This window comes from Ambystoma mexicanum, chromosome 3p, assembly GCF_040938575.1.
Source record: "Ambystoma mexicanum isolate Mex_15411 chromosome 3p, UKY_AmexF1_1, whole genome shotgun sequence".
Taxonomy (NCBI): Eukaryota; Metazoa; Chordata; class Amphibia; order Caudata; family Ambystomatidae; genus Ambystoma; species Ambystoma mexicanum.
Window position 1 is genome coordinate 1150651116 of NC_090925.1, and position 144179 is coordinate 1150795294.

Below are 144179 nucleotides of genomic sequence, written 5' to 3' on the forward strand. Positions count from 1 at the left end.
CTACTATACCACTGATTGTTAGTCTGGCTATTTGTCTCTTCCAACACAGACACATAATGCAAGAGAGTGGTTGAGGGGCATGATTTAATCAAGGCTGAATGTTTTTTGACAACAACTAGAAGTAAATAGTTTACCTTCTTATTCTGTTCCCTGTTTGTAGGCGATACATCAGCGCTACATAGGGTCAGACTTGGGTAGGAGGAAGGGATATTTAGAAATTCAACTCTATCCCTTTCTGTCTTCCCCCACAGCCTTGTTTCTGCTAGTGGCTAAATCCACAGCAGTTCTTTGTTTCCTCTCTAAAAATATATCTGCCCTCAACCACAGTAGTTTTATCCAAAAAACAGGTGGGTTGCCTGTTTTTGGAAACCAGACGTTGTTTGGTTTTAACTAAATTACATCACAGTTGGCAATTGCCCTATTTTTCGTGACAATGGGAGACAACCATCAATCAGAGATGAGTGTAACATGGCCAGCATAAGAGTAAAAACCTCTTCTGGGAAGATTTTATACAGTTCAGCTGGCAACCCATCCGGGCCCAGACATTTCCTTGAGTTTAAGGCACCAGCAGCAGTTCTGAGTTCCTCCACACTCAGGTCTTTTCCCGAGGGAGTCTTTGTATTTCGAGTTTATACTTTCCAAATGACAACCATCGAAAAAAATGACTCACTTCCTGTTGAGACATATGAACCTCTGAATAGTACAGATCGGTGTAATATTCCTTGAACGTATGATTAATTTCAGCAGGTTCAAAAGTCATAATCCCAACTTGCTTTTGTATAGCGTACATTTTTTTCATTATCCATAACCCTTAAATGATGAGCAAGAAGCCAATCGCATTTTTCACCCTTTTCATAGTACTTGCATCTCGTTCTGAACAGGAGTCTTTCAGCCCTTGAAGTAAGCAGGTCTTCTAGGTTTTCCTTTTTCTTTTGCATGGAACCAAAAGAGCACATAGAGAATGTTTGCATATTTTCTTTTTCAAGAATCTCCATTTCCTCATTCAGCTTCTTAATCTCAGTATATTTCTCTTTTTTCTTTTTTGCTCGATAGACCCATCAACATTCCTCTCATGTAGGACTTGAAGGCTTCCCACACAAATTCTACTTTCACTTCTCCAGTGAACTTTTGGGCCACAAAAAACCTTGCTTCTTTTACTGTTTTATCCACATTATCATTGTCATCAAGAAGTGTAACATTCATCCGCCATGTATTGGACTTTGGCAAAGGAAAGGGTAATTTCTATTCTATTGTGATCGGTGCATGATCTGAAACCAGAATACCTTTAATGTCTCCGCCTTTGAAACACTGTGTGCACAAACCAGAAGTCAAAACGAGGTCAATCCGTGAATATACTTCATGTCTGGCAGAAAAGAAGATATATTGTTTGACTAAAGGATTCTGCAGTCTCCACACATCAGAAAGATTTCACTCAGCCGTAAACTTCTTCAAGGCTTCTCTTTTCAAACTATTTGCAATGTCCACAGTTTCCCCACTTGTATCCGTCCCTGGATCTAAAGTAACAATAACATCTCCCCCACAATAACATTCCTTATATTCAAATTCTGCAAGAATTGCTCTAGGGAAATGAAAAATCTCCCATCTCCCCCATTGGGGGGCATAGATATTGCAAAAACAGTAGGTAACATCTTGAATTTTCGCATTTACAAAAACAATTCTGCCCTCCTTATCCTTATCACATCTCATTTCTGTAATTGGAAAGTTCTTTCTAACCAGAATGCATACACCTCTAAAACTAGAAGTGAAGGATGAACAATAAACATTACCAACCCATTCTCGTTTCCACTTATCCACATCCACCTCCAATGAATCAGTCTCCTGAAGCAATGCGACATCCGCCCCCAACTCTTACAATCTTTGCAACATCATCTTCCTCTTATTCGCACAATTAGCCCCATTAACATTCCAGGAAACCACCCATAAACTGCTCTTATAAAAGGAAGCCACGAGTGATATATGTCGTACCTCTCCTGTGACAAATTCAATCAATTCAAAATAACCAACACCTAAAACAATAAACTAATATAAAAAGAAAATAATTAAAAATAGAAAAACCTTCTTGGATTTGAACAACCCAAACCTCTGGAACCTCCCTTCCACAATCACGTAGAAAAGGACTGCCCCAACCCCTCCCATGTTTTCCATTGTATGCTTACAGCCATCAAGTGCATCCCCCTTAAGACTTTTAACTTCCGTTATAATTGCACCCTTTCAATTCCAACCCATTCCTCCCCAGAGTCTCTCCATCCTCTAAAGAATCCACATTCGGAAGTTTAAATAAATCTAACATTGACACAACTGTAGTTCTATTCCAACATGCAACAAAATCTCAATTACCCCTCCAACCCACAATCATTTGCAACCAAAAAACAGTAGCCTCGCCAGTAAAACACCAATCACCAATCATATACTGGACAAATGACTCTCAGCAATCTATTGTTAAAACATTAACTCTATTGGAAACAGATTACATTCCTACCAACCACTTCACCCCATTGAAGCAACACATCCACCATCTTCTTGTTATCCACCCTAATGTCAAATTGAAAATCCCCATTGTTCATAGCATTACCATTCCAAAAATTAGGCTGATCCAAATTGTCCTCAACATGAACTAGTAAATAAACAAAAAATGTAATCCTCCATTACCAAGGCGTAATATATTCAAACACATGCATAATGTATATACCACCTCAAATTATCCAGTATCTTTTGAAGGTTAAAGTAGTCACCAGATATATACATTAATCTCATAGATTCTTCGACCTAACACACATAAAGAGAACAATACTCTGTAAAAACATGCAGGGAACACTAGAATCATAAAAATAGTATAGTCCGTATTGAAATGCAGGTCTCCCATACCTAAACCGCATGCACAGATGCGTGAAGCCAATCACACCCAGCCCCCTGCCCCCAGACAAAATGAACAAAACGGAACGCCACAAAAACAGACACTGCGTTGAATCGCGAAGGAAATCCATTCGTAATACGTTTGTATCTGCTTCCCATGAACCATGAACCCGCACACGCAATCACAATCGTACCACCAGTACCCATAACGCCCAACTTGAGCATACCGCACTCCAGCACCAATCAACAGTCAGCCATTATTTCGACTCCAATTCACAGCAAAGACACCAAGAGAAACCGACTTACTCCTGACAAACTGCATGAAAGTCAGGGGCAATTCCGCAACCCATAATAACCTCCCTGCGAATCAAGCAGTCCTCTACAGGTTTAAGTGAAGATTAAGTCAAAGTGACTTCTTTGGGAATCGACCCATGGGTTTAGAGTAGGTGAGTGAAAAGGACAGACAAATCTATAAGTAGTTGTTGCTGGGGTTGTAATGTGAAGGGGCTGGGAGGGTATGATGTCTCCTAGGTGTCCCATTGGTGCACTGTATATGCATCTCTTTATCAAAACATTAATAAATAAGTGCCCTTCATTTAAAGCTGGAGACGTGTTGGTCCTTTTAATATAAAGTCTAAAAGGTGAAACACACTTGTACTTAAATAGTCACAGACTGAGGTTATTGCCAGAGACATTAGACATTGTTCATGACACATAGAATCTATGTTGTAGACAAAAAACTCAAATCTATCACTGGCAATGAATATATATATTGAACGAATAAAGAACAACCTTGGTCTGATAGTAAAAAGCCAGCTTTTCAGAAATGTTATATATGCCTCAAATCGTGTCATATTGTAAAAACATTTTTCTGATCACAAAAAAGTGCACTAGACCTTAATGACTAGTATCACCCAATTTTGTTCAATTTATGATACATTCAGCAGTCGGAATGTCACTAGTCATCTCTATTGTGGCACCAACTATAACACATAACAACTGACAACTTGTATCACTTTTTAAGGCCAGCTCGCCATCAGCTGTATTATAGACTGCAAAACAAGAATCTGTGGTCCGCATAGTGCCAAAGGATGGAGAGCGTGGAGGGGTGCAATGACTTTCTCTCTAGAACTATTGGTGACAGTAAAATAAGAAATAAAGTCTCCAGAGGGTGCTCACCAAAACAACAGGTCTTGTACCGCAGCAAAGGGTGCTTCATGTTTTGACGATATCACAAATGTCGGAGACAAATACTGAAAGCTTCAGAAATGCGAACAGTTTGGAAGTAGATCTGTGAAAAAGTTAAATCACCCAATTTCAGGGGTAAATTGTGAACATTTGTATTGAAAATGTGTACCCATGCCCATTTCGGACTCAAACTAGACACAGAAATCAAACTTTGGTGCATGTCACAGAATGTTTTTATTTTTTTTAAAGTAACATGCCTCACTGCCATTCGGGTCCTCAAATACACCCTGACAGAGAAGTGGTCAGGTTTTCTTTTATCTAATCCTCAGAAAGTCACAGCGGAAATAGAGAATTTCTAGTGTTGGTCCATCCAAAAACCGCTGGGTTCCAAATCCCCAGTGTGTGGTGGCTTTCCGGAGTTCAAAGCGGCTTATAACTATTTCAGGTTGTCTGAAAGTTCGAGGGTGGGAGCACCCGCTCATATTTGTTTAGCACTCTTCCCGATGTTTGCTGACTACTTTATGATATTGTGCTACAGAAGTAAAGTTCATTAGTGACAGCCTTCATATATAATCTGTAATATTTTAACAAAAGCACACCAATTAAAAGACCACCAAAGCCTGTGTTCTACATTAGGCCAGTAAATATATGTGACTTCAGTGTGCTCTAATTTATATTGGTGTGTTTTATAAACAATTATACAAGTAGGCTGCCACTTAACAAATGAATGATGCAAAAAAGAGTTTTGTATAAAGGACTGGCCGGTGTACACGTGCTTTGCATGGTAATTCCTAGGGCTGAAGTGCGTAAGCTTGAAGTGCCGTACCCGTAAATGTATGGCTGAAGCAGGTAAGCTTCATATTGTTGAGATAGCATACATTCATAAACTTCCATGGGAAATGAAGATCCTGTAATTATTATGAAAGATGTGCCACGATCTGACGGACACGTCATTGCGGTCACTATTGAAGAGCCATGCACCGTTTTCTGTCACCCGCATTACTACAAAAGCACTGTTTTGTGACACCCGCACGACTTCAAAAGTGAGTGCTGCTTTGGCAGCTAGAAGGCTGATAGTGTGGAAAGTTTAGAAACAATGAACTGCTGAAGTTTAAGTAGAACTATGGCAGAACAACACCGCAAAGACTCATATGTCAGGGGTAAGCACTGCAGACCATTTAAAAGAAAGAACATTTGAAAAATGTATATTTAATATTTCTTTTAATGGTTTACACCATGGAACCTATCCACATGCCAAATAGCAGGTTTGTGGCATGTTGGGTGGTATGCCGTACATTTCGAACAGACACACACACATATCCACACATGGCAGGAGTAAGCATTGCAGGCTGCTTATCTTTATACTTTTTACATTGTCTACACCATGGAACCTACCCACATGCCAAATAGAGGTTTGTAGCATGTTGGGAAGTATGCTGAACATTTCAAACAGACACACACATATCCACATATGGCAGGGATAAGCATTGCAGACTGTTAGGGGAGTTTTCCTAAAGTCCTACTTGAGGATAAGACTTGAGTAAACTATCTTGGTGGTTTGTAGATTCCCAACTCTTACTATCAGTCTGTACTATGCAGGAACCTTGGTAAAGTGGCAGAGCAGTTAGGCTTCCCATAAAAGGAAGATGTGAGCGGTCGGAAAGTACACTGAACTGAGTTAGCAATGCATATCAAAGAAACACACAAATGTATATTAAAATATAGATGTATTATATTTACTCAAGTGTCACTGTTAAATACTTAGCACAATAAATCGACACACATATGTATACTTTTAGGTACTTTCAAAAGCCACTTCTTAGTTGGTAGTTGCTGAACTCTAACAATTGTTACAGGTCTACAGTATTGTCAGTAATAACGCAATACCACAAAGTAATACGGTCATTGAATTAAGTTAGCAAAGAGATATAAGAAAGTGATTTTTGGAAAGGAAAATAGTTGGTAAGTGTTATACCAGCATAGCCTAAGGTTCTAGAGGCAGTTTCTTCGCACAGCAAGTCTTTAAAAGCCCAAAATGCAACCCTAGCTAAAAGGCTGCTCATAGAGGGTAAAAGTCTTAAAAAGCAGCAGCAGTCAAAGGTTCCTGTGGATACTTTCTAGTCTCGAGGATAAAAATGCAAGAAGCCTTAACCAACATTGCATACCCTGTTAAAAGACTTGCTAAAGGGACACAGGCAGCAGTTTGGGTTGGAGGTAAGAGGGAGTTGCCCTGGACACCTCTAGGTGCACTCCAATGCTCTGGAGCGACATGATGGAATAAGGTAAGCAATACCTTTTTTCCCACAGTACCTTTGGTTAGAAGAAAACATTTGTGGCTGGATGCTTTCATTGTTGCAGCTCCGAACCTGACCTCCAGATTCCTTGATCTTATGATCTCTGGCACAGCTTTCATCAACTTCTCTGGTTACTTTGTGGTTTTGGTGCCTTTTCTGCAGCACCAACAAAGGATGCAATTCACCTGGTCAATATTCTTCAGTTCCCGAAGACCTGCACTCTACCAAGGTTCCTGAGTAGTACAGACTGATTTAGTTAGTTTACTAAAGTCTTACCTTCAAGTGGGACTTTAGGAAAACTCCTGTAACACAGACTGCTTAAAAAGAACATTTGAAAAATGTATATTTTCTTTTCTTTACATTGTATACACAATGGAGCCTACCCACATGCCAAATTTCAAGTCTGTAGCATGCTGGGAAGTATGCTGAATATTTCGAACGGACACACACACACACACACACACATATCCAAATATGACAGGGGTAAGCATTGTAGACGGCTTAAAACAACAAATTAAAAAAACATATATTTTATACTTTATACATTTATGTATGTATTGTGCTTTTGTAAGGCGCATATACATCAAATAAATTGTGCTTCAAAATTCCCACAGGGCAACATGGAGGAAGCGTGGGAGTGAAAAGCAAATATAACAATCAAAGTTAGAAGCGGACCTACTAGGCCTTGTGAGCATTCAGAACGTGCAAGTGCAGAGAGAGAAGGGAAGAGGGAGTGGGGGTAAGTGCTAGGTGTACCAAAGAGGGAAGTGCTAGGGAGAGAGCAGCTAATAATTGACTATGTGGGAGTGGTCAGCTGTCAATAAATAAGTGCAGGCCTGAGGTGGAATAGGCCAGTGGGTGCCAAGACAAGTGCTGGGGGCGGGCAAAGGCTAAAGGCGATGTGGTGTGGGAGGCCAGGACTCAGGAGGACACATAGGGGACCTGGTCACCAATCTCAGTAACTCTGGGGTTTGCAGAGGAGGGAGGAAGGGAAGGAGGAGGTGAAAAGGAAGGTCTCGAGGAGCTTCCAGAATTTGAGGCTACCTGACTCAAGATGAAGAGGAAGGGCTGGGCTCTTCTATAGGAGCCTTCCAATGAAAGAGATCGGCCAACAGCTTGCTGTTTAGCAAAGAGCTTAACACACAGATAGTTGTTGCCAGAGGAACATAAAGATCTAGAAGGAGAGTATTCAGTGAGAATTAGTTGTATATAGTGTGGTCCCTTGCCCCAGTCAGCCTTATGGATGATACAGAGGGATTTGAATGTGATCCTTGCTGCAACCGGGAGACAGTGGAGAGATTTGTCTACACTATATATTTTACCCACATGCCACATTTCAGGGTTTTAGCTTGTTGGGAAGTATGCTGAACCTCTTGAACAGACACACACAGAAACATTTCCGCATATGGCAGGGATAAGCATTGCAGATTGCTTAAAAAAGAAACATTAGAAACATGTATATTTTATACCTTTTGACATTGTCTACATCAAGGAACCTACCCACATACCAAATTTCAGGTGTGTAGCATGTTGGGAAGTATGCTGAACATTTTAAACAGACACAAACGCATTTTCCATTTCACATATATGGAGATAGAGAGATCTATATTTTAAAGACTTTGGAAAGAGTGGAAAATAAACATCAGCAGCAGCTCCTCCAGGTCCTTTAGGCTCCCTGAATTTACTGCTGCATTAGGAGATGGATGTTTGTCCGATTGGAGATCTGGCTGTTTTAAACCTTGTGTTGTGTTGGTTAAGGCCCTGGAGCACTGAAGGCCTTGAGAAATATCAGGCTGCCATGATACATGTCCTGGCTTTAGAAGGGGGTAATAGTATTCCGTGGGTTGCCCATATGAAAAAACTGCTGAACAATTTAAATGAATCAACGCTATGGGAACATCTGCATACTATTGTGAGGGGTGACAGTCCAGGTCAAAGGAAAAACTATTACCCTAACTAGGAATAAACTGGTGGAAGCAGCAGGCATGTTAAAACTGGGCCCTAATCATCTAGCCTGAAAAATAGAATTTAGACAAGAAGATTGTCTGGATTATTTGAGTCCATCATATGTGCTTGCTTTATTTGTCAACTTTAGAATGGGGACACTAAAATTGCTGCTTTCACCAAATCATGGAAAGGTGGAGGGGATGGCTTTTGTCCATTATGTAAATTGGAAGAGGAAATCACTGGCTATATCCTATTTGTGTGTGAACCATTGAAATCCATAAGAGTACGGCTATTGTAGGCATTGCTAAAGAGGGAGGGTATTTGCACAGTTGCAGGCGCATTACCTTTCTGTAGAAGTACAATTAGTGTTAATTCTGCAACATGTATTTCATGCTATATTTATCTGGCATGGTTACAATGTCAGCAGATATTAACAATGTTTTCGAAAAAGTGGAGGTTTTTGTTTTTCTGATGCAGGACAAAGGGTGTTAGGTAAGAATTGATGCAGTCACACTGTGTGAGAGACTACACAAGACTTATCTGCTTTGTATTAGGTAACCCACCTTTTGGTATATGTCTGTGCTACACAAGTTGTTCGTGTGACTGAGCAGCCAGGCCTATCTCAAGAAGAATGAATGTGAGCTGTAGAGCTGTACAGAAGAAATCAGTCAATACAAGTAACCAAGTAACACTTACACTTGTCTAACGCACCCCACTTCTCTGACAAATCCTCCTCCTGGATAACCTCATTCCTAGAAGGAAGGGATATGAAAGTCTACTCTGACCAGGCCCACGCCGCCCCCACAACTATGAACTGTGGAGTCCCCCAAGTCTCATGTACAGCTCCCACACTCTATAACTTGTTCACCAAACCTCTCTTTGACCTGCTGGATGAGCTTGGCATAGCGTACACGTTACATACCTTCAACACCCAAGTGTTCCTCCCTCTCACCGGAGAATACAACCATGACACAGCAGCACTCCTCCAGATATACGCCACCATCCAAACCTGGATGGCATCAACTGTCTCTGTTTAAGCGGGGTTAAAACGGAGATCATCATCCTGGGCCCCAGGGAAACACTCTCTAAACTCAACACTAAATACTCTCACTTCACCGTCGACCACACTAACATACCAGTTTCAACATCTGTAAAGACCCTCGGTGTCTACTTAGACTCCACACTATCAATGATAAGACAGGTCAGCGCCATCTCCTCAGCCTCCGCTCATACCACCAAACTTATAACCGCCATAAAGCCCTTTCTATCCGCTCAAAACTGCCTATCCATTGCCAGAGCTAAAATAGGAGCCAGACCTGACTACTGCAAAGGCCTCCTGGCAGGCACCTCCACCAAAAACATCAACAGGATCCAAACAATACAAAATAACATGCTTAGCGTAGCCCTACACATTCCAAAAAGGGACCACATCTCCCAGATCAGACGCAATGCCCACTGGCTCCCTGTTAAGGAAAGGATCAACTTCAAAATACTCACCCTCACACACAAATGCATTAACCTCTCCGCCCCATCCTACCTATCAGAAACCATTTCCAAAAATACCTCTGCCAGCCCCACTTGAAGCCACCTTGCTAACCAACTCCGTGTACTTTACATAAAAAGAGCCAATGCCCGCGGCATTGGATTCCCTCACATAGCACCCAAACTTAGGAATGCACTCAGTAATGGACACTGGAGAGGCACAACAAGTCGGGGTTGTGCCAAAGTCGAGGTCATCTCAGGGCTAGGGGGTCCAACCAGCTCAAGGGGAGAAGTTGTTCCGTCCAGAGCTTCTCTATTGATTTGAAAAAGGAGGTCAGCACAGCAGCAGGGCTTCATCAGGCACTTCGAGGTCCAGGGGGTTTCAGCGGGCTTCTCTTCACGGTTTCTTCTTTAGGTGTTTCTTCCAGTCATTGACTCTGCCTGTAGACCCAAGAACCTCGCCTTTTAAGCTTGCCCTCATTCATTCACAGCCCTAGGCTGTCAATCACCCAGCGGGGTGGCTGTCCTTCTTGGACAGCCAGCCAGCCAATCAGCACTGATTTCTTTCGGTGACATCTAGGGACAAAGGACAGGGGAGTTTCATGACCCTCCCTCACTTCCTGTCCTTCCAGACACTCTGGAGCCAGGGGCAGGGCTGAAGCATGCCATAGGCAAAACACACAAAGGGCTCAAACCTGTCTCAGCTTACAGAGTAAAAGCCAAGAAAGACCTCACAAACAGAAAATGGTGAAAAAAGAAGACAGGGGCCATTTTTACTAAATTGTCACCCATGGGTGCTGTACTGCAGCTGAGGGTTCAGCCTTCGATAAAAATGGACACTGATAGTAAAAAGTAAACTACTGCCACAAGCCATTTAAGGTAGTAAGTATAACAAAAAATGTTACATGAGAAAGTAGGATAGGGGGCTACTAGCTAACCCCCCAGCACTCCACATAAGATGGTGTGTGCTGGACCTACAAAGTAAAAAGGTAAGTAAGATCGATTTCACCTTACCATTCTAGGGAACAGTAGTTTACCCAAGAAAATATATTTAACACTTCATAGAAATCCAAGGGACTGAACTGAGGGTGCTATGTGTCACTATACAAACATCAGATGCCTATCGAGTTTGTCAGACTCCAAACATAGTGAAAACATAAAATCCTAGTCAGGGAAAAACACAGGAGGAAGTGAGAAAAAGGTCCCACTCACTCACGAGTTAAAATTAAAAAGTCCTAATTCCAGCAAACGAGCCTGGGGTCTCTATGGTGGAAGGGGATTAGCACAGAAATTAAAATTCTCCCTAACACTCGTCTCCCCAGACTAAGGGACAGGAGGACTTAATACTCTCGTGGATGAATCTCTTATTCCAGTCGGCCCGACTTTCTGAAGAGACAATCAGCATTTCGGTGATTGCACCCGACCTATGTTCTATAGTGAAATCAAACCCTTGGAGGCTGATTGACGATCTCAAAAATTTAGGATTTTCCCCCTTCATTTGCATTAACCATCTCAAGGGTTGGTGGTCAGTCTGAATAATGAAAGTAGAACCATACAAGTATGGCCTAAACTTCTTCAGTGACCACACAATGACAAAACATTCACATTCTATGGTTGCCCACCTTGTCTCTTGGTTCTTGAGCTTTCTGCTGATTAAGCAAATAGGGTGTTCTCTGCTTTTCTCATCGGGTTGACTCAAGACTGCACCTATCCCTGTATTGGAAGCATCTGTTTGCACAATGAACGATTGGCTAAAATCAGGAGCTCTCAAGACTGGAGCTTTGCAAAAGGCTTATTTCAGCCCTTCAAAGGCCTTATTGCACTTCTCATTCTATCTGATTTTCTTTGGGAATTTCGGTGAGGAGATAACATTTAAGGGAGAAGCTATGGTCCCATAGTTCTCAATAAAATTCCTGTAGTACCCAGTGAGACATGTGGTCCAGTCTTGTACAGCTTGTACTTTACTAGGCAAGGGCCTAGTTTCACCTCTCCTATCTCATGCCCAAGGTAGACCACTGATCTGACCAATTTGACATTTACTAGACTTTATGGTCAGATAGGCCTGTTCCAGAGCCTGCAAAACATAACCTACGTGGTGAAGATGTTCTTCCCAAGTGGGACTGAACACTGCAATGTCATCCAAGTATGCCATGCAGAAGTCCTCTAGCCCATTCAGAACTTGATTCACCATCCTTTGGAATGTAGCAGGGGCATTCTTTAGTCCAACAGGTATAACCCTAAATTTGTATAAGCCTCCTGGGGTGGAGTATGCAGTTTTACCCATGGCATGGTCTGTCAGTGCTATTTGACAATAGCCTGAGGTCAAATCAAATGTACTGAGGAACTTGGCAGATCCAAGTTTGTCCACCAGTTCATCTGTCCTTGGTAAAGGATGGGCAGCAGTCATGGTGACTACATTCAGAGCCCTATAGTCCACACAGAATCAAATTTATTTGGTTCCTGCCTTTGGAACTAATACTAAAGGACTAGCACATGGACTGGTAGATGGCTCAATAACCCAGAGGTCAAGCATTGTCTTGACCGCCCCTGCTCTTAACAGGGAGACTGTCACCAGTGAGAATGTCATGCTGGTCGCAAGGGGTCTAGCTTGGTGTCAGAGAAAACAGGGAGGCAAACTGATTTACCAGAGCTTTGCACTCCTCATGTTACTGCAGAGTCAAATCTGAAGAGAGATTAACTCCTTCAATTGCCTCATCTGAGGAATGTATCCTGAAGAGATCAGGGAGAGGTTCACTCTCCTCCTCCTCCTCTTGGTGAGAAGCTAAAAGCAAAGTTCCTAGTTCTGGCCTTGAGACATACACCTTCAGACGGTTAGTATGAAAGATCCTAGGGGCCTCCTTTGGGTTTCCCAAGTCCACTAAATAATTGATCTCTCCAAGCTTGCCCACAGCCTTGAAGGGCCCCATCCATTTGTCCAGCGAGGCCATCTGCCTTGTATGAACCAATAACCAATACTAACTGGTCGGGAGTAAACTTCACCATGTTGGCCTTCTGTTCATGCCAATGCTTGACCAGAGCCTGACCAGCTTTCCGGCTTTCTGATGCTTCTGTCATCATAAGTGCCATCTTCCTCCTGAGGCCTAGCACATAGTCAGTGACTCTCACTGGCTGTAGGGAAGGAGCAATCTCCGAACCCTTCCTTAATCAGGGCTAAAGAACCTCTGACTGGATGATCAAAGTTAAAGCTCAAAAGGGCTAAAAATCACTCCAGAGTGAGGGACTTCTCTATAAGCAAAGAGCAGGCATGGCAGGAAAACGTCCAAATTTATTCTAAGGGGTTCAACGTGGGTTGGAGCTGACGCCGCAGGGTGCTTTTCATTATTTTTTTCTTTTTACATTTTTTAACGTGTCCCCCCTTTCCAAAATGGCAAGCGGGGGACACCCCCACAAGCCCCGACCCCCATTACTGCACCATTACGACCCCCATTACTGCACCCAGGAAGAGCAGGGGACACCCCCACAACCCTCGCTCTGCTTGGGCACAGCAAATGTCACCCTCATTTTGTGTGCCTCCAAAGTCGCAGTGACTGTGGGGGCGCACAAATGAGGGCAATATTTTTGTATGATACCGGTATTGGATGTCTCCTTATCCTCAAACTGAAAGTCTCTTAAGGTTTCCCCTCTGGCCTATCTTGTTTGTTCCTGTTTCTTTTTGCTGGGATGTTGTGAGTACTAGACACTGCTCCAAGAGCTTTCAAGTCATTCCCCAACAGGACTCTCCCAGGCACTTCATTCTGTACACTAACATGGATACTAACAATCATCTTATGCATTGGATGAGAGCAGGCAAAATAAGAACCATTTGGATAGGGCCTCCAGCAGGTTTACACAACATTGGCAATTATGTCGGAAAAGCTGACAGAAGTGCCAGCCAGCCACAGCGACGCTGAGGCTGGCTGGCACTTCTGTCAGTCACTGTAACTTCCTCTGATGACCCCTCATCAGGGTCATCAGAGGAAGTTACTGTCCCTTTGTTTGCCCTCCCCAGGTCACTGACCCTCGCGAACCCACTGGCTCTGTGATCTAATATGCAGATTAAATCACAGAGCCCGCGGGTTCGCCGAGGGTGAAAGGCGCCTCAGACTCAGTGATCTCTGCTCTGAGCAGAGATCACTGAGCCCGAGGCGCCTTTCTCCGTTGGCAAAGCTTTATAAAAGATGCCTTGACTTGTGTATGTTTCAAGCCATCTTTTATGAACGTAGAAATATTTCTATGTTTATAAAAGACGGCTTGAAACGTACACAATTCAAGGCATCTTTTATAAAGCTTTGTCGATGGACAAAGCCACCTTGGGTTTTGTCTGTCCTCAACGCTTTATAAAAGATGCCTTGAATTGTTTACTTTTCAAGCCATCTTTTAGAAATATAGAAACATGTTACAAATGTCTATGTTTATAAAAGATGGCTTGAAAAGTACACAAACCATAGTAAGGTAAGCACACAAGTGTGCGTAACTTACTATGGTTTGTGCACTTTTCAAGCCACCTTTTATAAACACAGAAATATGTAACATTCCTACGTTTGTAAAAGATGGCTTGAAAAGTACACAAACCATAGTAGTACGCATACAAACATATAAATGCTCATATACATCTTTGCGCACCTTACTATGAGTTGTGCACTTTTAGGCCACGCCCACAATGAAAGCCACGCCCCCAAAAGAGGCCCCCCCCTCAATGTCTTACCCCAATTAAAGCACTGGCCGAAGGTTTCACATTTCCATCTGCTCCCCTTGTTTTATATTGAAGGCTACGCCCAGCAAGATTAGTGGCAACAATAGCCAGGTATGAGGAATCCGATTTCTGTAATACATATATTCCTTTCAATAGTTGTGTATACCAAGAGAAGGTTTGAGAAATGATATCACCTTGATATAGAAAACTAATGGAGAGAGGATGTGGGCTCACCTTGTCTCTGAACTAATAAATCCCACTTGTATCCTTTTATAATCAGTGAGTTTATTTGAATCCTTGGCATTAATTATATAAAATCACCATTGTATCCATAGATATCATAATTGTAAAGCAGAAAACTAGAATAGGTGGGATCGTTTCTTTATAAAAACTCATTCCAACACTTATTGTAGTCATTATAACTATGGCCTGAAAAATGTGGATATTTACAGCAACGATGTTGCAAGACACTCTATTCAGGATAATGAGGCAGGCAAACATCTTTACAATAAGTAAACTGTAAACGCTACAAACACAGACTACAAACGCCATGACGTCATCGCGCTTGCTCCAAGTAAAAAAAAAGCATTAATGATCACCTTTTATGACACATATGCAAGTAGATCCTTCGTTTCCGTTGTTCTGCAACACAAAAGCATTGATGAAGCCAATCAAGTTGGCTTTGCCAAAGAGTGGTGCTTCGCCCACGCAGGTCTCCTCACATGCCCGGGCAGAGAGAGTGGGGTGAAGACCCGCATGACTGAACAAGTACCACCTATGAGTCAAACCTCTGTAGCCTCTCTAACTGATGCTAAAGTGGCATCTATGTGTCAAATCTAATGTTATCGCAAAGGCTCCGCCTTGCAACCAAAATGATGTAGCCTCACTACGCTCTACTAATGCCACACCAATGAGAAAATACTAACTATAAAATTAACGTAGCGTATGGTAAAAAGGATTTATGTGATCACTGCGAAATTAAAATCCCAAAAACAAAAATCTCCTGTCCCTTATTCCCCCCATCACCTATGAGCCAAAACTGAAAATGAAAAACCGATCAGCTGTTAGGTATGTTGAAAAGAAAGAGTCCTGATTGTGATCCACTCGATGTGCTAACCAGACAGCCTCACTACTGCTTTTTCTATAGCAATTTCAAAGTAAATTCACTACAAAATTAAGGCTCCAGTAACACCCGGACACTAATTTGGGTGTAAAAAATACACCAAGGTCTCCTGAAGTACCATGGATAGGAGGGATACAGACATAAAACAACGCACAATCGCCATGTGTTAGAGCTGTACTGATTTTTTGTTGTTGTTGGATTTTACACCATTGACGAATAATTTTAAATACACCAATGGGGTTGCTATTGCTGGAGGAATGAGGAAGTAAATATTGCGAATGAAAAAGGTATCCACAAACAAGAAAACAAACAAAGTAACTTGTCTGATAAAAGCACAGCATCTAAATATAGCACATATGTAGTTTAAGGATATTTAAAAAAACATACTCATATACATCACATCTCATCAATACAAAAGTGCACGGTGTAAGTGCACGGTGTAAAGTGCTGAGGCCTTTCTCATTACATACAGACAATATCAAGGCACCAAGAACCAACAATTTATAAATTCATCTGTATGAACATAGTTTTGGCAACTGGTATTAGCTACTGTCACTGGTAGTTTTGGCAACTGGTATTAACTACTGTCACTGGTTCACAAAGACTTTAAACCAAATAATGTACATAGAACACAAACGTATACTTCATAAAATCAGACGAACATCAATCGTAATGTGGCACAACATCGCATATTATTATAATAACTTGCTTATGAGTGGGGAGCCTTTTTTATTGGGTATCTACCCCCGTGGACCTCAGCGCCCTCTCCTTGTTGAATGTTGAATTCAAGGTCACGGTCGCATAATGAAGTAGCAACGGAGTTTCATGGCTCCCTAACTCCGTTTGAATCCAAATTGCAAAACAATCTTTGCTACTTAAGCTATTGTCATGCGCCCTTATCAAGGACGAGAGAAAGAAAGACAAAGACTGCCTCTTTTTCTCCAATCGGTAAGCTTGGAGCTTTTAATTGTGCATTTGTTCAAAAAAAGAAAATATATAGACATTTTTGCCCTTTAATGACACGTGTTTCGACATAAGCGTCTTTTTCAAATCCGGGCTAGTTGCATTTTATTAGCAGAAATAGCATATTCATTACAAAAGTCAAAGAGAACAAAAGGAGAAAATGATCATTGTGTACATGTTATAATTCAAACACAAACAATTTTATGCATATCGGTTGGAGGGTGGCCATTGGGGGAGGGGGTAGGGTGGGATTGTTAGGGATGGTTGAAAAAATGCAAAGAAAAATGCAAAGAAAAATACAAATAGACAAAACATAAACAAGAAAATAATTAGTTGTCCATATCTAATTTCACTTAACGTCTTAAGAATAGCAATTTGAGAAATCTTTCTTACCTAGTGAGCTCGAATGACAATTCATAAGTTCAATGCTTAATTTAAATAGCCATGGGTTAAATCCCTACAACAAAAACACATCAATTAGACATGATGTTGCTATAGAAACTATGGATCACATATTTTCATAGGAATCAGTGTCTAATTACCAATCTGACACAAGGAGTGGCAATGGGGATTAAATATGCCCCAGCGCTTGCCAATTTGACGATGGCGATGTAAGAAGACAAACACATTTTCACAGACAATGAATATGACGCGAAGGTAATATTATGGACACGGTACATAGATGATGTACTGATAATTTGGAAAGGGGAAGAGGGACCCTTGGAAGATTTTAGGAACAGAGCAAATAAGAACACGATGGGGATAGAATTTACTGGAACTGCCAGCGCTCACAAAATAAATTTCTTAGATTTGACCATTTACGTAGAAGATAATCATCTTTTATGTCAAAACACGTGTCATTAAAGGGCACATATTATTATAATAATATTGTTTATTTATAAAGCGCTTAATACTTACAAGGTTTCCAAGCACAAACCCGGGATTGGAACCGGTGTTGCTATGCATCGTCGCCACTGAGTTATACGACCCGTGCAATATCCGTCTGTATGAAGGTAGTCTTGGCACAAAACTATGGCTTGTGGAATTGACTAACGAAAGTCTGGGGGCGATAAACGAAAAGAATCAGAGTCCTAATTTAGGCTGTGACATGTTGACAATGAAACAGTATTGCAGAGCATCCTACTTACCTGTGAAAAGAAGAGACTACGGGCTCCCTGTTCTGTCCAAGAGCCTTGGTCGCCTGCTGGTGGCTGTGTGCCTTGCACAACTCCCCCACATGAACATTGCCAAATGGAGCGTTGAAGTTCGAGCACCATACGCACATTCACAATTGACTTATCTCTAAAGTGCCCACCTTATTTGATTGTTGTAGTAATGGGCTTGCATTGGCATAGCAATGCAAGCCACAGAATGTTCCCTGGGCTGGAACCTTATGTTCACTCAAGGTTCCAGCTGTGGCGGTTAGAGACACACAGGATGGGAGAAGAACATGAAAGGGTGTATCCATACTAGCTCCTTACCTCCCTTTCCTACTATAACCCTGTAACCATAAAGAGACGTCCTTTTTATGTACATAGATATATGACACCAGCGTGCTTCCTGACTCACATGTTGAACCCAGATACAATTGTACAATTAATCCCTGTCTTCTGCTTACTTTTTTTCTGACTCTCCTCATGCACCTCTTCATTTTCACTTTAATTTTCCCATTACATGCAGCTCACCCTCAAATGTCGTTCTTATTTCCTAAGCCCTCCTTCTCAAAAGCACTCTCTTCTTTGCCACTTCCAACGTGTCGCCCTCAGCCTCTTCCCCCACCCCCAGCTCATTCAGGCCACAGAGTCTACCCCCATCACACTGAATCCTGCCACTGTTGATAGAAGTAAAAGCAGAGGAAGGCAAAGCTAGTGTGGGCATTTGATAAGTGTCAGACACTTAGTGCCTAATTCATGGAAAAGAATGCAGTGATTCCTCAGATCCAACGTGCCAAGAACAACTCTGTGCGAGCCTGCACACAGAGGTTTTTGTGCGTACCCTGCGTATTCATGGAATTGTTCACGCAAAGTAACCAAGTAACCGTATACGCAAGTCATGGAAGGAACGCCCACAACACACCCTGTTGAGTGATGCTGATTGTAACTTGCGTGCACCCCTGTGATGTACAGAGCAATTGTTATTTTTAAAATACGTGTTCACAACATAATGCTGCAAGCTGTTAACACTCTAGTGCAGGATTAGAAATGTGCATTTTAAAACTCATGTTTCCATTGCACATGGTAATTACCTTGATCCATTACTGGCAATGTTCTGTAACAAGTGGTAGTAGGGGTAGGGTCAGCGGTTGCAAGGGGCTGGCCAGGCTTGCAGTAGGTAACCGTGGTGACCCCTTACTGACGTCCTTAGACAATGCTAGTCATTAACAGAGACTGCGTTGGTCTGCCTTTCTTGGTCAGACCACTAGTTCTTTCCTAAAGGTTATGTGACAGGAGGGGCCACCACACGCAATGCAATGTGATCCCTTTTTCAAATCCTACTTCGCATACCCTGAAAATGTCTTTCTTATTACTATTCTAAATGGTTAATGACCAGGGCCCTAGTTGTGAGGGGTCTTGGAGGGGTTGTCTTTAAATTCAAATGCCTTTTGACCTTGTAATGAATAAGGGTGACATAGAAATAGACTGGCACTGCTGTCATTTACACATATCATACCCTTTTGGTATATGCCAAATCAGCTTGCATAATACAAGAGGATACTGGGAGAAACGATTAGAGCCAAATTAGGTATAACCGGAACATCATACATAATCGACTAGAACAAACTTAGCATGTATATGTCTCTGCAGAATTCTATTCTCACACATACTCTATCGAAAAACTTTTATTTAGTAAGTGTGAAAATGAATATTCATTTTCAATACATATGTTCATGTCATTCGCTCATTAAAAAGTCAGATTTTCTTCCTACATTATTTAACACCTTTGTTAATTGGTACTATGTCAACAACACATCTGTAACGCCTGTTAAGACTGTTGATTTATGTCGTGCACTGAGTGACATTTTAATGAGAAACAGTACACGACATAAATCAACAGTCTTAACAGGAGGTTACTGATGTGTCATTTAATGAGACACAGTACACGACATAAATCAACAGTCTTAACAGGAGGTTACTGATGTGTCATTTAATGACACACAGTACACGACATAAATCAACAGTCTTAACAGAAGGTTACTGATGATTTGTCCAATTAATAACATTAGTCCCAGGATGCATTATTTTTTTTAAATCTTTATTTATCAATTTCAAACAAGTACATGTAAGATTATAATACAAGCAGTTAATTACATCAATAACTACACATCTTATCATATACACCTATTAAACATCAATCATACCCCATAACAAAAATATTCATAAATCAATTAAACTTATAATCGTAGGGGTCATAAAACGTATTCTAATAAAATCAAACCTCAACAAAAAGATTCATCCTAACCAGGATGCATTCTTACTATATATCATCACACAAAATGCTCAACATGTTTCAGTTCATAGCGTCTTATTGTAGAACCTTCATTAGGAGTATAAATCTTTTCCATCCATTTACATGAGTTAATTAAAAGAAGTACTCTAATGGGTAGGCAAAAAAATGGTCTTTAATTTTTCTCATCTTAATTTCACATGCACTGGAATCTCAATTGAATCATTTTTGTAGAAGTCTGCAGTAAATATAAAGAAAGTATGACTACCTTGGTTTGTGAGTCTTAGTATGAAGACAAAAAAATCTATCATGGTTATCCATGGTAAGGTATTTATAGTTGAATATGACAAATCAGAACAGTAAAAACACATATTTATATGCTGTCATTATCTTGAATAACTTGAGCCATGAGCAGATGCAAGAATAATGTTGGGAACAGTGTAGGACAGTCATAGCATGCACATTGCTCAAAGGTTATTGTATTTGGGATCAACTTTGTACATATTAATCTTTTTTGTCAGCTAAAACGGCCATCTCTCCAACACATTTTGCCACTATTCGTGTCCCAATTTATTTGCGATAGACGCCGGACCCAGACTTCGAAAATTCTGCCCATCATTTCACTGCTAGGTGCCTCCATGTTCAATGTGACTGCACCAGCATTAATACACGTACTATGAGGAGAAAGTTGTGATGTAAACATCATTTCAAGCACGCACCAATTCAGGCGCCTGTCAGTTCCTATAACATCAGTGTAGACAAAAAATGAGCACTGGCCTGCTGTGCGTCCATCAATTGTAAACAAGGATTTAATATTGGTAAACCTCTCAAACCACTGGGTACGCCACGCAATCAACAGCTACCAAATTTCAATCTAAAGCATCCATTTTATTATGCAACAGTATGCAGTAGTTGGAACCGCCCATTTTCGTAGCAATCATTTTCCTGACAGGCTGCCTTTGCCAAACTATTGAGCATATTATATAAAGGCATGTCAAAGAGCATGCACGTGTGTTTCACCGTTTTTAATGATATGATCTAAATATATATTTAAGACCTAACTGTTTTTTCACACGTACACATTTTCTGGTGCACTCAACTCCTGCACACTAAGAGATAACCGGATAAATGGTCCACATTGCAGTGACCGGGTCCAGACTACAGTGCATTTAACAGATAGTCTTGTGCAGGGGTGGACTCGAAACCAAAAGAGGCCTTGGAGATAATCTTCAAAGGGGCCCCATATTACACATTTTCAGCGGACCCAACCCCTTTTCTATGGGAATATTTGGAAATCCCACACAACAGAGGCCCAGGGTTCAGAGTCCTGCCACCCCAGACGTGCACCTCACTCTTGTCACGCGGGTAGGTAAATGCATAGAACTCTTCAACTGGAGCCAGGCACTCACAATTCCATTTCCCCTCCCATAGTTCAGGCTATTACCATTTCATTTTTTGGCTGGTTTTGTGTCCCATGTGTTTATTTTAAAAGCTGTGTTCGCGTAGATACAAACATAAGGCTCCGCTACTGCAAATTGGAAGTATAAAAACCTGAGCCAATAACCTTGTATCACTAGTCGAGGTAAACAGGGGATATGAGACACAGTATAATTCATTGCAGCATCTGTTCTGAGGACTGTGCTAAGAGATGCACTATAAAGCCATTCACTGCCAGTGTCACTATGAAACAGAATGTTTGAGCATGGATCCTGACAATCAGGTATGAATGGTGACCTTACCCCTTGTAGGCTCGCCTTTTCAGTTAACCTTCTGACACACACATAAGACGTTCTATGCTCGTTAAACAGTCATTCACACCAGACTGGCTGCCCAGAGGAGCAGTGCTTAGGCCATCCATTAAGTATATTTGGCGATGCCACTGCTCCCTCACCTCAGACACCCACCAACCCCTCTGCCTCATGCTCCAGGGTGATTTTCAATGGGCTGTGCAGCGTGTGCAGGGGGGCATTAAACAGCCTTTAAGAAACAACTGGTCCTGAGGAAAGGATCAGGTTCGTCTTTGCCTGGGTTTCTTTATCCCAGGTGTTCCATGCAGAGTGGCACTGCTATTTATCTGTACCCTCTACTTCCTCCTGGAGATCTAGGCTGGATCTTCTAACCAGAATGACCCTCATTTCCCAATCCTTCCTGCCCTGCCCTTTACAGCTGTGTGGTTTTTAAGTTGTTTATGTTCCCACCACCCCACTTCTGAGCTACTGAAACTGGCTCTGACCGCATCCACTCTCCACACTAATGCTGGGACAAATCTGAGTTCTCTGTTTGGGCTGCTTGTCCCTGACCTCTGCCCTGAACTTTTCAGAAACACATCGAATGCACCCAGTTTCTTTTCATTTTTCACAGGGACACCCCTATGAGCCCCAATTTTTTTCTAAGACCGCTGCAATCTGTTACCTTAACCCGGCCCACACCTCAAACTTGTCTAGATGTGTTAAGGTAGGGCACAGTAAAACATCCCTGGTAACTTGACCTGCTCACTTTTAAAGACACGCATAATGTCACTGTTATTTTGTATACCTCCCCTGCTCCACATGTTCACACCAGCTGACTGTCAAGAGGTACAGTATTCAGGTCATCAATGAAGGGCAATTTGCATTGAATGCCGAAAAAGTTAGCCGTTTCCATGATACAACATCTGCTGAAGTGAAATTGCTTAGTACTGCTTAAAACAGACAGGTAAGTTGCCACATCCCACCATTCTGGCTGGTTCAAGAATCAACACAACATTTGGCCAGGCCCGATCAGTGACCTCGGGAGGATAGCTCAGGGACCACGGGTCCGCGCTTAGAAACCTCTGGGTATTAAGCACGTTATAAATAACCAATTACAAATTACAAGGGCATGATCTTTGAAAGGAGATCAAATTGCTCAACAACGATAACATCCACCAAGAGGACAAGGCCATGAGAAAGAACAAGGACGGCTTCATCATGAATGACAAGTTACTCTGATGTACTGTTTGTCACTTTCCCTCCTTTTCCACTCGTACATTTAACTAATTACATTTGCTCTAGCTAATAGAAGATGCCTTTCTATCACGTTACCACTAACGCAGTGCTGTAATGGTCTGCTATGGACCTACACTACTGTGTGTTGTGTCTTTCCCATGTGCGAGGGAGCCATTCCTTTCCTATTGGGATTGGAAGACTTTGCTATGTGATTATTATACCGCTTGATATGTTTGCTACCTGTGGCTTCCTTTTACGAGGGTCCATGGCATTAACATGCTTCATGTTTTCTTTTCTTTAGTGCTAAGATGTCAACTGCAAGGACTTATCGGTGCCTGAAAAGGGTCCCAGCACCGGCAATACTGTCCCCTCACCATATGGACCAGAATACTTTTCAATGGACTTTTCAGCAAAGGCAGAATAGCACCTTCTAAGAAATGCTGTAAGTATATTTTTGCTGAGACTTTCCAAAAATAGTATGGGATGTTGTCGGCACTTCTTAAGTGGATGGTTGAGGGAGAACCGGAATAGGTGTACCAGTGCCCCTTGCTCTTTCTCACCTGCATAACTTTAGCAGTCTTCCCAGTGCCATCACCTCTCTGTTGAGAGGCAGATGAATACGTCATCCATAGCTTCTGCCCCTCCCCCAAAAACGCACAGGTGAGAAACGTTACTCACTGGGGCAACCGTATCGCCCTTATTCCAGGCAGGTACAGCAAGACAGAGAACATTTAGGCTGAAGATGGAAAAAGCAGTCAAACTACTGTTGCAACAATACATGTGCATGCATTAGACATGAAGGAAATGTGCACTCAACATGAAGAAACACAGACACTAATGATACTGATTTGTTATGTATATAGCGCTTATGCATAAGCACTGCACATAGAACATATTTACATACATGATTCATCCCAACCCAAGTTGGTACTCATTTATCGACCTCAGAAGGATGAAAGGTTGAGTTGGCCACATCAGCATTTGAACCTGGGATCTGCAGATCACACATAGATTGCAGCAGTGAACGCTCAACCTGCTCAGCTACCTTACCAGCTGGACACTATGTAAAATATGCATTTATACATGAAGAATGTTAGTATAGCATCCACAAGACATGAAAAATACTAACATGCCTAAATTGCAAGGCAAATGCAACGTAAACAACAAGCAAATATAATTCACTAACATAGAAACAAGAGTGTAATTGGGCAGCCATCTTTTTTAAAATAGAAGCCGTAGCTTGCTTTTAATTAAATTAAAGGCCACAAGACTTTGCAAGAGCCCAAAACGCTGAATCCACAAAACCACATATCAATGTAGAGCTCAGACAGTAGCTAGCAACCCAAGCCAAGGTTACCATAAATAAGGGAGGATAGGAACGGCCGGGAGAAAGCACAAGATAATGATTCCAAAGACGCAAGCTATATATTCTCAGATTAATTAAGAGCACAACTAGATGGAGGGGAGGATCAGAAGGAGTGAGAGAGGTCTGAGGGGATGGGAGGAGTGAGTGGAGGTGGATGGAGTTGAAAAAGGAGAGAATATAGGACTAGTAGATGGAGAGGAGAGAGTGAACATGAAAGGAGAGGCTTGACTCAAGCAGGGTATCTGCAAGGCACTGTTCTCTATCCCTATAGATGACTAACCACTGGTTAGAGTATGAAAAGTTAGGAAGTCCCTTAGGGAGGTTAGTGAGATAATGCCAAGGGCCTTTAGGTTAAAATCTCAGCTCATTTAGTAATTATCATACTGGGGCTAAGGACGGGGCACTTGGAGACGAAGGAGAGAGAGGGTTGGCCGTGGGTCAATTCATTTAAACAAAAATTAACCTGTGAACTGCATCTGAGAATTGGAGTGATTCTTGTGCCATCTATGGCATGTTCAAAGGGATAGAAGAAGGAGGAACAGAGGTTAACATGGCTTGGAAGAGACTAGCGTTGCAATGTTTTACATGGTAACGTGTTGACTATAGCAATCAATGTGTTTTTCCTTAATCAGGCATCAATACTGGCCTTTGTTGAGTGGGTAGACAGAAATTGTCCATCTAAAAATATGCTAATATTTTATAAAGGAGCTCTTAGTCAGTAAATGGCATCCAGCAGGAGGTAAACACATTTATTTATTTAATGTATATTTGTAAGGCGCGTATACAACAAATGGTGTTTCAAGGTGCCACAAGACAAAAGGGGTCGGGGGGACAAGGCAGAAAGATAACAATAATGGTCCTACTAGGCTCTATGACATTCGGATCATGCACGTGCAGTAACCAGAAGTGCGCATGAAACTATATCAGGGCCGCACCCCATAACAGCATTTCAACATGAGGGCAAAAGAGGGGAAGGGGTGAAAACAAATACACCTCCAAAAGCCTGAGCATTCAAACCTGAGCAGAACCTATGAACATGGATCCCATACGGGTGTACTGTACAAACAATTTCTGAGTCTAACTAGTTCCGGAAACAAATCTCTGCCAGGTGGATTATGTGACATGGAGTCAAGTATAATTCAAAGGAAAGAAATACAAAACAAATCATCCCATTGAGAAGTGCATACATCAATAAATCATTCTTGTTGTTTCAATTCTTGTAGTAAGAAAATGTCTAAAACTGTTGAGAGGGGTAAAAAAAAGTGTGCTGGTTGTCAAGATGTATCCAAGGACAGACCATCCAAAGGACCAACGCGAACAGACAGGACACCATACTTACTAAGTCACAAGGATAATTGTGTCCATAAATTAAAACTTAAAACATACACTACAGGTTGTTATTAGTGTTTTTATCTCAATCAACATCTGTTAGTCAAAAATGGATATAAATGTGAGCCATTCAAAAAATGAAAGGGAGGTGAAGGTGCATGCAATTCAAACATGGCTACTTGACTTGGAGACGAATGTTTAAATCCTAAGCTACTGTACAAATGATGTGTCTGACAAGACTGCAAGCATGCCAAAATATATCCTCATACTTCAACATGCGCTCTGAGACAAACTTGCTCATGCGCAGTACTGTGGTCCGCATGGTTACTGTGACACCCTCCTGAAGAAGAAATATCATTGGGGAAACACGTGTCCAGGGAACCATTCAATAAACCAATATTTCTTAAATTCGAATTGAGTCTTGTGAAAAACATTTTTATTTAATTTTTTATTTACATGTTTATTAATTTTATATACAGTACAACAGAAATTCAAAAACATTACTAGCAATACAATTATCAACTAAATTCATCACATTCAGGACCCCAAAACCGTACAAAGAGGAAATATTACAATTTCACCACTGGAATCAATCAAGAAACCTCAAAATGACATCAATATTACAACTCTAAAAATATGCCCCATAATTGATCAAATGAATTCATCCTCTTATCTCTGTAAAGGATTATCCTCTCAAATCTTGACACTTGTTTCAGATCATCCATCCATTCTGAAAACGTTGGTCTTTCTTCACTTTTCCATTGCCTCAAGATTATTTTTTTTGGCGGAATTCGCTGCTCTGAAAAACTAACTCCTCTGTGAGAAAGCAAGCTCTTCCACCATATTGTCTGCTCCCAGAAATACAGTAGTGTAATCATAATCTTCATGCAACCGAAGAATCTCATTAATCTTCATAGTGACCCTTCTCCAGAAATATCTTAACTAATAGCAGTCCCAAATCATATGTTCAAAGATCCATTAGCATGCTTACACCTCCAACATGCATCTGAATCAACCAAACCTCTTGCATGTAGTTTTTGTGGCATCCAAAAAACTCTGTTCAGAATTTTAATTTGACGACTTCTTTCCGCCAGATTCAACTAGGTTAGAGCCACATTCTTGCATGAATGTTTCCATCTGCCCTCAGACATTGCTGATCCTATTATTGCTGACCATTTTGACAGTAAGTCTTTGTTTGGTTCTTTGTATTGGTCTAGATTTTTGTACACCTGTGACGCCATACCACCTTCAGATTTATATTCTCTCAGCCAGACCTGCCAACCTTTGTCTTCATCTGCAATCTTCTTCACTAGAGCTTTCTTCAACTTCCTATACTCTCCCAACTTGAGTCAGCTGTTTAAAACTGATCCATTTTCCTTCTTCAACAAGATCCTCCAGCCACTGCACCCCTCCCAACAGCCAAATCGGCCAAAAAAGAGGTTTTCCACCCAACTTTATGTCTGGATTCAACCAAACTGAAGTAAAACCATTGTCAGAAACCTCTTTCCTGCTTTTCTTCCAAATATCTTTCCAACATGACCTTAGAAATGATGTTGGTGGAAACGATTTCCACCCAGTCCCATCCACCATAGACAGAATTGCTCTGGGGGAAAGTGGAGAAGATCTACTTGCCTCCACCAATGTCCAAATATCAGTTGAATTTTCTATGAAAGGAACTAAATGTCTAGCCCCAAATGCCAGATGATAGTTTTCAAAGTCTGGAACCCCCAGACCACCACATTCCTGTGAAAGCTGCAGTTTCCAAAGTTTTAGACGTGGCTCTTTACCCTCCCATAGGAAGGACTGGATTAAGTTCTCATTTCCTTCAGAAAGCACTTCTTAATCTGCAAAGGGATCATGCATAGTTAAGGTGTGGCGCTGCTGTCATTTTAATTACATGCACTGTCCCCCATAGACTTAATCGTCGCTCATTCCATCTTCTCAAATCCGACTCCAAATTTTGGACTGTATGTCATAGGTTGACCTCCATCATGTTAGAGACATCATTAGTCAACCAAATACCAAGATATCGCATCTTGTCAGGACACCAATTGAAAGCAAAATTCTTCATTGTCAAAATTGAACACGATTTTGATGCCGGTAGTGCTACGGATTTCGATCAATTGATCTTGTACCCCGAAACTCTGTAAAAAATGTCAATTTGATCAATTAGCACTGGAATGGAAGACTCAGCATTTTGGATAACCAGCAGCATATCATCAGCATATAGCCAGAATTTTTGGCAAGCTTCTCCATAATGAATACCTTCAATTATCTTGTCATCACTTATCTTCACAGCAAGGAATTCCATAGCGATGACAAATAAAACAGGGCAACAGAGGGCAACCTTGTCTTGTCCCCCTTTTGAGTTCAAATTTGCCTGAAATCAGACCATTTGTGTTCATACTAGCTGTAGGTAATGAATATAGTAGCCTTATCCAGTCTATCATATTCTTCCCAAATCTGAATCCTTCCAATGCAGTCAGGAGGTACGTCCACTCTATCTGGTCGAATGCCTTTTCCGCATCCAACGACAACACCACCACATCATTCAGATGCTCCTTGCTTTCAAACAGAGTCACCAAAAGTCTTCTCATATTATCCAAGGCATGCCTGCCTTTTACAAAACCTAACTGACTCTGACCTATAATGTCCAACAGAGAGGCCTCTAGTCTCAAAGCCAAGGCTTTCGCAAAAATGGTATTGTCAATGTTTAAGAAGCTAATTGGCCGATAACTACTTGTTTTGACTGGAGATTTCCCTTCTTTCAAGAAAACAGAGATAGATGTATGCCTTGTAGACACTGGGAGACATAATTCACAAAGGATATGGGGGGCCAGAAGGGTGAGTTTACAGGGAAATGCCCTTACTCTATGAACTTATTACCACGGAAAATAGGGCAATTGCCAACTTTGGGGTAATTTAGTTAAAACCAATCAACGTCTGGTTTCCAAAAACAGGCACCCACCTGTTTTTTGGATAAAACTACTGTGGTTGAGGGTAGAGATATTTTTAGAGCGGAAACAATGAACTGCTGTGGATTTAGCCACTAGCAGAAACAAGGCTGTGGGGGAGACAGAAAGGGATAGAGTTGAATTTCTAAATATCCCTTCCTCCTACCCAAGTCTGACCCTATGTAGCGCTGATGTATTGCCTACAAACAGGGAACAGAATAAGAAGGTAAACTATTTACTTCTAGTTGTTGTCAAAAAACATTCAGCCTTGATTAAATCATGCCCCTCAACCACTCTCTTCCACTATGTGTCTGTGTTGGAAGAGACAAATAGCCAGACTAACAATCGGTGGTATAGTGGTTGGGTGTACACACATCCACCGGGTTATACAGAACTTTAATGATCCAGGGATTGTGTGTCAACCGCATACACCAAAGTTTAAAAAGAGACACAAACACAAATTGTAAAAACTCGAAAATTGTGTTACAATCCAACATAAATACAATACACACTCCACTATGCGTTTCCTTAGGTCTTATTATTACTGCATCTAGTGGGGTGAGGTAAAGAATTGCTCATATATAGAAAATTACATTAATATCTATAAATTGTAGCAATTACTGTCTACCGGTTTCAGCGGCAGCATATTTGTTGTGGCTGCTTTCTTCAGGACAGTCTTTTGGTGTTCAACAAGAAGGTAGGTCTATGTACATACCAAAAGTTGAATTTCAAAAAAGAAGGCGGGAGTATTACTTTACCACCTCCTTAAGTGTGTCTTTGAGGCTGGGACAGACGGGTGACCCTGTGTAATGAAACAAAATATACACGCGTCCCGTTTGGTTATTAACTGCCAATAATGGCTTTTGAATAAACAGTTTTGTTAGTGTTATTCATACTTTAGATACACAACAAGAGGTATAGATGGTTCTTGCCTCTTATCATAGTCCTCAATCTGATGTTCTATATCATTTGCCTCTGATCCGTTTAGTCAGGGGCTGTCTTCAAAAAAGACCCATTTTGCATGTTTTAGACTGCAGGTGTTAGTTTGTATATACATTCTATTTGCAATGTGATGTTCAACAGTAATCCAAGTTCATATCATTTCAAAATGGAGACCGTGGAAATCACTGACCTGAATGTTAAAACTGAATTAACATAGTTTTCTCGTCTGGGATCATGCAATATTTTGTCCCCGAAGGTCAGATGGAGAATCCTGAACCTAGTAGGGGAGAGAAAGCAAAAAAATGACAAGACTGCCATTTACTTTCTCTCTGTGTCATAATATTTGCACTCTCAGGGTTTAAGTGTTGTAAACAACACAGTGCGAAGTGATCGCTCTAGCCAGACCCAAGGAGCATGTGAAGCAAGTAACATGCTGCTCGGCTAAAAAAACACCCCGCATTTGTGTCCTAAGAGGGTATCCCACCCACAACTTACGACTGACCATTGCAAACATTGTGGAAGAAGCAGCCTGTGAGGAACACATAAGCACCAAAGAGGCTGCATTTCTCACTTCAAGATTTTCCAAATTACCTGTGTTTTATGCGCTACCAAAAGTGCACAAGGGCATATCACCCCGCCGGGAAGACCTATCGTAGCAGGGATTGAATCCATCCTGGATCCTTTATCACAATTTGTTGATTTCTTTTTAAGACCTGAGATCCCAAAAATGTGCTCCTACCTGAAAGATACAATGAGTGTCTTGAACATGCTTCATGAGGTCACTTTTGATCCAGCAACACAATTCCTGGTGACATTAGATATCGAAGCACTATATACCAACATTCCATAAACAGCTACATTGCAAATTGTGGAAAAAGTGCTACGAGAATTGGAGACCCCTCCGGCAGTGCCAATAGAAACAATTATGCAAATGGCAGAACTGGCACTAACTCAGAATGTTTTCCTACACAAAGAGACCTTCTACCAACAATGTTCAGGGGCCGCCATGGGTGCCACTTTTGCCCCCCCCCCCGACAAATCTTTATGTGGCCGAATTCGAAGAACTACACATCTATACACCAACCAACCCTTTCAGATCACAGGTATCCCTGTGGACGAGATACATTGATGATATCTTGGCAATTTACACAGGGACAAAAACCTCTCTCATGGAATTCCTGGACTGGTTGAACTCTCGAAACCCTTTCTTGAAATTCACTCACTGCATCTCGAAAGAGGTGATACACTTCCTAAATGTGGAAATCAGAACAAATTAGGGACAACTGTGTTATGACCAGCCTTTGGTCATAGGGTTCACTCTCAAGGACACTCAGGATACTCAGGCCAGGTACTCTTAGTGGTTACTTTATTAGCTTCTTAGTTACAGGATCAGATGTCATCAAATCATTAAGAGATCAAGAGGAATAAGGGACAAGAGCACACTAGCTCCCACCACCCAGGCTCACATATTGTAACTGCCTTGGTTAGAACCAATTCAACTCCAAACATTCTAACCTCACACTCCACACTCACAGCCTACATTCTGATGATGCCATCATTCCTGGCTCAGCACACATGCAAGCATAAGAGCCAACCCTAACAAACTGTCCACGACGGTCTTCAGGAAACCCACAGACCGCAATGCCTTTTTGGACTATACAAGCTTTCATCCAAGGAGCTTACGCGAGAATTTGCCTTTTGGACAATTTTTGTGCTACAGGCGTAACTGCTTGAGTTTACAGGAATATGACATCCAAGCAAAGACTCTGGCAAACAAATTATCAGAACGAGGATACCCCAAAAGAATGATCAAAACGGCCAGAAAAAGAGCCAGGAATATCCCAAGAGCCATTACTTTACAGCAAAAAGCATACACTCTTATATGCCATCTCAGGAAGCTCCTAAACAGACCACCCTTTGGGAAACAATACCGGCATTTGGACACACACTATGTGGCCAATGCAATGTATGTTTCCTAACAAAAATATCTCAAACATTGGACCTTGGTCTAATGACACCATGGCGACAACAGTCACTGACCAACTACAATACTTCAAATGTTATTTACATGATTAATTGCCCATGCAATAAAAAATATGTAGGCATGACCACCAGACCTGTAAAAATCGCATACAAGAGCATCAGTCATGTATAAGAACTGAACGGGAAAATGCTCCATGGGTTGAACATTTCAAACTATATAAACACAAGGCCAATGAAATCACATGGACAATAATAGAGAAAGTGACCTGTCCGAAAAGAGGTGGGGAAATGGCAAACTTACTCCTGAAAAGAGAGCAAAAATGGGTTTTCCGCCTCAAATCAGACCAACTAGGGCTGAATGAGACCATCCCCTGGCAAACTCTAGCTATGACCAGCTGAGGTCCATAGATGCAATACAGCCTACACTTGGGATACCTCCAAGATGTGCCCTAAAACGACATGAATTTTGTTAATTTCATATATACACAATATGCACAACCCTGCCCGCCACATTATATCTACATCTATATGGAAATTGTGGAAGTTCACTGATAGAAGATCTTGCATGCACACCACCTTGTAGTGGAAGCTTTTGCACTTCCAGGCCACAAGACCGCTAACCCTCATGGAAGCTACTTCACTTCCGGTTCATGAGACGGTATACACAACAACATATGGGCAAGGAATGTAATTTGCCTTGAAAAAGTGAGTGTATTCGCTCTTATTTACCAAAACGCCCCCGTTATAACAGCAAGTGCAGGGCGAGTCGAGACTCATCATCCCGGCACCAGTGTACTAACAACAGAGGTGCCTAACTTCTGGGCGACACGTACGCGTTAACCAATAAAACGTGACGTGTCCGGCAGCCGTCATATGACTCGTGACCGATTGCACAACGGCCATGCAGAATGGCGCTGTGGACGCATTCCGCGAGTGGATGAGAGCTAGGACGTAGCCGGCGTCTCAAGCAACCAGGTAACCCCGAGCATTCACGAGCGGAAAATAAACACAAATGTGGGGCGTTTTTCGGCCCCGCAGCATGTAACTTGCTTTACATGCTCCTTGGGTCTGGCTAGAGCGATCACTTAGCACTGTGTTGTTTACAACACTTAAACCTTCAGAGTGCAAATATTATGGCACAGAGAGAAAGTAAATGGCAGTCTTGTCATTTTTTTGCTTTCTCTCCCCTACTAGGTTCAGGATTCTCCATCTGACCTTCGGGGACAAAATATTGCATGATCCCAGACGAGAAAACTATGTTCATTCAGTTTTAACATTCAGATCAGTGATTTCCACGGTCTCCATTTTGACATGATATGAACTTGGATTACTGTTGAACATCACATTGCAAATAGAATGTATAAACTACAAGCTAACACCTGCAGGCTAAAACATGCAAAATGGGTCTTATTTGAAGACAGCCCCTGACTAAACGGTTCAGAGGCAAATAATATAGAACATCAGATTGAGGTCTATGATAAGAGGCAAGAACCATCTATACCTCTTGTTGTGTATCTAGAGTATGAATAACACTAACAAAACTGTTTATTCCAAAGCCATTATTGGCAGTTAATAACCAAACGGTGACGTGTGTATATTTTGTTTCATTACACAGGGTCACCCGTCTGTCCCAGCCTCAAAGACACACTTAAGGAGGTGGTAAAGTAATACTCCCGCCTTCTTTTTTGAAATTCAACTTTTGGTATGTACAGATTAGACCTACCTTCTTGTTGAACACCAAAAGACTGTCCTGAAGAAAGCGGCCACAACACATATGCTGCCGCTGAATCCGGTAGACAGTAATTGCTACAATTTATAGATATTAATGTAATTTTCTATATATGAGCAATTTTTTACCTCACCCCACTGAATGCAGTAATATTAAGACCTAGGGAAAAGCATAGTGGAGTGTGTATTGTCTTTATGTTGGTTTGTAACACAATTTTCAAGTTTTTACAATTTGTGTTTGTGTCTCTTTTTAAACTTCGGTGTATGCGGTTGACACACAATCCCTGGGTCATTAATGTTTTGTATAACCCGGTGGATGTGTGTACACCCAACTACTATACCACTGATTGTTAGTCTGGCTATTTGTCTCTTCCAACACAGACACATAATGCAAGAGAGTGGTTGAGGGGCATGATTTAATCAAGGCTGAATGTTTTTTGACAACAACTAGAAGTAAATAGTTTACCTTCTTATCCTGTTTGTAGGCGATACATCAGCGCTGCATAGGGTCAGACTTGGGTAGGAGGAAGGGATATTTAGAAATTCAACTCTATCCCTTTCTGTCTTCCCCCACAGCCTTGTTTCTGCTAGTGTCTAAATCCACAGCAGTTCTTTGTTTCCTCTCTAAAAATATCTCTGCCCTCAACCACAGTAGTTTTATCCAAAAAACAGGTGGGTTGCCTGTTTTTGGAAACCAGACGTTGTTTGGTTTTAACTAAATTACATCACAGTTGGCAATTGCCCTATTTTTCGTGACAATGGGAGACAACCATCAATCAGAGATGAGTGTAACATGGCCAGCATAAGAGTAAAAACCTCTTCTGGGAAGATTTTATACAGTTCAGCTGGCAACCCATCCGGGCCCAGACATTTCCTTGAGTTTAAGGCACCAGCAGCAGTTCTGAGTTCCTCCACACTCAGGTATTTTCCCGAGGGAGTCTTTGTATTTCGAGTTTATACTTTGCAAATGACAACCATCGAAAAAAATGACTCACTTCCTGTTGAGACATATGAACCACTGAATAGTACAGATCGGTGTAATATTCCTTGAACGTATGATTAATTTCAGCAGGTTCAAAAGTCATAATCCCAACTTGCTTTTGTATAGTGTACATTTTTTTCATTATCCATAACCCTTAAATGATGAGCAAGAAGCCAATCGCATTTTTCACCCTTTTCATAGTACTTGCATCTCGTTCTGAACAGGAGTCTTTCAGCCCTTGAAGTAAGCAGGTCTTCTAGGTTTTCCTTTTTCTTTTGCATGGAACCAAAAGAGCACATAGAGAATGTTTGCATATTTTCTTTTTCAAGAATCTCCATTTCCTCATTCAGCTTCTTAATCTCAGTATCTTTCTCTTTTTTCTTTTTGCTCGATAGACCCATCAACATTCCTCTCATGTAGGACTTGAAGGCTTCCCACACAAATTCTACTTTCACTTCTCCAGTGAAATTTTGGGCCACAAAAAACCTTGCTTCTTTTACTGTTTTATCCACATTATCATTGTCATCAAGAAGTGTAACATTCATCCGCCATGTATTGGACTTTGGCAAAGGAAAAGGTAATTTCTATTCTATTGTGATCGGTGCATGATCTGAAACCAGAATAGCTTTAATGTCTCTGCCTTTGAAACACTGTGTGCACAAACCAGAAGTCAAAACGAGGTCAATCCGTGAATATACTTCATGTCTGGCAGAAAAGAAGATATATTGTTTGACTAAAGGATTCTGCAGTCTCCACACATCAGAAAGATTTCACTCAGCCATAAACTTCTTCAAGGCTTCTCTTTTCAAACTATTTGCAATGTCCACAGTTTCCCCACTTGTATCCGTCCCTGGATCTAAAGTAACAATAACATCTCCCCCCACAATAACATTCCTTATATTCAAATTCTGCAAGAATTGCTCTAGGGAAATGAAAAATCTCCCATCTCCCCCATTGGGGGGCATAGATATTGCAAAAACAGTAGGTAACATCTTGAATTTTCGCATTTACAAAAACAATTCTGCCCTCCTTATCCTTATCACATCGCATTTCTGTAATTGGAAAGTTCTTTCTAACCAGAATGCATACACCTCTAAAACTAGAAGTGAAGGATGAACAATAAACATTACCAACCCATTCTCGTTTCCATTTATCCACATCCACCTCCAATGAATCAGTCTCCTGAAGCAATGCGACATCCGCCCCCAACTCTTACAATCTTTGCAACATCATCTTCCTCTTATTCGCACAATTAGCCCCATTAACATTCCAGGAAACACCCATAAATTGCTCTTATAAAAGGAAGCCACGAGTGATATATGTCGTACCTCTCCTGTGACAAATTCAATCAATTCAAAATAACCAACACCTAAAACAATAAACTAATATAAAAAGAAAATAACTAAAAATAGAAAAACCTTCTTGGATTTGAACAACCCAAACCTCTGGAACCTCCCTTCCACAATCACGTATAAAAGGACTGCTCCAATCCCTCCCATGTTTTCCATTGTATGCTTACAGCCATCAAGTCCATCCCCCTTAAGACTCTTAACTTCCATTATAATTGCACCCTTTCAATTCCAACCCATTCCTCCCCAGAGTCTCTCCATCCTCTAAAGAATCCACATTCGGAAGTTTAAATAAATCTAACATTGACACAACTGTAGTTCTATTCCAACATGCAACAAAATCTCAATTACCCCTCCAACCCACAATCATTTGCAACCAAAAAACAGTAGCCTCGCCAGTAAAACACCAATCACCAATCATATACTGGACAAATGACTCTCAGCAATCTATTGTTAAAACATTAACTCTATTGGAAACAGATTACATTCCTACCAACCACTTCACCCCATTGAAGCAACACATCCACCATCTTCTTGTTATCCACCCTAATGTCAAATTGAAAATCCCCATTTTTCATAGCATTACCATTCCAAAAATTAGGCTGATCCAAATTGTCCTTAACATGAACTAGTAAATAAACAAAAAATGTAATCCTCCATTACCAAGGCGTAATATATGCAAACACATGCATAATGTATATACCGCCTCAAATTATCCAGTATCTTTTGAAGGTTAAAGTAGTCACCAGATATATTCATTAATCTCATAGATTCTTCAACCTAACACACATAAAGAGAACAATACTCTGTAAAAACATGCAGGGAACACTAGAATCATAAAAATAGTATAGTCCGTATTGAAATGCAGGTCTCCCGACCTTAACTGCATGCACAGATGCGTGAAGCCAATCGCACCCAGCCCCCTACCCCCAGACAAAATGAACAAAACGGAACGCCACAAAAACAGACACTGCGTTGAAGCGCGGAGGAAATCCATTCGTAATACGTTTGTATCTGCTTCCCATGAACCATGAACCCGCACACGCAATCACAATCGTACCACCAGTACCAATAAACCCCAACTTGAGCACACCGCACAAGCACCAATCCACAGTCAGCCATTATTTCGATTCCAATTCACAGCAAAGACACCAAGAGAAACCGACGTACTCCTGACAAACTGCATGAAAGCCTGGGGCAAGTCCGCAACTCATAATAACCTCCCTGCGAATCAAGCAGTCCTCTACAGGTTTAAGTGAAGATTAAGTCAAAGTGACTTCTTTGGGAATCGGCCCATGGCTTTAGAGTATGTGAGTGAAAAGGACAGACAAATCTATCAGTAGTTGATGCTGGGGTTGTAATGTGAAGGAGCTGAGAGGGTATGATGTCTCCTAGGTGTGACCCATTGGTGCACTGTATATGCATCTGTTTATCAAAACATTAATAAATAAGAGCCCTTCATTTAAAGCTGGAGACGTGTTGGTCCTTTTAATATAAAGTCTAAAAGGTGAAACACACTTGTACTTAAAGGCATGGTCTGGTAAAAAAATGTATTTAAAAAATAGATAGGCAACAGAAAAAAAAAGAATACTAGCATTCTCTTTTTTAAAACTTCCTATGTAAAATTTTGAGCTATTCAACCTCAAAATTCGCAAAAGCAAGCACATGGGCGCATCCATTTTGTGAAATGGATGCCCTCCTGTGCTGGCTTTTACTTTTGCGGCAATAATGAAGGAAAAGCCAGCCAGCTGTAGTAAACAAAAGCTACCGCTGAGTGGCTTTCCCTTCATTAGTGCTGTACGCGAAGGACGGGGAAAAAGAGACTGCAAACATAAATACAACGTTTTTAAAGCTGCGGTTTTATTTCTAAGTTTTCCGGGCTCCTCCAGCCCGGAAAACTTAGAAAAAAAAACGCAGCTAGTGCTTATTTTTTTAAAAAAATAAATAGCACTTACCGAGATTCAGCTGCAGCTTTCCTGCTCTGGTCTCCGGTCCCCGTCCTCCGCGTACAGCACTAATGAAGGGAAAGCCACCCAGCGGTAGCTTTTGTTTACTACAGCTGGCTGGCTTTTCCTTCATTAGTGCCGCAAAAGCAAAAGCCAGCACAGGAGGGCATCCATTTCACAAAAGGTATGCGCCCATGTGCTTGCTTTTGCAAATTTTGAGCTTGAATAGCTCAAAATTTTACATAGGAAGTTTTAAAATAGAGAATGCTAGTATTTATTTTTTATGTTGCCTATCTATTTTTTAAATAAAAATGTTTACCGGACCATGCCTTTAAATAGTCACAGACTGAGGTTATTGCCAGAGACATTAGACATTGTTCATGACACATAGAATCTATGTTGTAGACAAAAACCTCAAATCTATCACTGGCATTGAATATATATATTGAACGAATAAAGGACAACCTTGGTATGATAGGAAAAAGCCAGCTTTTCAGAAATGTTATATATGCCTCAAATCGAGTCATATCGTAAAAACATTTTTCTGATCACAAAAAAAGTGCACTAGACCTTAATGACTAGTATCACCTAATTTTGTTCAATTTTTGATACATTCAGCAGTCAGAATGTCACTAGTCATCTCTATTGCGACACCAACTATAACACATAACAACTGACAACTTTTATCACTTTTTAAGGCCAGCTCGCCAGACTGCAAAACAAGAATCTGTGGTCCGCTTAGTGCCAAAGGATGGAGAGCGTGGAGGGGTGCAATGACTTTCTCTCTAGAACTATTGGTGACAGTAAAATAAGAAATAAAGTCTCCAGAGGGTGCTCACCAAAACAACAGGTCTTGTACCGCAGCAAAGGGTGCTTCATGTTTCGACGATATCACAAATGTCGGAGACAAATACTGAAAGCTTCAGAAATACGAACAGTTTGGAAGTAGATCTGTGAAAAAGTTAAATCACCCAATTTCAGGGAGAAATTGTGAACATTTTTATTCAAAATGTGTACCCATGCCCATTTCGGACTCAAACTCGACACAGAAATCAAACTATGGTGCATGTCACAGAATGTTTTTATTTTTTTTAAAGTAACATGCCTCACTGCCATTCGGGTCCTCAAATACACCCTGACAGAGAAGTGGTCAGGTTTTCTTTTATCTAACCCTCAGAAAGTCACAGCGGAAATAGAGAATTTCTAGTGTTGGTCCATCCAAAAACCGCTAGGTTCCAAATCCCCAGTTTGTGGTGGCTTTCAGGAGTTCAAAGCAGCTTATAACTATTTCAGGTTGTCTGAAAGTTCGAGGGTGGGAGCACCCGCTCATATTTGTTTAGCACTTTTCCCGATGTTTGCTGACTACTTTATTATATTGTGCTACAGAAGTAAAGTTCATTAGTGACAGCCTTCATATATAATCTGTAATATTTTAACAAAAGCACACTCATTAAAAGACCACCAAAGCCTGTGTTCTACATTAGGCCAGTAAATATATGTGACTTCAGTGTGCTCTAATTTATATTGGTGTGTTTTATAAACAATTATACAAGTAGGCTGCCACTTAACAAATGAATGATGCAAAGAAGAGTTTTGTATAAAGGACTGGCCGGTGTACACGCGCTTTGCATGGTAATTCCTAGGGCTGAAGTGCGTAAGCTTGAAGTGCCGTACCCGTACATGTATGGCTGAAGCAGGTAAGCTTCATATTGTTGATATAGCATCCATTCATCAACTTCCATGGGAAATGAAGATCCTGTAATTATTATGAAAGATGTGCCACGATGTGACGGACACGTCATTGCGGACACTATTGAAGAGCCATGCACCGTTTTCTGTCACCCGCATTACTACAAAAGCACTGTTTTGTGACACCCGCATGACTTCAAAAGTGAGTGCTGCTTTGTCAGCTAGAAGGCTGATAGTGTGGAAAGTTTAGAAACAATGAACTGCTGAAGTTTACGTAGAACTATGGCAGAACAACACCGCAAAGAGTCATATGTCAGGGGTAAGCACTGCAGACCATTTAAAAGAAAGAACATTTGAAAAATGTATGTTTTATATTTCTTTTAATGGTTTACACCATGGAACCTACCCACATGCCAAATAGCAGGTTTGTGGCATGTTGGGAGGTATGCCGAACATTTTGAACAGACACACACACATATCCACATATGGCAGGAGTAAGCATTGCAGACCGCTTATCTTTTATACTTTTTACATTGTCTACACCATGGAACCTACCCACATGCCAAATTACAGGTTTGTAGCATGTTGGGAAGTATGCTGAACATTTCAAACAGACACACACATATCCACATATGGCAGGGATAAACATTGCAGACTGTTAGGGGAGTTTTCCTAAAATCCTACTTGAAGATAAGACTTGAGTAAACTATCTCGGTGGTTTGTAGATCCCCAACTCTTACTATCAGTCTGTACTATGCAGGAACCTTGGTAAAGTGGCAGAGCAGTTAGGCTTCTCATAAGAGGAAGATGTGAGCGGTAGGAAAGTACACTGAACTGAGTTAGCAATGCATATCAAAGAAACACACAAATGTATATTAAAATATAGATGTATTATATTTACTCAAGTGTCACTGTTAAATACTTAGCACAATAAATCGACACACATAGGTATACTTTTAGGTACTTTCAAAAGCCACTTCTTAGTTGGTAGTTGCTGAACTCTAACAATTGTTACAGGTCTACAGTATTGTCAGTAATAACGCAATCCCACAAAGTAATACGGTCATTGAATTAAGTTAACAAAGACATATAAGAAAGTGATTTTTGGAAAAGAAAATAGTTTGGTTAATGTTATACTAGCATAGCCTAAGGTTCTAGAGGCAGTTTCTTCGCACAGCAAGTCTTTTAAAGCCCAAAACGCAAACCATAGCTAAAAGGCTGTTCATAGAGGCTTAAAGTTTTAAAAAGCAGCAGAAGTCAAAGGTTCCTGTGGATACTTTCTAGTCTCGAGGATAAAAATGCAAGAAGCCTTAACCAACATTGGATACCCTGTTAAAGGACTTGCTAAAGGGACACAGGCAGCAGTTTGGGTTGGAGGTAAGAGGGAATTGCCCCGGACACCTCTAGGTGCACTCCAATGCTCTGGAGCGACTTGATGGAATAAGGTAAGCAATACCTTTTTTTCCCACAGTAGCTTTGGTTAGAAGAAAACATTTGTGGCTGGATGCTTTCATTGTTGCAGCTCTGAACCTGACCTCCAGATTCCTTGATCTTATGATCTCTGGCACGGCTTTCATCAACTTCTCTGGTTACTTTGTGGTTTTGGCACCTTTTCTGCAGCACTAACAAAGGACGCAATTCACCTGGTCAATATTCTTCAGTTCCCGAAGACCTGCATCTACCAAGGGTCCTGAGTAGTACAGACTGATACTAAGAGTTAGCTTACTAAAGTCTTACCTTCAAGTGGGACTTTAGGAAAACTCCCGTAACACAGACTGCTTAAAAACAAAATTTGAAAAATGTATATTTTCTTTTCTTTACATTGTATACACAATGGAGCCTACCCACATGCCAAATTTCAAGTCTGTAGCATGCTGGGAAGTATGCTGAATATTTCGAACAGACACACACACACACACACACACACACATATCCAAATATGACAGGGGTAAGCATTGTAGACGGCTTAAAACAACAAATTAAAAAAACGTATATTTTATACTTTTTACATTTATGTATGTATTGTGCTTTTGTAAGGCGCATATACATCAAATAAATTGTGCTTCAAAATTCGCACAGCGCAACAGGGAGGAAGCGTGGGAGTGAAAAGCAAATACAACAATCAAAGTTAGAAGCGGACCTACTAGACCTTGTGAGCATTCAGAACAGGGAGTGGGGGTAAGTGCTAGGTGTATCAAAGAGGGAAGTGCTCGGGAGAGATCAGCTGATAATTGACTATGTGGGAGTGGTCAGCTGCCAATAGATAAGTGCAGGCCTGAGATGGAATAGGCCAGTGGGTGCCAAGACAAGTGCTGGGAGCGGGCAAAGGCTAAAGGCGATGGGGTGTGGGAGGCCAGGACACAGGAGGACACATAGGGGACCTGGTCACAAATCTCAGTAACTGTGGGGTTTGCAGAGGAGGGAGGAAGGGAAGGAGGAGGTGAAAAGGAAGGTCTTGAGGAGCTTCCAGAATTTGAGGCTACCTGACTCAAGATGAAGAGGCAGGGCGGGGCTCTTCCATCGGAGGGAGCCTGCCAATGAAAGAGATCGGCCACCAGCTTGCTGTTTAGCAAAGAGCTTAACACACAGATAGTTGTTGCCAGAGGAACATAAAGATCTAGAAGGAGAGTATTCAGTGAGAATTAGTTGTATATAGTGTGGTCCCTTGCCCCAGTCAGCCTTATGGATGATACAGAGGGATTTGAATGTGATCCTTGCTGCAACCGGGAGACAGTGGAGAGATTTGTCTACACTATATATTTTACCCACATGCCACATTTCAGGGTTTTAGCTTGTTGGGAAGTACGCTGAACCTCTTGAACAGACACACACAGAGACATATCCGCATATGGCAGGGGTAAGCATTGCAGATTGCTTAAAAAAGAAACATTAGACACATGTATATTTTATACTTTTTGACATTGTCTACATCAAGGAACCTACCCACATGTCAAATTTCGGGTGTGTAGCATGTTGGGAAGTATGCTGAACATTTTAAACAGACACAAACGCATTTTCCATTTCACATATATGGAGATAGAGAGATCTATATTTTAAAGACTTTGGAAAGAGTGGAAAATAAACATCAGCAGCAGCTCCTCCGGATCCTTTAGGCTCCCTGAATGTGCTGCTGCATTAGGAGATGGATGTTTGTCCGATTGGAGATCTGGCTGTTTTAAACCTTGTATTGTGTTGGTTAAGGCCCTGGAGCACTGAAGGCCTTGAGAAATATCAGGATGCCATGATACATGTCCTGGCTTTAGAAGGGGGTAATAGTATTCCGTGGGTTGCCCATATGAAAAAACTGCTGTACAATTTAAATGAATCAGCGCTATGGGAACATCTGCATACTATTGTGAGGGGTGACAATCCAGGCCAAAGGAAAAACTATTACCCTAACTAGAAATAAACTGGTGGAAGCAGCAGGCATGTTAAAACTGGGCCCTAATTATCTAGCCTGCAAAATAGAATTTAGACAAGAAGATTGTCTGGATTATTTGAGTCCATCATATGTACGTGCTTTATTTGTCAACTTTAGAATGGGGACACTAAAATTGCTGCTTTCACCAAATCATGGAAAAGTGGAGGGGATGGCTTTTGTCCATTATGTAAATTGGAAGAGGAAATCACTGGGTATATCCTATTTGTGTGTGAACCATTGAAATCCATTAAAGTACGGCTTTTGTAGGCATTGCTAAAGAGGGAGGGTATTTGCACAGTTGCGGGTGCATTACCTTTCTGTAGAAGTACAATTAGTTTTAATTCTGCAACATGTATTTCACGCTATATTTATCTGGCATGGTTACAATGTCAGCAGATATTAACAATGTTTTAAAAAAAGTGGAGCTTTTTGTTTTTCTGATGCAGGACAAAGGGTGTTAGGTAAGAATTGGTGCAGTCACACTGTGTGAGACTACACAAGACTTATCTGCTTTGTATTAGGTAACCCACCTTTTGGTATAAGTCTGTAGTACACAAGTTGTTCGTGTGACTGAGCAGCCAGGCCTATCTCAAGATGAATAAATGTGAGCTGTTGAGCTGTACAGAAGAAATCAGTCAATACAAGTAACCAAGTAACACTTACACTTGTCTAACGCAGCCCACTTCTCTGACAAATCCTCCTCCTGGACAAACTCATTCCTAGAAGGAAGGGGTATGAAAGTCTACTCTGACCAGGCCCACGCCGCCCCCACAACTATGAACTGTGGAGTCCCCCAAGTCTCATGTACAGCTCCCACACTCTATAACTTGTTCACCAAACCTCTCTTTGAGCTGCTGGATGAGCTTGGCATAGCGTACACATACTATGCCGACGACACCGAAGTGTTCCTCCCTCTCACCGGAGAATACAACCATGACACAGCAGCACTCCTCCAGATATACGCCACCATCCAAACCTGGATGGCAATCAATGGTCTCTGTGTAAGCGGGGATAAAACGGAGATCATCATCCTGGGCCCCAAGGAAACACTCTCTAAACTCAATACTAAATACTCTCACTTCACCATCGACCACACTAACATACCAGTTTCAACATCTGTAAAGACCCTCAGTGTCTACTTAGACTCCACCCTATCAATGACAAGACAGGTCAGCGCCATCTCGTCAGCCTCCGCTCATACCACCAAACGTATAACCGCCATAAAGCCCTTTCTATCCACTCAAAACTGCCTATGCATTGCCAGAGCTAAAATAGGAGCCAGACTTGACTACTGCAAAGGCCTCCTGGCAGGCACCTCCGCCAAAAACATCAACAGGATCCAAACAATACAAAATAACGTGCTTAGCACAGCCCTACACATTCCAAAAAGGGACCACATCTCCCAGATCAGACGCACTGCCCACTGGCTCCCTGTTAAGGAAAGGATCAACTTCAAAATACTCACCCTCACACACAAATGCATTAACCTCTCCGCCCCATCCTACCTATCAGAAACCATTTCCAAAAATACCTATGCCAGCCCCACTTGTAGCCACCTTGCTAACCAACTCCGTGTACTTTACATAAAAAGAGCCAATGCCAGCGGCATTGGATTCCCTCACATAGCACCCAAACTTAGGAATGCACTCAGTAATGGACACTCGGCCCCTGGCATTGGGCTTCTGTAGCACTGGAGAGGCACAGCAAGTCGGGGGTTGTGCCAAAGTCGAGGTCATCTCAGGGCTAAGGGGTCCAACCAGCTCAAGGGGAGAAGTCGTTCCGTCCAGAGCTTCTCTATTGATTTGAAAAAGGAGGTCAGCACAGCAGCAGGGCTTCATCAGGCACTTCGAGGTCCAGGGGGTTGCAGCGGGCTTCTCTTCACGGTTTCTTCTTTAGATGTTTCTTCCAGTCATTGACTCTGCCTGTAGACCCAAGGACCTCGCCTTTTAAGCTTGCCCTCATTCATTCACAGCCCTAGGCTGTCAATCACCCAGCAGGGTGGCTGTCCTTCTTGGACAGCCAGTGACCCAATCAGGACTGATTTCTTTCAGGGACATCTAGAGACAAAGGACAGGGGAGTTTCATGACCCAGACAAAGGACAGGGGAGTTTCATGACCCTCCCTCACTTCCTGTCCTTCCAGACACTCTGGAGCCAGGGGCAGGGCTGAAGCATGCCATAGGCAAAACACACAAAGGGCTCACACCTGTCTCAGCTTACAGAGTAAAAGCCAAGAAAGACCTCACAAACAGAAAATGGTGAAAAAAGAAGACAGGGCCATTTTGACTAAATTGTTACCCATGGGTGCTGTACTGCAGCTGAGGGTTCAGCCTTCGGTAAAAAATGGACACTGATAGTAAAAAGTAAACCACTGCCACCAGCCATTTAAGGTAGTAAGTGTAACAAAAAATGTTACATGAGAAAGTAGGATAGGGGGCTACTAGATAACCCCCCAGCACTCCACATAAAATGGTGTGTGCTGGACCTACAAAGTAAAAAGGTAAGTAAGATCGATTTCACCTTACCATTCTAGGGAACAGTAGTTTACCCAAGAAAATGTATTTAACCCTTCAGAGAAATCCAAGGTACTGAACTGAGGGTGCTATGTGTCACTATACAAAAATCAGATGCCTATCGAGTTTGTCAGACTCCAAAAATAGTGAAAACATAAAATCCTAGTCAGGGAAAAACACAGGAGGAAGTGAGAAAAAGGTCCCACTCGCTCACAAGTTAAAATTGAAAAGTCCTAAGTCCAGCAAACGAGCCTGGGGTCTCTATGGTGGAAGGGAATTAGCACAGAAATGAAAATTCTCCCTAACACTTGTCTCCCCAGACTAAGGGACAGGAGGACTTAATACACTTGTGGACGAATCTCTTATTCCAGTCGTTCCGACTTTCTGAAGAGACAATCAACATTTTGGTGATTGCACCCGACCTATGTTCTATAGTGAAATCAAACCCTTGGGGGCTGATTGACGATCTCAAAAATTTAGGATTGTCCTCCTTCATTTACATTAACCATCTCAAGGGTTGGTGGTCAGTCTGAATAATGAAAGTAGAACCATACAGGTATGGCCTAAACTTCTTCAGTGACCACACAATGACAAAACATTCACATTCTATGGCTGCCCACCTTGTCTCTTGGTTCTTCAGCTTTCTGCTGATTAAGCAAATAGGGTGTTCTCTGCTTTTCTCATCGGGTTGACTCAAGACTGCACCTATCCCTGTATTGGAAGCATCTGTTTGCACAATGAACGATTGGCTAGAATCAGGAGCTCTCAAGACTGGAGCTTTGCAAAGGGCTTCTTTCAGCCCTTCAAAGGCCTTATTGCACTTCTCATTCTATCTGACCTTCTTTGGGAATTTCGGTGAGGAGATAACATTTAAGGGAGAAGCTATGGTCCCATAGTTCTCAATAAAATTCCTGTAGTACCCAGTGAGACATGTGGTCCAGTCTTGTACAGCTTGTACTTTACTAGGCAAGGGCCTAGTTTCACCTCTCCTACCTCATGCCCAAGGTAGACCACTGATCTGACCAATTTGACATTTGCTAGCCTTTATGGTCAGATAGGCCTGTTCCAGAGCTTGCAAAACATAACCTACGTGGTGAAGATGTTCTTCCCAAGTGGGACTGAACACTGCAATGTCATCCAAGTATGCCATGCAGAAGTCTTCTAGCCCATTCAGAACTTGATTCACCATCCTTTGGAATGTAGCAGGGGCATTCTTTAGTCCAACAGGTATAACCCTAAATTTGTATAAGCCTCCTGGGGTGGAGAATGAAGTTTTCCCCATGGCATGGTCTGTCAGTGCTATTTGCCAATAGCCTGAGGTCAAGTCAAATGTACTGAGGAACTTGGAAGATCCAAGTTTGTCCACCAGTTCATCTGTCCTTGGTAAAGGATGGGCAGCAGTCATGGCGACTACATTCAGAGCCCTATAGTCCACACAGAATCTAATTTGTTTGGTTCCTGCCTTTGGCACTAATACTAAAGGACTAGCACATGGACTGGTAGATGGCTCAATAACCCAGAGGTCAAGCATTATCTTGACCGCCTCCTTTATATTAGATGTGACATGATCTGACATCCTGTAGCCCCTGCTCTTAACAGGGAGACAGTCACCAGTGAGAATTTCATGCTGGTCCCAAGGGAGCTTGGTGTCAGAGAAAACAGGGAGGCAAACTGATTTAACAGAGCTTTGCACTCCTCATGTTACTGCAGAGTCAAATCTGAAGAGAGTTTAACTCCTTCAATTGTCTCATCTGAGGAATGCCCCTGAAGAGATCAGGGAGAGGTTCACTCTCCTCCTCCTCCTCTTGGTCAGAAGCTAAAAGCAAAGCTCCTAGTTCTGGCCTTGAGACATACGCCTTCAGACGGTTAGTATGAAAGACCCTAGGGGCCTCCGTTGGGTTTCCCAAGTCCACTAAATAATTGATCTCTTCAAGCTTGCTCGCAGTCTTGAAGGACCCCATCCATTTCACAGCAAGGCCATCTGCCTTGAATGAACCATAACCAATACTAACTGGTTGGGAGTAAACTTCACCATGTTGGCCTTCTGGTCATGCCAATGCTTGACCAGAGCCTGACCAGCTTTCCGGCTTTCTGATGCTTCTGTCATCATAAGTGCCATCTTCCTCCTGAAGCCTAGCACATAGTCAGTGACTCTCACAGGCTGTAGGGAAGGAGCAATCTCCAACCCTTCCTTAATCAGGGCTAAAGAGCCTCTGACTGGATGACCAAAGTTAAAGCTCAAAAGGGCTAAAATTCACTCCAGAGTGAGGGACTTCTCTATAAGCAAAGAGCAGGCATGGCAGGACAACGTCCCAATTTATTCTAAGTGGTTCTTCTAAGGCACTTATCATGATTTTCATTGTTTGGTTAAACCTCTCCACCAGTCCATTTGTTTGGGGGTGGTAGGCTGTTGAGAACATGTAAGTCACTCTGCAGTTCTTCTACATGGTCTGCATGTAGTGGGACAGAAAGTTTGATCCCCTGTCAGAGATGACTTCTTTAGGAAGACCTACCCTTGTAAAAATACCAAGGAGGGCCTTAGCCACTTCCTGAGCAGTAACCGTTCTCATAGGTATTGCCTCAGGATATCTGGTAGCATGATCTAAAACAACCAATATAAAGTGGGTGCCTTAGGAATTTGGAGGGTCTAGGGGATCAACAATGTCAATCCCCGCCCTCTCAAAAGGGACTCCCACCACAGGGAGGGGCACTAAAGGTGCCAAATTACTGGACCCACTCTTGCGAGAAGTTTGGCAAGTGTGGCAGCTCCTACAAAACATATCTACATCTGCACCCATCTTGGGCCAGTAGAAATACAGAGATAGCCTCTATTTTATCCTCTTGAAACTCAAGTGGCCAGCCAGAGGGATCGCATGTGCCAAATGTAGGAACTTTGGCCTCGCCTCCTGAGGTGCTACCAGTCAACGTTAGTCCCCTGGGGTATACTCAGTAGGTTCAGTGTAGAGGAGTCCATCCTCCCAGTAGAGCCTATGCTTCCCTGGTTCTTGCCCTTCCAGTTGGGAAACTGTATGTTGTCGCAGACCTTCTATAGAGGAACACCCTCTCTGTCCTCTGCTGAAGTCTGCCCTAGAGGGTCCACCTTCTGCAAGTAAATTCTGCAGCTCAGGATGGTCTCTAGGATCCAGATCTCCAATGCAGGGAAGGATTCTTCCAGCTCTGTGTCACCAGTTGCTGTTTCCTCTGAATTTGGTTGGTCCTTTCACTCAGCATCAGCTGGGGAAGGGGTCACAGGTGTGACCTGGGACTGTCCTCTTGGGGATGTCCTTGTTTTGTGAACAGATTTTGGTTTCAGACCTTTCTTCTTACCAGAGACCCTGTATTTCTCCTTAGTCTCTCTCCTCCTATTAGACGTTGAAGTGTAGCCTTCCTGTTGATTGGAGGTATTGGAGGATCTATGTGATCATTGCGCTGCCCCCAACTGCTACGCCAAAAATGCCGACGGCAGTTATGGTGCAGCGCAGTGATCATATGGATCACTGTGCCCCCTCCTAACCCCCCAACCCAAACACAAACACACTTACCTTTAGGGCGGCACACGCAGTAGTGTGCCGCCCACACCCTGCGATCCCTGCGGTGTCAGCTCCTCCCACTAACGTGGGTTGGAGCTGACGCCACAGGGTTCTTTTCATTATTTTTTTCTTTTTACATTTTTTAACGTGTCCCCCCTTTCCAAAATGGTAAGCGGGGGACACCCCTGCAAGCCCCGACCCCCATTACTGCGCCCAGGAAGAGCAGGGGACACCCCCGCAACCCTCGCTCTGCTTGGGTGCAGTAAATGTCACCCTCATTTTGTGCGCCTCCAAAGTCGCAGTGACTGTGGGGGCGCACAAGTGAGGGCAATATTTTTGTATGATACCGGTATTGGATGTCTCCTTATCCTCAAACTGAAAGTCTCTTAAGGTTTCCCCTCTGGCCTATCTTGTTTGTTCCTGTTTCTTTTTGCTGGGATGTTGTGAGTACTCGACACTGCTCCAAGAGCTTTCAAGTCATTCCCCAACAGGACTCTCCCAGGCACTTCATTCTGTACACTAACAGGGATCCTAACAATCATCTTATGCATTGGATGAGAGCTGGCAAAATAAGAACCATTTGGATAGGGCCTCCAGCAGGTTTAGTGGGACCTTTGGGTGCCTCAGCTACATCCTTCGGTTTGAAGAAACTTTCACCAACCACTGTTATGCTTGCCCCAGTTTCACTAGTGGCAAGAGTCTCCTGACCATCTACAAGTACACTGTCTTTATAATATTCTTTTACGTTATCTGGTATGGTGCTATAAACATCCACATGCTGTTGTTCCCTCAGTCCCAAGGACACAAAAGATACACTGGCTTGAACTTCAATGGGTTCTTCAGCCAGTAGGTGAAAGTGTGCACTAGCCATTTGTGCTTCTCCCTCAGAGATGCGGGCTAAGGAGGCAGTTTGCACCCCTGAAGGTTTACCCTTATATCTGTGATCCCCTGTCACATGTTTTGCAGACCCACATACAAAACATTTATCAAATGCTCTTGAGAATGTGGGTTTCTGTTGACCTCCCTCTGGTTTGGCACCAGAGGGTTCACTAAACGTGACAGATTTCCCATGGGATCTACCCTTATGATGTTTGTGGCTCTCTTTTGGGTGGTTGGAATTAGACATTTCTTTACCCTTTCTTGTGCTGTCTTCCCTCTTTCTTCTTGTGAGTAGCCACAGAATCCTTAGGAGCGGCCCTGTTGGCTACCCATAAGTCAGCAGCATGTGCTAGTTTCTTAGGATCAGTTTCCTTAGAGTCAGCCAAGTGCTGTCTCAGCTCAGTAGAGCAAGCAACAAAAATAGTCTCAAGGAAAAAAAGGTTTCTCATTCCTTCAAAGGAGTTCACTCTGTAACCCTTAGCACAACTATCAAAGTTTTTCAAACATTCACATACACAGGAGCCCAAGGGGTACATCAGTCTTTTTGAGGGTCCCAAACCTCTTAAGGAGTCTTCCCAATTCTGGCTATTAATGCCAGCTTAACTAACTCATGGTCTTTTCTGTCACTGGTACTTAACTCCATAACAGCACCACAGCCATTCTGGGGGAGCCTATACATGAGCCATGCAATCAAATCATTCCCTCTTATCTCATGTTAACTATAGGTGTATTCAAACATACTCAACCAATACAACACATCAAGTTTAGGATCATGTATACTTATAGCTTCCTTGGGTAGGTGAGGTCGCGTGGGACCAGTAGACCTAGACGACCCTGAAAGGGAAGCAGAATCGAGGGACATTTTTTTCATTTCCATTTCATGCTGCATTTGTCTTTCTCTGAGTTCCACCTCCTGATGTTTGCTTTCAGAATGTACTTCAATTTTTTTTTTAACACAAGCTCTAATCTCAGTCTTTTCAAGTGATATGTATTCTGGGCTTAGATTTGGGCCCTGTGGGGTCAGGATAGGAACTGCTTGAGGCATAGAGGTAGGTTGTGGAAGAGGGTTGCTCACTTCTTGAGGTTCCTCCCCCGCTTCTGACTCTTCTTGCAGATTGGAATTTAACTATCAGCCTCATTATTATCTTCCATATCATTTTGGTTAGTAGGTGTTACAGGCATACTTACCATACTTCAATGATTTACCAACCTTGTATAACATCACTTTTTCTTCCTTTCATAGGCGTACCCCTTGTTTTACATAAATCGTTCAACTGATCTAAAGTCAGTTTAGTAAGGCCTGGCTCATTTAAGTTATCCATACTACGCATTGTTGCAAGTTCCTTATCTTTTTTAGTGGAGCTTAGCCTTGTGGCTGATTTAGTTGGGCACAAGTACAACCAATAGTCACTGTAACCACTATACACCAATCCCAAAGCCTGCCACGAGTGTTAGGTAAGAATTGGTGCAGTCACACTGTGACTACACAAGACCTATCTGCTTGGTATAAGGTAACCCACCTTTTGGTATAGGTCTGTACTACACAAGTTGGTAGTGTGACTGAGCAGCCAGGCCTATCTCAATAGGTGTAAATAGCTGTACAGATGAAATCAGTCAATACAAATAACCAAGTAACACTTACACTCTCATGGTTTCAGTTATAAACATTTGTTCATTTACACATCAGTATTAGTTAAGCATTCTTAAAAAAAAGGCAAATGTTTGTAACAGTCAACTAAACTTTGGAATCACTTTACAAAGTCAATAAAGTTGGTGTATACCCTTTGTGCATGCTAATACATTTCTCCTACACCCTGAAGTGACTTCAATAACAAGGATAGTATTGCGTTCATCTTAAACTCCAATACACTTTTTCGACTCTTGGTTTCGGGAACTAAGGGTTCGGGAAATAGAAAGGTTAGAACATACTTTCTTATAATGTGAAGACAGTTTGAAACCTTTAATGAAATCTAGGTAAGCCTTTCCTAGCAGTAAAAGTGTTCAACAAATTACATCCTATAAGGGGACAAGCAATGCAAAAGCCAATAGATTCAGAAGGGTGCCTTTAAGGAGCCAGCACAGCCAAAGTCAATTGGATGAAGTCAGTCATTCTGATGCACTTCTTCTTGGATAAAGTCTTTCGCAATGTCAGATAGTTCCAAAAAGTCACTGAAGGAACACAAGCTATTCATCCTGTGCAAAGGGAGTTGAGATCAACTCCAAAAGTTAAGGCAGTGCACTTCCCAAGTGAGAAGGTTTGACTTATGGCAATAAGGTAAGTATCCAAGACCCCACAGTAGCTCTGGTTTGAAGAAAGTGTTCCAGCTGGATTCCGCCTTGCTACAGCCAAGCAGGCCCTTGTTCCTGGGCCTCAGTCTTGGGGACAAGAGGGAGGTCGTCTGGTGGGCTCCTGAGGCAGTACTCGGGAGAGGATTTTGTCAGCTATTGATTTCTCAGATTCAACAGCTCTTCATGGTTTCAGAGCCTTTCAAACAGCACTGATGGAAAATGAATATCCCCGGTTGGACTTTCCTTGCTCCCTTGGTCCTGGACTCTGGTGAGGGGAATCTGGATCAGGGTTTCCTGCTTCTGGGGGGCCCTTAGCAGGCTCCTGGAGCTTTTAGGCAGATTTTTTTTCTGCAGAAGACATTGCACTTGGTAATGGATACTTCACCCTGACATTGGGCTTCTGCAGCACTGGAGAGGCACAGCAAACTGGAGTTTGTTTCAGGGTTAGTGGGTCCCACCAGCCCAAGGGGAGAAGTAGTTCTGTCTGGAGCTTCTGTCGATTTGAAAAAGGAGGTCAGCACAGCAGTTGGGCTTCACCGGGCACATCGAGCTCCAGGAGGTTGCAGCGGGATTCTCTTCATGGTTTCTTCTTCAGATGTTTCTTCCAGTGGTCGACTCTGCCTCTAGTCTCAAGAACCTTGCCTTTTAAACTCGTTCTCATCAATTCACAGACCTAGGCTGTCAATCACCCAGCAGGCTGACTGTGCTTCCCGGCCAGCCAGCCTGCCCATTAGGACTGGTTTCATTCAGGCACACCTAGAAACAAAGGACAGGGGAGTTTCAGGATCCTCCCTCACTTCCTGTCCTTCCAGACACTCTGGAGCCAGGGGCGGGTTCAGGGCTGAAGCCCGCCAATGGCAAAACACACAAAGGGCTCAAACCTGTCTCAGCTTACAAAGTAAAAAGTCAAGTAAGATCAATTTCACCTTACCATTCTTGGGAACAGTAGTTTACCTAGGAAAAGGTTTTTAAACCTTCAGAGAAATCCAAGGGACTTCTCAGTGACACTGCACTGAGGGTGCTGTGTCTCCCTATACAAAAAGCAGATGCCTATGGAGTTTGCCAGTCTCCAAAAACAGTGAAAACAGAAAATCCTAGTCAGGGAAAAAAACACGAGGGAGTGGGAAAAATGTCCCACTCACTCAGGAGTTAAAATTAAAAAGTCCTAAGTCCAGCACAAGAGCTTGAGGTCTCTAAGGTGGAAGGAATTAGCACAGAAATGAAAATTCTCCCTAACAAAGGGAAATCTCCCCTTTCCACCCGTTTTTGGTGCTATTAGCACGGCTCTAATAGCGCCAAGAAACCCCCTTTGGACCCAATGGGAATGGGGCTTTACCTCCCCACCGCAACTCAGGATCCGGCGCAAATTGCACCAGACCGAGTTTGCGGTAACGCTAATAGCTTTGGGTGGTATGCCGGCGCAATTAGCAACGGGATACCGCCCAAACCCTGATGAGGCCCGAAGTCCCCAAAGTTAAACCCATAAACAAAAACATGACATATTTTGGGATTTATAAAAGTATACCTTGCATTACACTTTGTTTTGAACATCAAGCTCAAGATGTTCCTTTACAGCAGTTATCGTGCACACTAAGGGGGGGATGTCGTGCCCCTCTTCACCTGGAAGAAGGCAAAGTCTGCCTCCCTCGCAGACTACTTGGCGGGCTTAAGTCCTGGTAGCCGAGAGAGGTGTCCTTGCCCGTCTCTTACTCCTGCAAAGTTTGCTCAGGCAAGGCAGCAGGAAACTGCCTGTGATTTACTGCCGGGTTCTGGGGGAGACTTTACATCCACCGAGCTGTTCAGCTCGATCCCTTCAGACACTACATGTCACGAGTTATTAAATCCTGGAAGCAAAAGAGGCGATGTAAAATGGAGGCGCAGATTTCCAGTTACAGTTTTTATTATTGGCTAAACGGCTCCGGGTACTGGGGTGATAAAGAGCCCTGCACGGCAATTCTGCATCCGTCTGCAGACTACAGTAAAGTGTAGTGGGCTGCACACTGAGGACCGATGCACGGATGCACATTAGTGCACACGTAGTTAACATGCACACGCATTCTTGAAACGGGTGGCATGATGGACCTAGGGATTGCACATTTAACAGGCGATCGCATCAAACGTTTAGTGAAGTTCCGCATAAGTCAATGCGCTGTGATTTTCGACACACGCATCCACCCATTAGTATATAATTGAATTTAAAAAGGCACTAAAACGCGAAACCTGCGCCTGTGCAAATATTAATTGCTTGCTCCCCACCTCTCTGCGTCCTGCGTGTTGAAGGCCCCGTGTCTTCAGCTCTGCAACAATGCATTGTGGGAATAACAAGCACATCTTCAAACTGAGAATGAGAAAGGGAGGGTTGTGCAATTAAATTACCACTGTACTCTGTTTGGTTTCACTTATTTATTGCTTGCGTTGCACAACCGTCACATCCAGGAGCTCACTCCCAGGACCTCACTGCCAGGGTCTCACCCTGGCCCCTCACCTTATACTGCGGGCCCGATTCTGACTTCGCAGTAGACATGGGTTAAGACTCATAAGTGTGCATGAAACTCTGCGCCACTTCAGGACTTCTGAATAGGGGCACACATTGTAATGGAGGCACGGGCCTGAGTGCATGATGTTGGGCTATAGCCGGTGCTTACGTGTTTCGAATGGCCTTTGCAGGTATAATTTCAACACGCACTTATTTAAAGGGAGAATCAATAGAGAATGAAAAAAAGATGGTACGGATACTTGAATCTGACAAAAATATAACCCCTTCAATGGTGGCAAAAAAAAGCATTTCTTAAATGACAACATATACCATAGGAATTGTTTGCAAAACATTTTACAACTGCAGTTTTTGTCAGTCACCTCCACCTGGCTGGTGATGTAACTTTGCATGCATTTAACACATGTGTGGAAGGCAGCATTTGAGGAGAATAATAACAGAACAAGTACCAAACACATACATCTCAGTAACCAGTAACGTTTCCAAGCTATAAAGCACGGTTCACGCAATTTGCACAAAAATGGGGAAAAAATGCTGTCCCTTTTTCACTAATGATTAGAATTAATTATAGAAGCAGAACTATCATTGCACAATAACACTTTAATCTTTTTAAACCAACATCTGAATCGGGCCGTCAGATTCTCACCTCATACTAAGATTCCCATCTCTTAACCAGAATAAAACCTCAGCTCGTGCTCAGACCCTCACACTCAGTCCACATAATCCTGCTTCACTGGCTCCCATGCCCTAGCACAACATGTGACAGACATTGAAAGGGCCTGCTTCACAGAGCATTTTCCAATGGGATCAGGCCATTGAACAGGGCTGGAGCAGAATCAGTCTCATGTCTGACACAGGACAGACCCTTTGAAATGTCCGTAGGACTATAGCAGAGTCAGAAAAAACTTGACAGCGGGGGGCGCTGTTGCGTGGCTGCTTGAGATGGCTGCCGTCTGAGAGGCTCTGGCCAAAGCCTTTCTATCCTGTTTGATATCCTTCACTTCTGGGGCCCGTTCTCGCACGACGGATCACCGGATGATTGCTGAAATAGTGTGGCACCCGCTGCTTTGGGTTTTGCGGCTGCGGGCGTGTTGAGTGCCGCGGACGGGGAGGGGTGACAGCTGCGGCCTCGCTGGCGGTGTTGGAGTTGCAGGCGGAGGAAAGGTGGCTCCCTCGCGTGTCGCCCTGGGCCACTACTCGCCGCACCTTCCTCTTCCTCGCCACCCACGGCTGTGGAGACTGGGGCTGCATTCGATTGCTGGAATTGTCGCCGGACCTGTCTGGAACGTCCTCCTGGAATCCTGCGCCGGTCTTGTCGGCGCACGCTAAGGCTGTCTGGGACTTCGCTTGTTCGGGCTCGGCCCCGGCCCTCTGGACTCGTGGTTGGCCGATCTACTTGCGCTGCCCGGCCCCTAATGCCTGCGGATGCTCGTTACCTGCTTGGCACTGCACCCGGAGCCTAGGAAGGAGTTACCTGTAGGGCGTGGTGGAGAGCGATACCCGGGGCCCTCGGCGGGTCCTCGGCTCCTCCCGGGATAAGGTGCGGTGTGTGTAGCTGCCTGCCACCCGCCATCGACTCCTTGGATCTGCTCGGTAGTGGCCGCTGGCAATGGGTGTGTTGCTCACTCTGCAGCGGGCCACTGCACGGCCCACTTTGTGGGCTGGCTGAGACCATCTGGACCTGCACACCGGCTGGAGCTACTTGGACACCTGAGGTTGAGGTGAGGCGCTCCGCATCGCCTCCTCCTGGCTAGCGGGGGGGCCCATTCCCTGCTGATTCCCTCCTTTTTTTATCAGCGTGGGACCAGCACACTGCCCCTCGGACTGAGAGATGTGGCTTCTCCTCTATTAGCACCTGACCCCATTGTGGAGGATTCCTGATAGAACTCCTGCACAGGCACCGTAGCGGCGCACGTTTCTTTCCTGCGACACTGTTGGCCTCTGACCTCGCAGGGATGATATCTTTGACCACTGACCAATCCTGAAGGGGGCATGGAGGAGTGAGCACCCCCCGATCCTGAAGGGGGCGTGGAGGCGTGAGCGCCCCCCCGGCTGTCCACTGTCCATGACAACGACAACAAGCTACTCTAACTGGAACTGGGCTCGTGAGCCCCTGGAACCACCTCTGTCTGGCAGATCAGCACTCAACTCGCTACTGGCGCACCTGGTTCTGCTCGCGGGGGAAACAGTATATAGGACCCTGACTGCCTGGGCTGCGCGGACGGTACCGCGAGCTCCTGTCTTGTGGGACGCTGCAGGGCCTATTCTGCATTAGACAACTGCACAGAACGCGGGGGATTAAACCTCATCTGTACTCCCGATCTGCTGCTGGCTCTGTGTCTCCCAGTCCCCGCCCACCCCGCTATGGGAAATCACAAGAAACAGGCCAAAATGGAGCAATTTGCCTGCACTGACCAACCTTCAAGGCCGCCATCTCCCTCCTCGAGCCAACCCCCATCCCAAATTGATGTTGCCACCCTGGACCAGACTTTGCTTGCTTTGAAGAGCAGTACTCACAGCCTGGGTGCAAAAATAGACTCCTTAACCCATAAGGTGGACACCTCGACCATACGGATCGACAAGCTGTGTGGGCACTTGACTGAAGCGGAGCAGCGCATAGGGGAGGGCAAGGACAAAGTTTCCACACTGCAGTGTGAGGTGGCAGACCTGCAACAGGCTATTAAAAAAATCACGGCCAAGAACGAGGACTTAGAGGGGCATTCCAGACGGAACAACATACGCATACTCTGTGTGCCGGAATCCACAGCAATTGACAATATGGATAAGTTCACAGAAACACTCCTTACTGAAATCCTGGACCACCCCCCACTTACATCGATGTTCATGGTGGAGCTGTTACGGACTTTATGGTCGTGCAGAGTATGAATACCTCCGTCCCCAAGTACCACACAGGCAACACCAGAAATACTGCCTGTGCGGTCTTTGAGGCCACAGGTGGTAGTCCGTCGGGCCTGATTCAGGAACAACCAGAAGAACCCCTTGAACGCTGTAAAGCAAAAGATTATGAGGTTATGCACAGAACAGGAATAACACAAGAACACAGGTAACTTGGCACTGCTTACCTATGTGTGCAAAAGGGTTGCCCAGAGAGGCGAGGAAGGACTGGACCCCAGGGCAGGAGCTGTATGAGGTCAGGACAGGTAAACACCTAGCGTGGGGGCCTGAGGCCAGGTTCCAAGACAGAAAGACGTGATCCGTAGAGTAACCAGGGACGATACCGTGGTCAGGCAGCAAGAGGACCAAAGTTCGAACAGTAGAAGGGTGAGGCAGAGCAATCCGTGGGACAAAGCGTAGTTCGGCAACAGGAAGTCCAAAGTTCGAACAGTAGCAGGGTGAGGCAGAGCAGTCCGTGGAGCAAAGCGTAGTTCGGCAACAGGAGGTCTAAAGTTCGATTTGTAAAGAGGGTAAGGCAAAGCAATCCGTAGAACAAAGCGTGGTCGAGGAAACAATCCGTAGGTCAAAAACTAAGCATCACGTGATCCAGGAGGAAAAACAGCTGTGAAGCAACGCTCCTTGTTTCCGGAAGCCTTTTATACAATGTCAGGAGTCACGTGATACGTGACACGGAAGCGTTGCTGCGTGGTGGAAAACCACGTGATCCGTGACGCGCGGGTCTCCGTGGGCAACGCTTGCGTTATGGCGAGATGAAATCCTCCAGTTCAGCTGCCAAGAACGGGAGGGGCGATAAACTCCGGGTCTGCCATGCTGCAATCCAACAGGATGGGCGAAGGGCAAGGGATTAAGTGAGCCAGGGTACATGTGTGGGGTAGTGGGAGGGACGGAGGCCGAGGGTGGAGAAAGAGCACCTGTAGGAGATGCAATCGGTGCGGGAGACGTGACAGGAGCGAGCACACCTCTCTCTTGCAGCAAGGCCTCCCCCTGGCGCCCCGGAACGTCCGATCATAGCCAGAATTTCAACTATTGAGATTGTGATATCATTTTGCGCTCTGCCAGGGAGAAGGGGGAATTGCGATGGGGCCCATCCGTAATCCGTCTGTTTCCGGACTTCAGCCCTGCGGTCCAAGATCAGCGCAAAACGTTTCAAGCTGTTAAAACTGTCCTCAGACGAAAGGGGATCAAATATGCAATGCTCTACCCAGCTTAGCTTTATATTCAACATAATGGGTCTGCAGTTTTCTTCACCTCCCCTGAGGTCGCTGAGCGCTTTGCCTCAAGCCTCCGGGACCCTGTGAGTCATCCGGGACGCTCTCCTTCTCATTCCAACTGCGCCGATTAGACAGGTCGCAATGACGATCGCCGGTCCGCGAGGTCGGGTCCTAAAGATATCTCCTAATGACTGGGGCCTTTGGAGCGCGCCAGCCGCCTACAGCGCTCCACCATCACCAGCAGGCACTGCGGTTTGATTGTTAATTATGGGGTTTACTTGGGATTGGGGTGGGATAGGGTTGCAGGTAGGTTATAGTTTCTGGCGCGCGAGGGTGTGGAGAGCAGGAGAGCCCGGGTTCTGGCTGGGTTGTTCTTTGTTCTGGGTTACCTCAGCGCTCAATGGGCCTTTGACCACCCTTGCAGACAAAATGGGTCAGTAATTGTTGCATGTATAATACCCCGCATCACAACGGCTGATATGTGCACACATATGATGGGTCGGGGCAGGCAAAAGGCACTTTCAGTTCTATCTTGGAATATAAGGGGATTTACCAATTTTAAGGAGTCCCGCTTTATTGGGAATTTCTGCAGGAACCATCAGGTTAACATACTTTGCATTCAAGAAACCCACCTTCCTAAGGGGGCCCCCCTTCCTAGGCTTGCTGGTTGGGTTATCCATAGGTGCGAATCATCCTACACGTCCCATTCCAGAGGGGTGGCCATTTACATTCACGGCTCCTTACAATTTAGGTTGCACGAGCAACTTAGGTACGATGAGGGTACATTTGTGATTCTGCCGGGAGAGCTACATGGTATTAAGATACTCCTCATTAATGTGTAAATGCCAAACACTGACTCCCCAGAGTTTTTCCATCGGTGTGCGGCGCGCTCCATAAATTCCCAGGTTACGAGATTGTGTGGTCTGGTGATTTTAACTTGGCCCTCACGTTGGAAATGGATAGATCTGCTACTAGCCAAACTTCCCTCCCTCTGGCGGCTAAAGCTTGGCCCGCCATCTCCCAGTATCATGGCCTGTGTGATACATGGAGATCCCTACATCCTGACACTAGAGAGTATACATTCTTCTCGGGGCTACATGGTAGCTGCTCTAGAATTGACTATGTTGTGGTTACTCCCCAGCTCCTTAGGAATACTGTTGTGGCTTCTATCCTTCCTCGTACCCTTTCTGATCACTCTCCTGTTCTGGCATGCATTACTGTCCTCACGAATCCCCCAGGTCACCTCAGGTGGAGATTCAGGGCTTGCGCCCTGGAGGACGTCGCCTTCCAGTCAGAGATAGGGCAAGATATCCAAACGTTCTTTCAATTTAATGCAGACTCTGTCCCAGATCAGGGTACAGTTTGGGAAGCATTTAAAGTTTACCTGCGAGGTTGTTGTATCTCTAGGGAGGGTGGGGTGCTTAAGGCCGTCAGAAGATCTATGTGAGTCCTCGAAGGCAAGATTAGGGAAAAGGAGAACCTGCAGGGTGAAGCTGACACCCCTCAGCTCCGTCGTGAACTGCTGGCTCTCAGGGAGGAATTACTTCGAATGGTCACTAGCGAGGAGAGAAGCGTGGGGGATCCTATCCTAGCAAAAAGACATGGTGAAGGGGATCGTCCGAGCAAAACCCTGGCATGGGCCATTCAAAGGAGCGTCAATCTACCATTGTGCCCGAGGTTGTGGGGCGTGAACCTTGATTAAAGACCTGCAGGGGATTAACACGGAATTCCATGAATATTACAGTCAATTATACATGTCACGCCCACACTTGGGGCATGACGTGCTGACCCAGTATCTGGACGAGGTGGCACTGGGCTGGTTGGATCTGGAGCAGGGCGCTCTGCTCACTGATCCTATCACAGAAGAGGAAATCCGCAAGGCTATAAACTCTCTTCCTAACGGTAAGGCTGCTGGGCCGGACGGAATAACAGCAGAAATTTATAAAGCTTACGCGGACCTAGTGCTTCCCCATTTACTCAGTATGTATGACGGAGCATTCTCAAGTGGTTCTCTCCCGGAATCCACAAGATCAGCCCTGGTGACAGTGCTCTCCATACCGGGCGTGACCCCCGACAGCTGTCCTCATATCGACCATTGTCACTTATTAACACTGACAATAAAATCCTTGCAAAAATACTCACTGACTGCATCCTTCCCCATATGCCAGCTTTGGTCCTTCCAGACCAAGCTGGTTTTATCCCTAGCCATCCCACTCAGTTTAATCTAAGGCGCTTATTCACCTTAATGCACAATGTCAACCCAGAGGTCCCAATTGCCATAGCGGCACTCGACGCAGAGAAGGCCTTCGATTCTATCGAGTGGTCCTTCCTTTTCGAAGTGCTCCGCCGATCCGGTTTCGTATTGACGTTCATAGAGTGGGTTAAAATACTATACACCACCCCCAAGGCAGCAATATGCACTAACGGTAAAGTCTCGGAACACATCTACCCTGCGCGGGGTACCCTCCAGGGGTGCCCCTTTTCACCTGTCCTATTTGCTCTCACAATGAAGCCATTGGCATGTCACATCCGGGAACAACACGCGCACAGGGGTGTGGTGGTGCGCACGCACCGAGCTGTGATATCCTTGTACGCCAGCGACATCCTCTTGTTTGTTAAACACCCTCTGCAAAATTTAAATCCCCTGACTCAAGAGGTGGTCAGGTTTGGTGAGCTGTCTGGTCTTAGAATCAATTGGACCAAATCAGAGGTCCTCCCCCTGACTCCCTCTGTGCGACAAGATGATGTGGGGAAAGGTTTTCGTTGGTGCCCACAGGGGATACGTTACTTAGGGGTGAGGGTCTCCACCATGCCCAACACGTTATATAGGGAAAACTACATACAAACCCCAGAGGAACTGGAGCAGAGGGTTGAGTCTTGGATACTACTTCCTGTGTATCAAGTGGCCCGTATTGCATTGTCTAAGAAGGTCATCCTTCCTAAACTATTATATATTTTTAACAACATTCCACTTTGGCCTCTGATACACTTTTGGGCTTGTGTCAGGAAAATGATGACGAGATTAGTCTGGGCTGGTAAACAGCCTAGGGTGGTGTACGAAACTCTCACCCGGCCGTACAACCAGGGTGGCTTGGACTGTCCCGATATGTTTTTATATTACCTCGCGGCACAGGCAAAATACATTGCCGGCTGGAGTTCTCCGGGTCCTGAGATCCCACATAACCACCTTGCGTCGGCAATCACCTCTCCTAACCCACTCATGGGGTTGTTATGGGACCCCTTGTCCCATTCTGAAGGGGGAGATCCAACCGTTAGCTGTGACATGTGAAGCCTGAGATAGGATCTGTCTGCTGTTTGAATCCACTTCCCGATACCAGCCTTCTTTCCCGATCTACAATATAGTTGGGGTCCCACTCACACAAGAAAAATCCTTTAAGGAACTTTTTCTAAGGCTGGGGGTGCAGACTCTGTGTGACCTAGTCCGTAATGACCAGATGGTGACCTGGGAGGAACTTAAATTCAGAGCAGTGCATAATTCAGTGTCTCTGCTCTACTACTACAGGCTTCGGGGAACACTTAAGGGTATATGGGCGGAATTCCCCCGAGCTCCCTCCCCTCATCCGGCCCTGAGCCTTATCATACAACCACAGTCATCTGGCAAGCTTGTGTCAACTATTTACAAGTCGATCAGGGATGGGACTGCATGTGGTAATCGTAGGCACGAGCGCATATTGCAATCAGCCCTTGGAGAGCCTTTGAGTGAGAATCAATGGAAGGCAGTTTGCATGCAAACCCGATACATATCCTTGAATTGCCGGTATAGGTTGATTCAGTTCAGATTTATCCATCAGGCCTATTACTCTCCCGCCACCCTTGGCAGGTTCTTCCCTGGGAGATCTTCTGCATGTAAGAGATGTGAGAACACGGAGGCAGACTTTTTCCATGTCGCTTGGTCTTGCGCCTAGCATTAGGCTCTTTTGGTCCAGCATAGAGGCGGCAATGAATGCGATGCTTCCTTCACCATGAACTTATTCTCCAGAATTTTGGTTGCTGGCACTGATAGAGGGTGGCACTCGCTCAGAGAAGAAACTCTTCAGCATGGCCTCTGTGCTGGCTAGGTATCTTGTAGCTAGATATTGGGGGAGATCTAATCCGCCCACTGTTACTAAATGGCTGGAAATTATGAACACATTGGAGCGAAGAGAGACTAGGTACGCTTCCACATTACCACCCTCCAGCCGCGCTTTTGATTACTGGCATCCTCTGAGACAGTATATGGCGGATATGTCCTCAACGGCACAATCCCCTACCCCTCCCTGGACCATGTTTAATAGTGCAAGCCTGTGGCCGGCTGGCCTTCCATCCCGGAGCCTGGGGGGGTGTCCAGAGTGAACATTTCTTTTTCCTGTTGTATAGTGCTGACTACTTGGAACTGTAAGTCTATATTGGGTGCTAATGTTTTTGTATCGGGGATGGAGAGGGTGGGTGGGAGAGTCCGTGGGTGAGAGATAATCTGTTGTTGTTCGTTTGATATTTGTAAACTCAATAAAGAAAGTTTAAAAAAAAAAACTTGATGGCATTGGGGCCTAGTCAGTCAGGGACATCATCTTGCGGACGCCAGGGGTTATTCACTAACAAAAACATTGTTAAAGGGACATCATGGTTAAGTGGCACTAGCAAAAACCTATGAAATTATATGGAAAAACGTTGTTACAAGGATGATATGGTTACAGGTAAAACCGAAACCCCCCGAAATTCGACAGTTATGGTAATCTAAGCAACCATAACTCGTGCCTCCACCGTGCACTGCTAAGACTATCACCCATAACATCAAAGATGACATCATGAATGTCATTGATGACATCACATCTGAAATTATTTTTGATGTAAAGTCCCTACAAGGGGTTGTGTTTATAATGTTGGTAACATGATGTCAGGGGGGATTGTATAATGTTAAAGAAGTAATAGCTAGCTAACAATTCAAGACTTACTACACACTTGTGCTAGTACAAAGTATACATATGAAGACCCACAATGTATACAAATCAGAGGCACATACAGGGAAACTAAAGTAAGGAAGAAAGAAACTATTTGAGATGCTGCCTGATGTCAGCTATAAACAAATTAAGCAAGGATGACGCTAGAATACAGCCCTGCTTGAGGCCTCTGTGGATCGGGATGGATTCTGCTAAATTTCCATCTATGAAAAGGCGAATTTTCATGGAAGTTGAGAGACTAGGGCTCGTATATAAGATAGACAATTTGTGTTTTTCATTTTAGCAAACAGTAGGTCCCTCGACATGGAATCAAAGGCTGCTTCAACATCCATGCAAGCAATGTATAAAGGTTGATTGGTTTGCAGCCCATGACTCTTAATGGCCCATATTGCAAATAAATTCACTGCTATTCCGAAGCCCGGGACAAAACCTGTCTGATAAGTATCAAAGGCCTTCGCCTCTTGGTCCCATACAGTGTCTGGCGAAAACGTTCCCTGGAATGTCCCATAGAGTGATAGGACGGTCATTTTCTGGTTGTTCATGATCACCCTTTTTAAATATAGGTAAAATAATCAAATTCATCCAGGAGGAGTGATTCATCTTTGGCTTATTATCTTGGAAATGATGGCATAAAACACTGACACCCATTCTTCTGGCTGGTTTTTAATCATACAATTTGTAAAACCATCAGGTCTGGAGGCACGTGAAGTACTTAGTTTTGTTTTTTGATATAGAATGTCATCTTTATCCAAGGCCATGTTATCATTAGTGTTCCATTGACATGTCTCTCCTTATTGACTTTCCCTATGGCAGGCATATAGATTTTGTAAGTGCTGTACCCAAACTTCTTTGGGAACATAATTCATTTGATAAGGGGATTGAGTTAATTGATTTGCCGCATTTAAATTTCTCCACATTTGAGCACTATTTTTAGATATTATGTTTGTCAGCAGCAACTCTGAATCTCTTTGATAAATGATGGCGTGATGAGATTTTAGCCAATTTTTATATCGCATTTTCAAAGTTTGAACGACATTGCGCCTTATTTCCACTGCCAGATGACAGTTTTGTTTTATATTTTTGCGCAATTCAGCTTTTTTTCATAGACACCTCATGATTATAGGCATGCATATGCTTATACAGTGGCTTCTGGTTCAGTGTTGGCTGCAGTTTGAACAAACTCATGGCTGCCAAATACTGTCCATCTGACTCATGAGTATCTTCCTCACCAGAAGCCTGCCTATGACTCTACTAGACTGCAGACTGATTCTATTCATTCCAGTCCATCTGCCTTTGCCCACAGGCCACCATTTCCATCAGTGCCACCTCCAAAGAAAAAGCACTCCGATCATGGAAAGAAGATGTCTCTTGCGGGTGGCAGGCACCAGAAGACGGCCGCAGGAGGGACTATACTGTCACGACTCGCTACCTTCGCTCCCATTTCCACCACTTGGGGGGCATTATTTGGGGTTTATTCCCTACTGGACTTTTCTTCTGAACCTTATGCTACAGTGCTGTGATGAATTGGGAGCGCTAAATCCTTATTTTCCAAGCTACTTCCCTTCCGGATCCATTGCAGGTTTTTGGCAGCCAGCATGCTTCTTTAATCAAATGACTATGCTTCACAGAATGCCTGGCCCACTGCTTCATCTCCACCCTTGCAGGACAAGGTTGGGTGGAGGATAGGCAACACCTGTGGCTGCAGGTGCAGAAAGCAGCACACCTGAGGTGTGTGCTCGTTAAGTAGCTTCAAAAGCCTCAGTTTGCTTCAGTCCAGCGCTGGTCATTGTTGCTGTGTTCCTGTTTGTGACTGGTCCCTTTGTCCCTTGTTCCTGGTTCTAAGCTTTGTGCCTAGTGCCTAGGTTATATTTCTTGTTCCTTGTTCCCTGGATTTCAAATTTAATGTGCTTAATTGATTTCTGCTTTCTAGGTTCCCTTTCTGTCTTCCTCTGTTTGCAGCCAGCATTTTCAGTGCTTTCCTTTTTGGTGCAGCCCAGGTTGCCTGTGTTCTATATTTCTTTGACTTTGCCCTTGCTGCTGTAAACCTTGATGCTTTAGTCTTTCCTCTTTATAGGTTTAGCTTCCTGCCTTTTCCCTTGGATGGGTGGGGAGGTTTGCCTTTGTAATTACATTTTCTCTGCTCCTGTTCCTTGATTTTCTCTTGGAATCCATTCCAGGTATTCCTTTGCACTTCTGCATTCAGTTCCTATTGATTATTAGGTGTGGTGTGCTTTTGTAGCTAGCTCCTGTGTGAATGTCAATATTTTCCTAACTATTCTGTAATCACTATTCCTACTTGCCCCTTGTCTTGAGTCTTATGTTTTTAGTTAACCTCCCATTGCTGTTAAAGCCTTTCTGGGTCCCTGTTTGATCAACAGGGTTCGTGGGCTTGCTGACATTCAAGTGGTATTTTTTGTCCTTGTGAGTCAGGCATAACTCATTAGGATAAAGTGTGACTTCAATATTCACTCAAGACGACCCTTCCAAGTATACGCAGCGCCAAATAATGACAGAGGGCAAAACAAGTGACTAAGCTACCGTAGTAAAACAGTATACTTTTTCGCTGTTATGAGATAACACTAATACTCTCACCTGCCTCCAGCCCCCAGCCAAACTACGAAACTGCACTCCCCAAAGCACTCAGCAAATGCGCGCATTTAAATGTGTGGGGCCTGTTGTTTTTAAAGGTGATTGCTGATAAAAGGGGCGGGGCAAGCTGGTGTTCGTTATTTTTAAGTCCAAGTAGTCCAAAAGGGTAGTTTAGTAATACTGCTGAAATTGGAATGAAGAGGAGAAACGTTAGAGTTGTGATTCAACTGTACGCTAGTAATTTGTAAGCAGGGTCGATTCGACGTACCATCCATAAGCAGAGGCTCCTCCTGCAAAATTGCACTCGGCAAGGCACTCAGCAAATGCGCATGGCCAGTTGTTTTTAAAGGCGATTGCTGATAAAAGGGGCGGGGCGTAGCTGGTGTTTGTGGTTTTTGAGTCCACAATAGTCCACAGTAGTCCAAAAGGGTAGATTAGTCATAAAAAAGGAAAGGATGCTGTCAAGTAGTGCTATGACCCTTAAAATCCAGTCAAATAAGTACAATGTCCAGAAATGTTTTAAAGGTGAATTCCTTCTAGATGCTTTTCATTTAGAAAGTCCGGAACAACCGACATGTGTTTCGACCTGCACAGTCGTTTTCAAGGCTGTTGGTTATTCAATACATGTGATATTAGGTTATATATATATTGAGTTGTTAGCATCAAGAATCAAATGATGGGTTACAGAATTTTTCGAAAAGTATGCATTTCAGAAGAGAAACCAAATACATTTTACATATAGTGATGGTGAATACATACCCATGGTGAGGTTGGTTACAGATGAGGAGGTCAAATAGGGGAAGAGCAGAACAGAAAGCTTTTATCATTCATACCGTCATAATCTATCAATTTCATGTCTCTAGTGCATGTATATTGGTTACATACCATGCATCTTGTTTCCTTAATTTGGCATTGCCATGCTCTATGCTGATTGCAGTATTTAATAGCATGCTTTATTGATAGTGCGGTAGATCCAGTTCTTTAATTATCAAATCGTGTTAGTATTGGTTGCAGTTTGCATGCGTTGTGTCTATAAGGAGTTCCCAAATCCTGCCATCATCTCAATGTAAACTCAAGTACCCCATTGTGCTGAATGGTAACCACCTCAGTGAGAACCCTTGTGACGGTTGGTTAATAGTGAAATATCTATATGTTAAACTCACCAACTTCTTACGAGTGGGCCTTTGGAGAAAAAAAAAGGAGAATAGGAGAATACATGTAATGTTCCACTGTAAGAGCATCCGAAGTGCTTAGGTAATTCTGGTAGATAAACTGACCCCATAGGGTGCTTACCACTAGTCCTTGTGTGGTGTGTAAATTCTGGTCATGGTCTGTTAGCTCTCATCCTATAATGGTGGTGTCTATCTTGTCTGGTGATATCGAATAGGTTTATTTCTGATTAATGCCCCTTAAGTAATAATTTGTGAAAGCCCCACTATTATAGTTCTGCTGCATCAATTTCCAAAGCCTGTGAAGGCACATGACAGAATCTTAATGGCTGTGCATTTAAGGGCTGCAACAAATGATTTAATGTGATAAGTTTAAATAACATCCTTACCAAAAGTTCTGGCTGTCAGATGGATTTTCTTTGTAGGACAAGTAATGGAAAACGTCCAGTCATCTAGAATATTATTCTTCATGTATGTTATAGATGGTAGTATATAACCACTCTTCTTATGTTATTAATGGTCCCAATACCTGACAGGGAGGAAACCATGGGTCAATACATGTATATTACTACCTAGTCCAATGTGGATTAGTTATGGTGCATCCACAGCCTGGCTAAATGGCTTAACGTCCAGAATGTAGCTCCAGAGACTCAAGGTCCACTGGTCTAGGTGGCAGATATATCCCTGTATAGTTTTAAACTTACCCTGAGAATTGTGTTCTCAGGGGAATGGCAACGGCGCCATTTTGGGAATGCTTAATAGCTTGTAAACAGTGTGCGTGACGTCATACACAGCGCATGGCATCATGCGCAGTGCATATGATGTCGCACTGCGTCATCTGCGTCATAGACTTTGTCAGTGCGCCCATGATGCCGCAATTACACCAATTGTTTTATTGGTGTAAATAATGAAACTAATACACAAGTGCGTTGGTCCCTAATGTTTCAAACTAGATGCAATATTGTAAAAAGACAAAGTTGTGTCTTCTATTTCCTTTATGCAGATGCCTGTGAGTATGTCTACAAACTCTGTTGAATCAGGCATATATGCCTAAATCCACTTCAATAGAAAGGCAGCGCCAGATGCGGCTGACCCACTGTTAGCTAGTTAGAAATTGCGCATTGGACCATTCTTTTTATGGACAGCTGCATTTAATAAGGTCGCGTGTACTCGAGATCAGTTAGTCAATTCTGCTCTCACATGTAAATGCCAAAGTGTGCATTTATGTGCAGAGGCAAAAGGTATTGATTAGAAGAATGATGTATATGTTTATTAATAACGCATCCAGCAGCAGAGGTTCCTCCTGCAAAACTGCATTCGCCAAAGCACTAAACTGAAGCGCCATAAACACCATGGCCCTCATTACGACCTTGGCGGAGAACCATGGTGCTATTAGCACCATGGTCCATGGCGCTAAGTTGCCAACTCCGCCATGGTGGTTGGCGGACTTACCGCCCCATTCCGACCTTGGCGGGGCGGTAAGTCCCCAATCCCCATTTACCCTTCCCCATTCCCATTTTTGCCCCATAGGGCATAATGGGAGTGGGGAAGGCGTTAATTACGCCACCGTAAATTACGGTGGCGTAATTAACAACGAGGTCCCTTAGCGCCATGGATTTTAACGCCTGCAAAAAGCAGGCGTTAAAATCACCATGGCGCTACGGGAACTCGTACTAAGGCGGTAAGGGTCGGCGAAGTTTACGCCGGCGTAAACCCCTTACCGCCTGGGTCGTAATGAGGGCCCATGTATTTTAGGGGGATGCAAAAAATAGTAGCTCCAATAATGCGAAGATGGAGATGTTAAAGTTATGTGTACCGCGCACCGTCACCAACGGAGTTGGTCCTCAGGTGCTTTGACGGATCTGTAAACGAGAAGGTTGGGTGGGTTAGGAAGGTGAAGAGGGAGTAGGATAGTGAGAGGGGTAGTGTTCTGTTAGCAGCTTCAACTCGGTGTACACCGGGTGCTGAGCTTTAGTGTGAGTATAGGATCGATGTCAGTCCTTGTGTGCTTGAAGTGCGTGTGTGTTGTTGTGCGAGAGTTGGTTGTGTGAGTTTTTTGAGTGTGATAAGTATGCAGAGATGTTGAGTTTTTTCTTTTCGTGTTAGTGAGTTATATGATATTTTAACATGCTAACACTCACAATTACGCCCAAGTGCGGAACCCGCCAACCCCCATACTTCCCCCAGGAGACGTCCCAGGTCAACGGCCAGAACTCCATCCAAGTGCAGGACACGCCAACATCCCCCACTCCAACCATGTTCTGCACCTAGTAATCTTCACAATTCCATATAAGCGAGGCAGCATGCTAACATTCTCAATTGCATGTTAAGTGCTAAATGCACCCATATTGCGCACCCCAACCAACGGAGCAGGACCAAGGCGCTCCGGAGGATCCGCAAGCAAGGAAGGGGAGGGGGTTTGGCCAGTCAGGGGAGGAGGGAGTATGAGGGAGAGAAAGGCGGTGCGCTGCTGGAGGCCCCAGCCTGGCACACACCGTGCGCTGCGCTCGGTGTTGGCACCGGGGCGTGATCGCATGCACTGTTGGCGTTGTACAAGCGTGGTTAGTTTGTTGTCGGTGCGGTGTTGTGAAGCGCGCATGGCTCACTGGGCAAGAGGTGGCTGCATGAACCTTCGGGAAAGTTGGGCACATAGAGACCTGAAGGGGGGCCAGATGGAGATGAAGGAGATGCTCTCATCAAGGCAGTACAGTAAATGGGCAGTTAGATCAAGTGCTAAGGGCATTATCCGGAAAGCATATTGCTTGCTGGCTGCACATGTGTAGGTTCTCAAATCCATATGTTTAATGTATGCAACATGGGTGTGGGGTGTTCTGCAAAATGTGTGTGCACCTCACAAACGTCACCACTTTCATTGGTGTTAGTGCAAAAGTGTATGCTCTTTGTGCTTTGCTTATACGATCAGTGTTATTTTCCTGCTATCTGGCGGCAGAGTGGTGGAATGGAATGGGATTGACATGCCATTATGCACTCCTGTTCTCCTTTCAATTAGCACCATAATTTTCCACGAGCAGGCATATCATGCTGGCGGAAAACCAAGGGATCGTATGGAATCTGCCTCAGAATGCGACTATGTTTGAAAATAATGTTCTATTCACGTTATTAGTTTTGTTTGTTTGTTTGTTTATTAATTTATAATGTGCACCTAACCCAAAGGTAACAGGGCCGCAGTCATAAGGAAATTCAAGACTTACATAGTTAAAACAAATTTACAGTGCAAAAATATAGTTACAAAAAATTACAATGGAACATATACACAGGTGTGCAGCGTTGCAGATATAATACAATTCGGCGTATATAGTTACAGGAAATTACAATAGAGCATACGCACACACATACAGGTGGAACAATTGGGCAAAGGTGTGGGACTAGAAACATATATACAATGGGCGATATTCAGAGTCAGGTATCCTAAGTCAGTCTAGTAGGTGACATATTTAGACGATGGGAGAGTTGAGGATGTTAATGTAGCTACGTCTGAATAGTAATTATGGTTGGTCGACTCTAAGCTGGTGTGGCAGGGAGTTCCATAGTTTAGCGTCTTTCACAGGGAAGCTATTGCCGCCCATCTTAGTGAGCCGATATCTAGGAACACTGCGGCAGTGAGTATTGCTAGCTCTTGTGGGTCTGGTTGACATTTTTCTACGTATTCTCTCTGAGAGATAGCTCAGGGCAGCGTTGTTTAGTGCTTTGTGGGTGAGGGAGGCTACTTTTAGAAGAATTTTGTTATGAGAGGTGAGCCAGTTATGTTGGCGTCTAGTAGCCGAGATATGTTCTCTTTTGTTTATGCCTAGTGCAGCTCTTAACTCGTTGTTTTGCAGTGTTTGTAGCCTCTGGATAATGGCCTTATTAGCGCCGCTGTATAGAGCATTGCAGTAATCTAGCCTAGAGAGTATTAGTGCCCTAGCCAAGGATCAGCTGTCATTAGAGAGGAAGGGTCTGCCTGCTCGGATAAGCTTGCAGGTGTATGAGGTGGTGGAGGCCAAGGATTTGACTCGCTTGTCAAAGGACATGGTGGAATCCAGACATAAGCTGAGAGTTTTCACTTCCTTAGCTACCCTAATGATATGTCCATCGATAGTGAAGGTAGTGTATTGAGTACCTAGTTTCTTCAGGTTACAGTGGGTGCCCAAGATCTATTGCTTACTAACAACACTTCTACAAACAATGCCATTGCTTACATCTGTTCTTTGAATTAAAATGCTCGAGAAACCAAAAAGTTTTCTCCAAATTCAGAGAACATATTTCATTCCCCTAAGTAGGCAGCAGAACATGCATTAATCCCTCAAAGTCGCGGATTCAGTAAAACACACTTTGTTGTTCTTTTAACAAATTAAGGCTGAAAGAATGCTTCCCGCCCGGCCCCTCTCATCAGCACACAGTGGCCGTCTACCTCTTGCATACAAAAGTGGCCGTAATCAATCTCCACATGACATTTTTATTTTGCAAATCCAGACACTATTTTATCTTTGTATGTGTTTATTCCTATGGCCCAATACCTCATAGCTGCAGTTATCGAAGCATGAAGGCCTTTGAACTTATTTGAATTCAAATGAAACTGCTGGCTCATATTGGTGCGCTTCGGGGAAAATCGCATCACGCAGGACATTAAAATAATGAAATAACAACCGGTCTTAAAAATTGACGGAAAGCAACTGCAGCTCCAGGACTCAGCCGGATGTTGCTGTTTGCATTGGTCGCGAGCGTTCCCAAGACAGATGAGTGTGGATGGGGCAGAAGGCTCCTCCTCTGCACCTCATGGCGCGTTCTGCAGAATCTTGCAAAAATGTGGTCGCTCAATCACCGCCCATCGTGTTGTGTATCCCTCAGAGCAGACAGCAACATGTCTTCCGTCAGAGCAGACAGCAACATGTCTGATTGTTCAAGTACCACAATTTTTACCACATGCCACAAATGTGTAGTTCCACTATTTCTATTTCTTTCAAGCAAGGCTACTGTTGTGTTAGGCCTTAAATGTAGAATTGTCTTGAATACGTTTTCTTCGGAAAATGACACCTGATGTCATTTTCCAAGTTAAGTTGATTAGACAAAATGGCGGCAAAAGTGCTCAATGCTATTTTTCAGATCTGCCTCCTTTTGGTGCATTTTTAAGGCAAAATTACTGTCTGTGTATACATACCATGTCCACCTCGATTTCCTACCGTCTTACAAATTGGGGTGCTTTACCACCAGCACGGGCTTGTTCTGCATGCCTGATGACAGGTACTAAGAAATCTGAACACGTTTCTTACATCATAAGAGAATTAGACTGACTACCTCTCCCAGACAAGATACTTTTCAAAACTGCCTGCACCATATCTAAGGCGACTACTGGCCAAAATCAAGCCTAAGTAGCCACAACACTTACTGGCTCCCAGGGGAGTTGCTAGGTCTGGAAAAGACCCGGGGCTATGCTGATGTCGGAACTGTTGGGACTAGGGGCTAGCTAGTTTTTTGGCTGTAGCTCCTGAGATTCTATCCGGGGCTACAACCAAAAGATCAGGGGCTATAGCCCCCTTAGCCCCCCCCTAGCAACGCCCCTGCTGGCTCCAATGGGACACACTCCTCTAACAGGCAGACCACTGCGAGGTTCGAGTATAAACTGGAATGCAAAGAGGAAACCAGGTAACAGGCTCTCTCTTGCTATGCCCCACCAAACTGAAACACATCCAGGTCATAAATAGGGGCACTCCAGTGTGCCTGCATTTCATGAAGGAAATTAAAATCCTTCGTTCAGGACAAATATAAGGGTCACATAGGGTGTGATACTCGTAGGTATCTAACACCCCTGTACTATGGGGTAGCCAACCTACCGTAACATGTAATCGCCATTTTCATCAACCTCAGATAACCCCAAATTATGCGTAAAGGGCTCCATTGCTTTATAGCTAGGTAGACACTATGGCCCTGATTCATGGAATTATTTGGGTGTAAAACAGGGATTTGTGTACCATTCTGCCCGCAAATCCCCATTCATCAAATAGGGATTTGCAGGCAGAATGGCATGCAAATCCCTGTTTTACAGGCAAATAATTTCATGAATAAGGGCCTATATAAACCCAAGTAAATAAATACAAAAATACACTTCTAAACTAACCTCCCTTTGTGTCAATGATTTGAGAGATCCGTCCATGGCCCCTTACTCTTCACTCCCTTCTCCTTTGGTCTCCTCCTTCACATTCTCTTATCACCGCTATGGTGATAAGGCTGCAAAAGGCTGGACCACTGATACACTGGTACATCCAACGCCCTGGGAAGAGTGGATTTGGCTTTGTTGACAACCCACAGATTTGGGTCTGGGGTGTCGCAGCTATGAAGCAAAACAGGGAACCCCATTCATTTCTGAAAAGAAGACAGCCGTAGTAATCCAAAAGAGGTCTGACTTGCGCAACTCACGCTAGAATATACTACCCACAAGGTCTGGCAAAGTCCAAAATGTAGCGAAAAAACTCAATTTTCAGACATTTCCACCAGGAAACCACTGAAACATGCCAGCAACAACATATGTCCTACTTTCCCACCTTCCCACAGGTGTCCCAACAGAAACAGTACCTCCCATGTGTGGATGCACTTATCCGGGCGCAGAGGGAAAAGGCTGAACCACTGATATCCCAAACACCTTAGGAAGACCACATTTTTACTGTATTTGGTTTTGTGAACAACCCACAGATTTGGGCCTGGGGTGTCACAGCCACCAGGAAAAACAGGGCTGCCCATGCGTTTCTGAAAAGAAGACAACGATGGGAATCCAAAGAGGTCGGACTTGCGGGAATCACCCTAGAATTTATTACTCACAAGGCCTGGCAAAGTGCAAAATGTAGGGGTAAAATGTTCAGACATTTACCACCAGGAAACCACTGAAACACGTAAACAACAACATATGTCCTAACTTCCCACATTCCCACAGATGTCCAAATGAAAAGTGTACCTCAAATCTGTGGTTGTACTGACCTGGACACAAAGGAAAATGGCCAAACCACTGGTATATCAAACGCTCTGGGGTAGACTTCATTTGGCTTTGTGGACAACCCAGAGATTTGGACCTGGGGTGTCGCAGCGACCAAGGAAAATAGGGCACCCCATGCATTTCTGAAAAGAAGACACCTGTGGGAATCGAAAGAGGTCTGACTTGTGTGAAACGTATGGGAATGTATCACTTACAAGGCCCAGCAAAATCCAAAATGCAGGGGAAAAAACACAATTTTCAGATACTTGCCACCAGAAAACTACAGAAACACGCTGGCAACAACACATGTCCTATCTTCCCACGTTCCCACAGGTGTCCCAACAAAAATGGTACCTAACTTGTGTGGATGCACTTACCTGGGCAAAGGGAAAGAGTTAAACCACTGGTACATCAAACGCTCTGGGAAGACCACATTTTTACTGTATTTGGTCTTCTGGACAGCCCACAGATTTGGGCCTGTGGTGTCGCAGCCACCAAGGAAAACAGGGAACCCCATTCATTTCTGAAAAGAAGACACCTGTGGGAATCCAAAGAGGTCTGACTTGTGTGAAACGTCTGGGAATGTATCACTTACAAGGCCCAGCAAAATCCAAAATGCAGGGGGAAAAAACACAATTTTCAGATACTTGCCACCAGAAAACTACCGAAACACACTGGCAACAACACATGTCCTACCTTCCCACGTTCCCACAGTGATCCCAACAAAAATGGTACCTAACTTGTGTGGGTGCACTTACCTGGGAGCAAAGGGAAAGAGCTAAACCTGGTACACTGATACATAAAACGCTCTGGGAAGACCACATTTGTACTGTATTTGGTCTTGTGGACAACCCACAGATTTGGGCCAGTGGTGTCGCAGCCACCAAGGAAAACAGGGAACCCCATGCACGGGCATCCCAACAAAAACCGTACCTCAAATGTGTGGGTGCACTAACCTCGGTGCAAAGGAAAATTTCTAAACCACTGGTACATCAAACGCCCTGGGATAGACTGCATTTGGCTTTGTGGACAACCCACAGATTTGGGCCTGGGGTGTCGCAGCCACCAAGGAAAACAGGGAACCCCATGCATTTCTGAAAATACGATACCCGTGGGAATCCAAAGAGGTCTTACTTTCGTGAATTGCCTTGGAATTTATTACCCACAGAAAGTTCAAAATGTAGGGAAAGAAATCTCAATTTTCAGACATTTGCCACCAAGAAACCACTGAAATAAGCCGGCAGCAACACATGTCCTACATTCCCACATTGCCACAGGTGTCCCAACAAAATCAGTACCTCCCGTGTGTGAGTGTACTGACCTGGGCGCAAAGGGAAAATGCTAAACCACTGGTACATCAAAAGCCCTGTGGAAGACTCAATTTGGCTTTGTGGACGACCCACAGATTTGGGCCTGTGTTGAAGCAGCCAGCAAGGAAAAAAGGGAACCCTATGCATTTCTGAAAAGAAGACACCCATTGGAATCCAAAGAGGTCTGACTTGCGCAAATCGCCCCCAAAAATTAGTACCCACAAGACCCAGCAAAGTCCAAAATGTAGAGGAAGAAAACACAATTTTCAGACATTTGGCACCAGGAAACCACCAAAACACACCAGCAACAACACATGTCCTACCTTCTCACGTTCCCACAAGTGTCCCAACGAAAATGTTACCTCACATGCATGGGTGCACTTACCTGGACAGAAAATAAAAAGGGTCGACCATCGTCCAGCTGCAGTCCCAGGGAGCCCCGACAAGGTCCCCATCTCTCACCGGTGGGAAAAGCTGTAATGCAGCCCAGACAGAGCTCCAGGATAGCCAAGGCTGAGGTCCCTGGCCTTCGGCACCTGTTTCCCATATGGGTCAACCATCACCAGGACCAGCAGTAGTACTAGGGAGCCCTGGTAGGGTCCCCACCCCTCCCTTCAGGGAAAACCTGTAACACAGCCAGGTCAGAGCTCCGGGATGGTCGGGGTGCTGACCCTGGCCTTAGGCACTTGTCTCCCATGTGGGTCCACCATCTACAAGTCCAGCAGCAGTCCCAGGGAGCCCCCTTTGAGTCACCATCCCTCCCCAAAGGTAAAAGCTGTAATGTGGCACCACCAGAGCTCCAGGACAGCCTGGGGTGCTGCCCTCAGCCTTTGGCGCCTGTCTCCAATGTGGGACGAAGACTGACCACAAGTCAAGCCGTGGTCCCAGGGAGCCCCGGCAGGTTCCCCATCCCTCCCCGGAGGGAAAAACTGTAACAGCCCAGCCAGAGCTCTAAGACGGCTGGGAGTGATGTCCCGGGCCATGGGCACCTGTCACTCATGTGGGTCGACCATCTCCAAGTCTAGCAGCAGTCACTGGGAGCTCTGCATGGTCCCCAAAAGCTGCAACGCGGCATGGCCAGAGCTTCATGTATCCCACGGGTACTGCCCCCGCCTTGGATGCCTGTCTTCCATGTGGGTTGCCTGTGCCCAGGCCCAGCATACCATTCCCAGAGAGCCCCAGTAGCCCAGCCAGAGTTCCAGGAAGGCCGGGGGTGCTGCCCATGGTCCTGGGCACCTGCCTCCTATGTGGGTCGACCGATCACAAGTCCAGTGGCGGTCCCAGGGAGCCCCATCCCACCCTGGAGGGAAAAGCTGTAACACAGCCAAGCCAGAGCTCTAGGATGGCTGGGGCGATGTCCCCGGCCTTGAGGGACTGTCTCCTATGTGGATCGACTGTTTGCAAGTCTAACGGCAGTCCCAGTGATCCCTTGCAGGGTCACCACACCTCCTCAAAGGAAAAAACTGTAACACTGCATGGCAAGAGCTCCGGGAGAGCTGGGAGTGCTGCCCCTGGGCTTGGCTGCCGGTCTACAATGGGGGTCGACCGTCCACAAGTCCAGCCGTAGTCCCAGGGGGACCCTGGCAGGCTCCCAATGACTCCCCGGATGGGAAAAGCTGTAACGCAGCGCAGCCAGACATCCAGGATGGTCAGTGGTGATTTCCTTGGCCATGGTCTCCTGTCTTCCATGTAGGTCAACCCTCTCCAAATCCAGCGGCTGTTCCAGGATGCCCCGGCAGGGTCCCCATCCCTCTCTGGCGCAGTCAGAGCTCCAGGACGATCATGGTGAAGATCCCGGCAATGGGCGCCTGTCTCCCATGCAGGTCATCCATCCCCAAGTCCAGCGGCAAACCCAGGGTTCTCCGGCAGGGTCCCCATCCCTCACTGGAGTGAAAATACGTATGTATGTAACACAGGCCAGCCAGAGGTCCAGGACGGCTGGGTGAGCTGACCCTGGCCTTGGGTGCCTGTCTCGCATGTGGGTCCACCGTCTCCGTCCACCGTCTCCAAGTCCAGCGGAAGTCCCAGGCAGCCCTCGCAGTGTCACCATCCCCATGGGCACCTGTCTCCCATGTGGGTCGACCGTCCACAAGTCCAGTGGCAGTCCAAGGGAGCCCCGGCAGGGTCACCATCCTTCCCTAGAGGGAAAAGCTGTAATGCAGTACGGCCAAAGTTCAAGGATGGCCAGGGGTACTGCTCCCAGGTTTGGGCACCTGTCTCCAATGTGGGTCGACCGTCCACAAGTCCAGCCGCAGTCCCAGGGAGCCCTGACAGGGTCACCATCCCTCCCTGGAGGGAAAAGCTGTAATGTGGCACAGCCAGAGCTCTAGGACAGCCGGTGGTGCTGCCTACGGCCTTGGACGGCCGTCTCCCATGCGGGATGACTGACCAGAAGTCAAGCTGCAGTCCCAGGGAGCCCCGACAGGAACCTCATCCCTCCCAAGAAGGAAAAGCTGTAACGCAGCCCAGCCAGAGCTCCAGCCCAGCCAGAGGTGCTACCCCAGCCTTGGGAGCCTAACACCAAAGTGGGTTGACCGTCCACAAGTCCAGCAGTGGTACCAGGAAGCCCCAGCATGGTCCCCATTGCCCCCAGAGGGAAAAGCTGTAAAGCAGCGCAGCCAGATCTCCAGGACGGCATATCTCCAGGACGGCTGACGGTGATGTCGCTGGCACATGGGCTCCTGTCTCCCATGTGGGTCGACCATCCTCAAGTCGAGCGGCAGTCCCAGAGAGCCCCAGCAGGGTCACCATCACTCCCCAGAGGGAAAAGCTGTAACGCAGCATGGCCTAGAGCTCCAGGAAGACTGGGTGCTGACACTAGCATTGGGGCCTGTCTCCCATTTGTTTCGGCCATCCCCAAACCCAGCGGTGGTCCCTGTATGCCCCAACAGGGTCCCCATCCATCACTGGAGTGAAAAGCTGTAATGCAGCACATCCAGAGGTCCAGAATAGCCAGCGGGTGTTGCCCCTTTTCTTGGGCACCTGTCTCCCATGTGAGTTGACCATCCCCAAGCCCAGAGGCAGTCCCAGGGAGCTCCGGCAAGGTTCACATCCCTAGCCAGAGGGAAAGGCTGTAACGCAGCCCAGCCAGAGCTCCAGCACAGGCAGAGGTGCTGTCCCCGCCTTGGTTGCCTGTCTCCAATGTGGGTTGACCGACCACAAGTCCAGCGGTAGTCCCAGGGAGCACCGGTAGGTTCCCCATCCCTTCCCACAAAGAAAAGCTGTAACACAGCCCAGCCAGAGCTCCAGGACTGATGAGGCAGATGTCTCCCACCTTGGGCACCTGTCTCCCATGTGGGTTGACCATCCCCAAGTCTAGCGGTGGTCCCAGAGACCCCCGGCAGGGTCCCTATCTCTCCCTGGAGGACAACTCTGTAACACAGCCCAGCCAGTGCTCCAGGATGGTCCGTTGCTGTCCCTGGCATTGGGCGCCTGTCTCTGGTGTGGGTCGACCATCCCAAAGTCTAGTGGCAATCCCAGGGAGCCCTGACAGGGTCCCCATCCCTCCCCGGAGGGAAAAGCTATAACGCGTCATGGCAAGAGCTCCATGACAGCCAGGGGTGCTGCCCTGGCCTTGGGCGCCTGTCTCTCAAGTGGTTCAACCGTCCCCAAGATGAGTGGCAAACCCAGGGAGCCCAGTAGGGTCTCCATCCCTCCCCGAAAGGGAAAAGCTCTAATGCAGCCCTGCCAAAGCTCCAGGACGGCCGGGGGTGCTACTGTCTCCCATGTGGGTCGCCTGTCCCCAGGGCTTCCCAGGGAGCCCCAGCAGGATCCCCATTCCTCCCTGGAGGGAAAAGCTGTAATGCAGCCCAGCCAGATCTCTATGATGACCAGAGGTACTGCCCCCGGCCTTGGGCGTCTGTCTCGCACATGGGTCGACTGCCCCCCAGCTCTGCGGCAGTCACAGGGAGCCCTGGTAGGGTTCACATCTCTCCCCAGACCAAAAAGCTGTAATGCAGCCCAGCCAGATCTCTAAAAAGGCCAGGACTTGGACCTCTGCCTCGCTCGTGGATTGACCCCCCCCCTCAGCCCAGCGGCGGTCATGGGATGTTGCAGCAGGATCCCCATTTCTATCCGGAGGGAAAAGCTGTAACACAGCATGGCCAGAGCTCCAGGGGATTTTGCTTGAATATATATCCCACAAAGCAGATCGTAAGGTGTTAAGTCAGATTTCTGAACTCTGACCTGGTGGGCAGATGTTCAGAAGGCCAGCCTAGTTTCTTGGAACAGGGTAACCTCTGGACAAGCCAGACCAATCAAAGTAGCTATGGTCTGCGGTCACGACTAAGTCTCGGAAGGGGTGAGAGTGACTGAAATACCTCAATGAGCACACAGAGCAAGGACACTTACACATTTCTCCCAGAAAGGTGTATATATCAAAAATATAAACACAATTATTACAAGGCCTTTGTAACTCAACACACAATAAAAGAATCACAGCAATACTATCAAACCAACGCAACACAATCAATACAAGATATATACCATTGGGGTCTAAAGGGTTAAAGGCACGAATTGTGTTCACAATCTAGAGGGGAAAGAAAATAGGCAGTGCAGATAGTCTTTATTCCCATTGGTAGTAATAGGGGGAGTGGGCATCTCCCATCCCTCCTTGACTATGGCCAAGGGTCCCCTTACAGGGTGACCAAACAGAGGTTCACAGGGACAGAAGCCAACACCCTCTTGTGGTACCTCTCTGTAGGCAAACAGTAAGCATGGTAACAGAAGATCCCATTTTCTTCTTTGGGGTTCTTCCAGAGCCACAATCATACTTTTCAAGGTCCTGTTAAACCTTCCCACTAGACTATTGGTTTGTGGGTGGTATGCAGATGAAAACCTATAGGTGACACCACATTCCTTCCACATGGGCTGCATATACTTTGACATAAAGTTACTGCCCCTATCAGACACAACTTCTTTAGGGAAGATGCCAAGGAAAGCTTTTGCAACTGACTTGGATTGTTGAGCCACTCTTACCAGATAACTGGAAGGTGGCACAACTCCTGCAGTGACTTTCTACTTGCACCCCCATCTTGGGCTAGTAGAAGTGCATGGATAACCTTTGCTTGGTTCTCTTGATTCCAAGGTGACCAGCAAGGGGCACTTCACGTGGCAGCTGCAGGAGTAATGGTCTTAGAGGTAGGGGCCACTACCAACCTCCTATGGTCTCCTTCTGTTGACTCTGTAGGCTCACTGTACAGGAGCCCACCTTCCCAATAAATCCTATGTGTCCCAGGAAGTTCACCCTCAAACTGGGCACAGGCTTGTCTCCTTAGTCCTTCCAGAGATGGGCACTCACGTTGACCTTTACTGAATTCTTCTCTGTCAGGAAGACCTTCTACTAACAAGTCTTTTAGTTCAGGGTGGTCATTTGGATCAAATACTTCAGGCAACACCTCTATCTCATCAGGTTCTGGTGTCTGACCAACTATCTACACCTCAGTGCTAGGTGAGTTAGGGGGAATATTTTCTTTCCCTCTTTTGTTTTTTCTGACTCCTTCAGCCTTGGGTTTCCCCTTGGCTTGGGCACTGCAGTGGTGTTGGCCAGTGTTGCCCTTGTTTGAGACCTTGTGCAGGGTGTTTCAGCTGTATCTCCCACAAGCTCTAAAGCTCTGAGAACATTTCCCAGCAAGACCTTTCCTGGGACATCTCTCTGAACGCTCACTGGAATCCTGACTACTGTACCATTTAAAGTAAGATTTACAAGTATTACTGGGAACTGGAGAGGTGGGCCATGAGCCAACTTGGTGGGCATCCGAGGAGCTCTGGCGACTTCCTCTGGGTTTACCAAGGTAGAGTCCACTACAGTTCGACTACACCCACTATCCCTAAGAGCAGGAGTATCAACTCCATTGATCAGCACACAATCTTTAAAATAGTGCTTGGTAGGTATTGTCTGCAATACTAGCATAAACCCCTGAGACATTAGGCTCCCAGGAACCCGGGGAAACTAAAACTACCTCAAAATCTATCACACCGGGGAAGGTTTCTGAGGAGTAGGATGCTCCTGTAATCTTTTCTTCCTCATAGGAAGAGAAGACCAGATTGGCAGAGTGGACACCCAAGGTTTTGACCTTACATCTGGGACCCCTTCACATGGTCACTTGCTCCACAAGCCACACATGATCCACTGGGTCTGGTGACATAGGGAGGCTTATAGTAACCTGAGTTCTGTTTTGGAGGATAACCTCCACTACTCTGTGAGTTCTCTTGTGACTTACCCTTATTTTTCTTTAAGTGGCCCTTCTGGGAGGAAGTTTTATCAGATCCCTCACCCTCCTTATCTTTGGGCTTTAATCTGCTGCTATGGCTAGATTCTTAGGATGTAACTCCTTTGAATCTGCCAAACGCTGCTTAAGATCAGGGGAACAAGATGCAAAAATATGTTCAAGCATGACAAGACATATCAAACCCTCAAAGGTGGAGACCTTATAACCTTCAACCCAGCCAGTCAAGTGTTTTAAGGACTCTGTTACATAAGACACCCAAGTACTTCCTTCTTTCTTTTTGTACTCTCTGAATCTCTTCAAGTATTGGGCAGGAGTCTTTCCAAACTTTAAGATGAGAGTTTGTTTCAACATTGCAAAATCTTCTCTCTCAGCCTTTGACATTTCCATAATGGGACTGCAGCCAGAATGGGGCCGTCTGCTAAGTAACCATGTAATTTTATCAGCATTGTCAACCGGTTGAACTTCACATGCATACTCAAAAGTATTCAGCCAGTCGATAATGTCATTCTTTTCATCATACACACTGAGCAGATCGTTAGGACACCTTGGATGAGAGGAGGACCCAGACCCATGTCCAGGACCCTTAGATCCATTGAAAACTTGAAGCTTGGCCAGTTCGAACTGGTGATCCCTGTCCTTCTGTTTTTCTGCCTGCTCTATGCTTGGCCATGTTAAATTCAAGCTCTTTCTGCCTAAGCAGCAGTTCTTGCTTCTTGAAGTCAAGCATGGCCTCAGCATCAGCACTGGCAGAGGAAACATTGTTCATCACATCATCTAAATCCTCATGGGTCCCATGGATAAGTGCAGAGACAGACTTGTCAGTTCTGCCAGTGAGAGCAGACCCACCACCTTCTGCACTTTCCTCAGGAGCTATGGCACTGAGTTGTGACTCTTGCCATTCCATGATTCTTTGACTCAGTTCCATGTTTGTGCTTTGAGCAGGTAAACCCCTCTCAGCACACATCTTTCTTAATGTTTCAGATTTAGAATCATTTAAGGTTAACAAGGTACTTGTTTACATTTTGTTAGATAGCTCTATGGCCTATTTCAGTTATGCTACAACAATTCACTATGTGTCCTGGGTAGGAATAACTCGAAATGCCTTCACTAGTGTGCAACACTGGATACCTTCAGTCTTATCCCACCGCTGTACACCAATTTGTCAAGTCGGATTTCTGCACTCTGACCTGGTGGGCAGATGTTCAGAAGGCCAGCCTAGTTTCTTGGAACAGGGTAACCTCTGGACAATGCAGACCAATCAAGGTAGCTATGGTCTGTGGTCAAGACTAAGGGCCTCATTACACGTAAGGCGGTAAGGGTTAACGGTCACCGGTAAGGGTACTGGTGACCGTTAACCCTTACCGCCTTACTACGAGGTCCCTTTGCGGGACCCGACCTTAACGGCTGGTGTATACCAGCCGTTAAAGTTGGGACCCGCAAAGGGACTTTGGTGCTAATTACGGTACCGCAATTTGCGGTACCGTAATTAGCTCCTTTCCCATTCCCATTATGCCCTATGGGGCAAAAATGGGAATGGGGAAGGGCCATGGAGAAAGGGGGAATTAACGCCCCGCCAACCTTGGAATGGGGTGGTAATTCCCCTTTCCTCCATGGTGGCACCGGTATGGTACCGGCGGCAACAATGGTGCTAATAGCACCATGGTTTACCGCCTACCGTGTAATGAGGCCCTAAGTCTCAGGAGGGTTGAGGGTGATTGAAAGACCTCAATGAGCACACAGAGCAAGGACACTTACAAATTATTCCCAGACAGGTGTATATATCAAAAATATAAACACATTTATTACAAGGCCTTTGTAACTCAACACACAGGGCCTCATCACGACTTTGGCGGTAACCCTTAAATCCGGCACTCATGCTATTACCGCCGGATTTAAGGGTCCGCCAAATGAGGACTTCGGCGGATTTCGCTCTAGCTCTGAGCTGGGGGGAAATCCACTGAAAATTCACGCTATTACCGCCGGCGGGAAATCCGCCGGCGGTAAGAGCGCAAATTTTCCCCATTGAGCCCAATGGGGAATGGGGCATTCCCGAATGGGCTCAATGGGGAATGGGGAATTACATTACCGCTGAACTCGTGATCCGGTGCTATTAGCGCCGGGGATTTTGGCGGTAGGGCTAATACCGCCGGCAGTAATACCACCGGCATTACCGCCAAAGTCGTGATCAGGCCCACAGTAAAAGAATCACAGCAATACTATCAAAGCAACACAACACAATCAATACAAGATATATACAAGACCATTGGAGTCTAAAGGGTTAAAGGCACAAATGATGTTCACAACCTAGAGGGGAAGGAAAATAGGCAGTGCAGATAGTCTTTAGTCCCTTTCAACATCGAACACACACCTAAATAGGAGGCAGTCCAAACCCTAAGAGGAGAGGAGCCTTATGCTCAATAGTACATGTAGTGCAGGCGCACACGGTTGTTCCAATGGGCAAAACGGGGTCTCTTCAGCGGTCTCTAGCAGCTCAGGAAGGTGGTTAAGGCGCTGAAGAATAGATTCCCACTATTCGAGGAAGCCCTCCACTTGAAGTCAGAGGTGATTCCAAGGTCCGGGAATAGTTCGCTAGTTTGCACTAACAGTGGAAAGGAGAGGGACCCCCAGGGGCCACTCGTGCATAAAAACAGATGGCGGCACTAGGGGCCACCGGTTAAGGTTAGGGTTACTCACCGGCCCCAGGCGCATTCCGGACCAAATTCGTCAGTTGGGTCCACTGCGGCTGCAGGTTCAAATGCGACAAAAAGGATGTCTGTGCGGCTTTCAGTTCCAGCGATACAGTGATGATTCCCAAATGGGACAGTGGCAATTTCTCCACTCCTGGTGGAGGGATCAGGCCAGTTTCACTGCAGCAGGCTTCAGGGGCAAGAGGGTCACAAATGCAGTGCACCTGCAAAGACTGTCACCTCAGCTGGGCAACACGGATGACCCTGTTTACTCCGGTCCTGGCGCACTTGTCTCACTTCAGACCTGGGAATGCCAAGTGTTCGAAATTCAGTGTGAGGGTGCCGGGCACACAGAGCTAGCAGTATACCAAGTTTCGAGGCCCTCCTTGAAACCACGGCAGAGACAGAGCAAAGGTCCTGCGTAAGATGGTCAGCCCACTGGTTGGCCCAGGGACACTTCCGAGAAGGCTTACTTGCAGGTTTTGTTGAATGTGTCGAGAATAGTTGGTTCCACTATTCCAATGGGTCGAAGCGTCTTCCCCGACCTTCTAGGATGACCAGATGCAGAGGGGTCCCACGGGATAACAGCGGGCTCAGGGTGCCAAACCTTCCAGCGGTTCACCAGCGGTTCCTCGACCCGGCTTCTTAATTTCAGAATACTTGGATCCTATGCTTCGTTCAGTGAGAACTCGAGAGATCGACACAGTATGGGTGTTTTCAGCCTCCTCTTATCCAAAGTTCCCTTCGCGCCAAAACAGAGAGGATCCAATGGGAGATCTGCTCACAAACACACACTCCATACGTGGACCAATCATGGACCATGGTGGTCCAAGGCATTCGCACTCCAGACTCTGGCACCCAGGATGTGTATTGGAGACAGACACACCAGCCCACATCCTGGAGGCACACACACAAGGTATGCAGAAGCCCGCAAAAGCTTGGAATTTTGCAGGAAACTGCATGACCAAATAAGGACTGACCCAAGTCAACTCAACCTGGGGAAGGCAAAGGGGCAATATGGCCAAAGGACAGGACAAATAACGTTGTGCCATGGCCAATTTTGAGCCAGGCCATCTATTCATGCCAAACGCGGTAAGCGCCGTTAAAATGGCAGGAAAGGGTTAAAATTACAGGAAAAGATAGGCTGCCACCAGCCCTGTCCATGACACATCTGCACATCACCCAGAATGTCCTACGAGAGTATCTAGGGTCTTTGGAAATGACTATGAGGCCCACTGTACTGTAAGGTTCATTGTGCACTTGTTACATGTTACAGAAAAGTTGCAACATTGGAAACAACGTCTCCCAGTACTGACTGTCTTAAGAGCATGTCAGTTTCCCCATAAAAAGGGTGCGAAAGCCCAGAGGAGTGCAGCTGAAGGCTGTGCTTCTCTGGCAAAGTCAGACTAAGGTGTTTAAACAGCAGCAAACAAGTTTGGGGGTGTACAACTGGAGGGTAAATTACATATACAATGAAATCTTTCCTAACATAAGGACATATAAAGAAGAGTCTGAGTTGGATTGTAGATTTTGTGCTATAAAAAGGAATTTTGAACCCCTCAAGCATATTATATTATTCTGGTAGTTGCAGAATAACTATGGGCATGGGAAAACCTTACAATAATGTGTTGCTTAATTCAGTTCCAGAGTGAATTATTTTACTTGAGGGAAAATAGATTTGGATCCCGCTGAGAAGCGAAACTATTATTTGCAGGATTGGAAAATCAGTTTAATAGTCTCTGTGAGGCTAGGTTGTAGGGTGTTTTTAGTTCTTTGTTTTTCTATGTTCATTTTTTGCTATTTTTTTTTTAAAAAATGATGGATTGTTTCTGGTTTAATGACCTGTTGTTTGAATTGTGTATCCAGGCTAAAGATAAAGGTTTGTAATAAAACATGCATCTTAATAAAAACAATGACAAAAAAAATCTTTTTTGCATTCCTTGGGGGCAAATGGTTGCAAAACAGCCCTCATCTTCCCCAAAGAAGGCAACACATTGTGTCATATTTAATTTGTTTTGGTGGGGGATGGGGCTGTTTGGCCTGGGGTGATCCACAACATCAATGTCCTGGTTGTCTAGTGGTCGTTGCTGGTCAAGGATCGAATGATATTTGGCCAATAATCTGCTTGAGTTAGAGCTCGTTGGAAACAGCAGTCGCCCCTTTCTAACAAGCCCTCACTCAGGGAAATCGGAGACAAAATACCCTTGCAGCACGCAAAAGCGTGTCTACGAAATGTAAATGCTGTATGGCCTCAGCATGTACATTTCATTTCCTGATGACATCGGCGCACATAGAGTGCGCCGACGTCATCACAGCTGCACTGTGACCCCGTGGCATGGAAGGGGAGGTCTTCCCCTTCACAGCCTCAAGGTCGGGGGATCAGCGCAGCAGCAGTGTGGTGATCGACCCCCGCCCCAGAGGTGAGTAGTACAGCGGACAAGCTATCTCGTCCTCTGCACCGTGAACATAGTGCACAGGACGAGATGGCTCATCCTCTGCACTTAAGGGGTTAAGAAAACAAGTAAAACTTGTTTTCAGACTACTCTGATTCATTTTCCAATAGATAAAAAGTGTTATTTGTGGGAAGGCATAGCGCAACAACTGCTAGACGGATTTGGACCAAATCAGAAACAACTGGGTCACATAGTGTTGACATAATTTACTTGGCCGGTTTGGGATAAATCTGCCCAGTAGTCTTTAACATATTTGACAAAGAAGGGGGTGCTCATGTTCCCAAAAACATGAATATACATTCCAAGTTGCCTTGCAGCAGAGAGGCTTAAAAGCTGAAATGTTTTGCTCGATGAAGCATTCCAGCAATAATACCTGTGGAAACCGAAAATGAAAAGTGTTCAAAATGCTATTAGAGGAGGAAAATGTATACAATTACAACAGCCTACAGGAGGGTAGGAGAAAAGGAAAAACCATGTGAAGTTGGGGATTTAGGGATGGTCTGGGGATCCAGTTATGCGTAGAAGATTTTTCCAGCTTATCTGGGGAATACCGGGGGAATCATGCGAGCAGCTAAAAGAAAGAAACTGTGTCACTAGAACTAAAGAGTGATAGGGGGTAATGGGAGAGGGGTAAGGAATTTACAAGCTTAAAAGGAGAGTGGGAGGACGAAGAAAAGAGGATGGGGCACACAGTGAGTGCCTGTGAGGATGGGGAAGACTTTTTCATTTTCAGGTGTTTTGAGGGAGTAACAGGAGATTACTGATGCAATTTGTGCCTGCCGTTACTATTATCGGGAAATCGGAGTACCGTGGGAATAGGGATTGGTGAAAAAATATGTTTCAAACCTGCACCAATCACAGGTACTAGGCAGGGGGCAATGGGTCTTTTGAAGGACATTGTTGGTGTAACATTTACAGTAGCTAGGGGCGAAGTCCATGGCTAGTGGGCCGAAAGAAACCTATTGGTGCAAAATGTACAGTGTCCACGGCTAAAAGCTGTGGCCACTGGGCATGGCCAAAAGCCATGGCTAATGTTCCACAAAGAAACCTATTAGTGCAAAATGTTCCTAGGCCACGAGCAAAGGCCGTGACTTATGTGCCTCAAAGAAACCTATTGGTTCAACATGTACAGTGTTCGTGGCCAAAGGGCATGGCTAGATGGCCCCAAAGAATCCTATTGGTGCACCATGTACAGTATCCATGACTAAAAGGTATGGCTGGTGTGTTGGGGTGGTCAGGAAGGGTCCCCATGATTGTGGAGGGTTCATGTTGCATGCGCCGTATTGATGACAGGGGGTGGCAGGGAACCGGGTACAATGTTGCAAATTCATATGTATCAAGTGCAGTTAATTATGGATGGGATATGTTACTTTTAGTGTTACTGTTGGTTACAATTTATACATATTAGATATGCACACACTCGTAGAAAGATACAATATTAAAACTGCAAATGCAACATGAACACAATCAACACACAGGGCACTTTACAAAAAAACATGGTAATTGGGGCTCTCTTGCAAAAAACACTTGGAATTTTAAACTGACTTTCTCAAGTTTTCAGAAAGCAGAAAAAATGAGTAAATCAGCAACTTCATCCTTTGCGGTTAGCTGCTGCACATGAATTTTCAGCAGCAGAGACATTTATTGATGCGAAGAAGAATGAGTCATCTAGTAAGAAGGTCAGCTTGCAAACAGGAAGAAGATTTACGTTTTGTATTGAAGTCGCCTAGAGGGGGTTGATCATTTGGTTGCGCTGGTAGTCAGAATGGGGCCCAAGGCCAGGGCATCTAGGGGTTAATTGTTTTTACAGGTTGAAAACATGGGCTGTATGTTCTGGAGTAGTGGTTGCATAAATTAGTAAGTCTTCAGAAGCAGCAGGAGTCTGGGGTAGTTGAGATCGCAATCAGTTCAAAGAAGATCCTGTTTACTCAGAACCTCCTCATATTTGCTAAAATATGTAAGTGGATCATGTGCAATCACACTTAAAGTTAAAGGCCCTAGGCCAGTTATCACTAGTAATTAATTATGTTTTAAAACCAATGTCTAACCATGGGCTGACGTCATGGACAACTATGGACGAATCCTAACAAGAGGTGTGTTCCGAATATCATCTGAAGATGAATATCAAGATAACACGGGCAATGAAAATGGAAGAATTGGGCAAAGATGGGATTTCTTTGAAGAGGTTTCTTTTCAATCATGTCTGGGCGGTGGACTGCAATAAAGTGTTCGGGAGTGATTAAACTGTTGCAAAACTGTATAAAAGATGTGAACTGATGTGGCATTGTGGAAACTTTGGTTAGCTTGGTCCTGCAACACCATTTAACCGCTCCCAGAGCTTTGTACAATAAACTTGCTTTATGTACAACCATGTACTTGCATCTTAAGTGGTGGGCCTGTTTGGATTGAGGTGCTTAAAGGTCCACCTGCACATTTGGTGAGGCAGGGTAGGAGTTCAGGCATTCTGAGATGTTGGGGGCCTTCTGTCCACACCTCTCAGCTGTGGCATCTCACGACGGGGGCCAGTCTTCCATGCATGGTGAACAAGAGGTCTGTGGATGCCATATTGGTTAATGGTCCATCTGATCCCTAGAGACGTAGTGTTGTGGTCTACTTGTGTGGGACGACTTGGTGAAGCACCACATCAGAGCACCTCAGGTTCATGCGATTACACCTTTGGGGGTGTAAAGCAAAGTGGAAATAGGAGTGAAAAAAGGGGCTGTTTTGATTGAGGGGTTTTTGGTAAGGTTAGACTTGGAGGGTGGCTGTGAAATTAGTAGAGGTTGCGGGGATTGGAAAAGGGGATGTTTTGATAGAGTGGTTGAACTGTTCTGTGTTGTAAGTCCCCTGTATATATTTTGTACCTAGTTTGTTATTTTAGAGGTACAAGTGGGTACCTTAACCCCAACGCCCAGTGTGATGCTTATCTTGATACCCTTAAGTTTGCTTGTCTGGGTGGCCGGTGCCCTCACCTGACGGTGGGGCTTAGGGTAAGTCCAGTTGTAGATACCTTTCTGAAGAAGGCCGTGACATTCTTTTGCATTTGCCTTGCGGGTGGAGTCCCTCGCCTCGATTTTCTTGGTTAGTCAAAGTAATGAAGGGAAACTTCCTGTAGTCAGGAAAAGACGGTTTTGTAGTAGAGAAAATTGTACTTGTGATGAAGAGAGCGAGAGTGGTATTGCTGTAGTAGAAAGCATTGTACGCCTCCTAAGCTTGAGTGGGGAGGTAAATCTCAGAAATATTGGCCAGCAAGTGTTTTTGATAAGATGCTGTCTTCTGTGTATGAGTGAGAAGTAGAATTGGAGTAAATAGTGAAGTGATGTAATTGTGGTATAGAAGAGTATGGTGAATGAGTGTGAAGTGTGACTAATGAATTGGGTAAGGGTAAAAAGGGAGCTCTTGGGTGATAACATTTTTGTGCCGCAGGTTCGGCCCGGTATCAGATGTTTGCAAAACTATTATTTGATAACTTGCATTGGAGTATGGAGAGTCCATTGAATCATTTGTGCCATATGCTGCCTGTTGATAAGGTGGACATTTTAAAATATCATAGAGAACAGTTGCGAGAGAGTAAGGAGAAAATGATACATTCTTGGCCTATGGAGGTACCCTATCATATGATGATATTGGAGAACCTGCATGCTTACAAAGCCTAAGGGCTAAAAGTTAGAGAAGCAGTTAAAGATCTTAAAGAATTCTGGAGGATGCATGAAGAAAGCAGGAAGTGCCATAATGTTGAAATTGTGGGGCAAGGGCTGAAAGAATAGGGTTCAGGAATTAAATCTGCACAGCCCCCATATGGGTGCTATCCTTTATCACCCACAGAAGGGTACACAGACCTTGAGTTCGTACCACCATGTGCCCCAGCAGCTACTCCAGTGGTTGCAAGGCGAACACAGCTAATGCCTCCATCACTTATGATTTCTAAGTACTGGGATTTTGAGGAAAGTGGAAGGATAACTCCTTCAATGGTTAGGGCTACAGAGAGGTTGAAATCGGAGAGTGGGAAGGGGATAAGTCCACCGACTGCTAGGTTTGCAGATAGAATAAGGGTGGAGGAGCGAGAAAGAGTGAGGCTAGTAGTCAGAAGAGCAGAGGAAGGACTGAAAATGAGAAAGAAAAAAGAGGTTAGGCCTCTTCCTGATAGGATAGAGGATAGGCTGTGAAGATTGGTAGATGTTCAAGAGTTGAATAAAATGAAGGAAGCGCTAAGGCTACCGAAGGAAGAGGTAGCACAGCTACGGTGCCAAAAAGATGAAGAGCGGGAGGAAGTAAGATGATAGGTAAGGGATGTAGAAGATGGAAGGTGGAGACATGGGCAGGTTTTTGTTAGATTGGACAACTCGGTTATCAGAATGGTTGAGGTGGATATCGAGAACAGGGATGTTGCCACTGATACAGGGGCTGAGCAGGGCAGACGGGAGACAGCACCCTATGGTATCACTGATTATGTGCTTATAGAAGGGTCAGGGGTTATAGTAGCCAGAATAGATGATAAACCAGCAATAGAAAGCACACCATGAAGCCATAGGATGTACCAGAGTACTCTGATGGCTGCAGTAAGTGGTAAGGGATAGATGGGGGAAGCCCCAGTAAAAACAGGTATAACTAAGTTTCTGTTGCTCCAGAATGGTCTAGGAAGGGCGTTTTATGTTCCATGGTCACACATGGACCGGAAATAACTTGATGAAGACTCTTCCTTCACTCACTACAAGAGCAGGGAAGTGTATTTATGCATTGGAGATGTACACTGCCGGTGCCATGTTGACCATAGGGGACATGAAGGGCTTATTCATGGCCCTAAAGGAGGAGCGGTTAGATGAGGTTTGGAAAATATATGGGTATGCAGGAGTTAAGTTAGAAATAAATACCTATAATGGAGCAGCTTTTAATAATCGTATGGCACAGATATGGGGGTGTTGCAGATTATGTATCTCGATAAGCCTGCTATCAATTCAATTTTAGCTAAGACAATGAAATTGGATAGGATCCTGCTGCACATATCCGGTTAATTCAGGAGATATGGAGGGCTAAAGGGGAGAGGCATGGGACAAGAATGTGGTGATTCTTTACCACATGCTGAAGAAGGGACTTCCTAAAGAAGTCCAGCACAATTTAGATAAAGTGGTAGGGATGGAGGCCAAGAGTTGCCTGGAAATTCAGGCACACATCGTGCATTTTTGCAAGCAAAGACAGGAAAAAGAGAGGGAGAATTGAGAGCAGGAACACAAAGCAGAGGTAACGCTCGTCCAAAAGCAATTGGCAAAGATTTGTTTAGAAGGGGCAATAATTACAAATTCTATGGAGGGACAACAGGGACGCAGCGACCCAGGTATGAAGCAGGGTTGGGAGGACGTGTATGTTCCAAGTCCAAGGGGCCAATGAGAGTGTTTCTTAGGGGCAGGCGAGGATTTCATTTGGTGGGGTCGCAGGAATGGATCACAGGTTTAATGAGCCAACATGATCGAATTCTGGAGTATTTTATGGGATTCAGTGTTGGTAGTGTGGAAGGTTAGGACACGTGTCACTGGATTGCCGTGAATGGCCATAGTACCTTAACATGGGAACTAAACAGATGCAGGCCCCACCCTGCCATATGCCCCAGGCACTGTGCAGTCATAGCAGGCAGGGGTTGAACAGAACCCAGCGACTGGGGCTGCACAGACCTTCGGGATCTCACTGACCATGCTAGCACAAACATCAATGCAGAAATGGGACACAAATCATTAACCCCAAGAAACGGTTGCGCACTACACTGGAGCAAGTCTTTTTGGGGGAAATTATTTTTTTCTCCCAGTTGCTAATATGTACCAGGAGTAGGACAGCCCACAGAGATCTTTGATCTGTCCAGTCCTGTCCATTACCACCAATCCAGAAGAGGAACCCCAGATAGATGGGCAGGGTAGAGACCAAGCGTGTTCATTCAAGGTTGACACAGGGGCTACAAGGTCTTGTATCAAGGAACGTGAGTTCAATTTGTCAGGCAGAAGGATGAACACACAGCGAATCTCTGAGGCTGCCCTGTTGGTTCCTTATACTGAAGATCTTCATATCATGGTGGATAATCAAAAAGTATCAGCCCCTTTGTTGTATTGTACGGACAGCCCAGCAAATCTTTTGGGAAGGGACATCCTGAGAAAGTTGCAGATTTCGATTGCCTTCACTGAGGTAGGTAGTGTATGCTTGACCCCAGGATTGTATCCAGTAAGGGAAGCAGTGCATTTTCAGACCTGTTGTAGAGACAGCGTGATTAGGGGAGGTCCCTGTGCATGCAGCATTGTTTCTTTATGGGATGATGGTTTTCTTAAGTTGGGTCCCGAGGACAATAACTCAGGACTGGTGAGTACCATTTGAGTTTTATTTTTGGCCTGGTGTACCGCAGGAAGTTACGATTCTCTTAGAGGACGTAGTAATCAAGAAGAACAGGGTGGTTCTCTCAGGCACCAATGAAGAAGACGGAGAGTGGGCCACAGTTCTTTGCATCGATTTGACCTTATCGATTTGGGGTAAGTAATATCGCCTGCAGGAATGAAGGAAATGTCAGAGAGAGCCACCACAGTTCAAAATACGCCTAAGCCAGTCACAGTGAAACACATGATTGTGCCACGTATGAGGGGGAAGAGGAAGAAAGGGTGAATGTGAAAGAGGATGCCCTGGAGGCGTGTTAGGTGCTTTTTGTTGATGGGTCTTCGACCATCAACCAGGAGTTGGGTGAGAGGCACACACATGCAGCTGTCATGGGTTTTGTGGATGGGGAGTACCGGGTCAGGCTAAAGAGATGGTTGGCCTCTCATTACTCTGCACAAGTGGAGGAACAGGTGGCACTTATAGAGGCCAAGTTAGTAAGTGGACGGCAGTCACTGAATAGTCTGACTCCTCGTACGTCCCCTCCACCCTCCATTCTGGGTTATCAAGGTGGCAGAGAAGAGTGTTCACATGGTCTGATGGGTCCCTGTCTAGCCTGCTGTGCTGCTGTCTCAGCTAATTGAAGCATTAACCTGGCCAGTAGAGATAGGATCAATAGCTCTCGGAATTGCTGCCGCAGACAAGGCGGCGGAGGAAGCAGCGTAATTTTCCTTCACAGATTTCCCAGAAAATGTAAACCATGTCCCAACAGGTACAGTTATCAGCCCCGTACACCGCAGTCCCGGTGCTCCAGATAAAAGAAATGCAAGGGAAAGCACCTAGAGAAGAACAGGAGCTCTGCAAAAAGAGAGCATGTGTTCTCTTTTCCACAGATTTGGTTTGGAGACAGGAAGTGACAGGGAGGGTAGTAATGCCCGTAGAGCTCCCTCTTTTCTAGAGCAACTACATAACCTGGCACATACTTCTCGATGACAAATCACAGCAGAGCTCCAGAAAGAGGTAAGTATATTCGTAGGGAATAGACTAGTGTGCAAAGAATTGAATCCGGTCGGTGAAGGGGGTCTTGACCAGGCCCTCTGCTTCTGGTCCATTCAAGAGCACCTCATCGATTTTGTGGGCATGAAAACGAGGTGCAGTAACTTTAGATATCTCATAATTTTAGTGGCTTGTCCACTCTCCCAGTGGCTTGAAGTTGGTCCCTGTGTACGAAAGGTTTTAAGATTATATCTTCTCAGGTTGTGTCTTCTCACCAACAGACAACAGAAGAAAACAGTGAGACTACCGACTGTCAGCACAAGACACAGCTTCTCCCCAGGGACCTCATCTGTATCCGCGCCTTCATGCATAGCCGGAACGAGTAGCGTTTCCACGAGCCGCACACAGTGATCTACGTGACTCTAGCTGCCGTGAATGTGGAGGGCAACAAGAGTTGGATCTACTTGAAAGATACTGGTAGGGATACCAGCAGTTTTCCACCTGAAGAGGAGCAGGCATAGAGGTTAAGCATGCCCTAGGGATTCACTGTTGGTTTCAGTGCAAAGAGAGGTGCAAATGGAGATCTGGAATTTAAATAATGTGTGTATAGGAAAAGGAATGGTTAAGATTGCATATTGTGTAACAATTAAGGGTTTTGTGTTTGTTTTGGTCCTTTGGTTATCATGTCTGAAGATGACATTCAGTATGTATGTAAATAGAAACATGTTCAGAGGAAGAAGAAATGTTGACAATCATTTTTTAGATAATGATAATGATAAATTAGATCCCATAATGAATGCAAATGGTTTTGCAGTTGACACGAATGGTATAGCCATGTGAAGAAAGTGGGGAGAGAGAGAGAGATCTGTGGGATATTGCTACATCTGCTCTCTCATCCCCCATGCTTCTTCAATTTGTAGGGTGTTTATCCATGAGGTAGAGATAGCAGATGCACTCTGTCTAGTGCACTTATCCCTGTGCAGGGTTCAAGGGCAGTTTAAAGGGCAGTCAATTACGGCATCAATCATACCAAGTGACAAAGATTGTACAATGGCTGAGAGTGCAGAAAACAAAGATATTAGGTGTATTTAAAGAGTCCAATTGATCCTGGAAGTAGCTATTTTCTCTAAAAATCAATGTGAGCAAAGGGTGAAGAGTCGCAGAGCTGGAGGAATGGGGAGATCCTCAGAAGAAGGGGTGGCACAAAAAAAACAAATAGTGTCAGGCAGTATGGAGAAATCATTTGCAGTATATGATGTGGCTCAAAGAGCCAGAAAAACGTGTTAAGATACTCATTTTTCTCTATGTTTTAATGGTGATGGCAGTTTGCCCATTGGCATAAATGGGAACTCTAGTCGCATACTTTGCATCACAGATTTGGCTGGAGGTATGGCTGCTCTTCTAGATACATTTTGGACCTGTGGACAGAATGCATACAGGCAGTTGCCTCCAGCCTGACAAGGTGTGTGCAGTCTCTCTACCCTTCATGTGCCCGTCCTCATGAACTCTGAAAAGCACCTGATTTTGGCCTGACCAATGCCCAAAATTACCTCAGTGCCCCCTTCGTCCTCTGTTTCCTTGTATCACTTTCACCACCATACATAGACAAATCAGAGAATATGTTTGACGGCGAAAATCACAAACAATTGCAGTGCGGGAAAAGTTCAAACTACCTCACAGCAGCATCATCACAGGCTTTAGCAGACATTCCTGATCGATACAGGCTGTTTAGCAACACCAAAATCTTCTTTGCCTCCCTCTTGGCACCTGGCACCCAAGCAGTGGCCAATGAACTATTGCTCTTTATGAATGCTTCTGACTTAGTGTTTAGTGCCATTAAGGAAGACTTTCGGGCACTGAGGCTCATAACTTTGCAAAACCGGTACATACTCAACCTCTTGATAGCAATGGAGGGCAGAGTATGCCAGAAAACGTGGAGCACCTGCTGCACATTTGTGCCTCCCAATGATACAGAAAACTGCACGCTCACCAGAACTATTGTTGCTCTGCATAAACTGAAATTGATCATGGTTACTGAGGCTGGGATCACCAACAATTCATGGATTAACTCTTTATTCTCATGGGTACCTCTTGGTTAAGCATTGTTGCAAGGATTCTGATGCTTATTTTTATCTTTTTACCTTTTCTTTTTTGTTCCTGCCAAATTATCCTATGTTGTTGTTCTGCCCAGGTACCAACAGTTGCTGCTATGATGACTGTAGCCCGGTCCAAGGCTAGGGCCACCACTTCTTCATCCTATACAGGTACTAAAACTGAAATTGTGTTGTATCCTCCACCAAATTATCATGCTTGTGTGGAGCAGCAGGTAGATTGGGGGATGGTGGGGGATTGAGTTGGGGTTGTTCAGCGGAGGAGTATGCCTACATTGAGCCCGATGTTAAATATGGGTGTGGGGTTGTTCTCCTAGAAGATGATTGTTATTTGCTAGCTAAAGTATTAACTAAAAGGGGGAATGTTGCAGTGGTCAGAATGGGCCCCCATGATGTGAGGGGTCCATGTTGCGAGCACTGTATTGATGACAAGGGTTTGACAGCGAACTGGGTGCAACGTTGCAAATTCATATGTAATCGAATGCAGTTAATTATGGATGAAATATGTTACTTTTAGGGTTACTGTTGTTTAGAATTTATACATATTAGATCTTCACACATGTATACAAAGGTACAATATTAAAACTGCAAATGCAACATGAACACAATCTACACACGGAGTGCTTTGCAAAAACATGGTAATTGGGCTTTCTTGCAAAATGCATTTTGACTTTTAAACTGACTTTCTCAGGTTTTCAGATGGCAGAAAACACATGTAAATCACTAAATTTAACCTTCGCAATTATCTGCGGAACATGAATTTAAGTAGCATGGACATTCGTTGATGGAAAGAAAAATGAGTCATCTAGTAAGAAGGTCAGCTTACAAACAGGATGAAGGTTTATGATTTAACAGTTCCGCAAGGGAACAGATGTTATCTCGCTCATTGTATTGAAGTCGCGTAGAAGGGGTTGATCGTTTAGTTGGCATGGTAATAAAAATGGGGCCCGAGGCCAGGCTATACGGTGGTTAACTGTTTTTACAGGTTGAAACCAGAGGCTGTATGTTCTGGAATAGTGGTTGCATACATTAGTAAGTTTTCAGAAGCACCAGGAGTCTGGGGTTGTTGAGATGGCATTCAGTAGTTCAAAGAAGATCCTGTTTATTCAGGCCTTCCGCGCATCTGCTAAAATATGTAAGTGGACCATGTGTAATCACACTTAAAGTTAAAGGCCCTAGGCTAGTTATTGCTAGTAATGAATTATGTTTCAATACCAATGCTTAACCATGTGCTGACGTCATGGACTACTATGTACGAATCCTAAGAAGAGGTGTATTCTGAATTTGATCTGAAGATGACTATTAAGATAAGACTGGCCAATGAAAATAGAAGAATTGGGAATAGATGGGATTTCTTTGAAGAGGTTTCTGAAACTATTGCAGGAATAGGGTGTGAATTTCTTTTTAAACCTACAGAGATCGCAAATACTAGGTAGGGAGCAATGGGCCTGTGGAAATAAATTATTGGTGTAACATGTGCAGTGACCATGGGCAAAGGAAATGGCTAGTGGGCCACAAAGAAACCTGTTGGTGCAATATGTACAGTGACCACAGCTGAAGGTCATGGCTAGTAAGCCCCAAAGAAACCTATTGGTGCAACATGTACAATGGTCATGGCTGAAGGGCATGTCAAATCAGAGCCAAAGAAACCTATTGGTGCAATATGTACAGTTTCGCCATGGCTAGTGGGCGCCAAGGAAACCTATTGGTTCAACATGTACAGTGGTCATGGCTGAAGGGAATGGATAGTCAGACCCAAAAATATCTATTGGTGCAATTTGTACAATGACCACTGCCAAAGGCCATGGCTAGTGGGCTCCAAAAAACACATTGGTGTAACATGTATTGTGGCCATGGGCAAAGGCCATTGCTTATGGGCCCTCAAAGAAACTACAGTGGTAATAGGGTGTAAACATGTTTTAAAAACCTGCAGAGATCAGAACTACTAGCCAGGGGGAAATGGGTCTGTGGGAAGAAAGAATTGGTGTAGCATGTACAGGGTTCATGGCTGAAGGCCATGGCTTGTGGGCACCAAAGAAACCTATTGGTGCAACATGTACAGTGGTCATGGCTGAAGGACAGGGCAAGTAAGCCCCAAAGAAACCTATTGGTGCAACATGTACAATGGTCATGGCTGAAGGGCATGTCAAGTTAGAGCCAAAGAAACCTATTGGTGCAATATGTACAGTTTGGCCATGGCTAGTGGGCCCCAAAGAAACCTACTGGTGCAATATGTACAGTGACCACTGCCGAAGGCCATGGTTAGTGGGCCCCAAAGAAATGCATTGGTGCAACATATACAGTGGGCATGGCTGAAGGCCATGGCTAGTATGCCCCAAACAAACCTATCTGTGTAACATGCACCGTGGCCGTGTGTGAAGACCATAGCTAGTGGGCCGCCAAAGAAACTACTGCAAATAGGCTGTGAAAAGAAATGTTTTACACCCGCAGAGATTACAACTACTAGGTAAGTGGGTAATGAGTCTTTGGTAAGAAATTATTGGTGTAACCAAAAGCCATGGCTTGTGGGCCCCAAAGAAACCTATTGGTGCAACATGCACAGTAGCTACGGCCGAAGTTCGTGGCTACTGGGCATGTCTGAAGGGCGTGGCTTGTAGGGCCCAAAGAACCCTATGGGTGCAATATGTACCTGTGGTCGAAGCATGGCTTGTAGGCCTCAAACAAACCCATTGGTGAACCATGTACAGTGGGCACAGCCAAATGCCATGGCTAGTGTGCCCCAAAGAAGCCTATTTGTGCAACATGTACATTGGCCATGCCTTGGTTATTGGGCTCCGATGAAACCTATTTGTGCAACGGCCGTGGCCACTGGCCATGACCAAAGGGCGTGGCTAGTGGGCCCCAAAGAACCCTATTGATGTAACACGTAAAGTGGCCATGGCCGAGAAAACCTATTGGTGAAAAATGTAGAGTTGTGAGTGGCCATGGCTGAAGGCCATAGCTGGTGGGCCCAAAAGAAAGCTTTTAGTGCAATATGTAAATTCCCTTTTTAGCACTTGTATATCTAATTTATTGTATTCTCTTTTGTATAAATTGTTATAATCGCATTTATGCTAAAGGTTCTATGCCGAATAAAGCTGTTAAAAAGAAAATAAAGAAACAATATGTACGGTGGCCATGGCAAAAGGCCATGGTTAGTGAGCCCTGAAGAAACTATGAATATAAAACTGTGAAAAAAGCATTGGCACCTGGGGCATGGGGGTGCAGCCAATCAGGTTCCATGGCTCCCAGGCTGAAATCTGTAATTTCAGCCTGCGTTCCACAAAACCCACAGGCTGCTTCCCCCACTGCAGGCAGACATCTTCCCCCTGCCCTCCCTTTTCTTTTTTGCAAAAAGAACCCTATTCCCCCTCCCCATCCCCACTTACCTGATTGTGGCAGTGGCGAAGCCACCCGCCGCCGCAGTTTTCCTTTTTTGGGAACCTTGGTCATAGAAGAGGGTCTCTGCATGGAGCCCCACCTTCTATAACCATGGTGGCCAGCTTGGTTAAGTATTTCCATTCATTCAATGGAACGCTCGTGGCGTCCCCTTCAATGAATGGAAATACATACTTTTTTTAGCACCCCGGGTTACCGAGGGTGCTGATAGCATTAACCCCCCCCCTTTCCGAGGGCTGGAATGGGGGGTAATGGCTCAGTGCCCTGGTTATAGACACTCACTTCGCCCGGGTCAATAATTTGGGCTCCCGAGCCGTTACCCCACATATCAACAATCTTGTTTCTCTTGTACAATTCAAATTTATAACATTCCGTGAGAGTAGTTGTGTGAGTTGGGCTCGGTAATTAGTCCAGACTGACGCCAACAAGAAAGCAGATGCTACTTCTAAAATTACATCAATTAGTGTTGTATTCAATTCCAAGTAAAGAATTCCTTTATATATTCTTATTGACCAGACACCTGTGTTGCAACATGCTTGGCCACACGTTTTCGCCTTATAGATTTTCAGTGCTGGAACTTTGGTGTTTCCCCTATAATTGGTCATAAACCATTTAATTGCGGCATTAGATTGTGCCATTCGCACTTCTAAACTCTGGACATGCGCTGACCATGACTGATTACTGTTATAGGAAATACCCAAGTAGTTGAAAGATTGCACTTATTCAAGTACTTCGGAGGAGAAATGTAACTTTGGAGAATTTCTAGTTTTCTTTGTTTTAATTATCAATATTTTGGATTTAGCAACATTCACCTTCATCATCCGGCTTGTCATGAAAGCAACATAGCCAATCCAATAATTTCTGCAATGACCTTGGTGGGCTGCCATTTAAGGCTATGTCATCTGCGTATGCCAAGGATGGTAATGGATGGCGTCCAACTCTCAGGACATACGTTATATCAGGCAGAAGGACTTCATCTAACCAATATAAATAGAGATTGAACAAACTTGGGCTATGACAAAGCTCCATCTTATGCCAGAGTTAATTTTAAAGTTGATAGTGCGCCTGCCAGCTCTGTGATATGGAACAAATGCTGTTGTATTAGTATACAGTTGAACTATTATACTGAGTAGTTCCTCATGTATGTGAAATAAATGTAAAACATCCCATAACATGGACCTACTCACAGTATCAAATGCAGTGGATAGGTCCACAGCTGCAAGGTACAGATCAGTTTCCTTAACCTCCACATACTTCTCAATTATCAATGAGAGGTTCAAACATTGTTCTGTGGTTCCTACTGAAGGACGGAAAACTCACTTGAGTTTCAAATATTATAGCATTTTCATCAACCCATCCTTGTACTCAATCCAAAATAAATTACCTCAATAATTTCAGTGAGAAATCACTTAATGAAACTGGTCTTTGAGAATAACATTTGGAAGTCTTCTTTTTTAAATATAGCAAGTCAGGTTGTGGGCAATTGATGCACAAAAAGAACAGATGTAAAAGGGTTGTCTTGCAAGTTGGCCCAAAAATGTGCATTATACTTGTACATATCTCCAGGGACTCATCCGGCCCCAGAGCTTTGTTCCAGAGCTTTGTTCTTTGTTGGCTATAACTCCCTTGATGTTTTCTGGAGTTATTTGATTTGTAAGTAATTGAGAGCAAGCTTCAGTGTTTTTTCAACAGACAAATCGCTGTTAGTGGCATGTTAAACCGTTGTATAGTGTGGCTTTGTCTTCTCAAGATGTATTTTCACAAAAAAGATGTTGGACCGATTTACAGGCACTGAATATAATCTATTCCTGCATCCAGAGAACTCAGAGATGTTTTTCTCTGCAACAAGACATTACTCCTGTCAAAAAAATGTGTCCCCTTCAGTTAAAGTAAATTAATATAATGTCCTCTTAACTCCACAAAATACCATGTATTTTCCTTTGCAACCAACACATTATTGCTCCTCACAAACAATCCCAGAATGTTCTTCTCTTTACTCTGACAACAAGTGTCAGGTGGCTTTATGTCTTCCCAGGTGGTCACTGGGGTGCATCAATCAGCAGTCACAAAAATATGGGCTGTCCCATTTCAATGTTCTCTCTCTCCCTTGACAAAAATCTATTATAATTGTCCACCTCTCCCTCAACTCAATCCTATTAATGTTCTTCCTCTCTCTCAACTGAAGCCTTGTTCCTCAACTGCTCTGGCCACACCCTGCGCGTGCCTTTGCCCAATGTGACTAATCACACAGTAAAACGTTGCATGGCTTATTTTCATGTACACCCTTTCAGTGGAACCCCCTAAATCCTTATAGGACTGATGGGTGGGGCACTCTACCTCTAATTCAGCTGCATCTAAACAAAATCAAAACTGATATTTGTGTAAAAAGAGGTAGATAAACTGTGTGTGCCAAGGCAGATATAGGGCGATGCCCCACGTCACCTAAAATGTAGATTAGAAGCATTGCTTCAGCACAATCACAGATAGCCACATTTAATTGATAACTAGATATATAATGCGGACAAAGCAAATTTTAGCAATATTTGGCCACCTTTAAAACAGAGAATGACGGCATTACATTTCAGTACAGTGCCATGTGTTTAATCCTTAGGTTAAGAAAGTGGTTCATATAGCAAACGAACAGCGAGCACGCGCTTCAACTGGAAAGGGTCTTTCTCAAGACTGGTGAAAGTCATCATGTTATAAGAACATTATAAGTTAAACACAGTGACATTTAAAAAAGTGTAGCAGGTCCAATATAAAAAAATGGTTGAGTGTGAAGAAATGTAACCCAAACACAAAAAAATTATATGCATCTGCATAATAGCATAGTGGTCTTGGGAAGGGAGAAAAAGGAGAGAAAGCAAACACTTTAGTGATACATATCAATGTATGAGGAGGTCTGTACCAAGAAGAATCAGTGAATTCAATAGCACAGCAGTCATGTGCGAATATAACGCTGAGGAATGTAGGTTGTAATGGCTTGATGGCAATATCCTGGAGCAGCAGTGTGGTCTACAATTGCATGAATAAAGGGAAGTGGGCAAAGTATCACACAATTGACAAAAGAACGACTTGCAGTTGTATATGGGCAAAAAATGTACCCATAGCTGAGTCAACCAAAGACTTACTGATGAGTATCAGCGGTTGTATCATTACCAAATACATGTTATGTACAAAGTTTTCAAAAAACACTGGTACATACTTATGATTGACAAGGAAGTTAAACAACAAATTGTTGATAGACGTGTCTTTACCTACACCGTCTGTAGGCCCCCATTACACGTTTGGTGGTATTTTGGTGGTAAATCTGCTGAAATACCACCAAATGGATTCTCTGTTACAGCCACTTGGGCTGGTGGAATACCACAGGATTACAAGTGGGGGTATGTGGTGTTAGTCCCCATTACTCCATTACTCCACAGGGATTTCAGAGGAATTACCACCAATGGTAATTCTGCTGGCGGTAATTCCGCCAGTGTGTCTCTTTTTGGGCCATAAAGTAAAGTAATAATCTCCAGCATCTTGATGGAGGTTTTTCTGCAGCCTTACCTCCAAACCCGTAGTTTGGCTGTGTGGTAATGCAGCGGTAATGCAGTGGTAACTCTTTTACCACTGCATTACCACCATTTTCGGCTGCACCACTGAACCCATAATGAGGCCCGTCCCTCATTCATGAACAAGACCACACAGACTGCCAATACTTGGTAGGACAAACATGACATGGATCTATTTAAATGTGGCACTTGTTCATGTGCCAATAAGTAGGAGTGCTAAGTATCTTCGGATTAACAAATTTGGCAAGATTACCATTAGGGAATCAATTAACTGTAGCACCAAATATGTTTTCTATGCCATCATAGAAAACGGGAGGTTAGCTCTGTGGCAACGCACGGGTCTTGGAAGAACGACCACGCTGAGCAAACACAGGTTTGAATCCCGGATCGGTGCTGGGAAAAAAAAGAAGAAAAAAAAAAGAGAAAAAAAAACAGCACGTTATAAATAACCTGTCCTTCCACAATGAAACTAGCGCCTAGATACTTAGGGGTTATGTGTGCTGCAAATACATACAAATAGAAGCAATACAAACAATCATATGTGTTTATTATAAGATCTAAGTTGGGAGCACAATACAATAGCTTAGGATTCAGAAAAGGGAACATGTGAACATGATCAGCAACCAAGACCTGAAGCTCCCTCTAGCAACTCACTGGCAACAAATCCATCAACTAGATGATAAAAAACATATCAAGTTTGTCGGCCTTCAGACTGTCAAAAGCAACAAATGAGACAGAGACAGAGGGTATGCAGTGATAAAATCGTTGCAAAAATGTCACCGGTGAAAAAAATCGGTTGTTTGACCCGGTAAAGGTGTACCCCATTGTACCATTTAAGGGGTGTCCCCCGCTTCCCTTAAATGGTATAATGGGTCCGGAGGTTGCGGAGGTGTCCCTGCATCCTTTACATGGATTGCGGCAGCAAAACTACAGCTTTTTGCCGCCATATTTTGCATCCACAGCCATTTTTGCCCCAATTTTAACACATGGAACCAGACAGAGAATGGCAATTGGTAGCCAGATACATCTGTCAATTTTGTACAGTACTTGAAGGACGCAAAATTGAACATAAACTGAATGCCTTTTCATGAAAGCAGTATTGCATTGCCATAGTATTCCGTGATTATAGATCACTACCATTAATTTCAGTGATATTTTAACCTTGTGAGATTCAGTGAACATCATCCGCCTAATTGGGAAGTATGCCTGTCATTACCGTAAAGCACTTGTACTAGTCTCTTCTTCCTCTAATGGCTTTACACCGTACACTCATCCAATGCATGGACAAATCCGTTCATCATTTATCCTTATCCGTTCACTCATGAATATTTCGATCCATTCCATTATTTCATAATGCCTTAGACACCGGTTCATTCGAGATTAGACAGCTTGGTATCTTTGATTCAAACAGTCCCCTTTTGATGAAGTAACTCACACTTCTACACTACTTCCCAGCCATGTTTCCAACATGACCCCCTCTAGCAATGATGTCACATGTTGTCTGATGTACGTCACGCTATATAAATTAAGACATAACAATATGGCACCTGGCAGAGAAATTTGCAGGACGCTTTTAGCCCAACAGGGCTTGGATGAATGCATGCTTTGTACTGGTTAGGTCGGAGTTAAGTCGTATTTCAACCTCTACTAGAGTTTCATGATATGCTTCAAAGCTCACATTGGAATGCCTCATATTACTCTTTTTTCTTTTTAGAATATAGAACTCCTCATATATATCAAGACCATTTCGGCAAATGTACATATGCCATCGCTTTATAGAACGACTGATACCCATCATCAAATCTTTGGTTGACTGAGCTATAGGTAAAAATGTTTGCACATATCTTTTCGTATGTGTCGTATCTCAAACTCTTCTATAGTTTTATAATTTGCTTGAAAGCTTCCATTAGGATTCCTCATATTTCTTCTTTCTTTGTAGAATATAGAACTCCTAATATATATGAAGTCCAATCCGGCAAATTTTCATGTGATAATATTAATAAGCAAGTCTTTGGTTGACTCAGCTATAGGTACATGTTGTGCCCATATCTTACTGCAAGTAGTTATGTTTTCAATTGTTTGGTACTTCGCACACTTCCCTTTATTAATGCACTTGTAGACCACTCTGCTCCAGGATATTGCCATCAAGCAATATCAACCTACATTCCTCAGCGTTATATTCACACATGATTGCTGTGCTATTGAATTCACTGATTCTTCTTGATACAGACTTCGTCATGTATTAATATGTATTACTAATGTGTTTGTTTTCTCTCCTTTTTCTCTCTTCCCAATACCACTATACTGGAATGCAGATGCATCTTGATTTTTTTCCTGTTTGGGTTACATTTCTTCACACGTAACTATGATTTCATATTGGACTTAGTACACTTTTTTTTAAATGTCACTATCTTTAACTTATAGCGTTGTTGTAACTTGATGACTTTCACCAGCCTTGAGAAAGACCATTTTGGGTTGAAACACGTGTTGGTTGTTCGTTTGCTATATGTACCACATCATTAATCTAAGGATTAAACACATGACACTGTACTGAAATGTAATGCTGTAATTCTTTGTTCTAATCAATAAGGTTGGCCCCAAATATTGGCAAAATTTGTGTTGAAAACATTATAGATCTAACGATCAATCAACCCCAAAACATTATGCCTGACCACTGAAAATGTGTGACATTCAATTCTACTTAGATGACTAGGCTTATTTAAAGGAAAGTTGAAATTTGAAATTAAATGTCACAAAGTCAATGTAGACACAGAAACATAACAAAGGAAACAAAATGGAATAGAAACGGGACAATGAGGACTAGGAATGTGGATTTGAATTTGTATTTTGATTTGTATTTGGATTTATATAGTACAGAGCTAAATAGGAAGCAGCAGCTGTTTAATTTTATCTGCTACAAAATAAGTAGCTCAATTAAAATCAATGAGGATAAGTATGTAAGGAAAATTGGACTTAAGTTACAATTTCAAATTAGAAACATCTCTTCCAAAATGTGTTTAAAAGCACATGCAGGTGTTGCCTTAGACAGCATTTTCAGTATTGCATTTGATACAACTATTTTAATTTCTGCAGATATCCATTAGTTCGAAGAATTACAGATAAACGAGGAGTTTGAAGGGTTAAAGAAGGAAACAGTTGAACATGCATGAGCACATAATTCAAGGTAAGAATAAGGTAAGGGATCCCCTAAGAAAGAGATCCAGCAGGCAGTTAAGAGGGGTATAGGACTTAAACATGTGCATGTAGGGAAAGAAGGCTACTGCCAAAGAGTGGGCAGAGTCAGCTTTTGAATGATCAAAATTATTGTTTAACTGATGTGTGATACTTGTCACTTAGAGTGTTGTGTATGTCAGAGTGTACATTGAAGGTTTCATAATTAGGATTGTTGTTTGAAGAAATAATGCATGTGAATGTCTACAGTTCTTAATGCTGTGGGCAGTTGATAAACGGGTCTGTTTTGTATTAAAATATGTTTGTTTTAATAAAATTGAATGTTTTGAATGAATTCTTGTATTATTTACATTAAAGAGTATTTCATCCGATTTTTCTGTTATATACTTGGTGTTAACTATCAATTATATCGGTACCTTCAAATCTGAGATATGAAAACTTGGCGATTTGGTATCCAAGCCTGGCAATGGTTGAAATACCTTCTCTTTTTATGATAGAAGATGGAATGTGATAACCAAAACTAGTTTTGCCAATGCTGTGCTGCACTGCAGTGTTTTTTATATTTTTGGTTTGTTTAGTAAAATAATAATAATCTCAATGCGGTTTCTTTATTGTGATATTTATTTTTTAAATACACATTGTGGTTTGGGCTGCCTTTTTTCAGATCTTTATTTTTTTTGCAGTTTTTGTTCCTGTGGCTATTGAGTGAAATTGCACGATTCATGCTGCAATGTTAATCTGCTGAGTGCTTGATATTGCCTCTGACCGCTTGCAAGATGTTTGCACCTTTTCACATTGGATCATGTTGCTGTCAGGTGTCAGCGACTTGGGGAGTGAAGATAAACGAGGGGGTGGCAGCCTGAGACGAGCAGCACTTTTGAAACAGTTGGTGGAATGGTGGTGTATCGAAAGTGTGCTCTAGATTCTTTGTCTGTGTTGGATGATGTTTGGTGTTGTACATACGAGTATGCTCCATGAATTCAGTATGCATTCAATGTGAACTGTCTACATAGGGGAAGATAAACAAAAAGAATAACTATTAACAAAAAACACTGAACACATTCACTGGTGCTTTGTTCCGGCATCTATTTCCTACTCACCCCTGAAATATTAGAGAATGTAAAAAGACATATAAAATGCAGGCATAAATCAAAATAATAAACAAATAAATGCCATGGTTGATTTCTGAATTGCACCAATGGGGAGGCAAATCAAATCCTGGGAACAAATGTTGAGACCTTCGGCTAGTTAATAAGGCTCACAATAGGTTTGATTCCTGGTTCCCGGTCTATTAAGGGCATACCAAATGGGTTTCCCAACACACAGTCACTGCTGCTTCACAGAACAGCACGCCTATGTGCTTGAGAGTACGCCTACCTCTCACTACCGTGCCACCTGCATCGGGCCTTTGGCCAAGAGCCACCACATTCATGAAGCTGTGAGTGATTCGACCTTCATTGAATAGTAGGGGGCCACCTAGTGGTGAAATGATAAACTACATCCCAAAAGGATATGCAGGACCAGTATCAAGATAGATTGGGGCCAAAACAGCATCGTCATCTGTGGCCGATTAGGCTGTTCAATCAAAGCCGTTCATGCAAAATGTGCTCACAGGTATTGAGTGTTCTAGTAGATGAAGAAGCATCCCAGGAATCATTGCTGTCAGGGGCCCCGAGTATGCGGGTGCTCCAGGGCTCGGGCACCCCCAGGAAAGGCCATCTGCGTAAAAGTCCCTATACTTTAAATGGGACTTTAAATTTGACTTTTTTTCTCTGGGCGTTGACACCCCCACAGCAAAACCTCTGTACCCCTGATTGCTGGTGTGGCTATGTTATTAGATAATCATTGAAACTGTGAACTTAGATAAATGGTGATCAAATGAGTTGACAAGCAATGCAAATGAGCCCCTCTCCTAAAAAGTAGACAACTCATATGACATCCAGAGCATTGCACGCCGGTCACCCGAAGACCTCACCCTATAGAGCATGGTATTCCTAGCACATACAGAACAGTGCTTAAATCCAAAATAGGAACCCAGGATCTTGCTGAATGTTTCTATGTCTCCGGACCACCCATATGCCATCGTCTCCAGAGAGGCCTGCTATGCTCTCTCATTAAGGCGATTGCTCATTTCCAGGGGCGTTGCTAGGTTTGTAAAAGATCCGAGGCTAGAGCCCATTGCAAGTTTGGATTTCACATAACTACATGATCTGAACGTACGCGCTGCGCCAGGTTGCGATTTCAAGCGTTAATATTGTTGCTTCTACCTGTTGCGCCTTGAAACACTTGTGTATTGCGCCTTATAAAAGCCATATCATAGCATATCGTATGCTTGTCCATTTAAATATAGCCAGTGAACGCCATGTGGCATTTAAACCTTGTGACTGCTATGGTTTGACTCAGTCGGGGTGGCAGGGATGGGGAGATAAGCCCTGTGGGAGGCGGTCAGTAAGGGGAAGGGTCCAATCTGGAAAGCATGGTGTGCCAATGCAATAAGGGAAAGGTAGGGCCAAAAATCAAACTGCCCGTTCTCTGCTGACCAGGGACATGAGGCCTGCTGCGGAAATCTGGTTAGTTGGTATCAAGGCAACCATCTTCAATGGGACTGCTTTGTCCAGAATGCCAAGATTGAGATTTGCAGGAGGCATAAGTAGACAGAGCAGCAAGAGTGTGGCGAGGTATAGTGGACAAATCGTAATAGTGCCCTAGGTGAGCATGGACCAATAAAGGTGGATCTCTTCATTCACATCTGCTCTCTGCCACCTAACTCTGTGGATGACCACTACTGTGACACCCTGTTGTGGCTGTCCCTATGTGGACTCAGCCCCCATCACAGCCACAGCCCCACTTTCGAGGTCCACCTCGGCCGTCTTTTCCTGGAAGAATGTGGCGACTACTTCATTGCCATCCACCATGTCTCCAGTCCTACTCAGCAGAACGTCCATCAGAGATGCAACCTCCTCCTGGAACACCGTTGGCATTGGTTGGGGGAGGAGCCGGAGAATATGTGGCCTCCAGTGCTTTATGGTCAAAAGAGGTTGAATAGTTGTAAGTGGCTGGCATAGTGGGTAGCACTGGGAACAGTTGTAAGGGGCTGACATAGTGGTTAAAGGTCTGGGAATAGTTATAAGTGGCTGGCATAGTGGGTAAAGGACTGGGAATAGTTGTGAAGGGCTGGCATAGTGGGTAAAGGAGTGGGAATAGCTGTAAGGGGTTGGCATAGTGGGTAGAGGAGTGCACGATTCACAAACAAAGAGCTCATTGGCTAGAAACAATGGAATTACAGCAGCTCCCCAGCAGCATGTACACTCCCTGTGTGATGGCAGGGATGGGCATGGGCGTGACTCTGGGCATGTTGATGTGTTAATTGAATGTTTGGCTAATGCACCTTGATGGTCCTGCCGCACAATGCAATGGCCATGCTAGGATGGGTTTGAACCATCCATACATGATGTGCGACAAAGGCTGAGCGCTGGGAAGCCCATTTTATACCCGGTAGGAGTTGGGCGCTGCAAAAGTGCATATGTGGGTACAAATGGGTTTAACCCTCAGTCAGAAGAATACTTACCTTTTCCTGTGCTGTGTTTTGGAATGTGGGTAGTATTGACCAGTGAGGCTTAAGTAAACGGAACACAAACTGAAACACCCACCACCAACATTTATGGGGGGTTTTGAGTGTTACACAAACAGAAAACAAACACAAACCGAATCACAACTGGTTTCCAGGCTTCCTAAAACATCGGCGCTTCGAGGCCATTCTGACGATAGCCAAGCACTGCCTACACCCCATCTTACTTAACATCACAATTCACATGGCAGCATACCAACATAACATAAAACATTAATGCGTACACCCCCACTCTCCAAGTCCCAACCTGCCCTCTGCACCTCCCAGGTGCAGGGGGTGGGCGAGGGGCCGTGGACAATTGATAGAATTGCTGGCCCTTAGTCTTTAACGTAAACATGCATTATAGTGTGGGGGGTGGCGTGTTTAAAAGAGCCGTAACTGCCCCCCAGGAGAAAACATGGACACGTGAATGTACTAAGCCCACACATGCATCAACAGGGAACTGAGCAGTGGGATAACGCCACTGCGGCAAACGGTAGATTTTTCAAACATCTTGCCTCTGTCACCTGGGCTTCTCACATTTCAGTGGTAGATAAAATAAGTGGCATATGCCGTAACCTGAGGGCTTTGAAGGTTCAGCACATCCTTCAGAAGTCTAAGCACAAGTGACTTGGCTAATTGACTTGGAGATGTGAGGGTTTATAGCATTATAGAAACCATTCATGCCAAGGTGCTGCGTATATGATTCACACAGCAGAACTGAAACACAAACTCAGGGTGCTTTAATGGAAAGCAGGCACAGAGCATTGGATCGACAGAATCGGACGGTTTAAAAAGTGGTGCGCAAACAAACGGGCCTAAAGGAAGAAGAAAGGGTTTTGGGGGCGAAAAGGTTCGTTCTTAAGGAGGAGACCAGAATTGTTTTCAGTACTACAGCGGACCCGGGGTGAAGGTAGAGCTTAAGACCATCCGACCCCACACAGGTGAGTTGAGTTGGCTTGGCTGTGAGCAGGGATGCTGGTGGTGGTGCGTGCATGCAAGCAGAATAATTCATGTATTATCAGTTATCTTTATGACCATCCATTCTCTAAGGTCTGCCAAATTTTGTATATCACAACAATGGAACCATCAACCAAAATAGGGCAAAATCAGTCTGTGATTGTTGACATTTTTGAGAGATAACTGCTGACGGGACTCAAACAGAGGAATAACTGGAACCTTGTAGGGGTCTGCAAACTTTGTCCCTCCAGATTTTTGGATTACAGCACCCATCAGCCTTAACCAGCATTTCCAAAGGTAAGGGATTGTGTGACTTGAAGTCCAAAAGACCTTAAGAGCAGTGGTCGAAGTGTACAAAAAGAAGTAGTGGAACAATGTTCCCTGCTGGCCTGCACCCACACCCCACAACCCCATCACCATGACCCCTCCCACGCAGAATACACACCACCAAACACGTGCACCTTCTGTTTAAGGGAACGTTCAGTTCAGTGCACTGAAAGGGCAAGTTTCACCTTCTTCCTACACTTTTATTTTAAAACAAAACCATTCCTGAAGGGTTTCTTTTTAAAATAAAAGTATAGGAGCTGTAAAAGGTCATTTAAAAAAGTATAGGAGCACCGTTCCCGACCGCTCCCGCTCACTTCGACCACTGCTTAAGAGTTACAGGTTGCAGATCCCTGCGGTAGTGGGTGAAAAGCAGCCATCATTAGCCGGGCCAGGCCTCCCTGCCAACACTGATTGAGGGACAAACTGATTGCACTTCCAAATCAGCTGAGTTGCAGCGTCGGGCCAGGGTCGGGCGAGCAGTGTGCTAGGCAGGATGCATCTGAAAAACAAAGCTGCAGATTTTTACACGGTCACTTTCAGAGGGCCTCCTCTGAAGACTGACACTCAAACATGAAGTCTTCTACGCGCCTTTCATGTCAGTTACTGCTTTCTCTTGCTGCAGCCAGCTCCCAGGGGTGTTATAGTCGGGCTCTGCAGGCCATGGTTTGTTTGCTTTACATTATTGTAGGCGGCTTGCAGCATTGAATAGCACATATCCTTTGGCAACTCCCACGCGATCCTGATTCTGTGAGCAATCCCAAACCACCGAAATAGCATTTTGATTAAACTGCTCATATCAAGTACGAAAGTGGGAACGAAAATATCAGGCGGCTGAGAAGATAATTTATCCAGTTACATGTTCCCTTCATACATGAGGGCAGTCTGCGCTTCGCAAATTCGAATTCGGACAGCCCTCTAGCCTTTAAAGGTCGATACGCTATCATTAAATTAAGCAATGGTAGCAACTCTTATTGCAGCGCTTATTAGAGAGGAGAATCCGGCATGAAGTGCTTTATACAAGTGTGATAGTGCGACTGGACGGACATCTTGCGATCACATGGCAGACATCTGGAAGAGGGCGAGACCCAGCTCACCGAAACAGGACAGAAACCCACTGAAATTGTAAGCAGGGATGCAGAGGTTTGGCCCATCAAGTCAACTGAACCAAGATGAGGACACGTCGAAACCTACCTTCGGTTCGGTCCCTGGAGTCGGCCGGCAGCTTCACAGGGATGGGGGGGGGGACACAGTGACACACAGGTGTAGATGGGTGGCAACTGGCGTCATCGGCTGACTCGTCGCTCGTGGCAGCTCGCTTTCAAACTCTGCAGGCACGGGGCTGGGCGTGACCTGGTACTGCCTTGATCTGCGCAAGTGCACAATGCAGCGAAGACCCAGGGCACGTGCGTTTTGGTGGCCCGGCTGCTCCCTGCTGCGCAAGCGCAGACTGTCAGCACCAGCATGATTAGGAGCCCAGGGCCAGGAGGCAGCAGCTATGTTCGAATCGTGTATCACTCACATTTTTCTTTATTCAAAAAATCACGAGAGAACGTTGCTGCGCTGCCTCCTGGCCTGCCTGCATGATTAATTTGCTGCGTCATCTACCTTGCTGGGTGCACACACAGTGCCACTGCGCCCACCTGCCTTTCCAGCACTGCAGGGCAGCAGCAGAAAAAATGTTCGGACGGATCACATTTCGGGTCCAGTGCTAGCCTTTGCTTGTAGCCCCGTGAACTTCATCCGGGGCTACAAGCAAATGATCCAGGGCTATAGCCCTCTAGACCCCCCTCCCCCTAGCGACGCCCCTGATCATTTCCAACCAACACAATCAGCTGCCGCTTGGTCGCTTTTCACATCTTAAGAATCAAGTTTCTGTGGAACCTCAACCCCTTTGCAAATGGCCGCCTGAGCAATAGGAAGGAGGTGCAGCCCAGCACTCACCCAGACTTGGCAAATCTGTAATTCCACCTGTCCAGCAGACAAGGGTATGCTCCTCAAATATAACCCCTTTCATTAAAAAAGCGTTGCAGTAATTAGAGTTGACCTTTTTGACCTAGTTTGGTCCATTCACTCATGTTAGATAAGCTGAAAATGTTTAAAAAATCACTTTGATCAGAGGCGTTTCTAGGGGGGGCTGAAGGGGATATAGCCCGTGTTCTTTTGGTTGTAGCCCCAGATAGAAGCTCAGGGGTTACAACCAAAAAGGCTAGCTAGCCCCCAGCGCCGACAGTCCCAAAATGAGCTTAGCCCCAGACCTTTCCCAGACCTAGCAAAACCCCTTACTTTGATCATAACCACTAGAAGTGTAAGACGAGTTGCAGTGGTCAAACAACAAGTTCCACTCACTCAGCTTTTGAGAAATGCGACCCCCGATCCACATACCGATGGTCTTCCCAATTCTGTGAGTGCAGAATGGGCGCCGATAAACTGAGGCTATACTCCATGCAATGCGCATGCGGTCTCAGCTCCCACGCCAAGCAATGCGGCCTTCCCGTACATCACGTGTCCAAGCTGAATTATGCATCCTGCGGTCTAATCAATCACATTGGATCAGGTAATTTTTAGGGGTTAGACTTAATTTAATTTAATTTCGCCACGGTTCATTTATAATACACCTCCGCTCACAGGCGAGTTTCTTTAGACAGCTGCAAACACATTTACGTTCGCCCAGCGCTGACATTCACATTGTAATCGCGTTAATTATACATCATTATCATCCCTCATGACCTTAAAATCCCATCAAACCTGCTCTGCAGACCTCGCGCCGCTCCATCATGCCACTTTGGGGGGTTCTCAATAATTATGATGATAATTAATTTTCACTATAATCTTACTTTAATGCCCAAACACCTTAGCATTGCCCTTTTGTCCAATGTGAAATGAATGGCCTCAATTATTCAAACGCGGGCGATTACAACTACAGTGTCTGTTTGGGGGTCAGAGCAGCGCCGTATTTTTATCACTTTCAAAGCTCCCCTCGTGGTTCAAACATGCCTTCTCTCACACCTCCCTGTTTTCTTTTATTGCCAGGTAAATGCTTTATTTATTTTTCTTCTGGAAAATAGCATAGGTCCGCTGTAACATTATTTAATCGGTTTAACAATATTGTCATACATATCAATGGATAATTTAATACATAGGGTGCATGCTTCTATTGTCAAAAACCCTTACATTGTTGCCAACGGCGAGTAGGCTAAAGGGGTAGCAAAGTGCAAAGATATTTAATCTATGAGTCATTGTATACTGGTAATAATTATTTTAACAAATATAGTATCTGGCATATAAATATATCAGACAGAGGAATATAACGCCCTGCTGGTCAGTCATCTCGTCAGGACTTCGGCCAAGGCTGAACATCTTTGTAGGTCTACAAATCACCTTGCGATGGCTTTTAGCATATGCTCTTTCTCCTTTCTGTAATGGCTTGGCAGGCAAAGAACGATGGTCGGGAGGGGTTCACAGAGTGATGCCAGAGGTTAAGATTCATTCCAAACCTTCCAGCCATCACCTTATGGTTTCCTATGTCACCCCGAGTAGGAGGGCTATGCCCCGACGTGGGTCCTGTGCCTGCTGGGCCTAGAGACCCAAACTGCACGTGGCTGATGATGCCCCAAAAAAAAAGTCCGGGATTGCTGGTGGTCACGTGCAGAAGAAAGAGACCAAGCAATTCAGGTAGTGTTGAGATGAAATGATATATATGATATGATTGGTTATTTGTAATGCACTTAACACCCAGAGGTTTCTAAGCGCGGACCCGGGGATCGAACCTGTGTTGCTCCGTGTCATCTTGCTTCCAAGGCGAGCACGTTGTCCCTGGGCTATCCTCCCGAGTCTAAGGCACCAAAGTACAAGTCTAAGGCACCAAACGTGAGAGAAAGTACAAGTTAAGGAAATCCCTCTAACATGAGACATGAACTACATAGAGGGCAGGTCACCTTGCACGACACACAGGCCTTATGTGAAGCTGACAAAGGGATAGAGGAATTTCTGACAGCAGTCAATGACGAAATACAGATCTAACATTGAGAGTGCAAACTGTGTACAGTAAAGTAGGAGGTAACTAGCCTATAGCAGTACAATATGAATATGGTAAACCTACAAGTAGCAGAAGGAGACACATAGCACTTCCTATAGTGGACATATTATGCAGAAAAATATGCTATACAGCAGTCATAGAAATAGTAGGGAAGATATGTAAATTCATATTGGTAAGGTAGCACGAAATAGCTGGAGTTTGTGCATTTCTAAAATAAAATGCATTTTGAGGACCAGCCCTCCACAGTAGTTAGAAGAGGGTGCAGCAGATTCCCAAGCCTCAAGCGAGTGAAATATATAACAAATACTGTTTGTACACATCACTTTAAACTAGCAAGATGAAGGCCACAGAGAGAACGAGGTAATGTGCTGAGATGGGCACCGGACAAAGTCGATCAGGCACAAGACACACACTGCCCCATGGAGGAAAACAGCCACCTAGGATTGGAGTTGCAAGTACGAAGCAACATGGGTACTTCGACTGAGAATACGAAGAAATAAGTATTCGTGACCATAGAAGCAAACACTTGATCAATAAAGGACATATAATGGGGGATCAGGGAAGGATAGGGGATACATTAAATGTTCTGATACCTCTTCAAACCAAATATATTCACAAGAACAAGGATCACTCACACCCACCCACACATAAATGCACAGTTCAGATTTGCGCATGGTCGCGGAGCAAAGGGCCAACAAGTATGTCCCATGAAGTCATGTGTAGTCCCATCACGGGAAAAGGAAGGAAATGTTCCAAAAGGTGAAACATCTTTCGCAAAGTTGCAATATTTACTTTCAGCTGAACAGTCACAAGGCTGAGAATGGTCAGACGGTGCCAACCTTTGGGTCTCATGGGAAAATGATGAGGTATTCTTCTCTGTTGCCACACTGTCTACACCTCACAAAATGATTTGGTCAATTAATGTGGAAGAAACCCACCAAGGGACACTCGGGCTGGAACAGCCAATGGGAAACTGATTTGTATCTTGCAAAATATTAGAATATGTATCGTCCAATTACAAATGGAGGCGATAGATATCCCCATTATTAGGTCCTTATTAAGACGAAGTCATTAGCATGGTCATGAGGAATCGGAGAGGCCAATAAGGCTAGTTATTCTATAGATTCCTACAGGGAACAGCAGCCACTGTCCAATCAGTGAGTGTGAATGCACCTGTATCTTGAAACAAAGTCATGAAACATGATGTCACTCCTTCCTTTAAAAGCCACCATTTAATGATGAAATGTTGAATGACTTTTTAATTATTCCCGGCCAAAGCTGCATGTAGTATAATTTTGTTTTTCTTGCTTCTCGTGCATTTTCATTGGCTCATTGGATTGTTTTGTCAGGACTCAGGTTTTTGGGACTGCCTTAAAGTAGTCTGCCCATTTTGGGGTAGGACCAAGCCTGATTTTCAGATAGTTTTTCCCCCTGTCTGTAATGGCTGAGAAGGTGAAGAGCAATGGTCTGAAATGTTTCCCAGAGGGATGTCAGAGTTAAAGATTAATTCTAAACATTCCATCCATCACCTCTTTTGTTTGCTTACATCACCCTGAGTAGGAGGGCTATGCCCAGAAGTGGGTCCTGTGCCTGCTGGGCCTGGAGACCAAAGCTACACCTCGCTGATGATGCCTAATATGGCTAAAATGTGCCTGGTGGTCTTGTGGAGAAGAATGTGACAAAGCAGTTCAAGTTTTCTGCTCATTTTGGGGTGGGACCAAGCCCAATTTCCAGATGATCTTTCCCCTTTCTGTAATGGCTTGACAGGCAAAGAAAGATGGTCTGGAAGGTTTCTCAGAGTGATGCCAGAAGTTAAGATTAATTCTAAACTTTGCATCCATCACTTCTTTTGTTTGCCTTTGTCACCCCGAGTAGGAGGGGTATGACCAGACATAGGTCCTGTGCCTGATGGGCCTAGAGACCTAAGCTACAGGTCCCTTCGACATGGGGAATCAGCATATCCTGGGCCAGCATAGGGAGAGATGGCTGCAGAGATTCGAGGTACATGGTGCCTATCACAAAAGCGCTTCAGACAAGTTTGCCTGGGGATTCCTCATAAATATGGTAGTAAATGAAGTCGAGGATCGCATCCTGACTTTCCCACCTGAAGAGGTAAAGACATACATGGGACTCAAAGAGGCACTGAGTGCTTATTTCGACCCCCAGTGCAATAAAGACCATGAAAGACATACATACAATACAACATGCCAAATAACGGTTGAGTCCATGGATGCATTTGCAACTCGACTACGCAAGTTGGTAGCTCACTGTGACTTCCACAAATTCTCAAATGAAGAATCGATCAGTCTAAGAATCATTGGGGGGTGTCTATCACCCACATTCAGAAAGAAACAACTCTGTAAACCTCTCCCCCTTGCCACCATTCTACAAAGGGCACAGACAGAAGTAAGAGCAGACTTCCAGGCAACACAGATGGAAACCAGCAAAGGACAGGTGAGAGAGCAAGCCTACCACATCAGTCAAGGCGGAAGAGGCAATAACCTGGTCAAACCCCCATCAAAAGGGTATGGCACAACCAGAAAATGTTACAGGTGTGGCCCACCATTCCCACATGAACAAGGCACACAATGCCCCACATTTGGACATAAGTGCATTAAATGCGGAAGGTAAAATCACATGGCGAGAGTATACAAAGCACCTCCTGAGCCGGGCACCAGGAAGTTACAATACAGTGGCCCGACCAGAACATAGCATTCATACTCCAGAGCCAAGAAGAGATGTCAGTGCGAGAAGAGACTTGGTAAGCCATGTCTGACAAATCACTAGACAGTCTCCATCACCTCCACCAGTGCAGAAAATAAGCCAACATGAGTATGCATACATGATGCATGATGTAGTGACTGCTTCGTAAGGCTATATCGACATTCAAGTAGGTGAACACCCTGCCAAGTTCGTCATTGACACTGGGGCCACGCTAAATATCACGTGTATATCTGTGGGGTACAGTTACCAACCCAGCAGAATTCCCCTCCATCACCAAGCTGCAATTCAGCAGTACCAGCAGAATGGCTGCACTGGCTCCTTGGAGCACCATTGCCTCGCATCAAAACTGCATTTTGCAACTACAAAAACTTAGGCTGCGCTGTCTTTGCCAAGCACCTATTGGGCGAGATGGAACATGGAACACCCTGAGAAAGGCTGGCAGTGTTTTCCTTATGTGGACCAAAGAAAAGAATTAAAAAGCAGCACTGCTTTGCTGCTAGCTCAAAATTTCCCATTGAAAAAGGAAATATTTTACATTTAAAGTGGCCGCGCTTGATACTCTTTTTCATCTGTTCAACAGTACACAGTTGCATCCAGTAAGACCCAGCTATGCCCAGCGATAGTCAAGTTGTGCTCCAGCAAAAGAAAGCACTTCTCACTGAATGACAGGCTGTGTCAGGCAAGATCTGTGAAATAACAAAGAAACTTCACGTCAAGCTGTATGCAAAACGCTTTACTTTGCAACAAAATATCAAAATTAAATTCTTTATAAAAAAAGACTCTGGGCCTCATTACACGGTAGGTGGTGGACCAAGGTGCTATTAGCACCTTGGTCCATGGCGGTAAAATACCGGCACCGCCTTGGAGGAAAGGGGAATTACCGCCCTATTCCAAGGTTGGCGGGGCGGTAATTCCCCCCTTCCCCCATTGCCCTTCCCCATTCCCATTTTTGCCCTATAGGGCATAATGGGAATGGGGAAGGTGCTAATTACGGTACCGCAAATTGCGGTACTGTAATTAGCACCCTGGTCCCTTTGCGGTTTGGTTTTTAACGCCTGCTAAAAAGCAGGCGTTAAAGTACCAATCCGCAAAGGGACCTCGTAGTAAGGCGGTAAGGGTTAACAGTCACCGGTACCATTACTGGTGACCGTTAACCCTTACCGCCTTCTGTGTAATGAGGCCCTCTCTCTCCTATCTCATGTCATTTTCACTGGACCTTTATTTGGACAGATGCCTGTGCATTGGAAACATGACTGGGACTTTGGAAAGATTCAGAAAATGAACGTGAGAAGGCTGCATTTGAAAGTGACAGCCTAGCAGAATTAACCCATGTGTAAAATGTGCTTTTGACAAACAAAGAAAATGCTGTTTAAAAGTGAAATGTTGAGTTAAGGCTCGGTCTTTGAAGAGAATGTGAGGGGGGGTTGTTGGTAAACATATACAGGATATTTAATTCCAACAGATTTGTTTTCTGGTTCAGGAAAGAAAAATAAATAAATAAATAAATCTACTGTGAAACCAGCAGGACAGGCTTTTCCTTGCCTGGCTTCAAAGGACAGTTGCTTCCTAGGAACAGCATATTGCCTCCCCCCAAGGGGACCAGCATCGGGAAACTATGAATGGACCAAGAAGAAGAATGTGACACGCTCATCAGACTCTGTGGCAGTGCTTAGCCCATTTGGGGCAAAAGACTGTTCTGAATTAATACATTTTGGACTTTTATTTCTGCAACCGGGCAATGCAGTAATGCCAAAGTTTAACACTTTAAATATGATTTTGGGGGCATTAAAACAAGACATTGTAGCTTTCCCTAGGATGTAGGGGATGCAAACAGCAGAAAAACGTAAATCATGGGAAAAGTATCCATGGTAGAACGTTAAAAACTAACGCAAACATGCTCTATGATAATATGTACACATGTATGAAGTTATAGAATTTTAGGTGAAAAATTTCCCACCAAAAATGGTAAAAGATTATTAGAAGGACGAAACAATGTCGTACAGACCTGGGAGTTGGAATGTTATGCTGTGTGTGGAATATGTAATTTGCCTATGTAATGTGCAAATGTGCCACATCTGTAAAAATGTGCGATTTATGTCCTGACTGATTTTTGGTAAAAATGACTGTCGGATGGCTCTGTACCTCATAAAAACACAACCCCATAAAACTGACTCACCTCCTTCAGTACCGTCTGCTTCAAAGGAGGAGGAGACATAACATAGTCTGACCTATCCAATTCTTAGGGGTCGGTCTAACTTAGTTCTGCCCAACAATAAATCCTGTGATGTCACCCGCCTTATAAAGGCTCACACAGACAAGACACTCTCTTCTGAATTTTCCAGCTCCTGCACATCCAGATATTCCATATTCATCATGCAAGATTCCAGATCCCACCGCGAGGTCAGAGCATGTCTGACCCTATCCAGGCAGGACCTCTGATCCAAAAAGAAACCCCACTGAAAATCCCAATAACTCAGGGAGAAAGGGGGAAAAGCGGTGGTACCCTTTTTGAGAGTATCCTATGACCAAATTTGCTTCTTGCCCCACTACCTGCATGCCAGTTGTACCCTTGCTTTCCAGTGACCAGAAAGGCCCAGCTGTTTTCTTCTAGGAGAGACCCGCCGTAGTGACCAGTGACCAGATATTGCCTTGGTGTCCAGAATGTCATGGGTACAGGCCTGAATCACACATCCAAGTTACTTACGTTCTTAATTTATGGTGCTAGAAGGGAAGGGCAAGCAGGAGCATTGTGGGTGAGGGTCTGGCAAGCCAGGAACAAATCATCATTAATTTCACCCCATAGGAATCCTAGCACCCATAAGGTAGAATGACACTTCCTGTTTCCACCAACATGGGTTCTTTAGTGCCAGTTCAGATTTGCACTGCAAGCTCTAGTCTCTGGGCATGGCTGCCTATATAAGCAAGAAGTGAAATCACTGTTGAAGCTCTGCGCTTTCATACTTGCATCTCCAGTAACCGCATGCAGTAAAACCATTCCACAGGACTCCAGCTGATTCCAGCTGAAGCACAGACTTTTCAGGTCGCTCCCTCTCCGCCTTTCTTCAGATGCCAATCACCATCGAGCTCCACTGCAACTCCTGGAGACATACAAAAAAGGGGAAAAAATGTAGCAAACAGATTAGAACTTGGATTTGTATCTCCAGCTCCAATCCCATCATACTTAACAAGCTTACCTGAGCAACCCGCACACCCAAACCAAGTGAGGCAACTGGAGGTCTCAGCAAATCCGTACTTACCTGTATCCGAATTCAGTGATTTCAACTGTGTTCACCGCCTCTCCCGCAGCTCAGAGGAACCAGTGCAGGAGCTGGCTCCCAGACACTTACCTGGAGAGTGACAGTACAGTGGGCAATTCGCTGTAACCCGACATCAGCCCATTCACGGCAGTGGCAGCAGTGACACCAAGCTTAACCCGCGCAGAGTGAAACTTGGGACCATAGCGCCCCTGCAGATGCAGGATGGAGACCCCACCATATTAAACTGAAAGGTGAGCCATTCTTTCCTAGCACCACCACCACAGCATTCCAGTAGTTGGTGGGGTGGAGGGGGTGGAGAGTTTCCAGGGCTTTTCTCTGGCATTACCCTCAAACCTATCACTCTATTTACAGGTAGCCTCCCCATTACCCCGGGTGGAGTAGAAATCCGAACTGGGATCAGAGGGCTTCACCGCTCCTGCAGAGACTCCAGTGAGCGTGACACAGAACCCTGGTTGGCTGTCCCAAATCCCAAACTCAAGTGCTGATGTGAGTATCACCCCATCCCATAGCAGCACATAGCATACCTCATCTTGATACCTTGTCTTCGTTCTACTCTCTAAAGTAATCCCATCCATACCCTGATAACTTGTTTAAAACTGTCAGAATTCTCAGTGCATCCTGTCCTTGAATTCCTAGTGTTAGCGTTATTAGTAATATTTTGATAAAAAAATTAATTCTCTCTAAAAAGAGGCACACTGTTTGAAGGGTTACTACTGCAGCGTAACTTTTCGATTCACATGTGGCGTTTCTCTTTTCTAGCCACTAAATCTAGTTTATCTGAAACTTGTCCTTTCCTTTCCAAACCGATTTTCTCTGTTAACTGCTTTTATTTCTAAAACTGAATTTACTTTCCCCTTGTGAATCTTATCCTGTCATTAAGTTAGAGTCACTCTTTCACTTTCACATTATCCCTGTGATGTGCATCTGTCATCCAGCATAAAAACCGCATTCCAATTCTGTATATTTTCAAACCGTTTTGACATTTAAACCTGTGAAAGTAAGAAAGTGCAATTTCAATGCGTTTGATTTTGGCTACACTGTGTTCTCACTTCAAAGTTGATTCTTGAACTGTATGCCCTTTGTTGGTACCTTGTCTTGTCATTTGCTAGTGTTCTTACATTCCTGATACTGTTAGAACTGATATTTACCTCATTTATTCAACCGCACATGTAAATTAATTATTTATCAATTCAGAGTGTTATTCATGCAATTGCAAAGGGTTTTGAATCCAATTTTGCCTCCCATTTTGTGTGTTTGCTGCCTAGTATACCCGACTCCTTGCTGCTGCTTTCTAACCATTCACAATTCGATTAATAAGGGTTTGAGGGAGCATTGCAGGGGGCAATCTTAACTCAGGTGCTATCTACCCAAACAGTAAAATTGCTCCCATTCATTGGTTCTTTGGATATTTTATAGTAGAAGGTTAAATTAGGTGTATTCTAGCATTGTTCAGTGTAATTATCACCTGATTGGTGATTGCTGCCCAATATTAAATTTGTGTGATTTTCTTTGAATTTTAAATAAATATATATTGTATTACCACCCACCAACCTGGTTAATGGTCCATTGTGACCCAGGGTATTTGTAAAAGGGGGTGTTAGATGGGTTGGGTGCCAGCTCAATCCGAATTCTAGGAAATAAAGAAAAAGTATTTTAATTTTGCGCTACCTCCTAGGCTAAGGGCAAGAGGCCTGCTCTGGTGAGTGATGCCCGATTCAAATCCTTAACAGATTGGGGGCTCGTGCCTGGATTTCAGACAAGTAGTGTCGGCCGTGGCAGCCTAACACATCAGGCTAACCTTCAAGGTAGTGATACTTTGTGTGGATAGAAAGCTGTGTTACGCTGTAGAAAACGCCTCCCCAAAACACAAACCCTAAGTACCAGGCCTGTGTGTAAAACTAAAGCAAAACCAATCCCAAAATAGACAAAAAGCAACAGAATACAGGTTACCCTTATAGAAATGAATTAATAAAGAAAGAACACTTTCCAAAATCACCACAGTAGAGATCAACATGGTTAGACAGCACCTTCTGCACAAGTTATGTGTCAGGGGGGAATGGGCAGAGCAAGATGAGGAAGTCTGGCTAGAAGAGATGATGCAACAGGTCACCGCCATGGGCATGGATATGTGGCAGGACAGAGGCCTATTACATAAAGCTTTAATTAAATTAAAGAGGGGCGCAGATTAAAATTGTCAGAATCACAGCCTACATGTATCTGCATATGGGAGTGATGTAGGCAAAACATGAAGAAAACAGAACCCTTGTGCAAAATCAGTCCATGGCTCTTAAACCAAATCCAGACTGAATTACAATTAGTGGAAGAAAAATTGAAAAAGAGCCAAGATTCTGAGGTAGAATCTGGAAATTACATTAAACAGCTAAAAGAGGACTTGGCTCTACAACAACAAAATACTTCAGAACAAGAGACCCAATTAGATGCACTAAAAGAGGAGTGTCAGGAAAAGGTTGACTGTCAACAGAAACTAAATCAACAACTAAAAAATAATAAAGTAAATGCTATCAGGCAACAAAGGGATGACCTGGCTGAACAGAGGGGCACCCTAAATCAGAAGAAAGATGCCCTATGTCAGGAAGTGTGTAACCTAAAAACAGAACTACAAAAAAGAGAGTTAGGACTCCAGAAACTAAATGAGCTAAAAGTAGAATACAAAACGTTATTGGAGCACACCAGACGAGTAGAAGGTGCTCTGGGAGAGAACACCCAAACTAAAAATGTGCAAACCCAGGAGGTGAATCTTCTGCAACAAAAATGGTCTCAGTGTTCCCGAACCATACAGGCAGCACAAAAAGACAACGAGGCCCTCTGTGAGGAGAACACTAGACTCCACAAGCAGGTGACAGCTCAAGAGCAGGTTATAGAAGCCCATCAAGCCTTGATAGCCAAGCAAATGGCTCAGATCTCTGCCTACTATCAAGAGGTAGGAGCTGAGAAGGAGAAACTAGGCAGGTTGAATAAAGAGTATGCCAGGCTAAATCTGAACTTGAGGGACACTGAACAAGTAGAGAGGGACAGGTCAACCCCTGATCACAGTGTGATGCCCTCTGTACTAAGGGCCTCAAACCCACTTACCAATTTGTATGCCCAGTACACTGCTGAATTCATGTCTGCCGGTTCGCAAGAACTGGGTGTCATGGGACGGCCAGACTTAAATAGGTCTAGCATGATGGAGCTGACAGGTCAGCGCCCCTCAGAAATTGATGGGTGGGCATCCCTGTATAGATTCAAAAATATCATGGCTGATGTCTCCGACCAGGAAACCTCCTACGAGGATAAAGTCAGGGAATTAGACGTACCAAAGCACTATCTCCAAAGGGACCATTTGGTTCAAATTGCAGAAAAGCAGCTTGAAATGAGGCCCCAAAAGAGCCTTCTGAAGACCTCCACCCAATCAGGGCAGTGGGGGGAATCCTCCGCCAACCCTGGAAGCAGGGACGAGTCCAAAGTTTACTCTGCTGTGAGCCACAGGGGAGAAGAAACTAGTCCCCATCATTCTGCGAGCCCCTCACAAGCAACACAGAAATAGAGAGCGCCTAGAAGATCATGAGGGGACCTCAAACAGTAGCACCTCTGAGTCTGAGGGTGAGTGGACTCAGGTAACGCAGCAAAAGAAGGCAAATAAACAGAGGAGAGTTATGGTGAAAGACCCCATTAGGCAGATCAAGGCTATTAGGAATTTCATAATACCGTACCATAAAAATGCAAAATATTCTGTCTGGTAACATTTGGAACTCTATAAACAAATGATGGATACTTGTCACATCAAAGATAGCCAGAACTGGGCATGGCCAACTATTGCAGTCAGTATTTGAAAGACTTTGCCACCACCAGTGCACCATTGAGAGAGCTCACCAAACAGGGAAAGGAATTCCACTGGGACCAACGTTGTGAAGAGGTGTTCGCACACATAAAGAAGGGCATTGGATCGGCGGAATGCATGGCTACCTTTACCCGACTAGGTGCACTGAAAACCCGGTAGGCCTCGGTGCCATCCTGGTGCAACATAGACTGGGAAGAGAGAGCACAAGAGCTATTGCTGTGTATGCCTAAAAAAAGTATAACAGATGTAGAAAGAAGGTGCTTGTAACCAGAAAAGGAAGGATTAGCGGTTGTCTGGGCATGCAAGCATTTTCAGATGTTCTTGCTAGGGAAACCATTTACAGTTGTCCCTGATCACCAAGCTCTGATCACCATCTACGGAAATCCACAGTGCACCAGCTTATTTCATGTCTCATCACCCACTCATAAAACAGGACCGTGACACATCCATAGCTGAAGAATACATCAATTTCCTCGATCAGACGGGACCTCATAAGCCACTCACAACGAGTATGATGAGAGATCACACCAAGAGTGACAAAATACTACACAAGGTGAAAGAACTCGTAGCATCTCAAAGATGGAGAGACAGTGATCTGGAGTATGCCCGCGAAAATCAAGAGTCTTTCAAGCACGAAATACATGCATTCCAACAAGTGAAGAAAGAGCTGTCAATGACTGTGAAAGGTCTCATGATGCAGGGGAGGCACATAATCATACCTACGGATCTACGCCAGAAAGAAGTGGACCTAGCGCATGAAGGACCTCGAGTCATGTTGGCCACTAAGTGACAAAATAAGAGATACCATTTTGGTTCCCAGGGATTGTTGCAATGGTGGAAAACACAGTAAAAAGATGTCATATGTGTCAATGCATATAGAAACTGGACAACCCAGAACCACTCAAGATGGCAGAAATACCAGAAACTCTGTGGACGCATGTGGCAGTTGACTTCTTCAGTCCGTTTGGATGCGTAAAATATTGGATGGTGGATGGATGAGTTCTCTCGTTTCGCTCTTGCACATATTATTTCCTCCATGGCTGCTAGCACCGTCATTCCTGAACTAGACAACATCTTCTTGGTGTGGGGCTTTCCTGAAATATTAAAATCCGACAACAGACTTCCATTTAGCAGTCTGGAGTTTGCACGATTTCTGAGTCACATGGGCATACGACATAGGAAAATCACACCGCTATGAGCGCAAGCAAATATGGTGATTGAGAAGTTAATGGGAGCCTCAAGAAAGTACTTCAACAAAATGAGCTGAGTCAGATGTCGCTGAACCAAGCAGTATGCAACATGCTTAGGGATTATAGAAACTCACCACATGGCACGACAGGAAAGTGTCCCTCAGAACATGTGTTCCAAAGGAAAGTAAAAACTAAACTTACCCACAGAGAGGAATCTAGGGACAATGACCTAATGATGCTGCAGATTGAAGATGCAATCAAGAAATGGCAGATGAAAATATACACTGATGAAAGACAGAGGGCAAGGACTTGTACACTTCAAACTGATGATAAGGTTCTCATGAGTCGGAGACAAGAGAGGAAGTCAGAGTCAAAATTTGATCCCGCTCATCTAGTCATTACGCAGATAAAGGGATGTATGGTGACTGCCCGATCGCCTGGAAGGGCGATAACACGGAATGTATCTCAATTTAAACTCTACTGTGAGGGAGAAAAAGAGAATGAAGAGGAGGAGAATGCCGAGGAAGACGGTCAGGAATGGTCCTAAAATGATGAAGCAAGAGCAATGGAGTCTGGACTTGACATAGCGATGCATGTGAGACCAAAGCGATGTAACACAAGGCCTGTGAGACTGATTAAAGAGATGTAGATCAAACCGTCAGTAATGTACTTTTTTTTGCCTGAGAGGGAAAGATGTGTGTGGCAAGGACATAGTTAAGACAGCGTGACAAGCAGCCTCGCCATGCTGGACATGGACAAATTGAAAGTAAGCATGCTCGTGCATGAGGTTCTGCCATGTTTGGCAGAGAAAAAGGGAAAGTGAATAAAGAGGGACACTGTTTTCTCTGTCTCCATGTCCCTTATTTTTTCGTGTGCTTTTCCCCCAGCAGCAGCCTGGGTTACCAGCAACCCTGTGTGCATGTGAGACAAGAAAGGCTGTTTGGGAGAAAAATGTACATGATATGCGAGCAATAAACTGGTGGAGTCATTCCTCAGCAAGCAAAGTCCTTAAATCATTGGTCACCTGCGGTGTTGTCACTTAAATGGGCTGCTTTAGAGTAAGTGGTGCCACACTTAGGGACCAATCCACAAAAGGAAAGCAGCCTTTATATCCACATTAGAAGTGCATCTTCCACACAAGTAAAATATGACAGACTCACAAAAGGAAGTAGTTGTGGAAAAAACTCACAATTCCCTTGAACCTTTGGAACTAGCTTTTTATGACTATGTGCTGTTGATAGGTTGTGGCCTGAGGGGCAAGGACCATTCTCCGTTCCACAGGGACCAAGCTGTGACATTAAATACAAAGGAGGGGTCGAGTGTGAAATGGCCAGCTGGCAGTGTCTTATCATGCTTATGCAGGTCACTCACAAATCTTTTCATTTTCATCCTTTTCGGTGACTGCATCCTAATCTTTCTTAGAGGCGTAGGCTGGATTGTGTAACAAGTGGGGCCTGAAGTTACGGTAATTGGGCCCACTGCAGTGACATTAACATCTGTCAATGCCCACAGCATACCGCTTAGTGGGCATTTACGGATTTTGGGTGTGCTTTTCCGCCTCAGGCCCTTCCCTGTCTACGCCTGGATGAGATATAACTTTCATCCTTTCAATTCTTCAAAAAACGGAAATTCTGGTCTTTCCCTCTTTGTAACTTCTCCCTCCTAATTCTCCTATCTCTATTACTTTGCCTCCTTCTCATGTGCCTCTCTTTGTCACAGCTCGTGACCTTTGTTATATCTGACTCTTCTCTTTCTTTTTCACGTCAGATATCTTTGATTGATCCTTTATGTCATCTTCATTTGTTTAATATTCATGAGGCCCCATCATTTTTAATTTTAAATGCCACAAAAGGTCTGGTTTCAAGCATTATTCTTTGGCATCTTGACTATTTTTCTTTTGTTCTTGGCCTTCCTGCTTCTCATTTGCTCCTCTCTGACCTATTCTTATAGAACCTGTAATGCTTTCTTTGTTCACTGCAGAACATACAGTTTGTGCGCTCAACATAGCACGACGTAGCCCACATTTTCATCTTTCTTTAAGGAATATATTGATAGTTCAGAAGATAGCTCTGTGTGTCAATCACTTGCTGCAGAGAACTGTATTCACATGTTAGATCATGGTTCAAAAGGCAGGCAAGACTCAGGCTTTCCTCTCTCCATGACGTTGAAAATCCTTAGTATATAAACTTTGGTGACAGTAACACCTACTGTGCTACAACTCAACACACCAGCAGCAGAAAACAAGTTATTATATGTAACATCCCTTTAAGACCCCCTATAAAGAACATAATGAGGTAGTTGGAAGCTGATTTTGTAGCCAAATTAGAAATAACAGAGCTACAGTATCAAGGCTCACATCCCAGCTTTGCCACTGAATTATACTGTGATCCTGGACAGATCATCATATCTCATTGCATAGCATTGTGTTGTCTTCTGTGAAACGGTTTGCCTTCTCACACTCAGGACATGGTTTATCCCATTGTCTGTTTTTTTTATGAAGTCCCTTGGATGGAAGGTGCAGATGAAATGCTGCAGACCTCTAGCAAGCGTATTTTAAGGTCTGCTCATTTAACACAAACACGTTTTGTTTTTTTCTACAATTTAAAGGGTTCTTCACATCGGGAACAACAATCTGCAAGTCTGTGCCAAACCATCACTATAAGCAGATGATATTATCACACAGATTATTTTAATAAGCATAATTAAGTCTTTGAAACACAGAAGCAACCCAGATGAGATCTTTAGGTTGACATCAGTTAGCACTCTGATACTTGTTCACTTCCATTTATGATGGATATTTTAATGATAGAATCATTCTCCTTTTGCATAGCATGTTTTGACCCAGATTTATTAAAAACATATTCTCATGTTGATTTATCATGTGATGTGTACATTTACCAGGCCAGGACTACAAAATAGAGCATTGTATTTAGTTAACTAAAGGCAAACAGTCACAAATAATTTTACCTTATTGAATGCATAAAGTGGGAGACCAAGTTTAGGTTAAATTCGGAGATGAAGTGTCAAAATTGCAGTGTTATTTCCAGTGCAACTCATTTATCATAATTGCTAGTGCCTAACACTTAAAAAATATAATCTCTTAAAAGATTCCACACTCATGGATCTAGTGGCTAATGTGTTGCTCCATATATAACAATAGAGACCAATGGCACATTGCACCCCACAGTTTGTTTCTTGGCACACCCTTGTCTACATCACTTACAAAACACTGACCTTGTCTGATCAGAGTCAATATTAAAGTATGTGCACCTTCCTGGTAACTTCTAATATGTATCCACTATCTCTGCTCTGGGATGTGTACATTACCTATGCTTCCAGTCTGTCTCTTTCATCCATGCTTCAGCAGTTGTACATTCTGTGAGACTGATAATATAAGTTCTATATCAATGCTGGGGTATGTGTACCTTTGTTATAGCATCAATACTACAGTTTTCATATCTTCTGTTTGGCTGCTACGTTCAAATATGTCCTTTACCTATGCTAGAGTGCACATACTATCACTATAGACAGATAATGTTACTCTTTATATGCGGTGTTCCTTATTCTCATTTCAGTACAAATTAAGAGAATTGGGAACTTGCAGGGAATTCCCAGGATTATTGTAATTTCTATTATGGCAACATAGAAGCCGTGGACAGTGTTCACAATGAAGGATGACCAGAGTCTTGGGCTCCCCTCAATTTTTTGATTGGTGGGTCCCCACCGTTTTCTGTGCCTAGGCCACAAAATATGTGCTCCATCAGCACCAGGGTTCTTTCTGGAATTCAGTTTACTCCATTAGATTAAATAAACTAATTTCACAAATTATTTGTGTATTCTATGAATGCAAAAGAGGAGCCATTCAGGATTTATGAGTAATATTCGTTTTCTGCATGTACATTCAATGGTAATTATGTACTGCCTTAAATGTAAGGGAAATATACATGCCTAAACCTGCCCTGTAATTCCTCTGGGAGCTTTGTGCTTAGTACATGAGAACAGCTGTTTGTGTGGCCTGTACTAATGCTTAATATAAGCCAGTTGACTGGGCCATTTATATTCTGCTCACACTAGACCACACAATTCTTGCATGTATCGTAAATTATGTTTTAGCATGTCACGCAAAGTGCAATGAATGCTCTTTTTAGCTAGCCATATAATAGGATAGGCTCTAAACATCTGGTAATCACAGATTGTATCTTTTGCGAAGCCCATACATTTTATATTCTTGATATTTGAATGAATTTATCTAACATCTTCCCTGGAAAACGTCCGAAGGTGGAAGGGCTTTTTCTCTGAGATGAAATGCTGTCAATTTGCCATTTTGGAATCAGCACAACGTCTGCGGAATTGAATACAGTGTTATCCAAACCAATAGAACTATTGATCCTTTCTTTTCTTCATTCATCATTTTATTAGTTTTACAGTTAACATAATTTCACCCGATTTAAAAGAAACACATTGCAGGATTCAATCCACGTATAAAATAGTACTGCTCCATTCTAAAGCACATAATGAATTTGTTTACAAAGTCACAGGTGCAGACATTGGTTGGTACATTGTTTGACAAAAATATGTTTTGATAGTGCAGTTTAATGTTTGCACACTTGGGCTTTGATATTTCTTTTGAATGTACATTTCCATTTCGGCAGACACATTGGGCCTCATTACTACCCTGGCAGCCGCGGCATGAACGGTGCCGACAAGGTAACAGCACCGTTCATACCGGGCTACCACATTACGAATTTGCTCACGGGTGGCGGTATGCACGTCTGGTCTGGCCAGTTTTTGGCATCAGTTTTCTATTGGCAACATTGAGAGCGCTTTTGAACATGGAGCTCTAAATCATCATAGAAAGCACTGAGCCTCTGTGGAAAGACTTTTTTGTTAAAGCAAACACAAAGCCTTGCTATATCTTTGATATTCTCAGCCCACACTCAAGCAGGAGGCTTTGATTGTCTACTTGTTGCAAGGGATTTAACACCATTAATTGGAGCCTTAACAATGTTATGCATAATATGCATAGCACCAAGATACTTGCATTTGTCAAACAATGACCACAAGAAGGTGACTATCACACAAATTCTTCTGGGTTGTGTGTATGTCTGCAATATGCACATCCATGTATAGGGCAGTTCACAGGCATCTCACCTTGTGCCATGTCAGGTGTGAATATACCAGTTCTGTCTTTTAGCTTCTCTTCACATTGCATTCTGCTACATGTAGTCCTGCATTCATAATATGTACAGGAATACAAAAACACAGTATCAAGACTCCAATCACATTTTTATCAACATCAAAAAGCCTTCTCTGATGGAAGAAGTCCAAATACTAGTAGACTAATCATTTAAGAGGGAGAGCAGGTGCAAGTGTATCTAGGCCATCTGGCATAAGCCCCGCCCACCTTGTGCCTTCCTAGCTGCCGCTCTTTTCCGCTCTTAAGCAGCCCTCCAGTCTCTTTTCCTTTGCAGATGGGGAGCAGGTGCACATGGATCAAGGTCACCTGGCCTAAGCACTACCCACCTTCTTAGTCCTGCCTCTTCCTTTCTGCTCTTAACTCCTAGATCAAGGGCGTCTCTTGCCCGGGCACCCGAATCAAAGGGCAGACAGAGAAAAGGGAAATTCCTTTTTGGACCTGTTCTGACCAGGAGGACTCAGGGCCCGAACCCCTGCCCAGACAGCACGTAAGCATGCACCAACATGTGTTTACTCCCTCTGTCCTCACAGGCCATCCCCACGATCATCAGGCAACACCAACGACAATTTCTCCGGTGCTGGGGTGAGGACAGGTGCTCCGTGGCACAGTAAGTTGTGCATTTGAAATAGTGTTATTCTCATGCCGCAGCGTGTGTGCCCCCACTTCCCCTCCCTTTGTCCCAGTTGCTTCCTTGTTTGTTGCCCCTCCATCATCCCACCACGCTCCCATTGGTTGGCAGGCCCTTTAAATCGGCCAACCAAGTCACCCCTTTCCGTGGCAGCCACCCTCGGCTAAGGATCAGAGACTGAGGACAGCTCCAGTGGTGTCTGGCGTTGTCCGCCGTGGTAGCACATAGGCTGCAGCTGTCGTACTGCTGCGACTGATCAGGAAAGTGGAATCTGGGTGTGTTGTGATGTGCTGTGCTAAAAACTTTCTCTTTTGCACCCCCTTATAAAGAAGCCCTCGACTGATCCTTCCACTCTGGCTAACTATCGCCTGATCTCCATCACTCCTTTCCTGGGCAAACTCTTGGAAAAGCTAGCCATCTCCCAGCTCAGTTTACATACTGAATCTGTTGGTTGCCTCCATGACCACCAGTCAGGCTTCAGAGCTGCCAGAAGCACGGAAACTGAACACCCGTGAAGACTTGCTCTCCAATCTTGTCTCTAATCTCCCTTCTGTTCTCCTTGATGTATCCTCTGCCATCCTGCTCAATCGTCTCTGGGACAACCTTGGTTTTACTAATCAGGACCTGGCCTGTTTGACCTCCTTTCCCACTGACCGGCCCTCTCCTGTCAAACTGGGTTATTTCCTCTCATCTATCCCTCTCCTGGCTCTTCAACCACTACCTAACACCTCTTGCCCACCACATTGCTACTGTCTGCTCCAATTTTCAATGTTCTGCGGATGACACACAGCTCTTTTTCAGGCTCCCATCAGCCACCTCTGCTTCTTCTCTCATATCAGACTGTATGACCGCAATTCAGGAATGGTGTGCCGCCAATGATCTCTGCCGTAATGCCAGTAAGACTGAGATCCTCCTCATTGGGGCACCCACTCCCTCCTTTTCCTCTCTCTCTCTCTCTAGCCTCCCACTCTGGGCCCTATTCCTGCTCCTTCATGTGAGGCTAAGAACCTGGGTGTCATCTTCAACTTCAGGATATCCTTCTCTCCTCACATCTGCAACATTTCTAAGAAGAAGTCAAACTATCAGATGCACCTCCTCAGAGGTATTCTCTTTTTCTCACTTACCCCCAGAAGCTCACTGTCTCCAAAGCTCTGGCCCTCTCTATGGTGGACTATTGCAACAACCTCTTTCTAAATCTTCCTGCCTCTACTCTTTGACCTTTGCAACTTATCCAGCACAGGCCTGCGAGATATGCCCTTGGCCTCAAGGCCAGGGATCGTATCTATCCAGCTCTGAAAGTTTCTGCATGTCCAGTTGCCCTTGCACTGCCTCTGGGCTCCCCAGCACTTAAGGGTCTGTATTTTCAACCCTACAGTTCCTTCTCTCTGCACTTCTGAACCACCCACTGGCTGCACTTGTGAGTTAACTGCACTTCTCCCTTTCCCTCCCCCCTGGCACTTCTCCCCTTCCCTCTTCTCTGCACTTGCACGATCTGAATGACACAAGCCCTAGTAAGATTATCATGTCCTCCCTTATTTCCCCCTCCTTGTCTTGTGGCACCTAGAAACACTTGTGCACAGGCACATTTTAAATGTCACATCATATCAAATCATATCAAAAAGTAACTTAAGGAAAAACAAAGGGCCCGATTCATGGAATATTTGCATGGTTCAAAGTGTATTTTTTCAATGCAAAATCATTTTTGCCGTACAAAATGAACGCTGCGCTTACTTTGCCCTGAACAAATACACTTTGCACAGTTCCATGAATCAGGGCTTGCTTTAGCAGTGCAAAGTGACTTTGCACCAGGCAAAACATTCCATGAATCGGGCCCAAAATATCCAGCATACCCCTATTACAGAACCATATATTTTTGTTAAAAACATTCTTACATCATTGTGTTCTATTAAGAATGATAGAGTTCTTCACAAAACTATCTACAACAACTCAATGTGGGCACATTTCTAGAACAACAGCGTTTGTCAAGACTATGTTGACATTGGTATATAGTCTGTAGTTTACATGCTGTGTTTCGGTCAACTTAGAGCTTCCTTTGCCCTAGAGTTCTTATATGTGTGGACAAATTTATTCCTCAAGCTGGCCTGACTTTTGAAGGCAAAAAGCAGCCTTGATGCTAACGTACCCTGGCGTTGGATAAGACTCCAGTGTTTCTGAATGCTTTTATGGATGCAATGGCTAATAGGACTAAATGGCAAAACACATACCAATCTCTGAGATGATAATTTATCAGTAGGTGTAAATTGTGTTCTACGATATATGTCCCATGCTCTCTTTTTGGCTTGTTTTATTAAGCATTTTGGATAGCTTCTAACCGCTAAGTGTTTTTCAAGGACCTGGGCATGTGTCTTACAGGGATCTTTCATTGCACAATTTCACCTGATCTGTAAGAATTTTCTATAGGGTATGTTACCTCTCAGGCCTCTCTGAAGAAAACTGTTATAATGTTCAATAATTCTAATCATGTCCCTTGAATCTTTCACATATTAAGGCATATCATAACAAAGGTTTAATTAAGTAATCTACATATGTGCATAAGGGTTCTAGAACGGAGCCAATGGCTGCCCCAATTAGTGTCCTTCGTGGGATTTTTAAATCCTTATGAATTTAGGAAGGATATAAAAAGCTACCACCACAATTTTATCTGTTTTAAGAAATCATTTTTCTTCCTCACTAATCCAACCCTGGTTGAATGCTTGCGCTGTGAGATCTCTTATTTCGTTTTTAAGTCTTAGTGTGGGATCAGACGTGAGTCATTTGATATACCACACATAGTGATTGGAAATTATGAGGTTTTGATTGGGTTCACATTTATTAGATTTGTTTAAAGATTTTGGTGTGTTTGGGCATTCAACATGTTGCCCTCGTGAAACGCTCCAATTTGGAGGTATGCTCTATATTTAGATGGCCATTTAGCCATTGTATCACAGTCAAACTTAAAAAGATACTGACACTAGTGCTGTCATAATTGGTGAACCAGGGGACAGTTGAAGGCAAGAATACCAACCCCTGTAAAACCCATTAAATGGAAAGGTTAAGTATGTTATTGTTATTTTTTATTTATTTATTTATTTATTTATTTATTTTTTTTTTTATATAGCACTGGAGCCCACAGGCATCAGGGCGCTAGGAACACAAACACAAAGACTCTACAGTAAATCTGCAAGATGGAACACAATGGGCAGAAAGGGGAGAGGGCAGAGTTAAGCAAATAGCATTTTTAGTTGTTTGCAAAATGTATTACGATCTCTCTGTTGTCTCAGCTCTGGTGGCAGCAAGTTCCACAGTTTTGCTGAGGCAACGGGAAAAGATCTTCAAAGGCCATTGGAGCATTTAAAATGGCAGGTGTTGATCAAAGACAATGTGGAGGAGCGGAGAGTCCTGGGGGCTCATATAGAAATATCATCTTTTTAAGGTATGAAGGAGCAGTGCCATATAGGCATTTGTGTACTAGCGTTGCTGATTTAAATTGGACCTGTGCGGGAATAGGAAGCCAGTGCACGGCTTGGAGGTAGCTGGTTATGTGTTCTTTCCTGGTTTCCCTTTTACCGATGCGTACCGCGTCGTTTTGAACCACTTGTAACCTTTGCAAGTTCTTCTTAATGGCAAATATCAGTAGGGCATTGCAGAAGTCGAGCCTGGGCAATATTATCGCCCGTTGCGATGGTAGCGCAGTTGTGTTCAGAGAGGAAATTGCAGAGATTTTTCAGGAGGCACAGATCAAAGGAACAGTTTGCAACAACCTGGTTGATGTGAGCGTCAGTACTAAGTGACGCTTTAAGGTGGAAATCTAAGATTTTTACTTTTCTCGACACTGGAATGCTACAGACTTGGATTTTAAAGGACTGATATCTGGTCTAGGGTTGCCGGGTCCTGGTCATAATCGCCAAATATTCCAAGGACTAGCTGAGTATCATGAGCATAGTTGGTAAAGAAGGTTTCAGACTCTTCTATGAGGTCACAGAGAGGTTTAATATAGAGATTAAATAAGAGTGAGGACAGACAGGCTCCCTGAGGGACACCATGGAAAATAGTAGCTTGAAAGTAGGATGCATCTCCCCAGCAGAATCTTGTACTGTGATTAGAGAGGAAAGATTAAACCCAGGTGATAGTTTCCACAGTAAAGTGTCCTGTGTTGTTCATTGTCTGCAGGAGGCGTTCCTGGTCTAACAGATCGAACACCGCCGATAGATCTAACAGAACACGTAGTCCAGTATTTCCTTTGTCGGTGATGCTCAATTTGGGGGTTTTAGGTCAATCAGAGCCGTTACGGTACTGAAACTGGTTCTAAAGTTGAATCGACTCGGATGAAGTATGTATGAAGATTCAACAAAAGTTTGGCGCTATGGTGTGGCTGTTTTGTCTAGGATTTTCAAAAGAAAGTGTCAATTCGTAATGCGTTTCAGGTTGCTTGGGTTGTTGTGATCTAGACCTGGTTTCGTAATCAACGGGGTAACAGTGGTTCCCTTAATAGGTTCTGGGACTGCGTTATTATGAAAGGAGGAGTTGACAAATCTTACTAAGAAAGGTGCAAATATTTCTTTGTGGTCCAGGATCAGTTTAGGTGTGATAACGCTCTCTGGGCATGAGGATGGATGTACTGATGACAAGATCTTGATCATCTCTGGGTAAGTAATGTAGCAAAACTAAAATTTGGGTATTGTTTAATTTATTATGATTTTCCTGGTGGGGGACATTTTGCGAGTGTTAGTCTGCAAAGAATTTTGTATCTTTGCTCTGGATAAGGATATTTGAGCATCAAAGGTAAAAGTAGTTTGTCAAAGGTCCTTGGCTTCAAAGGGCTTATTACCCAAAGAGAACCTAAAATCAATCTAAAGCTATGGGTGAAAAAATAAAGCATTTTAAATCTCCTTGAAATCCCTTGTGCTTGAATAGATCAACTTATCCTGGCCTAAGACACAGAACACGTAGTCCAGTATTTCCTTTGTCGGTGATGCTCAATTTGGGGGTTTTAGGTCAATCAGAGCCGTTACGGTACTGAAACTGGTTCTAAAGTTGAATCGACTCGGATGAAGTATGTATGAAGATTCAACAAAAGTTTGGCGCTATGGTGTGGCTGTTTTGTCTAGGATTTTCAAAAGAAAGTGTCAATTCGTAATGCGTTTCAGGTTGCTTGGGTTGTTGTGATCTAGACCTGGTTTCGTAATCAACGGGGTAACAGTGGTTCCCTTAATAGGTTCTGGGACTGCGTTATTATGAAAGGAGGAGTTGACAAATCTTACTAAGAAAGGTGCAAATATTTCTTTGTGGTCCAGGATCAGTTTAGGTGTGATAACGCTCTCTGGGCATGAGGATGGATGTACTGATGACAAGATCTTGATCATCTCTGGGTAAGTAATGTAGCAAAACTAAAATTTGGGTATTGTTTAATTTATTATGATTTTCCTGGTGGGGGACATTTTGCGAGTGTTAGTCTGCAAAGAATTTTGTATCTTTGCTCTGGATAAGGATATTTGAGCATCAAAGGTAAAAGTAGTTTGTCAAAGGTCCTTGGCTTCAAAGGGCTTATTACCCAAAGAGAACCTAAAATCAATCTAAAGCTATGGGTGAAAAAATAAAGCATTTTAAATCTCCTTGAAATCCCTTGTGCTTGAATAGATCAACTTATCCTGGCCTAAGACACAATGGGCCTCATTACGAGTATCGAGGCAGCCATGCCGCTAAAAGCGGCATGGCTGCCTCCATACCGGGTTCCAAGTCCGGGTCCCGCAAAAGGGGATTTACCGGGCTATTCCGACCTTGGAGGGTCTGGTAAATCCCTTTCGCGAGACCTGGACCCGGTACATCCCCATTTGTGCCCCCATAGGGCTCAATGGGAATGGGGAGGATGCTAACAACGGGCCCGTTAATGACGGGCCCGTTGTTAGCCTCCTGGACTGCTAGCAGGACCCGCTAAGGACGCCTGGTCTGACCAGGCGTTCCTTAGCGGGTCCCTCAGCAGTCCTCGTAATAGGGCAGCCCGTAATGAACGGTGCCGGTCCCCTACCGGCACCGTTCATTACGTGGCCGCCTGCCTCCTAATGAGGCTCAATAAGTGGCAGCAAGACAGGACTTAATGCACTGTGCCAGAACGCATTATCGTAATGAACTCAGTGTTTCACCAGCACACAGATAGTTGAAAGGATACCTGAAAAAAATATATCATGTTGTATCTGAAAGGTATAACCATGAAAAAATATATATATAAAAACTTTGGCGTAATGGTCTACTTAAGAACCCAAAATATTGAAAGTCAAAAAATGGCAAAGTGCTAAGTTTTAAGGTTTCAAAATGGTATTCCCCCATTTTGAAGGATGCACACAAAAAGACTGATTTGTCTGATATGTCACTGCCTTCAAATCTCGGGCTGGGATTACCCTTCGAAATCCCCCAAAATGTGATGCTCCAACTGCCCCATCCCTACCCTCTCCTGCACTGCCGGAATGTACAAGAAATCAGGGGGGTTGACTGTCTGAACCCACCATTTCTTCATCTTCACCTTCCTTATGTGCCCAGAATATTCCTCCTCAACCGGCTACCAGACACACTGACACACAGAAACAAACCTACTGACTATTACCCTCTCACCTACCCTTTCCCTTCCCCACCACAATTATTCCCCTCATAATCCACACAGACATATATAAACAGACAGACAGGCACACACTCACACACAACACTTACCTGGGATGCCCGCCACTGCCCTCTTCCAGCCTGGCCGCCTGTCTGACCCTATGTGCACTTGTTTGTAGTTAGGGGCTTGGCAGTTCGATTTTGAAAGACTGCTCTTTGCTGGCTTGGAGCAGTCTTTCTAAAGTGCCTTTTTTAAATGTGAAAGAGATTTCCTTTACTCTATGCACGGGTGCACAACTGACATGGACAGAGGGCCGAAAGCACCTTACATGATGCATATAGTGGGCCGAAAAGTAAATGTGGGTGGGGTGGTAGGCGCAGCGTGAGGTGGCAGGAGGCTTTTTCAAACCCATCCCCACCCCCCTTTTCATTACACACATGGAAAAAAGAATACGTTTTTGAGGAGTAACAGTGTTTATTTGTATTTCAAACTTACATTATGTACTACACATTTTCCATTGTTATCATTTATTTCCATTTAGTTATTGCATATCGTCTGTTTAATTAAAATATATATATTTTATTGACCCTTGATTGGACATTCTCTTATTTTGGTCTGCTCAACTTTGCTCTTTGGGTTGGCCAAGAGGAGTATGGCCTTCGTTGAGTCAGGTTTCCACAAAAAGCAAATGATGTACATCTCCTAATTATGCCTGTTTTAGCTTTATTATTGGGTTCACTCTTGGAGTGTGACACTATGCTCCATGGCCCCCAACCCCCAACCAAACACTATGCCCCATGGCCCCACCCTCAACCAAACACTGTGCCCCATGGCCCCTAACCAAATACTATGCCCCATGGCCCCCACCCCTTAACCAAACACTATGCCCCATGGCCCCACCCCTCAACCAAACACTATGCCCCAATCCCCCAACCAAACACTATGCCCCATGGCCACCACCCCTCAACCAAACACTATGCCCCAACCAAACACTGTGCCCCATGGCCCGCACCCCCTACCAAACACTATGCCCCATGACCCCAACCCTCAACCAAACACTATGGCCCATGGCCCCCACCCCTCAACCAAACACTATGCCCATTGGCCCCCAACCAAACAATATCCCCCATGGATCCCACTCCCCTACCAAACCCTTTGCCCCATGGCCCCGCCCTCCAACTAAACACTATGCCCCATGGCCCCAACCAAACACTATACCCCATGGCCCGCACCCCTCAACCAAACACTATGCCCCAACCCCCCAACCAAACACTGTGCCCTATGGCCCCAAACCAAACACTATGCCCCATGGCCCCCACCATCAACCAAACACTATGCCCCAACCCCCCAACCAAACACTGTGCCCCATGGCCGCTGCCCCCTACCAAACACTATGCCCCATGGCCCCCAAACAAACACTATGCCCCATGGCCACCACCCCTCAACCAAACACTATGCCCCAATCCCCCAACCAAACACTGTGCCCCATGGCCCGCACCCCCTACCAAACACTATGCCCCATGACCCCAACCCTCAACCAAACACTATGGCCATGGCCCCCACCCCTCAACCAAACACTATGCCCCATTGCCCCCAACCAAACAATATCCCCCATGGATCCCACTCCCCTACCAAACCCTTTGCCCCATGGCCCCGCCCTCCAATTAAACACTATGCCCCATGGCCCCCAACCAAACACTATACCCCATGGCCCCCACCCCTCAACCAAACACTATGCCCCAACCCCCCCAACCAAACACTGTGCCCCATGGCCCCCAACCAGACACTATGCCCCATGGCCCCCACCATCAACCAAACACTATGCCCCATGGCCCCCAACCAAACACTATGCCCCATGGCACCCACCCCTCAACCAAACACTATGCCCCATGGCCCCCAGCCAAACAATGTGCCCCATGGCCCCCACTCCCCAACCAACCACTATGCCCCATGGCCCCACCCCTCAACCAAACACTATGCTCCATGGCCCCCAACCCTCAATCAAACACTATGCTGCAACCCCCAACCAAACACTGTGCCCCATGGCCCCCAACCAAACACTATGCCCCATGTCTCCCACCCCTCAACCAAACACTATGCCCCATGTCTCCCACCCCTCATCCAAACACTATGCCCCATGGCCCCCAATCAAACAATATGCCCCATGGCCCCCACTCTCCAACCAAACACTATGCCCCATGGCCCCAACCAAACAATATGCCCCAGGTCCCCAACCCCTCAACCAGCACTATGCCCCAACCCCCCAACCAAACACTGTGCCCATGGCCCCCACACCCTACCAAACACTATGTCCCATGGTCCCCACCCTCAACCAAACACTGTGCCCCATGGCCCCTAACCAAACACTATGCCCCACGGCCCCCACCCCTCAACCAAACACTATGCCCCAACCCCCCAACCAAACACTGTGCCCCATGGCCTCCGCCCCCTACCAAACACTATGCCCCATGGCCCCCAACCAAACACTATGCCCCATGGCCACCACCCCTCAACCAAACACTATGCCCCAACCAAACACTGTGCCCCATGGCCCGCACCCCCTACCAAACACTATGCCCCATGACCCCAACCCTCAACCAAACACTATAGCCCATGGCCCCCACCCCTCAACCAAACACTATGCCCCATGGCCCCCAACCAAACAATATCCCCCATGGATCCCACTCCCCTACCAAACCATTTGCCCCATTGGCCCCGCCCTCCAACTAAACACTATGCCCCATGGCCCCAACCAAACACTATACCCCACGGCCCCCACCCCTCAACCAAACACTATGCCCCAACCCCCCAACCAAACACAGTGCCCCATTGCCCCCAACCAAACACTATGCCCCATGGCCCCCACCATCAACCAAACACTATGCCCCAACCCCCAGACCAAACTGTTCCCCATGGCCTCCGCCCCCTACCAAATACTATGCCCCATGGCCCCCAACCAAACACTATGCCCCATGGCCACCACCCCTCAACCAAACACTATGCCCCAACCCCCCAACCAAACACTGTGCCCCATGGCCCTCACCCCCTACCAAACACTATGCCCCATGACCCCAACCCTCAACCAAACACTATGGCCCATGGCCCCCACCCCTCAACCAAACACTATGCCCCATGGCCCCCAACCAAACACTATACCCCATGGCCCCCACCCCTCAACCAAACATTATGCCCCAACCCCCCCAACCAAACACTGTTCCCCATGGCCCCCAACCAAACACTATGCCCCATGGCCCCCACCATCAACCAAACACTATGCCCCATGGCCCCCAACCAAGCACTATGCCCCATGGCACCCACCCCTCAACCAAACACTATGCCCCATGGCCCCCAGCCAAACAATGTGCCCCATGGCCCCCACTCCCCAACCAACCACTTTGCCCCATGGCCCCACCCCTCAGCCAAACACTATGCTCCATGGCCCCCAACCCTCAATCAAACACTATGCTGCAACCCCCCAACCAAACACTGTGCCCTATGGCCCCATCCCCTACCAAACACTATGCCCCATAGCCCCCACCCCTAACCAAACACTATGCCCCATGTCTCCCACCCCTCAACCAAACACTATGCCCCATGTCTCCCACCCCTCATCCAAACACTATGCCCCATGGCCCCCAATCAAACAATATGCCCCATGGCCCCCACTCTCCAACCAAACACTATGCCCCATGGCCCCAACCAAACAATATGCCCCATGGATCCCACTCCCCTACCAACCCCTTTGCCCCATGGCCCCGCCCTCCAACTAAACACTATGCCCCATGGCCCCAACCAAACACTATACCCCATGGCCCCCACCCCTCAACCAAACACTATGCCCCAACCCCCCAACCAAACACTGTGCCCTATGGCCCCACACCAAACACTATGCCCCATGGCCCCCACCATCAACCAAACACTATGCCCCAACCCCCCAACCAAACACTGTGCCCCATGGCCTCTGCCCCCTAACAAACACTATGCCCCATGGCCCCCAAACAAACACTATGCCCCATGGCCACCACCCCTCAACCAAACACTACGCCCCAATCCCCCAACCAAACACTGTGCCCCATGGCCCGCACCCCCTACCAAACACTATGCCCCTTGACCCCAACCCTCAACCAAACACTATGGCCCATGGCCCCCACCCCTCAACCAAACACTATGCCCCATTGCCCCCAACCAAACAATATCCCCCATGGATCCCACTCCCCTACCAAACCCTTTGCCCCATGGCCCCGCCCTCCAATTAAACACTATGCCCCATGGCCCCCAACCAAACACTATACCCCATGGCCCCCACCCCTCAACCAAACACTATGCCCCAACCCCCCAACCAAACACTGTGCCCCATGGCCCCCAACCAGACACTATGCCCCATGGCCCCCACCATCAACCAAACACTATGCCCCATGGCCCCCAACCAAACACTATGCCCCATGGCACCCACCCCTCAACCAAACACTATGCCCCATGGCCCCCAGCCAAACAATGTGCCCCATGGCCCCCACTCCCCAACCAACCACTATGCCGCATGGCCCCACCCCTCAACCAAACACTATGCTCCATGGCCCCCAACCCTCAATCAAACACTATGCTGCAACCTCCCAACCAAACACTGTGCCCCATGGCCCCCAACCAAACACTATGCCACATGTCTCCCACCCCTCAACCAAACACTATGCCCCATGTCTCCCACCCCTCATCCAAACACTATGCCCCATGGCCCCCAATCAAACAATATGCCCCATGGCCCCCACTCTCCAACCAAACACTATGCCCCATGGCCCCAACCAAACAATATGCCCCATGTCCCCAACACCTCAACCAGCACTATGCCCCAACCCCCCAACCAAACACTGTGCCCATGGCCCCCACACCCTACCAAACACTATGTCCCATGGTCCCCACCCTCAACCAAACACTGTGCCCCATGGCCCCTAACCAAACACTATACCCCATGGCCCCCACCCCTCAACCAAACACTATGCCCCATGGCCCCACCCCTCAACCAAACACTATGCCCCAACCCCCCAACTAAACAATGTGCCCCATGGCCTCCGCCCCCTACCAAACACTATGCCCCATGGCCCCCAACCAAACACTATGCCCCATGGCCACCACCCCTCAACCAAACACTATTCCCCAACCAAACACTGTGCCCCATGGCCCGCACCCCCTACCAAACACTATGCCCCATGACCCCAACCCTCAACCAAACACTATAGCCCATGGCCCCCACCCCTCAACCAAACACTATGCCCCATGGCCCCCAACCAAACAATATCCCCCATGGATCCCACTCCCCTACCAAACCATTTTCCCCATTGGCCCCGCCCTCC